This window comes from Nelumbo lutea, chromosome 2 (genome assembly GCF_056320005.1).
Source record: "Nelumbo lutea isolate HS-2025 chromosome 2, American lotus-T2T, whole genome shotgun sequence".
Taxonomy (NCBI): Eukaryota; Viridiplantae; Streptophyta; class Magnoliopsida; order Proteales; family Nelumbonaceae; genus Nelumbo; species Nelumbo lutea.
The window spans coordinates 5606575-5750753 of NC_142685.1; the positions used below are offsets into that span (position 1 = coordinate 5606575).

Below are 144179 nucleotides of genomic sequence, written 5' to 3' on the forward strand. Positions count from 1 at the left end.
ATGAATAATATAAACATTTACAAAAATGCAATATAAATAACGTATTTATGAATAAATAAATAACATATATAATATATATTATAAATAAATAAATAAATAAATTATATGTATTGGATCAGACAAGGGTGATCCGAATCTGATACAAAAAGTCCAAAATAGGGATATCTAGATCCGATAATGTAGGACTGGACTTTGGATTGGATTGGATTATAAACCGATCCATTTGCACCCTAATTGGGATTAATAAAGGACCGGATCAGATTTAAATTATATCAATTTAAAATAGATCTAATTTAAATGAGTTCGATTATGATATAGAAAATATATGATATCTGAAAAGCAATTGACCAATAAACCGAAATCGTAAACGGAAATATGGTGTTATTTATCAAAATTCATGGGTGAGTTTTAATTGGTCAAAACTCTTTCCATACCGTATATTTTCTGCATCATAAATTTTCCCGATTTAAATATACCAATTTGATAAATAATATATTTGAAATTTTATTCGGATAGTAGTGTTCCATTCCATGCGCTGAAAAAACGTGAATCACAGTCGATAGGTGTTTGGTAAAATCTTAAAATGTCCAAAATGGGATTTTCGATGAAATTATATTAGGTAACTTGTCTAAAGCGGTTCAGTCGAGTACCAACATCATCGGATACTGTACATTTTTCATAGATGATTGGATAGTGGGTCTCAATTTCATAGTGAAATAAAGTTAGTAGGGTTGTTGCAACGTATTTTGTTGGTAATAAATCGCAATTCGGTTCAGTTAATACAAATCCTCCAAACGGGCTAAATCCTGTTTATAGCGAAAATATTGTCTTATTACCTTCCTAATTTGTTAGTTGACGAAAGAGAAGTAATTGACCATTTGAACCTTGAGAACCCTGCCATGGGGCTATTGGGCTCGGATGTTCCCAATATACGGTGGTGGTGTTTGGTGAGTATAGATGTGACAATAAGTAGTGGGTACATATCCGGAGTGCCCTGACACAACCTCAGCGACGCGCTTAATTGTTGTGTGTTACTGTTACTGTCGTCAAGACTGGATCCAGCTTACCACAATAGACTTAACACAGAAAAAAGAACAAAAGGAAACCATAATCAAATCAAGTGGCTTGTAATACTTACTTTGTAATTTAATCCGTTAATAAAAGCCGTCATGATGACTAATTATGCCATCATGGCAGAGTCCACGTTCAACCATCCTTCCAATGCGATCTGAAACGGCACATTTCATACATTTAGCGGATCCCAATTTAATGGTGAGATATGCGGTCAGATTTGTTGGAAGCGAGTTAGAAGGAGATTTCAACTCATCTAGTTGGCTCAACACAAATCTAACCACACTTTTTTTTTCACTGCCGCTCCTAGTAACAGTACAAGAGAGCTTGCCTGAGTAGTTTCTACCCAGATGATGACGGTGGAGACCACATGTCCATTGTCGCTCTGTGGGATCCTATCTATGGGTGACCATGGTCCTGCGAGACATGCTAGTGTTTCTCTTGATAATATATTAATAACGCTCACAAGAATTTCACCGTTGAAGATTCATATCTCTCCGATCTCTCCCCAAAACCAAGACTCCATGCTTTGAACCTCGTGTGAAGAAATCAGCACATATAGTAGAGTAGTAGTGATGTATGTCAGTGGTAAGCTCCACTTTACATGTGAGACGTGGCCCCTATCCTAATGAAGCCAGTAACGAGTAGAAGAGAAGGGAGAGAAATGAATTAAAATTAAAAAAGAAAAAAACATTATAAGAGAAGAAGCGCGGGGGAGCGAGCGAACCAGTCGGGGGAATTCAGTTGCAGAAATCAAGGAACTTAAAAGATCTTTCTTATCTACCGACGAACTGAAAACTCGCAGAGCCAAGCAAATCAATCGATCGATCCACCGAAGATGAAGGGGAAGAGCTTGAATCCTCTCATCACTTTCGAGCACAAGAGGTAGCCGAAAATCACTTCCATCTTCCTACCTCTCCACGCGTCCTTGAATCCCGATATCGTCGCAATTCTCTTTTGAGGAAAAATGTATCAAATTCTAGGGTTTTCTTCGTTTCTTTCTTTTCGATCTTCTGAGTCCCGCTTGATGGAGGGATAGATCATGTCGATTTGTTGTTAATGCGCGTAATGTGCTCTGTGATTCTTGTTTAGCTCTCGATTACGTCGATCGCTTTGTTGTTGGTGAAGTTTCGACCTTAGAGTTTTATGATGAAACCAGTGTGTTATGCTGATCTGTTTATTGTTCTCTTGAGGATTTCTTTCCAGAAAGGAGAGAAATGTGGCGATGACAGTCAGTAAAGGACGATTTCATTTACATTTTTTTTTTGTATTGCTTTTTGAATTCTATTTGATTGCTCAAGGATTTAGGGTTTAGGGTTACTGTAATGTGCCTATTTGGTCTCAATTTCAATATGAAGTGTGAAGGAGGGTTTGAGTATTAGTTACTCCCAGTTTGCCCGGAGCCAATGCCGAGCGCTATGGGCAGTAGGATTCTAATTCTGTGTCGAATATGCTGTTATCCTTTCTGAGTAAGCGCACTTTGGACGCGGAGTCCAGGTAAATTGAGCGGAGTGCTGCTTTGTGATTTTATAGGAATATTATGTTCTATTTCCTGTGAAGTACGACGACTTTGTTAGTATTTGATATCACCAAAAGGTCATAATTCTTTCCCAACTTGTCTGCAAAATGCAATGCTTCCGGTAGTTGTCATAGAAAACAAGGGAATTATCAGTATTTGAGAACTGAACTGGCATTGGTGTACACAGGGACGCTTATGGATTTGCTGTTAGGCCCCAGCACTTGCAGAGATACAAAGAGTACGCTAATATCTACCAGGTATTTTCTTTCCTTTTTCCTCTCTATAGTCAAACGAGTGAACTGAAAAAACATATATATAAAAACTGCTTCCCTTGTTTTCTGCGTTTTCTTTGTTTATGCTTCCAGGAGGAGGAAGAAGAGAGGTCGGAAAGATGGAAGAACTTCTTGGAGAGGCAAGCAGATTCTGCTCAACTTCCTGTAAATGGCGTGTCTGAGGAGGGAGAGAGCACAATATCCCATGCTGAAGGTACTGTGCTTGAAGCAGAGACTGTTTCAGAGGCGAGTACACAGGAGGAAGGTTCAGCTGAAAGCCGTGGAGTCTTTGTTTCTGGGGATTCAACTGAAAATGTTCCAGCCAAGGAATTGTCTGCAACGAAGAAAATAAAACACCATAAGATCCAAATATGGGCTGAGATTAGAGCATCCCTTGGTGCCATTGAACATATGATGAGTTTCCGTGTTGCGAAGAGGAAGAATTTATTGAAGACTGACCAAGAAAGTGGAAGTGGAAACCATCTACCTCCAATTGAAGAGGCAAGACTCTCAAAAGGTGCTTCCGAAGAAGACTCTGATGATGAGTTCTATGATTTGGAAAAATCAGATTCAGTTCAAGACAACTCTTCAACTGACAGTGCTTACTCCTATGGGCCAGTGAATTCTGCTAGCGAGGAAGCCTCTACAGATAATTTCTTCCCTTGGAAAGAAGAGCTGGAGTGCCTTGTCCGTGGTGGCGTTCCGATGGCTCTCAGGGGAGAGGTACAATTGTCACCCTGACCCTTGAGTCCATTGCTTCTCCTTCTAATTTACCATGCAAGTAAGTAATGCTCATTTTGTTCTCTTAAAAAATAGCTTTGGCAAGCATTTGTGGGTGTGAGGGTGCGCCGTGTGGAGAAATATTACCAGAATCTGCTGGATCCAGAAGTTAATGCTGCTACTGGCAAGAATTTTGGTAGTTCACATTCTGATGACACCAATAAGGGGTCAAATAACAATCACAATTGTTCTCCGGAGAAATGGAAAGGGCAGATTGAGAAGGTTGTTAGATACCTCGGATTTGAACTTCAAAATTAAATATTATCAATTCATGGGTGCTGCCTTTGGTCAGCATGGTAATGCCATCAAAATTTCCAACAACCTGATTTGTATACTTTTTTGCAGGATTTGCCTAGAACATTCCCAGGTCATCCTGCTCTGGATGAAGATGGTAGAAATGCTTTGAGACGCTTACTTACGGCATATGCTCGGCACAACCCTTCTGTTGGATACTGCCAGGTATTTGGGCATAAAAAATGTGTTTATGTTGGTGACAACCGTCAACTACACATGGGGGAAATACTAGGATTTTTGATAGTGAACTGTTTGGCTAATAAAATGGCCAAACAAGGGGTGAATGGTCTTCTGAGGGGCTATCTGTCGTTGATTGTTGTATTTACTAAGAAAGAGGCTAGGTTTGGTATAGTTTACAAAAAGGGTTGTTTAATACTGCATTATATATAAATATATATTATTTATTATCATTAAAATTTTGATCATCACACACACACACACACACACTAGCGTAAGAGCACATGCTATGCACGTGTGCAAGTAAGTATTAATCATATATATTATATGGTATTTGGGTTTAACTTTTATGACCTGCACCTAAACCAAGGCAAGTATTTGCTTTATATAGTATAGATATATACACCAAATTCTAATCAATATTTTGCTTTATTATATATATTATTTTCTTATTATTATTTAAATTTTGATAAATACCAATAAAAAGAGATGCTTTACACTACAGACAAAATAAGAAGCCAACTCTACCTTATGGCTATATTTTCTGTAGTGAGATTTCTTGAAGCTTACTTGTGATCTATTGAGAGGGTGGTTTACAAGTAACCTTTCCCCGATATTTTAGAAGGTGCACCTAGGCTCACAAAGGGTTCTTATTTCGTGAAGTTTGCTTAGATTGTTGATTTTTGTTGATGAATTAACTTTGAATTTGATGCTTTAGTAGGTAATTTTACTATATTGTAGGTTTTAGCTATGCCTTTAGAGTTTAAATAGTTTGACTTATTTGAAACTTTAACCTACAAGGTTACAAATATGTTGTGTCAAACCTTGGGCTGACAAGCATGGGAATGTAGGTTTGAGTTTGAGAGGGCCCACCTGGCCACCTTGTGTTTAAAATTCCAAATGTTAGGTCTGTCTCCAGTCCTCACCTTTTTGAGTTGGCTGAAAACAAAAAAGACCTGGTGGCTAGGAAGTTGGTGTGGGATGTAAACTCATACATGGATCCCCAAGTTCTGGGTGAACTTGTTTGATTGGGAAGCGGGTGAAGTGACTGAGCTGTAGCCAAGCTAAATGGGTTTGGATGAAGGTAGTTAGAAGAGATCAAAGAGTATGCAAGTGTGAGGGGTTGGGTAACTTCTTGGTGAAATGTTTGTACACAAGAACATCTTCAGTTAAGTTACCTTTCCAAGTTTGACACTCTGGAATTCAACTGTTCTATCCAAGATTGCCTTTGTGGTTTGGTTGGGTGATCTTGAGAAATTGTCTAAACAAGCTCAAGTTGATATCACTTAGAATGACTATCCCCTCATCATAGTTTATACCGTGCCCTTGTCATTTTGAGACAGTAGGCCATTTTATTCTATCATTGCCTGGGTGGGTTACAGGATTTGGTTCTTTTTCCTCCAAATTTTGAATGTCATCTGCTGCTTCCCTAGGACACTTCAAAGAAGTCCTTCATTGTTAGGGTGTAATGGGGCTCACAAAGAGGGTGGCTGCCTTTACAATGTCTTGGCCATTGGGGATGAAACCTGTTAGGAGTGTTCCTTCTTCTTCTTCTTCCACTGATTGGCTGGAAAGTTTGTTTGTATAAATATATAATTTTTGGGTGTGTAGAGGCTGAAATCATTGTCTATAGTTGCTCCCTGGTTGAGAAAAAGGAGAGGACAGAGGGGGAAATGTTTCTAGGGGGGCTGAATCCTCCCAGAGGAGCTAGAGAAGATCTGGAGCCAGAGGTAAGTAGAATTGTAGTTCTGGATGAGGAGGTGGAGGATAGCAGAGGCCAGGGGCGGTTATCGGAGGAGAGGAAGAAAGAGGGAAGGGAGAGGGTTCTTTCAAGATCCGTACCTGAGATGGGGTCAACTAAGGGGGTTGGCTCGAGAAGTCAACAATCCCTCTCCCACCATGTGATGGAGCTGAGTATTAGTGGTCAACAGGAAAAGGAGGTTCAAATTTTAAACAAGGACCAAGGAGGAGCGGGCCTTTCGAAAGAAGCCTTAAAAGAAACTATTCTGGAATGTTTAAAAGAATTGGATTGGATGCTAGCTAGGCTAGAGCAACAAAGGGGGGGACCACTGAATTTGGCAAGCCCAACAGGTAGAGAGACCCTTGGGGGTTCAGGAGTAAGAGAACCAGGGGTAAGTAGTGGGGAGGACTACTCTACCCCAAACGGCCCAAGCAACCCGAAAGAAACTTGGACCCATCTAGTTTCTTCTCAAGTCCTTCTGAGAACTTGGAAGGGTGAGTGTGCTTGGCCATCGGGTCCGAACTGGTTAGCCTCAACAGACAAGATCTTCCCTGTAGAAAGGGAGAAGTGGTGCTAATTGCAGGCCGGGGTGGAGCTGAGAGGTGCAAGAAACCGGCAAAGGCCCCTTTGTAAGCAAAAGATGCCTTCTAGGGTCTCCACTACCTCAGTCTTGATGGAGGAGAAAGTTCAGTCAGCTGCTGTGATGACAGAGACAGGTCAAGAGGACTCAACTCCAGAAGAAGTTACCCCGTTGGCCATAATTGAAGCTAGAGAGGAAGCTACCCCACAGTTACATCTGCCGGCTGAAATCCCAAATTATTAGGTACACAATTCCATTTTGATTCGAGAGGGTGAACAGAGAAGGGGAAAGGAGGTGGTTGCGGAGGGGGAGAGGGGTGAGAAAAGTGAGGGAAGGAATAAGGTTGACTCTACTTTGGTCTGGGTGACTTCAAAGCTGTTGGGAGGTTGTTGGTAGAAAAAAAAATTGAACGCCAGAAAAGGGGGAAGTTCTTTCAAGAAAAATAGGGAAATGCTAAGACTTTCTTGGGGTTTGAATGAGAAGGCGGGGAAAGGGGAGGGGGAAAGAAGGGGTAGAGAAGAGCGAAAGGCTGGGACAAAAAGGTGGGGGGGTGTTCTTATTGTGTTTTCTTTATGGAGTTAAAAATCTTGTCTTGGAATGTGAGGGGTTTAGGGTCAGGGAGAAAGGATGGTGGTGTGCGACTTATTGAAGAGATGAAGGTCGGTGGTGGTTTTCTTGCAAGAATCCAAATTGGAAGTGGTGCATATGCTGAAACAATCAGGAGTTTTTGGGGAGAAGGGGAAGTTAAATGGTTCTTCAGGCCATCTAGAGCAAGTGCAGGAGGCTTAATTACCATGTGGGATAGATCGAAATGCAAGATGATTGACTCCCATGTTGGGGATTTCTCCATTTCAGTTGAATTAGAGTGGGAGGGGGAGTGAGGGGTTTATTTACCAATGTTTATGGCCCAACTTTAAATGAAGAAAAAGAAAGACTTTGGGGGGATTTATCCGAAGCAAGAGGGTCTTCCACAATTCCTTGGGTAATAGGGGGAGACTTCAATGTAACTAGATTTTTGGAAGACAGAAATGGGGGTAGAAATGGAGCTAGAGACAGAAGGCGATTTGCAAATTTTGTGAATCAATTTGAACTGATAGATCTTCTGCTAATTGGGGCCCAATTTACATGGACAAACAACCACGTTGGTGTCCCCAACGTGGGAAGACCTATTCCAAAACCTGAAGCAGCAGGCTTTGCCAAGGCCAATTTCAGACCATTCCCCTTTTCAACTTGTTTGTGGCGGGCAAGTCTGAAGGAATCATAGCTTTAAATTGGAACATGCTTGGTTTGAAGAAGAAGACTTTGTATCATTTAAAAAAAACACTTGTTCTGAAACTCAGGTGGTTGGAACAAGCTCTTACATTTTAGCAAAAAAAATTGGGTGCAATTAAGGAGTCTTTGAAATCATGGAAGGCAGAAAATTGGAATAAATCTAAAAAAGAAAAGAGGAGGTGTCTTTAGGAAATCAAAGAGATAGATTCAACAGAGGAAAGAGGCCCCATCTCAGAGGAAGATAAGAAAAGAAGACTATCATCAAAACTGCTCCTAGATAAATTAGCATATAAGGATGAACTGAAATGGAGACAGAGCAAAGGTGAAATGGCTCAAGGCTGGAGATAGAAATTCTAGCTTTTTTCACAAAATGGTAAGGGCTAGAAACAGAATAATTAGAATAGAAAAGCTGGAACTGGAAGGGGAGGTTGGGGAATCTTGGAGAGACAAGAAAAGAATGGTTATAAATTTCTCCACGAAGCTCTTTAAGGAAGATTGGAAGAAAAGATCTCTGCCAGAGGGAGTTAATTTCAAAAGAATTTCTAAGGACCAGCAAAGATTCTTGGAAGCTCCTTTTAAGGAAGAGGAAGTTTGGCAGGTGATAAAGAATCTAGATCCAGAGAAGTCCCTAGGTCCGGACGGGCTTACACAAAAGCTGTTGGGAAGTGGTGAAAATAGATGCGATGCAGGTTTTCCAGGAATTCCATAGGAATGCCTCATTGGAAAGAAGCCTAAATGCCACATTCATCTCTTTGATCCCGAAAATTGAAGGAGCTACAAACTTGAAAGATTTCAGACCGATTAGCCTCCTGAATAGCTTCTATAAGATTTTGGCCAAGGTTTTGGCAGAGAGGTTGAAAAAGGTGCTGCCGAGTGTGATCTCTCAAAATCAGTTTGCATTTGTCCCTGGGCTTTGAGGTGGTGCCAGGAGGGGAGAAGGTTCAGGTACTGCAATTTGCAGATGACACCTTATGTTTTATGGAAGCCAATGAAGAACACTTAGACCTATTAATGGGAGTTTTAAGCTGGTTCGAAGTGGTGACAGGACTAAAAGTTAATTGGAATAAAAGCTGTTTGATCCCAGTGGGAAAAGTGGAAAATGCAGAGGATTTGGCAGAGAGATTAGCTTGTCAGGTGGGGTTCCTTCCAGCAAAGTATCTGGGACTCCACTAGGAGCAAAATGTACTTCTGCATTGATCTGGGAACCAGTCTTAGAGTGGCTAGAAAAGAAATTGGCAACTTGGAAGGCCGAGTACTTGTCCTTGGGGGGCAGAATTACCCTGTTAAAAAGCTCCTTATCCAACTTGCTGGCATTTTATCTCTCCTTATTCCCAATTCCAAGCAAAGTGGCCCAAAGAATTGAGAGGCTGCAAAGGGACATTTTATGGAAAGGTTGGGAGGAAGGATAGGAAGAAAATCCACTTGGTGAGTTGGGAGAAGGTGTGCTCTCCGAAAAGTAAAGGAGGTTTGGGTATCAGGCTAACGAGGACTTAATAAGGCTCTTCTTGGGAAATGGATCTGGAGGTTTGGGTTGGAAAGAAACCACTGGTGGAGGAAGTTAATGGCATCAAAATACAATACAGATAGAGGAGATTGGATCACCACTTCTTCTCCCCCATCCTTAGGCTGTTCGGTATGGAGGAAAGTAATGGACACTCTTCCCATTTTCAGTAGAGCCCCAACCTTGGGAAGGGTGACAGGCTGTCCTTCTTGAAAGATCCCTGGTGTGGAAATATTCCTCTTTCAGAGTTATTCCCACATCTATTCCAGTTAGCAGACCATCAAGATGCAGTGATTGCTGATTGTTATGAGGTGGTGGGGAACTCAGTAGCCTGGTGCCCTTCTTTCAGAATGAATTTTCAGGATTGGGAAATTCCTGTCCTGGCCGACCTACTCGATCTGCTCTCCCTTCAACCCCTAAATCTGCTCAAAGAAGACAGCTGGTCCTGGACTTGGAATACAGATGGCCTCTTCTCAGTCAAGTCATTTGCCATTCACATGACAATGAGTACTTCAGAAGAAATGCCTGCCTCCAGAATCTGGAATCCAACCTCTCCCTCAAAAATCAATGCTTTAGTGTGGGCTGCAGTTCTAGACAGGTGTTTAACTAAAGCCACCTATGTAAGAGAGGGGTTCATATTCAGGACCAGAGGTGTGTGCTATGTGGTCAAGGAGTGGAAGATAGCAGTCATCTGTTTTTGCACTGCTCAATTTCTGCTAGTATTTGGAATCACTTTCTTGGTTCAGTGGGTCCTGCCTGGTCAATGCCAGCTTCGGTGAAGGAGTTGATGTGGAGCTGGGGATTACAGGGATTGTCAAAGCTTGCTTCAGTAGTGTGGATGTCCATTCCGGCGGCAGTTATCAGTACCATATGGGCAGAAAGGAACAAAAGATTATTTCAGAATATCTATAAGGATCCGGAAGACCTGATAGCTATTTCTTTTGGAAAGCTGATTTCTTGGGTCTTGGCTTCGAAGGGAATTCAGGCTGCTTAGTTGGGGGCTAGTCTGAATTCTAGGAGCCTTTGGCATCTGTAATTGCATTACCTTTTCTCAAAAAAAAAAGGAGAAAAGACCAATTAGAGCTATTTGGTCAGCACACTACTAACCTCCTATTTGGACTGAAAAAGGAGTAAACTGCTTTTAAGAATTAGAAGTTCAGAGCTCCTTTTCTATTTCTTATAAAGACTTCTTTTTTATAACTTTTCGTTTTCAAAAATAATCCTCATAATTTTTGTTGAATGACATACTCTGCCCTTGGGAATCAACAACAAGCCCAAAAATTCTAAACAAGAAAGAGACATTGTTAGTTGTTACTCTTCTTCACTGTTGTCAGTAGTAGTGGGTTCTTGCACAGCTGTATCGAAATGAATCCCCAGGGATCTAGTGCCACCACTGATGTGGTTAACAAGGTTTGGGGTTAGTGGGGAAAGAATGTATAGTGGGTTCTCACATGGCTAATGGCACATGTTTTTATGGCATTCATTTATGTATCTGTGTCCATTAGTCCATTACCTTACTATTAATGCAATCTTTTGAACTGATATCCCTCCTCTCCCTTAAAAAGGCAGGTCTATCAAGCATGTAAAACAAGGGAGAAAAACTGAAGGACAAGGGAAAAACATAATACCTTCTGACTCCAACAAAATGGATAGTCAATGGTGCTGATAAAACATGGGCAAGCACTGCTAGAGAGGGGAATTTATTCTCAATCACAGTAAACTGAGCTCATAACTGCTAAAATGTTATGCCAATGCTAAGCATATATTATTATTCATAAAAAAATGCCAAGCATATATTATTGAAGAGAGATTCTACATGTTTCCTTCAAATTGTTTTTCGTTATAAGCTAGGTGATTAAAAGGGAATCTTCTTTCTTAATATGTATGTAGTATGCATAGTTATGCCTTTGATGTAACTTTTTTATTTATGCAAGGAAGGACTACTTCTTTATTTAGTGATCAAGAAAAAGAAACCTAGGTGACTAAAAGGGTTTTGCTGCGAAATATTATAATTTTATGGATTCTGGCTTCTGGGTCTTCTTCTACAGGCATCTTACCTTCATCTATTTGTTTCTTTAGGCCATTAGTTTCTTGATTGTTGCGCAATCAATAATATTCCTGTTTCTATTATTGTCTTTTACAGTTTTGCAGTAATTGATTGTGCAATGTTTGTTAATCAGTTGCACTTTTTGTTGGATTCTATGTACATGCAGGCCATGAATTTCTTTGCTGGACTATTATTACTTCTGATGCCTGAGGAAAATGCTTTTTGGTAGAGTCGAAGGCTCCCCTCCTTGTTTTCTAACTTAAGTGGATTTTTTTTTTTTGAAAGTATAAGGTAAAGTATTTCATTAAGATCAAAGAGCCAAAATTACAACGAAGCCTCTGTACAATGAGGAGCTGTACAGAGGGAAACAGCTTGCCAAAAAAAGCCACCCTAAAAAAAAACTATAAATTCCTTACAAACACGAAATCTAAGTAAAAAAAGGAATAAATATGTCTATTTTTGAATAAAGGGTGGATTGCCAACCAAGAATGCACCATCCCCATGATCTTGTTTAGGACTTCTTCTTTTGAAGAATGTTTTCCTTTGAATAATCTTCTATTTCTTTCACACCAAATTGCCCAGAATACTACTGCAGGTAGGATACTCCAAGTGACCTTTCCAGCCCTGGATAAACCTCCAAGTGCCCATGCCCCTATAAATCCCTTCACATCAGCTGAGAAGCACAACTTAACCCCAAACAAATTCATCATTCTCATCCAAACCCAATAAGAAAAGTTACAATGGATCAGCAAATGACTAGAATATTCCACATTTCCCTCTCATATAATACAGGCCATATTTTCACCTCTAGACCTCTTCTAACTAAATTTTCCTTTGTTAGAATCTTTATCCAGCACTGCTGACCAGACAAAGAAAGCCAGCTTAGATGGAACAGATCTAATCCAAATTCTGGTACTTGGAAAAGAAGAAGGCTCCTCTTTGACAAGCTATGGAAACAGTAGTCTGCTTCTCAAGGAGATGATGCATTTAATTCTGTTTCTTTGAGTTATTTTGTTGAACAACATTTGTAAGATTGCAGAACAAGATATTTTCCTTTGGTAGGGTGTAACTAACATGTTTTGTGTTAATAATGGCTCGATGGACCTCTTTCTTTTGATTGATGACAGTGAATGACTTTTTGGAGCTTTTCCTTTCCAGTTCTAATTTCTAACTTTTGATTCTTCAGGACCTTGGTGGGTATTATTGATGATTACTTTGATGGCTATTATTCAGAAGAGATGATAGAATCTCAGGTACATGCTTTTACATTTGAAGAAGATGATGCACAAGCTATCTTGCTGGTAAAGTCTCTGTCTGGTAGTAGAGACCTGGGATTGGATCCCTGCCTTCACCAGGGATGGATGGGCTTTGGGGTTCGGGGGAGGGCTACCTCTTTGTGTGGCTCCTTCACCTAGAAAAGGAAAAAGAACCTTTAAATATCATTTATAAAAAAACCTTTAAATATCCTCTTGGTTATGCCCTCTAAAAGTTAAGCAATCCGTGAAAAAACTAATAAAATTTAACATAGATGGATGGTGTTTTTATGATCTCATCATTGTACTTGTGCTGTTTGTTTAGGTGGACCAACTTGTTTTTGAGGAATTAGTACGCGAGAGATTTCCAAAACTGGGTTTGTATTTCACTATAATCTTTTCATTTTCCATCATGTGTGACTGGTGGAGTGGTTTCTTATTTTATTATGCTTATGGTGCAGTCAATCATCTTGATTACCTCGGAGTGCAGGTTGCATGGGTTACTGGACCCTGGTTCCTTTCAATTTTTGTGAATATGCTTCCCTGGGAAAGTGGTCAGGTTCTATTTTGTATAGTTACTCAAATCCATTAAAAGTGACTGTTTGTGCTGATATTCAGCCACAATCACAGTGTGTGAGGTATATCTACCTTCTAATGGAATGCTTTTGCTTCAGTTCTTCGGGTATGGGATGTGCTTCTGTTCGAAGGAAATCGCGTTATGCTATTTCGGACAGCACTTGCTTTAATGGACTTATATGGTACTGGGTAAATCAAACCTTGGTTTGTGATTGGTTTGATATATTTAGGGAGCAACTTAAAAAGTATTGCTATTTTCTCTAGTGTATTCCCTAAGCATGAGATTAAATTTTTGATTGGTGTTTCTAGGTCCTGCATTGGTTACAACAAAGGATGCTGGAGATGCTGTCACCTTGTTGCAGTCCCTTGCTGGCTCAACATTTGACAGTAGCCAGCTTGTCTTGACTGCTTGCATGGGCTATCAAATTGTAAATGAAGCTAAATTACAAGAATTGAGAGAAAAACATCGACCGGAAGTAATAGCTGCCATTGAGGAAAGATCAAAAGGGCTTCGTGCTTGGAGGGATTCACAGGGTCTAGCATCCAAGCTTTATAGTTTCAAGCATGATCCTGGATTGGCAGAAGGGTTGGGTGATCTGCAGACCAACGGGGAAGTAACTCTGCTGGAGCCTGGATCTGTCAATGTAACAGAGGATGCCAATGCTGATTCTCTTCCAGATCTTCAAGATGAGGTAGTCCTGTGCTGTCTCTTCTTGAATACTAACAGGCTTCCTGTTGCAGTGCACTTATGATCTTCTAATGTTTGCAAAACTTATTTCTTTAAGCTGGACTATATATGTTCCTGTTGGATTTTATTTATCAGCTTCAGCTTTTCTAATCTGCTCTTTACTTCTTTATTGTTGTAAAATTGATAGCTAGCTTTGAAATAGAATTCTGCTTTTTTGAATTGTCACAAAGCATCCTTGGTCGGTGCTAGAACTGAATACTGTGAAGTATGTTAAAAAAGTCACTCATCTAGGTGACTGGGCACCTGCTTAGGCCATAGGACAATCACCTAGGCAGCAATAGTTATAAGACCGGTTCTTTCCATAATGTTGTTACTATACACATATTATTAGTATGTGTCTTGCTACATCCTGATATATGTAGAAGAAAGAAGGATAAAAGTCCCTTTTTTCCTGTAAATTCTCTCTCTACCACAGCCATAAGTAGGATAGAGTTTTTTAGTAGTATTATAGCCTTCTTTAGTTCCTAGAATTTTTATGACATGCAATTTCCCTAATAAATATTTGTTATTGTGAACTATTGGAACTATAGATTTAAATGCAGTTGTGTTTTAGATATGATGACTTGTCACATTGTTATATGAAGTTCGTAGTTATGTACCAAGGGAAAATCTATGATACTGGAAAGTCATGGTACCAGAAAAGACTTCACCAATCAAAGCACTCCCGTGAATTTTGATTAATACCACCTGATTGGTTACCTCTTTTATGATACTAGTTGTTTGGCTGTAAGCTTTTCTGATATCATAGTCAAACCCATTTATTAAAGAGCGTTGCTATGTTTCAACTTATATATACATGCTGGTTGGTATATCATCTCCTTCCGTTGTCATAGAGTTTTTTTGTTTTTCAAATTTTGTTACCTATTACCTAGGCAACTAGGCATTTCAATGTCACATGGAATCACTGCTGATAAAAAACAAAATGTCACATGGAATCACTTGTATGCCTTGACAATCATGCTTGGCAAGTTTTGACCTTTGAATAGACCAGAGTTATAGACATGGTTTCTTAAGTGAAACCTCAAAGGGTTCCCCACCTTGTTGGTACCTCAAAGTCTCCTAATGTGGCTATTCTTAGGTGGTGCTTGGTAAATTTGAAGTCTGATTTCTGAAAAGGAGAAAAGCTTTTTTTACAGATCCGTTATCTGAAAACGGTAAATCTGCTTTTGAGAGCCTCTATCATATTAAAAAAAGGAGGGCATGGTTTAGGCATATTATCACATTTTAGAGGCATGGTTCAGGCGTTAATACAAATGAGATCCGACCTCTGTAAAGCAAGTTATTCAGATATCAGACCCCGTTTCAGTATTATCAAACACAACTTTTTTTTTTAATCAGCTTATCAAACACAGCCTTAGTTGGCAGTTCTTATTTGTAGGCTCTCTTATCAACTCTCTTTGAAGAGAAAAGGGGGAAGAAAAACAGAAACTCTATGGCTTTTTATTGGTGAAACAGGCAAACACATATTAGGAATTTAGGATATAGTATTCAGCATAGACTATCCATTCAAAACTGAAGTAGAATGCCACAGCTGAGCTATTTTTTTTTGGCAGGAGCCCGAGTCAAATTTGTAGTATATCTTTCATTTTAGTTGGAATATAACATTTGAAGTATAGATGTCAAGGAAAGAAGGTAGAGACTAAATATGTTCCCTTTTTTTATAGGAAATTCAGAAAACAAATGGAAATCGTAAGAGAGGGATCTTTGAAGTCCTGTTGGTATATATTTCAGGATGGGTAAATTACTTAAACCTCCCTTTGGTTTCTGACAACCACATTAATTTCCAATGACCTCTACAAGTTTCTCCCCAACATCCTCAATATTGACAAAAGAAGACCCCTTCTCTTAGTTCTCATAGACAGAGAGCATAAAATTGCAAATATACCCTTGTATCTCCATTTAGGAAGGAAAGTACATTTTTCTCTCACCACCACCAAGGTTACCCTGTGATCAACTTTCCGTTCAATCAGCTTAACAATATTGCCTTTGTTGATCATTTGGCCAATTGAATAATGACTTTTACCTGAATACGTAAGATGCCCAGTTTCCAAAAAAATGTAAAACAGCCTATGGAGGGTATTTTGGGTAATAGGCATTCCATTATTGTTATCCCTGGGTAAAATTAGAATTTTGTAATGTTTAAAAGCATGATGCCATTATTTTCAGTTAATCTTAGGGGGTTTTCAACAACATTGTTGCCACCACATCAATAAGCAAAAGCGATGTAACTTTGCTGAAGTGGCCGTTGTTTTCATTTTTAAAAACAAAACCAAACATGTTCTCTAACACCCCCTTAATGTCAAAGTGATGGAAGGGGTCTTGTTGTAGTGACATTTGAGGATGTCGAGGGAACAATGGGGTCTTGTTGTAGTGACATTTGAGGATGTCGAGGGAACAATTTGGAGTATCATAGTTACGGGGAGGTTAAAGCAGTTCTCAGTAACCAGAAGGGAGGTTTAAGTAATTTACCCATTTCAGGACCTCCTAAAATGGGAAATTTCATGGTTAAGCATTGGCAAATTTTGGATAAAAGATCAAATTGCAGTCGGTGAAAATTTCATGATTGGAAAGGAAAATTCCTTTCTTTTGCTGGGAAAATTACATTGATAAAGAGTGTCCTTTCCAACTTGCCGACTTATTACCTATCTTTATTAAAGGCTCCAATGACCGTGTTGGAGGAGATAGAAAGAATCCAAAGGGAGTTTTTGTGGAGTGTGAAGGCTGAAAGAAAGAAAGTGCATTTAGTTAAGTGGGGGGTGGTGTGCAAGCCTAAAAAAGAAGGGGGTCTTGGGGTGCAAAGGATGGGGGACTTTAACAAGGCCTTGTTACGAAAGTGGGTGTGGAGGTTTAGTAGAGAGACGGAGGCTTTATGGAGGAGAGTAGTAGCCTGGGAAATATGGGATTGTGAATTTTGGGTGGGATTCAAAGGAAGTAAGATACTCTTATGGGGGTATGTGTGTGGAAAGGGATAATGGGTTTTAATTCTTTAATGGTTCCTCCCTATTTTTGGAGAGCGGGGAATGGGTCCAGCATTAGATTCTGGGAGGATGACTGGTCTGGTTTAGGGAGGTTCTGTGAAATCTATCCAAGGTTGTGCAGATTGGGTCGGAAGGTGTGTGGAAAGGGATAATGGGTTTTAATTCTTTAATGGTTCCTCCCTATTTTTGGAGAGCGGGGAATGGGTCCAGCATTAGATTCTGGGAGGATGACTGGTCTGGTTTAGGGAGGTTCTGTGAAATCTATCCAAGGTTGTGCAGATTGGGTCGGAAGGGGGTACCTATTTTGGATTGTTATGAAGTCTCAAATGGTACTGTGGTATGGACTCCAAACTTCAGAAGACCTTTACTTGACTGGGAGTTGGAGGAATGCATGGAGCTGCTGTCCAAATTGCAGTCGGTGGAGACCCATCAATTGACGATAGTAGGTGGTGGAAGGAGTGCAAGGATGGGAAATTTACAGTCAAGTCAATGTACTCAATGCTGATCAGAAATGTGGTGGAAGCTGATTCAGTTCAGGGAGTTTGGGGGAAACCTGTGCACCCATGAGTGGAGGGCTTTGCTTGGCTGCTAACCAAGGGGTGTATCCTGACTCAGGACAACATTGAGAGCCGATGCTTTCAATTCCCAAGCAGATGTATCCTTTGTCTATCTGGAGAAGGAAACATACTGCATTTGTTCTACAGGTGCAGCTTCGTTTCCTCAATATGGTTCTATTTTCTCAAGTTGTTTAAGAGAGACCGGTGGTCAAATTCAGATCCGGCTGAAATCTTTGGATGTTGGCCAAAAGTTCAGAGTGTTTCTAAGGTCAAGATTCTGTGGAGTTGTATTCCTTTCGCAGTGTGTTGGGAAGTTTGGAAGGAGAGAAATAAAAGAATCTTCGAGAACAAGGAAAAAAGTTGGGAATAGGTGGTGGCTCGAATCAGTTCTTCAGTCATAGGTTGGGTGTTAATCCTGCCAGATTTTCAAGGACTAAAGAAGATGAATTTGGGGCTGACTTTTGGAGCTCCTTCAATGCTTAATTCTGATGTATTTTGTTTGTAAGTGTGTTCTATTTTTCTGTTTCTTGGGGGTGATCTCTTGTCACCAATGAGATGTAAACTCTTTTTCTTTTTCATTTTTGGTAATAAAATTTTTTCTTTATTTTTCTTCAAAAAAAATTTTGGATAAAAGACAGCATAAAGGTAAAGCTTGCACTTGCACATTGTGTAAAAACATTGAAAGCTTTCAAATCTTCTCTGTAAATGGGATAATAGGAGCTTGGACTGAGGTAGCTCAGTCTTCTAGAGAAAAATATAGGATAAGGTTAGCTGATAAAAAAAAAGATAGGATAAGGTTAGAGTGGAAACCTCCAGAAGGGAACAAGATAAAATTGAGCTTTGATAGCAGCTCTTTGGGAAATCCAGGTATGGCAAGTATAGGAGGTGTGTTCAAGAACTCTAGAAGTAAGATAATGGCTTTATACTCAGGGGCCAATTGGGATGGGGAAACTCTTTGAAAGCAGAATTGATGGCATTATTGCAAGGGCTTCGGTTAGCAAAACAGTTAGGATATAGACAGGTGGGGGTGGAAGGAGACTCAAAGCTGATTATCTCATGGACAAACTGTAATAGACTTACTCTGTGGACTTTTCAACATACCTTAAGGGAATTAGAAGGTGTTGCTAAGGAGATGAATGCTGAATTTAAGTGGGTAAGGACTGCAAATGGGATGACTGATTTCATTGCCAAACAAGGGGTATTGAAGAAACAATTGTTTTGGGCTTCTATGTAGCTTTGTTAGTACTTTTGGGTTTGCAGCTTTTTTTTTTTTTTTTGAGGAAAGCTAACTGAGTTCATTAAGAAAAGAGAGGGGTACACAAGGAGGTGTACACAACAAAAACAAAACAGGGATGACCCCTAAAAATTACACAGGAGGAATCTTATCACAGCACAAATCTTCTAAAAGAGCACCTAATTTTGCTAACCCGTCTGCAAGAGCATTAAACTAACTTGGAATCCACAACAGGTTTGCATTAGAAGCAGTCTAAATCCCTTGCCTCTGTCAGAAAATGGCTGAGTCTCAACAGGCCGGCTTCCTGCTTTCATAACCATTTTATGGTGTTTTCTGAATCGCCTTCTATGGAGAGGTTCTGAATTCCTAGTCTGTTGATTAATCTGATCCCTGTAAGTGCAGGCATCACTTCTGCCTTCGTAGAATCAGCTATGCCTATTGGCCCACTATACACCCAGCAAATGTTCCCGTTTTCATCCCTTAATACTCCTCCAGTACCAGCAGCACCAGGGTTGCCTGAAGCACTTCCGTCAAAACTTAGAGTCCAAGTTTCTTCCCTTCTGAGGAATGGACCCCTGTAGGTGGGTGGGGAGGGAGGGGAGGAGAACAGGAAATTGCCAGCATTCCTATTAAGGCTGTTTACAGAGGTTCCTTTGAACTTATCTGAGCTGGAAGCCCACAGATTACAGAGGTAGTTGATGTGAGAAATCAGATCACTCTTTGATTTAACCTTATTCTCAAACAAACGACTATTCCTTTCTTCCCAAACTCCCCAAAGTACAGCATGCAGTACTATTTGCCAATACACCTTACCTCTCTTACTCGATCCTTTTCCTTGCCACTGATGGAGCAAGTCCTGGAGGTGATTTGGAGCAACCCAGCTGTACCCAGCTAGTTCTTAAAAGTAATTCCAAATGTACCTGGTTTCCTGGCAGTGGATGAAAAGATGATCAGTTGACTCCCCTTCTCAAAGGCAGAGGATGCAGGCATGAGGGGAGGTATAAAGTCTGCCATGATTCTTCTTTTTCAGCAACTCACAGGTGTTTATCTGATGCAGACAGGCCTCCCATACGAAGAAAGGGCTTGCAGCTTTTTTACCTGTGTATTAATTTCACCTATCATTTAATAAATTTTTTATTTATTCTGCTGATCAAAAAAAGAAAAATTTGGCAAATTTTGGAGATAGTGCAAACCATGGTACTAGTAAACCCTAAAGTGCAGGTTCTTTGAGATTCTCCAGTAAATTTGTAGTGACAAATACCTTATTAGTTGCATTATAGATGAATAGAACGGGAGATATCTAAATATGGTGTTATGGTTGTGACTTGCTTTCTAGAGGATACTTACATAATCTATGGTATATTTCAATATGTTTTTGAAATTTTATTGAACAGAGTATGAGATCACAACATGGTTTTGCAATAATAGTTCACCTGCTTAGTGGATACATTTAGAAATTGGAAGATTGTTGTATCAATATGCTGTTTTGCATAATTGTTAGCCATATTTCACATCATTTAATTTGCATGGATTCTGATAGAGTAGGTGACTAGTGGTTGTATTTTTTTTTTTACTATATCACTCTTAACTAGTTGGTGAGGTTCTGCAATATTTTCCTTTTTCATAGAGAAACAACTCATGTGCAGGTCATATGGTTGAAGGTCGAACTATGCAGGTTGCTAGAGGAGAAAAGATCTGCTATCCTCCGGTTGGTTTTTTTATGTCATTTCCATATATGATTCTTCTCTAGATGGCACTTGATATTTCTAGTATGGTTTATTTCACTGAAAACAAGAACCATTCATAGGCTTGAAAAACACATTTAAGCTTGATCTGATGCTAAAGCTCTTGAAAATCTTGCCATGAGCTGTACTTTAGTACTGAGTATCCTCTGATAATTGTGTAGCATTACTGGAAGAGAGTCTAGAACCTAGCACCTACTCTGCTGGCCCAAACTAGCAAATGGTATCAGACCTAATTGCAAGAAAACCTTTATAATCGATCCCTCCCCCGCACACTCAAAGAAAAGGGAAGTAAAATAAAGTAACTTTCAAGTTTAAAATCAGGGGGGAAACTTAATCTTCATTTGGTTTCTCATGTTTCTAGCTTCATTCTTTTCCCATCCATGTTAGATCTTCAATACAGTTAACCGCCAAAACAAGGTTTTTTCTTGAAGCTTATGGGATATGGGCTCACTTCTTGAAGTCTTTTATCTGGCAATCTGCAGCGCTGAGAATGTGGAGAGGCTAATGTCTTCTTGAGCAGTGGGTAGTTTTAATGTGAATGGCAACATACTGTGGAACTTACTGTTCCATGTGAAAAGAAAGAAATAGCAGAATCTTTAATCAGAAGTGTGTTTTAGTGGGATCAATCATTAGCAAAATTAGAATGCCATTATTCTCTGGTTAAGGGCTCTTAAAGAGTTCTCCGGGATGTAGCAGGGTCAGTTTAGAGACCAATGGTAGCACCCCATTTTTTATTAATTGCTGGTTGTGTTTGTGGGGTGTCATACTTGCATGTTATTTCCAGTTTGGTCTTTCTGATTTTCAAGTATTCTTCCTCCCCTTTTGATAACTAATGGAAATTTCTTTACCAGTTATCAAAAAGCATAATCATGGGCCTTCAGTCACACCTTTCTTCAATCTGTGCATTGTCAAAGGGAGAACTATGAAGTTTCTCCAGTAAACCTGAAATCATCTGGTAGCAACTGAGCTCTCATATTTTTATTTTCATTATTTGCAAAAACCATGGAAAGCTGAGTGTGGAGTTTTCTAGCAATGTATATTTAACTTGCCAGAGAAGCTTTATCACCTGTTTATATTAACCCGTGCTTCTTTGTCTTGGTTTTCTTATCATGCCATAATGTGATGAGTTTGAAACAGAAACTTGGAACTGCACTTCATTCTTTGTCTTAATCATTGTTGGTAATTTGTAGGTTTTCTTGCACCAAATTTAAGATATAAGAGTTAACTGGCTATTGCAAATACCATTAAGGGAGAGCCAACCCATTAGAAACAAATATCAGTTTCAACTTGGTATTACTATGTTCTCCTCTCAAATGGTATTCCAGCATCAAGCATTGAATTTCCATGTTATTTCTGTTTTTTTTTTTTGTCAGAGCTGAAGAGCTGGAAACCGCACTCATGGAGATGGTCAAGCAGGATAATCGTCGGCAATTGAGTGCAAGGGTACATCTGAATCACAATAGATTATCTGCTAGTTGTGCCAGTTGTCATGTTAAATATGAAAGAAACATATGCTTTTGTAGGACTGTTTATGGTTTGGTTCAAATCAGTTTCTCTCAATTTTTCCAAGTGAAGTAGCCAACCAAAACCAACAATAGAAAGAACCAAATTTGAAAGTGAATGTTGATTGACGGTCAGCTTAATCAGTTTGGGCTCCTTTACATTTGTTTTGAATTTGGCCCAATGTTCTGGTTTGGGCTTCACATTTTTCTGGGTTTTAAATTTAACCAATCAAGGTTTATAAATGTATCAATGAACAGCCCATCTAACAATGGTTGGGTTTATGATTTATTACCTTTATTTGCTTGGTAGTTGGTACAAAGGTTACAAATGCAATAACAAAACAGAAAATTACACCACTAATTTTTCTTTTGGATATAGATAGGTTGTAATGGGAAAATCGGATTCATGTAGTTGATTCTTTGAGCTGTTGATAAAAAACTATGTAGAGTGTTTTGTTTAATTTATTTTATGGGGGGGGGGGCGTATCTGTTAAAAAAATCATTCAGAAACATTTTAGAATGGGGAGTGAAGGAGGTGTCTGTGGGTGGAAGAAGAATGCCAAATTCACAAGGAGAGGTTAAGCTATCTTTTTCATGTGGATGTCTGATTCTTGATAGGTAGTTGAATTATTTGGTTGAAGGTTTATCTATTTGTGCACACTTTTTGAGCCAATGTTTTATAATGTGGATGTGTGATCTGAGGCACCCATTCTACTCCTAAGGCGCGAGTCATAACCAGAATACAAGAGGTGTAAGCCTCTTGATAAAAAAATACAGTAAATATCCCATAAAATATGAATATTTATGAGAAATTAGAAATTTTCATATTTACAATTTCTAATAATAAAATCATCACAATTAAATGTAGAAATTAAGTATCATCATCATAATTATACAAGTTCATCAGACATTAATATATCACTTGCAAAGAGTGCAACCATTTTGCGTGAATAGAAATGCCAAAGGTTAGGACCGTAGCGAATCAACCCCTCCCAAGACTCCAAATAGCTGGGACGAACACTTGGTAATGGCCTTCTCTAATAGTTTTCTTGTCAACTTTTCTTCTGTATATCTTCTATTAAGAATTTAAATTTCACTCTTTAGTTCGTGCTTATTTGCGTGTTTGTATGTGTGGAAGGGGACAGTTTTCTCTACTTTGCAAACCAATGTCAGTTGTCTTGCTTATAAAATCTTTGAAATTTTCTTTTCTCATACAGGTGGAGCAGCTGGAGCAAGAGGTAGCAGAGCTACGGCAGGCCTTATCAGATAAACAGGAACAAGAGCGTGCCATGCTTCAGGTTTCATTTCTTCTGAGTTTTATCCTTCATCTATTTGGTGAAGGTGGTTCTTAGTTACATGAAACACAAGCAAAGTGAACCCAAGATCCTGAGGCATTGTTTGTCCCTCTTATTTTTATCTTTTTTAATGCCCACCTCTTGTTTGTTGAGATTGAACGACAAAGCTTGCTAACTGTTCCCTTCTGTTGTTTCTTTTGAAATTTCCTCATGGTTTCCTGGCTTCTCGAAAGATGAAAACCTCTTATGATGATGGATTTGCTCTGAGATGTCTGCCTAAAATACTTCCAAGAAAAAATGCAGTTCCTAGTTTTTAATACTTGTTTCCTTGTCTGCCAACTTTTTGATATTCTTTTATGTTATTGTTCCTTGTCCTGGCTAGTTCTATCAGAGACATGGGATTAAATTCTGCCTCCACCAGGGATTGGGTGGTTTCAGTTGGGGGAGGGCTGCCCCAATTCTGTAACCCATTTGCATAGCAAAAATATGTTATGTTTCTTTGTTCTGCACTAAAACTCGCCAGAAAAATGTACTTATATCATGATAATCTACAATGTGATCCAATATTACTATAGGTCCTAATGCGGGTGGAGCAAGAGCAAAAGGTAACAGAGGATGCTCGTAGATTAGCGGAACGAGATGCAGCTGCTCAGAGATATGCTACCAACGTGCTTCAGGTTCTTTCTTGTTTCTAATATATGAGCTCATTTTAGATAAGGAGATTCATTTCTCACTTGAAATAATTCACTTGGGGAAGTATCTAAATTTAGTAGGACATGGAGAGATTCTCTCTTATTTCAAGGGTTTGGATTTTATAATAGCATTCAGTCCCCTGGGATCGATCTCAAAACAGTGTTTTTATCTCCCAAAGAAGTTTCTATTTTATCAATAATAGCTTCCAAGTGCTTTTCTCAAAACCATTGCTCCATCCAATGTCTTCAGTAGACCTTTTTAATTGTTAACTACTATGTGGAGGGAGACTCAAAGCTGGTAATCAATTGGTCACAGATGTGGCTCTTCAACAATGAAAAGAGATGAATCAAGTGGCTAACCAGAGACCTCCATTCTCTAATAAAATCCTATTATAAAAAAACCATAGTCATGGAACTAAGAATTGGACGTGCTAAGAGAGATGCAAAATCTGTAGGTGATGCATTAGCTAAAACAAGGGGTGGGGAGAGATTCTTTGTTCTGGGCAGAGAAGTAAATGCTTTTGGGGTGGGATGGGGAGGGATAAGATATTTTATCTCTCACAATCTTTGTTCTGTACCTCCTCCTTTACTCCTTGTATTTTAGCTTCTACTTCTTGCATATTCTAATGAAATCTTAAAAATTATTGATCAAAAGAAAAAAAAGGTTCATCTGGGTGACAGGACTGATGTTGAATGGGAAAGAGAAGTCCTACTAGGGTGGTCATGGCAGGCAGGAAATAATTTAGATATGACATATATATGGAAGTGATAGATCTCCTACCACTCTTAGGGTCTCTTGCATATCATTGTATTTTCCTCTTTTAAAAAGACTTTGAGTTAGTTATCAAAAAAAAAAAAAAAAGAAAGAGAAGAAAGGAGATGCTGCACCTGCAGGGGACAGACTTGGAGCAAGTTCCCGTAACCGCAATTTACTAAATTAGGTTTTATTCATTAAACCGGCACTAAAATTTCAATTGCAATGACTATTTAGAGACTCTCTTTAGGCTTGGATCTTCCATCACAGATTCCAATTTCAACTAGGACTGTCCATAAAAAAATTTCTAATTGCTTTGAAACTAAGACAAGCACATGGGTATTCATCAAAAAAAAAGAGACAAACGCATAGGTAATCCATGGGGTTTTGAAATTCCTAAAAGAATCTTAAATACCCATTACTGATCCTAAATATTTAAAACCCAGCATATGCTACCCTATCACTAAAATGATCATAACTCTCTCAAAACACGCTAGATTTACAAAATCTCGGCAGTCCAGATCTGCTGCACATTTGAGAAAAGTTACCTTTTAATATCTTTATATAAATTAACAATTGTTACTAATAACGATTTTAAAAGTTCTGAAAACTCAAAAGTTTTTCTTTTTTTTTTTTTTTTGATAATTTTCTGAAAACCCAAGTTTCTCCAAACTACTTTGACCCTTCAAGATTATTAACCCTATTCCTAAGACACCAACAGGCTAGAAAATAACTTCCAAGTGATTCAAATTATTCAGAATGGGTATCATTCAAAAATTATGAAATTGCTACCGGTGCAAAAAATTGGTAGAAATTTGGATTCCTTTTTACATGGTTTCTTTCTCTTTTTCCATATTTGTATCCGCTTTTGTGCAATATGCCTTTGCCAATAGGCTTTATGTATGCTCAAGCTATGCTATTTTTCCCATCAAATACAAATTGCCCTAACCCAGAGGGTTTATTTTCCCAAAGTCCATTGTTTATCCAAGAGAAATTCCTAGCCGGGGGGGGTGAAGGATTGGAAAAGTGTCTAATCAGATCTTGTTGAAATTGATACCGCTATGTTCTTTTTAGATTGAACCCAAGAAGAAAACGCAAATATAACTTTCTAATGAATGATAGAAGGAGCAAATTGATTTTGGTGCACCCATAGTTTCATCGTCAAGAAATTCTAGCACTGTAAAACGATGGTTTTGTATTTCCTATCAGAGCATAAATGGGAAATTAATACTAAAACATGAAATTGGGGGCATTCGCCCACGATGCGCAAGTGGTTTTCAGCCTTTTTACACTTATGGCATTGAAATCTATCCATCCATCATTTCTTCTTGGCTGAAGGTGTATGGAGGCCATGGCCATTACCCAATGTTGGTCCCAGCTATTTGGGTCTTGGGAGGGGTGAACTGGATGTGCTCCTAACCTTTTTTTTCCCCTCTCTCTCTCTCTCTCTCTTTGAACAGTGGCTTCTCTGAGACTAGAACCTATGTTCAACATGATAAACCTAAAAAGGATCAAGGAAATACAGTCAAGGGTCTTGGCATTGCAGGTACATATTAAGAGAAATAAACAGTTTAGCAAGGGAGTTAGGGATAGGAGCAAAGTTGGGTACCAAGAACAGCTAGCACTCTTTCTGACTCAGTCATAAAACAAGGAGTAACTATGAAACCAGTATTTTGGGGTGTGTAACTAATGGGGAATGATTGTAGGAAATTCGAAATGTAAAGGGATTAGGTAGTGAAGACTTGGCCTAACAAAAGGCAAATTTTTGAGAATAACCAATAAAATTACACTATTAACAATAAAAAAAGTATAGGACTAGAAACGAGCCCATTTGTGGGAATCTGGGAGTAACCTTGATTGGTGATAAAATGAGGGTAAATAAGCTAAGATGGTCATGGTGGTATGCATATTAGAAAACATACTATACCAATAAAAAGTGATCTGCTGCAAGTTGAAGGATACAGAGGAGCTTAGGGCATGGAATAACTAGGCTAGTAATTTAACAATGTACATCACCCTTCATAGTGTGAAATCACAAAATGGTATCATGTGTCCAACTCCATTTAACTGGGACAAGTCTTTATTGAAGTGAGTTAAGCTATTCATTGCATAGCCCTGTCACAGAAAGAAATACATGGATTTTTTTTATTAAGCATCAAACAGAACAGTTCTTATGCTTAATTATCTTGTATGTGTGATCGGTATCATAAAAGGGGTAACCAATCAGTTGGTGTTTATCAAAATTCATGGTGCTTTTTGATTGTTTCAAGCCTTTCTAGTATCATGTTTTTCTGGCAGCATAGATTTTCCCATATATATGTATATAAGCAAAGCATACCTCTCCATGGTTTGTGAGAGCTAGCTTCTTATAACTTCAATTAATTCTGTGCCTATCCTACCCTCTAGATGCAGTATATCAAGATATCAGGTCCTTATATTTTTCCTTTCCATTTTATGTATGTTTTATCTTTCTTATCAGAACCAGATGTATGCAGGAAAAATATGAAGAAGCTATGGCTTCACTTGCACAAATGGAAAAGAGGGCTGTTATGGCTGAAACCATGCTGGAGGCGACCTTGCAATATCAATCTGGCCAAGCTAAAGCACAACCTTCTCCACGGTACATATACTAATCAGGAGGCCATCAGTACCATTTGTTAGTTTTTTTTTCCCTTTAGTATTGTTGACTCTTCTGACGGTTGTTCGTATTGCAGTTCTGTGCATTCAGATTCTTCATCAATACGTATTAGTCAGGAAACCACACAGGACTTGCCCCCGAGAAAAATCAGTTTGCTTTCAAGGCCATTTGGACTTGGTTGGCGTGACAGGAACAAGGTAAGCTTTTTTGGATGACTGACATGGTAGCCCTTGGTCAATTGGTGGGGCTGACTGGTTCTTTTTTAGCCTATTTATCACAGATGCAGTTGCATCTAAGAATTGTTCACCCCTCCACACACAAAAAAAAACAAAACTATGCAAACACATATTTGCTCCAATAAAGTTCACATAAAACCTGCAATGATGCTTTGCATTACTTATCAACCAAAAAGGGAATCTCTTTACAATAATCAAAAGCCTTCCCGTTAACCACCCAAATTTAGACCTAACTTCTTTGGTATGAACAGAAAGATCATTGCAGTGGTTAAATCTTTTCGGGTGGAGGCAAACATTCTTTCATGGTAAGGGATAAGGGCCGTAAGGCTGCAATGGTGGGCCTTGGCACAAAGGTTGGGTTGCTCCATTGTGACCTAGGTGACCAGGGTTCAAATTTTGGAAACAGCCTCTGTATGTGCTCGCATTGGCGGGAGCCTGGTGTACTGGGCTGCCCTTATCTTAAATGCAATCATGTAACTGCTATAAGTCAATGATTTTGGGTTGGGTTCAAATCTTAGAAACAGCCTCTCTGTATGTGCTAAGGTGGTGTGCATCTGTCCCTCCCCAGACCATGCATTGGCGGGAGCCTGGTGTACTGGGCTGCCCTTATCTTGCATGCAATCATGTAACTGCTGGGTGGTGTTGGTGTTGCTTGGGGACTCAACTAGGTTAGATTTTTGAGTTGTGGCTTAAACCCATTGCAAAATATGTATGCATGGATTCATCAAAAAAAAAATGTACTGCATGGCAACCTAACCTTCAGGTTTGTCTTATTTTTGTTTAGGCCTAGACCTATCTTCCACCCATAAATAATGAGGATCTAACCACCCTGGGAATAATGAGGATGAAAAAACTTTGGGATCTAACCACTCATTTTTACTGGGCATTCTCTCTGGACAAATCATTTATCATATTTATCACATTGGAGTTTGATGTATTTGGCAAGCATCTTTCTCAACCTGGAATTAAAATGTTGGAAGAGGAAGTTAGGGAACTAGCCATGAAATTGAATGCTATTTTTGCATTGAACTACATACAGATATCATTTGTATGGCAGATGCATTAGCAAGACAAAAGGTAAATAGATAACAATTATATTGGAAACTTACATATGACAGCACTTCCTTGTAATCACCAAGGGTTCTTTGTTGTGGTGAAAGTAGTTGGTGGTACCTTAAATGGGGTGCTTGGCACAATTACTGTAAATCTGTAATTAATTTTTAAATTATAATAAAATTCTATCAGCTATGCCACATCTCGTGCATAGATTTTTGGCACATGCTTTGATCATTAGATATTTGTCTTTGCCATTTGAATTTGACAGGGGAAACCAAATACTGCTGATGAGCCCAGTGAAAACTCCAACGATCAAGTGCACAGCCCATTGCAGAAAGAGATGAATGGCCATCAAGAAGAGGAAAAAATAGCAGAGAATTAATGGAGCATTCTGAATTCTGTATGAATGCCCCCCCCCAGATGAGATGCTTATGTCAGTGATTGTACAAGAAAAATCATTTTTCCCGTGAGCCTACCTGTATAAAGGGTGCTGCTGCTGTTTTGGGCATGGAAGGTAATAATTTATTCTGTATCAATGTCAAGTTGAAAATCTGCATAGATATAGTCTTGTTTGTAATTCATTAGACAAAATCAATATAAAGAACATGGCCGTCCATTATTATTTGTTGTTAAGTAGTTAATAATACTAGGTGAGGAAATGAAGAAACATGAAATTTATCCATGGATGACTTTTTCGGTGTTCTATACTTAATTTCTTGGACCTATTTTAGAAAGACTTCCAAAATGGTGGTGATACTTCTGTACTTGTGTACTTCTAACAGTCGTTCCTAAATTGAAAATAAGCCCTCACTTCTCTTTCATCCAAGTTTTTGACTGTTGACGTGGGATTGTGTGTCTACGCGTTTGTGCATCACATTTAATTAAATGCTTGGTTGGCTGATGTTTTAATAATTAACCACTATTGGATTCACTCCCATCCAAGGTGCTGGGATTATAGGGGAATGGAGTTGGACTTTGGTAGATGCCGAGGAAAACTTCAGTCGTTTTAGGAAGTGTTGATTAGGTAACTATTTGAATAGTCCAATAGCTTTGGAAAGGATCTTAATGGTTCGGTTGTTGACAATATATGACATAATGGTTGCGAGTGCTGCTGGTGGTATATTGGGTCCTCTTTCCAGCGAATTATATTTAGGCGATGCTTAGTTGCACGTAAAACAAGGGAAATGAATTCATTTTCGTAATTTTCCTGGGTTACCATAATTTGAAAAACAAGGCCAACGGCATTTAAATCAAGAAGATTAACTCAACAGAATCTTCTGAAAGTGACTAATGGAAAACTGCAAAGAACGTCTTTTTCCTACCCCTCTGGTCATTAATCAAACGTTTCTATTGGATACACCCATTTCTCAGGACGTGAGATCTACATGTAATTAGTTACAGGTAAGGTAAGCTATCCAACTCTTTGGATCATTTCGTATTTGGGGTTAAACACATCATCCTAAGCACAATTAAGTGACATTTGGTAAAATACAATAATAGGCCAAAAGAACGTTTCTGGTTTCCACCTGTCGTGATTTGTGTCAAGTGTGTCATCGTAAAACGTTGAAAATATCAAAATATTTGAGTCCGGATGGGTGTCAGATTAGAAATTCACCGCCTGATTTGTGTCAGAGATAAGAAAAGGCCTAATAAATATTCCAACAGAACGTTTCCGTTGTTCTGGGAAGTTTTCCTTGTAACAACGCTTGATTTGAGTTCCTTCTATTTCAATTTTCAAATAAATAATCACTTCACTAGTGTCCTGTAGGTAGGAGATCCAGATTGTAAAACTAGACCCTTGGTATAAGTTCAAAATATTGAAATGTCCAATACGCTAGTCAAAACCCCGATACACCCTCGGGGAGGATCGATACTTTGAACCTTGCCTTATCAGATTTTAGAATACTACTCAGGCTTCCTAATGATTTGACAAAATCAACGTTCTATCCGATAGACTTGAAGAACAGAATGTGATATGTTACCCCTCACGCAGCACAGAAGGCAAGGAATCTGTCCTGCAGGAATAAATATCAAGCGACAATGCTGATGGGAACCATGTACGGTAACTCAAATGTAATATAAAATAATACAAGGATACAAGCACCCAAGCTCGAATGTACATCAAAAGGGTGAAAAATGGGAGGGTGGAGCGCAACTTTCATGTCGAACACAAACATGGGGACTGGAGGTATACACCTGTTATCTTGAATGATACAAAATTTGATAAGCAGGTACGTATGTGCAGCCAAGAAGAGCTTACCACTAAGGTCTGACCCTTGTGATCAATGATCACAATTAAAAAAACAAAAATCATTCTCATCATGAGATAACTCATCAGATCAAACGCTTCCAAAGCAGTAATGCATGGCTAGTTGACTGGGCAGGAGGGTTGACAGCAGTCCAATCTTGTGTTCGAAGAAATTTCTTTCACCCACTTTTATGGATTGTTTCAGTTTAATACTCCGGTTTGGTCTCTTTCAGATCCACTACCACCATTGATCCTCTTATCACTATCCTTTTTGGTTCGAGGGGGAGTGGGGGGTAGCATTCGGGAGATTTGGAGTGGCTGGCTTTCAGGATCATATTTTTGTGAAGCAAGGTAAGTCAGAGCTGTGACAACATCTGCTATCAGGGGCCGCATGGTGGGCTGTTCCTGAACACACATTGCAGCAACAGCAAGTGCTTGGTACAAGCCTCGTACAGGATATTGACCCTGAAGCATTGGATCTGCCATCTGTGCGAACTTTCTCCGGTCTTTGAACAATGGCCTTGCCTGCAATCAAACAGAGAAAATGGGTGGGTGTTCTCAAAGAACTGTATTAGCCATCATTTTAAAAAATGTTTCATCTTTGCAAGGAATATTCTTGTAAAATCAGCCAACCAAGCTTTGTTTGAGACCACGAAACAACCAAAATTTCTGAGTCTTTTCATTTCAGATGAGCATGTCAGCAATGGGATATAACCAGTTTCTTCCATGACCCAACTCTTGTCGATGTTTGCAAGTACAATGTGTGCATGTGTGTGTGGGGGAGAGAGAGATTACTCGGAGCAGGACAGTTGGTAATTGTTAAGTAGTGCTGCCTAATGTTTATTTTCTACCTTATTCTATTTATATTCATGCCTGATATAGGATGTTATTATAGTTTTATATTAACTCAAATGTGGTAGTTTTGGAACTGTTTTATTACAAAACAGGGTTGAAGTTTGTAACTTCCTTTTTTTAGTTTTGAGTTGCTAAGCTGATTCGGAGAGCAGAAGTTTTCTCCCCAATTCATGTTTTCTCTCTCTCTCTCTCTCTCTCTCTCTCTCTCTCTCTCCCCCCCCCCCTTTTCTGAGCACCAAATACAGTATTTGTAAAATAACAATAAACGGTAATTTCTTGCCCCCATGAGCTGGCTACATGTCATGCATGCAAACAAATTCGGCATGAGATGGTGCTTAAATCTAAAATTGGCATGATTAATTCTAACCATCCGAATTATGCATTACTTTTTGGACCATCTGAGAGTACTGTGAAGGTTCTACAACTTTATCCACCAGTGCCATCCGAATGTCTCAAATTGATTCTTGGTCAGCATGATGGGTGCATTCCAATCTCTAGACATGGGATGTCATACATGGGCTGGCCATAACCATCTTCATGGTGTAAATGTCGTGTTTGGTGGAAAAATTGATTATCCAAATATAGGAAAGAAGTTGGAGATGTAAGGTAATATTGTAAAAATTCTAGATGTGGTGGAAAGAAGTACATATGTACAATGATGTCTTATGAAATGATAAAAGAAGCAATAGATACACGTGTTAGATTGTTATCTTGTTCCAAACCATCAAGTGGTACATTGGGTGAACACAATAGGAATTTTTAATGATTTCTTAACTGATGATGCCACGTCAAAAAATGTAGCAATGGGTGGCCAACTCTTATACCACTAGGGCTGTGGTAATTTCCCAATAAGAACCTCCTCGGCTCCTCCAAACTTAATCAAGTTAAACTTTGATAGCTGAAGCAGGGGTAATGCGGACCCATCAAGGATAGGATGTCTTTAGGGATCACAATGGAGACATCACAGCCTTATTTTCTGGTCCAATAGGCCATGTAACTCAAATTGAGCAATTGCTAGCAATACCTAAAAGAACTAAATTAAACAAACCTGACGATTGAGTAAAATGGTGGTGGGATGGATTCAGAATATGAGGGGGGAAAAAGGCCCCTGGGCAGTAATAGGAACGTGAAAGAGGCAGAAGAGCTCAAAAGAGGCAGAATTATTTCATCAACTTGGGATTTTAAGTCTCAAATGGACTAGCAGATGCCTTGACAAAACATGGGATGGGAAAGTAAAGTCTACTTTGGGGAATTGGGGGGGGGGGGGGAGAAAATAATTATTTTGTTTATCAATAAAAACTTTTGCCAGTTACTCATAAAAAAAAAAGAAACTAAGAGGTTAATAGACAAAATAATATGCTATGAAGTTTTCCTGTGAACCTCCACCTAGTGGATTCTTGAAATTAAACTTTGATGAGTGTAGTAGGGAAAATCCGGGACAATCAGGGATTGGGGGTGTTTTAGGGATGAAAATGGGGTCATTTCTGCCATTTTCTCAGGCCCAATTGGAGTGGGTGACTCAGAGCTGAGATCTTTGCAGTTATGGAAAGAGTCCGGAAAGCTAAGGAGTTGAACATCAGGAAACTCGTAATTGAAGGGTGGTTGATTAAAGATCAAAATGGCTTATGGAAGTACAACAATGAGAGGAGGAAATTCAAGTGGCTGGTGCGGGAGATGGAAGTTAAGACATGTTAGGTTAAAAGATCGGCTAATTCCCTAGCTGACAGTTTAGCTAAACAAGGGGCAGAAAGGGATTCACTGTTTTGGGCTAAGCTGTAACTTAAGAGTTTTTTTTCCCTTTTCTTGAGGTTCTTTGTTGCTCTTGGAAGATAAGTGTGTTTGTCTTCCTCTTGTAAATCTTCTATTGATGATTTAATGAAAGTGTTATTGATAAAAAAAATAATAATAATAAAGTTCATCTCACAGAAATTGTAAATGATTCTAACAGATCAATCAAATAATTAGTTACAAAAACAAAAGCCAAGACTTACTGCTACATCAAACAAGAATTTCAACCAAGCTCAATGTGGATTTCATTTCCATTAGGTGGGCAACAATACTGTTACCCCACATATCTACAACTTTGTTTTCAACTCACCATGTTATAATACTATCTCATATATTCCAGATGGTGCCAGTTGTTTTCATTGGAGAGTAAAATGATTCCAGTAATATTTCATGTTGATACCCATGGAAATGGAAATATGTAGACAATGGACATTTTAAACTATGACCCTTTTAATAGCATTGCTGCAAGCCCAATTCTTTTCTTAGAATCCTTAGTTAACGTGTGTTGGGCTTCCAAGGATCTATTATCAATTTCCCTTTGAATACAAGACAAATTTACAGTTTTTGCAATGACTGCATTCTCCAAATGGCAAAAATCTTGGATGGCTTCACAATATGGAACTAAGCATTTCCATCTAATAATATGTAAGTAGCTTTGATGCTATATGCCTAATTGACAATGAAGTTTCTTTCACCTTTCAAGTTGGCAACTGCATTATGTTTTGTATCTATTAGAGGGCACAATTACCTTGTCTTGAGTCTCTTGACAGTTCAACATAATATCAACAGCACATTAATTCATCACATGCTTAGTTTTATGGCCTTAAAGTACCTCTTATGCACTGCTTTTGCTCTTACAAAAGAAATCAGTTTTATTTTTGGTAATGGAAAGGGAAAATGTTTATAATATAATAATTTAAATAGGAAAAATATGTACAAGAGACCTCAGATTTGACAGATATCTCCTACAAATCTGAACATATATTGCATGATGCAGAGAGAAGAATATATGTAGTATAAAGTTTCTATGCAGTAGGGTGGATACCCCACAACAACAATAGCCACATTTTAGGAATTAAAGCCCAGCCTGATGGCAAGGCAACAATAAACATTGCTGAGGCATGGACTGCCAAAAATTATTCAACACAAATCAGAATATATGGGGATTCTAAATTACGGACTGCCAAAAATTATTCAACACAAATCAGAATATATGGGGATTCTAAATTACTATTGATACTTTGATAGTATAAGAAAAATTATTGAACCCTCATGGAGCACTACAAGCATTGTTTGAAATTGTTGCAATGTAAAACAGGAAGCTAGGATGGAGATTCCATACATTGAGATTCATAGAGAAGCAAATCAAGCTGTGGACTGGTTGGTGATTTAGGGCATTGGGGAGTTTTGGAGGAGATAAACGGTATTAAAAGTATATAAAAGCTCAATTATATTTCTGTAATGGATTTCTGGGACCATGCTACACCCAACTTTGTGTAACACCTTGCTTTTATCACCAAGAAGAAGGTTCTGACCAATAAAATATGGTAATAAAAGTACAATGCATGCACAGGTATTCATTACTCCATTATAAAAAAAAAGGGCAGCCTAGTGCACAAGGATCCTGCCAATGCATGGTCTGGGGAGGGATAGATGCATGCCACCTTACCCCTGCACATACAGAGAGGCTGTTTCCAAGATTTGAACCCTGGTCACCGAGGTCACAATGGAGCAATCCAACAGTTGCGCCAAGGGCCACCCTCTATTCATTACTCAATTATATACACCACAAAACATGAAGAGAAATGAAGTTTGTTTGCAATGCAATTTCATTTGTACTGGTACAAATGCATGGGGATGTAAATAAAGATAATGCTAATTCTGGTTAACTTTTTCTTTAGGTTTTGCTTTGCCTCGCATTTTATTTTACTTCATCTTCACTACAAACAACAAAACAAAGTAGAATCTAAAACAAAAGTAAGCCAGAATTTGCACGCCCATACTTTTTTCACCAATGCTGATGAAATTGCACTCCAAGCAAAAAAGGCATTAAGAAATTAAAATCAAAGTTATTTGAAAGAGAGAACATTTTAGGGGGAAAAAGGTAAGAACAAATGGAATCTATATAAAAAGGCAATATCTTCATGGCATGAAAATACAACATGCACACGATAACCCAAACTGATGCCCATAACAAACCTGTTCCTATAGAAGCAGGGCCCTAACCTGATTAACCTAGCTGCTACATTGACATCCCTAAAAGAACCAATACAAGGTGGAGTAAAAGGGTTGATGTGGACTGGGGGTTGAATACATGAATGATCCATATTTACTTGATGATGGTTCATATCATCCTTCCATGCATTGAAGTAGGATATGTAGGGAACCCCCACTACTTGACCCAATTATGAAATAAAGTAAGAATAGTAGAAACTTCTATAAGACGAAAATCTTCATGGAATGACAATACAAACAACATGCACAATATACCACAAACTCACACCCATGACAAACCTGTTCCTATAGGGGCACAGCGGTTACCTGATTAACCCACTTACCCCATTGACATCCCCAAGAAAACAAGACAAGGTGGGACGAAAGAGTTGATGTGGACTGGGAATTGAATACATGACTAATCCTATTTAATAGATGATGAGGTTCAGATTATCCCCATCATCCTTTCATGTATCAAATTAGGACATATAGGTAACATCCCTATTTTGACCCAAATAGGAGAACTTTTTTCTTACATAAATAGATAATGAATTGAAATTTCGGTGAAGTATTTGAAATTCTGAAAAAAAAAAAAAAGAAACTAGCTTGACCTGAAAGGAATGCCAAAATTTCGCAGAATTGGAAACCTTATCCATTCCTTCACCTCTCAATAAACCTTAAACAAGTTCTGACAAAACTCACAAACAGAAAATAAACCATGCTAACATAATAAACCTAATCATCCAAAATGGGTCCTTTATGGCCATCTCCTTTTAGACCTCATCTTGCAGTTCCAATTAGAAAAAAATAATTTAATCACACTGCTAAGCATGTACCATTATGCTTATAGAAGATCTAAGCAACCATAGAAATGGTTTGTGCTCATGGTTTGGTCCCAACATGCAAGTTGGGTTGCCAGCTTTGAAGAACTTCGACCACATCAGACTCCGGTTGAGCTTGGACCCATTCAAAACTTAAGAAATTCACTACCTAGCCCTAGATACAAAGATGAATAACCTCAAAATGGATCTCAACACAAAAGAAAGTAAAAGAAGAGAGGAAGATAGGGATCTCTTACCCATGCAACAAGGTTCTGCTCCCCAGCTGCTTTTGAATTGTCAATTGCTTTCCTGCCGGTGATGATTTCTAAAAGCACTACTCCAAAACTATATACGTCTGATTTTAGTGTCAACTGACCTGTCATTGCATACTCAGGAGCACAATATCCATATGTGCCCATCACCCTAGTGGATACATGGGTCTTATCTCCCACAGGGCCCAATTTAGCCAAGCCAAAATCTGATAATTTGGGATAATACCCCTCACCAAGCAAAATGTTTGAGCATTTCAAGTCGCGGTAGATAACAGGGGGGTTTGCCTTATCATGCAAATATTCCAATCCCTTTGCAGCACCAGCGGCTATCTTCATTCTAGTGTTCCAGTCAAGTCGTTTCTTATCAGGCAGAAGATCTGAACAAACAAGCACGTGAGACCAATTGCCATGTCCTAATGTAGAAATAGCATGGAATTGAGAAAACAAGTAGAAAAAAAAAACTGAGTGAAAAATTGGTAATCTATACCATGTAGATGATCTTCTAGAGATCCCAATGGCATGTACTCATAAACCAAAAGCCTCTGATCTCCATCAGCACAGTATCCAATTAGATTAACCAGGTTAGGATGGTGAAGTAGACTCAACATCAATACTTCAACAAGAAATTCCCTGTTTCCTTGCAACCCATTTCGATCTAGTTGTTTGATGGCCACAATCTACATCAACAAATAATGAAATTTCAAGTATCAGGACAAGCCCAAAAATTAGGCTCAAAACTTCAAATTTCAGCATCTGAATTGGCATAATCCTTTATTGCTGTCACCTCAATGTGAATAAATGCTCTCAATTTAATTTTCTATACTTCATTATAACACGTAAAGTTTGATGAATTAGACCAACCTGATTGGTACTCTCCAGCCGCCCTTTATAAACTCGACCAAAGCCTCCCTCCCCCAAAAAACAATCTGCCCTGAAATTCTTTGTCGCAGCTGCCAATTCACGAAATGTAAATGTCTGTGCTGCTATGTGATCTGATCCTCCATCCTTGGGCCCCTCTTTCCTCTCATCCAATGGGGGACTAATCTGCAATTTCTCTGGAAAGAAGAAAAAAAAAAGATTCATAATTAACATCAGTATAAGACCAACAAAGAAGATGACATGATGTACATAAAGCACTTTGATTCTCGCACCATAGGCAACTAGAACACTGACATTACCAAACAACAAGAAAATATAAAAGATAACATGAACATTCAAGAAGGATTTGGATTAGAAAATCTACACACAGAGTACCGAGTATTGCTTCTATTACCGCAATCCTGTCCTACAACATTTAAAACACCTGAAATAGATTCTGCGCTTAGTAAAACACTAATAAATTCCAAGAAGGAAAACTAATTTGGAGTAAATAAGGTGGTGGTGATGGTGGTTCCTTCAGTTATTGGACTCCGTAGCTGATCAAAAGAAAAATTAATCCCAGACCCATCTCGCTCATATAAGTTCGTTTTTTTTTTTGTTTATCCTCCACTTGACAAAGAAGGAGGCACATTTAGCTTCAACAGAAGCCGTATTATCTACAAACCAATCAAGGGAAGGAGGAGGAACAGATAGTTAATCCCATCACCAGGATGAATAAACCAAATGATTGCGGGTAACACCTATGGTTTAAGAGGCCTAGGTAGATAAAAATAAAATAGTTTGAAGACAATTAAACAAAGAAGACTAAAAAAACAGAACAAGGGATGAGTGAATACCCATCACCAGAAATCAATCCAGATCAATCTAACTGAGAAAACACGCAATTTTCCAAATTTAATTGACAAACGCATAGTGGGTTTCCCCGCCAGAATCATAATAACACGACGACTAACCAGAACGATCTACGTGCGGGATAATCGTAGACAGCTAAAAACTAAATAAAATAAAATAAAAACAGAGATGGAGGCAAACATGGAAAAACGTATCCAAGTTGAAGAAGCCAATGGTTCTACTTAACGAAACCCCATATCTAAAAAGATTCAATACAGTAATTCAAAACCCTAAATGGGTTCAGATAAGATGATCCAAATAACGATTGTGATCACAACAAACACAGCGGAGAAAGAGAAAATGGCTAATACAAAAGAATGAAACAAAAAAAAGGTGGAGCGATTCTACCATTGATAAATAAAATAAGGAAATGACTGCCTGATTGAATTGCATGATTCTAGTTTGTTTCTATTCCTTTCCGAAAAATATTTTCTCAAATACCTGGATTGGATTCGATCCGATCAATGGGCTTCTTCTTTTTAGCCTTATTCGGATTTCCAGAGCAGGGAAACCAGCCCATGTTTCCCTCTCCTCTGACCTGCGCCCTGCAGAGTGTGAGTGAGCGACAGAGAACCAACAGAGGCAAACCAAACACGAATTGAGAGGGAGGGAGCCACTTTTATATTCATCTCCGAATTTTTGTATTTACTTAATTTCGTTCATTTTATATTTATATTATACAATATAAAATGTATTTTATTATACGTATTTTTTATTTTTATTCTACGATCATCGCGTATTCCAAAAATAGGAGCCATTTTTCGGTCCAAACTCGAATCAAAACGCGTCTCAGCCCTGATCAAGGGGTTTTGTCTTTGCGGAGGAAGGCTTTTCTAGACGCGTCTTCCGTTACCTAGACGATCATCGTCTTTTAGGCTTGTGGATGAGTGACGTGGCTAATTCGGGCCGTCCATACAGCGTGAGAAAAAGTCAACTCTGTTTTTATTTTTAGGTCATTCACTAAAACATTCTTATCGTTTTACCTATTTACTAAAACCTATCCTATTATATGCATTTAACGAAAAAATCCTTATAGCCTCCAACTTTAGAAGGAATACAAATGCAAATATATAGAATGTAAAACCTTATATTTTACATTATTTTGTATATATTTACACGATATATATTTGCATTTGTAGTCCTTCCAGCCTTAATAATCAACCTTCTGTTAATAATCTTTTCTATTATTATCCACTTGAAATGGTCGGTGGAAAAATGTTTAAGAGCATAATCCATGGTTTATTTTTAAAAGTATCTAACACTTTATATCAGGCTTTTATAAAGAAAACTCTCAATGCGGCTTTATGTTTCAAATAGGTGCCATTTTTTATGCTCCACGCTTTTTTTAAATAATAATAATAATAGATTTAGAGTGTAGATAATACATCATAAATAAAAAGAATAACCTTGCATGAATTACAAATGTAACTTTAGTGATTTATCTTTTGTTGATGCGGTAAATTTACCCACGGCAAGGAATAGAATTATAATTTTTATTTTTTTTAGATTAAATTTGTTCAGATGTATATTAGGATTAAAACCATCATTTTTCACTTATGTCTAAGGAGGGTCAATTAAGTAAATCGATTGTAAATTATATACAGTGTTTTAGTAAAACACAAATTATAGGGTAAGTTTTAATAAATACATGAAATTATAGTAAATGACCCGTTTAGACAATGACCTTATAAAAATTGATTGTAAAGTTTTTTTTTTTTTTTTTTTTTCTTTTGCTAGATGTGTAGTGGGCCAAACATTGCCATATAAGATTTTGCTAGAGTGCTCAACTACCACATATAAGATTTTTTTTTGGTAACAGGACTCAAGTCCTATGAGAGGGAAGCGGCATTCCCTAAGGCTCAGTTTGGAAGAAATACAAATACAAAATTGTAGAGTGCAAAACGGATGGTGCGCAATTCGGTCAGTCCTAACTGTCAACGATCTTGTCTCTGATTGGAGCAATAAGAGCCTGAAACAGAAAAGAAAGTGGGGGATCTCCGGGGAGGAACCCGGTGAGATTGCTCCGAAGCTCAAGTTAGTACTCTCTCAAAGGCAAGATAAAACCAGATGGCGCAAAGTTCACATACCTTGTTCTTGGGGGGTAGGAAGCCTTTTATAACCACTTCGCGCACTCACTCCTAAGCTTTTGTCAGGTCGGGTATGATTATCTCTACGCTCCTGCCAATTCGGGTCATCACCTCTGTTGGGGTAGAACCACCACTACTCTCTTTGTCGGAGCCGTCTCTGTAACTGGAGATGGCGGTGGTAGGTGGCTATTGTAGTGCGGTTGTCAAGCGTCAGATCCCAAGTCAGTCAGGTGCGCTGCCCCTGGATACGGACTCCTTCGGTGTCAGGCACGGTACAGTCGTTCAGTTCTGCGTCCTGGAGGCGAAGTGCTGGATGGTGAGCGAGGTGAAGTCTTGAGTTCGGATAGAGGTGTGTCTCGAACTGCCATGGGGCAGGCCAGTTCGGGTTGTTGCCCTTTGTGTTCGTAAGGCTCGGGGCCTAAGGGAGAGCCCGGGCTCTTTGTGGGGAGTTCGGGCTCCTTGTAGGGAGTTCGGACCGCTGGTTCCTCCTTTCGGAGCTCGCGCCTTGGGCATGTTGTTGTGTCGAGCTGTTGCCTTTGCCACGTGTTGAGTGATTACGAGATCGGGCCAAATCTTCCTTCATCAATTGCCCCATACTCCTCACGCTAAGGGACTTGCCCTGGTGTGGGGAGTTCGTGAGGTGGCGGGTGGATTTGTCCCGTACTTCGAACTGGTTGACTGATAGCGCGAAGTGCGCGTTAGGATTTTTTCAGGTTTCTCGAGCACCATAAAGACAGGAAACACGCCGATCTGTCTATAAATGCTGACAGACGTGACGAAACGCGTTTCTTTCAAAATTCAAAAAGCACGCCGCTGGGAGACGTGACAACGGGCGTCTTTTCAATTTTGAAAAAACACGCTGTTGCCGCCTTTAATGAGAGAAGACGTGCGGCCAGTCACGTCTCGGTCTCTGAGACGTGCGGTCAACGCGACTGCGGGCCATTGGATTGTCTTTGATCTGAGCCATTGATTCTCGGTTACTATGGGTATAAATAGTGGGGGACCCCAGTCGCTATCATTATCCTGCGTTTTGCTTCTTGAGCTCGCGTCCCAGTTTCAGCTCGTGTTTCACGTTCCCGTAGTCCATTTGCTTTTTTTTGGGTGAGTACTTTCCTGTAATCCTTATTCTCCTTCCAATGTCTAGCTTGGATAGCTCAGATTGTTCTTCAAGGGGGTCAGATGCAGCTTCTACTAACCGAGTTGCATCCCCCAACAGTCCTAGTGAAACTGAGGTAGAACTCGAGGAAGAGTCCGAACCTGTAGGCCGAGTCGCCTCGAGTAGTTTGGCGTCCTTCTCTCATCGAGGTCAGATGTTGGACAAGTTTGGGCCTTCGACCATAACGCTCGAGGGGCTTCATTCCCTTATTACCCAGTTCAACTTGCCTAGGGAGTACACCTACTTCATAACCTTGAGTAGTTTCCCTTGGGAACATGGTCCTGACGAGATCGTGATATTTTGGGAGCAGCTCATTGCTGGGTTGCGCCTTCCTTTCCACCCCCTCATTATCGAGGTAATGAACCACTTCAGTTTTACAGTCAGCCAGCTTCACCCGAACTCCATTTGTAACTTGGTGGGGACAATTTCCCTATTTTGCGAACAGGTCTTGCCTTTAGACCTGGAGATCTTCTCCTTCATTTTAATGCTTAAGAAGCAAGCGGTCCCCTTCCCGGGCGTAGGCGGGCGTATTACCTATCTCCTCGCTTGGGTTTTAAGCTTTTACACAAACTTCCCAACAAGGTCCTGGTGTGGAAACGGGACTACTTCGGGGTGCGAAGTGCATTGGGGTGGCCGTTCCAAACCGGGTGGGGGATGGCCGCCCCTGACGCTGGTGTTACGCTTGACAAGGAGACGGCGAAGGGCCTCCGAAAATGGGCACGACTTGGGCTAAAATCCCACCATTATCTGACAGAGGCCAAGCTCATTGAGGCCGATATGAGTTCGGGTAGGTTCCTTACTCAGAGGTTTGTCTTTTGTTTTGCTCTGTTCTTTCGTTTTTTCTGATGTCGAGCTCTTTTTGCAGGTGTGAAGGACTCGGAGAATACTCATGGTGGGCACCTGTTTCACGGCATGAAGAGGAGGAAGCGAGTCGCTAAACGAACTCGTGCCGAGCTGCCCCGAGATGCGAAGCCCGAGGTAGCAGACTATCCGTTAGTGGATCCGCCTAAAGAGCCCGAGATGGCCCCTCCAGTATATGAAGCGGCAGGGGCCCCTTATGCTGAGGCTACTTACACGGGGCTCTCGCTTATTCTGAGCCTGCTTATACGCGAGCTGGGCCCTCAGGCTCGGGAGCCCAAGGTGAGTTCAGGAGCGTGTTGTCGTCGAACCATGCTATTCAGAAGAGTAGGGAGGCCATCTATCCTGAGGAGGTCGCGGCATGGACCGAGCTCCCTTTGAACCAGGTAGCTTGTCGAGCTGCCACTCATGCCATGGTGGTAAGTCAGATTTCTTGTCGATCTCTTTGCTTTTATCTTTCTTGTTGTCGCTCTTTTGATCATTTGTTCTTTCCTTTTGGTAGGTGGATTCTTCTATCCATGCCTTGGTGGCCCAAGTGGAAAGGAGCTCGAGGCAGGCGCAAGCTGCCGAAGAGGCTTTCCGTGCTACTGAGGTGGCTTCTCGCGCGAGGTCTCAGAGAGATGCCGAGGCCATGGGAGTTGTAGTGAGCACATGGCAGACCTGAGGCTGGATTTGCAGCATCAGGTTGAATACCTTCAAGAGGATATTAGGGAGAGGACACAGATCTTTTCTCAAGGCATTGAGGATGCCAAGAAGAAGGTCGTCGATGAATACATCGCCTCATCGCACTTTGATGACCTGATGGTGGACTCGTACAGAAGGGGCTTTAAACTAAGCTGGTGGATGATCTAGAATACGTACCCCGAGCTTGATATTAGTGCCATATCCACTTCGCGCATTACTCAGGAGATGGCCAATGCCGCTGACGGTGAGCCAGATTCTGAGGGCGAGGCAGGACCTTCGGGTATCGTGGAAGTGCCTTCTGATGATGAAGAAGTACCTCCGGCCTGTGAAATGTATTATTATTTTATTTTGTTTTTATTTTTGAAATGTACACAAAGTATTTTTGCAATGGAATGATTTTCTTTTGATTAAGTGTTGGTCGCTCTTTCCTCCAAACTGACCGTATGGCTGAACTGACCATATGTTGATGCCCCTATTAGTTCGTTGTTGGCACTTTTCCTAAGCTCTTAGTTTTCATCTTTTGCCTTTGCTTGTCCATGCCGAGGTCCTTGTTAGTTCGGCATCCTAGCCTTTTGGCTCTGGTAGTCTTAGTCCACTTCGCTTGGTGATCTATAGGTAGTATCGTCTCAAGTTAACGACGTTCCAAGCTTGGGGTACTTGTTTTCCCTCTAAAGTTTCGAGCTTGTATGCCCCCTGAGCGCTTCTTTACTCAGTAGGGCCCTTCCTAATTTGGTCCAAGTTTGCCCACGCTGGGCTCGGGTGCCATGATCTTACGGAGAACCAGGTCACCGACGCGGAAGTTCCGCATTTTTACTCTAGCATTGTAGTACCGAGCTACCTTTTGCTGGTAAGCTGCAATCCAGATGTATGCGAGGTCTCTTAGCTCGTCTAGTAGGTTGAGGTTGGTACGCAACTCATCTCCGTTTGTTTGATCGTCGTATGCTTCTAGTCGTAGTGTAGGTATTTCGATCTCCGCCGAGATTACTGCCTCAGTGTCGTAGGTGAGGTTAAAGGGGGTTTCTCCTGTGGTGGTTTTTTTCGTGGTTTGGTGAGCCCATAGGACGCTTGGTAGCTTGTTCGCCCACAACCCTTTAGCTTGGTCTAGTCACGCTTTTAGTCCGCGGAGGATGGCTCTGTTCATCACTTCTATTTGACCGTTTGCCTGCGGGTGTGCGACCGACGTGAAGTTCTGCCGAATTCCCATATTTTGGCACCATTCCTGAAACTTGATATCCTCGAACTGTTTCCATTGTCGGAGATCAGTACCCGAGGTAACCCAAAGTGACATACTATGTTCTTCCAAAAGAAGTTCTGTACGTTTCGGGTTGTAACTATTGCAAGAGGTTCAACTTCTATCCACTTTGTGAAGTAATTTACTGCCACCACTATGAACTTCCTCCTACCTGTTGCTGGCGGGAATGGACCCAGGAGGTTGATGCCTCATTGCACAAAGGGTCATGGGCTGGTGAGGTACTTGAGGTCGACGGTAGGCTGATGGTGGATATTGGCATGCTTCTGACACTTGTCGCATTTTCTAACGAGCTCGACGGCCTCTGCCTTCATCGTTGGCCAGTAGTACCCTTGTCGAAGTGCCTTTTGGGCGAGGGCTCTACCCCCCAAGTGTCCGCCGCATAGACCTTCATGAGTGTCACGGAGTACGAGGTCGGCTTCGGCATGTCGCAAGCAACGCATGTAGGGGAGCGTGTAGGACCGTCGGTACAACCGTTCGTCTATTATGACGTATTTGGCTGTCTGGCGCTGCACCCTCTTGGCTGCATTGCGGTCCACAGGGAGGGTTCCATCTAGCAAGAAGCTCGCGAGTGGGTCGGCTTCAAGGACGGTAGCCACCTCCTCTGCCCCACCGAGAATGCTAGGCCAAGGTAAGTCCTCTATGTACACGGTTCTCATGGTGTTGTGACTCGTGCTGGTTAACCAGGATAGGGCGTCGGTCTCAGTGTTCTTTGACCTCGGGATTTGCCTGATGAAGTGTGACTGGAAGTTGAGCAGAGCCTCCTTTACTTTTGCCAAGTATGTGATCATAGTGAGTTTGCGTGATTCGTATTCGCCCGTAACCTGGTTGACCACAAGTTGGGAATCGCTACAGATAACTATGTGTTTTGCTCTTACCTTTTGTGCTAGGTTCAGCCCGGCTATTAGTGCCTCGTATTCCGCCTTATTATTGGATGCCGCAAACTCAAAGGGTAGTCCGTATTCCAATTTTGTGCCACTCGGGCCACGTAGCACTATTCCAGCCCCGTTGCCCTACTAGTTCGAGGAGCAATCTATGTGAAGGATCCAAGGCTCCTCATCCCAGTTCGCGTTTGGCCTAACCAGGAGAGATGCCACATTAGTTGCTACTTCACGGGGTTCAGACTCTATTGGCTTGGGAGCTTCGGTCTCACCCGAATTGGGTATCTCGGGCTCAACCGGCCTAGGGACTTCGAGGCTGAACGTGCACTCGGCGATAAAATCTGCTAAGGCTTGGGCCTTAATAGCAGTTCGTGGCTTATATTGGAGGTCGTACTCACTGAGCTCGATGGCCCAATTCGTCAACCAATTGGAAACCTCAGGCTTAAGTAAGACTTGCCTCAGAGGTTCGTCAGTCAAGACGATGACAGTGTGGGCCTGGAAATATGGGTAGAGTTTTCGAGCTGCAATTACCGGTGTGTATGCTAGCTTTTCTATCTGCGGATATCTCATCTCTGCTCCCTGCAGGATTTTACTAACATAATAGATAGGTCGCTGGACCCGATCTACTTCTTTTATTAGTACCAAACTGACCACATCGTCGCTTGCCATACAGTTCTAAGACCTCGCCCTCCTCGGGCCTGGCTAAGATTAGCACACTAGCGAGGTAGCTTTTTAGCTCGTTGAATGTGAGCTGGCAGTTTCGGGTCCATTCAAACTCTTTTCCTTTGATTGCCTTAAAGAAAGGCAGACAACGGTCTACCGATTTGGACATGAAGCGGCTCAGAGCGGCTATGCGGTCGTTTAGCTTCTGAACCTCTTTTACTTTTCGAGGTGGTCTCATATCTAGGATGGTCTTTATCTTGTCCGGGTTGGCCTCAATACCACGCCGGTTGACAATGTACCCTAAGAACTTACCCGAGGTGACACCGAAGACACATTTGTTTGGGTTCAGTTTCATGCTAAATTGACGTAGAATTTGGAAGACAGAATCTAAGTCTTGTATTAATTCCTATGAAAACTGCGTCGACCATGTCGTCTACATAACATTCTATTTTCGTGCCAATTAAGGGCTGAAACAACTTATTCACAAGTCTTTGGAAGGTTGCCTCGGCATTTTTCAGTCCGAAGGGCATGACCTTGTAGCAGTACAGGCCAAACTCGGTTATGAAGCTGGTTTTTTCCTCATCGGTCCAGTCCATCCTGATTTGGTTGTAGTCTGAGTAGGCGTCCAAGAAGCTTAGCAACTCATGTCCCGAGGTCGCGTCCACTAGGCAGTCAATTCTAGGGAGGGGGAAGCAGTCTTTTGGGCAAGCTCGGTTCAGGTCGGTGTAGTTGACGCACATGTGCCGCTTCGCGCACTCACTCCTAAGCTTCTGTCAGGTCGGGTATGATTATCTCTGCGCTCCTGCTAGTTCGGGTGTCATCACCTCTGTTGGGGCAGAATTGCCACTGCTCTCTTTGTCGGAGCCGTCTCTGTAATTGGAGATGGCGGTGGCAGGTGGCCGTTGAAGTGCGGCTGTTAAGCGTCAGATCCCAAGTCAGTCAGGTGCACCGCCCCTGGATACGGACTCTTTCGGTGTCAGGTACGGTTGTTCAGTTCTGCGTCCTAGAGGCGAAGTGCTGGAGTGGTGAGCGAGGTGAAGTCTTGAGTTCGGATAGAGGTGTGTCCCGAACTGCCATGGGGTAGGCCAGTTCGGGTTGTTGCCCTTTGTGTTCGTAAGGCTCGGGGCCTAAGAGAGAGCTCGGGCTCCTTGCGGGGAGTTCGGGCTCCTTGTAGGGAGTTCGGACCGCTGGTTCCTCCTTTCGGAGCTCGTGCCTTGGGCGTGCTGTTGTACCAAGCTATTGCCTTTGCCACGTGTTGAGTGATTATGAGGGCGTGCTGTTGTAGAGTGCAAAACCTTACATTTTCTATTATTTTGTATGTATTTATATTGTACATATTTGCATTTGCACTCATTCCAAACTGAGCCTAAGGACTTGATTACCACATATAAGATGTTCTGAAGTCTAAGTACACTAAGCAACTCGACTAGGAAATTCATTAAACGATTATCATGTTATTTGTGGAATTAATTTAGTTGTTTGGGAAAAACAATCTGCCATATTTGGAAGAGGTCTCTTTGTACGATATCATCTCATTAAGTTTCTTGTTTGTTTGTTTGTTTTTCCGGTTACTAAGACAATAATAAATTGTAACCAATTAAGAATTAATGGGTATCGTAAAAGTGATAATCAATAAGGTGGTATTTATCAAAATTCACAATGTAGTTTTGATCATGATTTTTAAAACCGAACCGATTATCGGTTAGAATGATTAATCGGCCGATTCAACGATTTACTGACCAAAATCAATGATTTTGAGAGAAAAAATGGTTTTGAAAAAAAACGGAATTGGTCAAGTGACTGGTTCCCAGTTTTTCCAATCCGATCCGATTTTGAAAACATTGGTTTTGATTGATCAAAGCCCTTCCTGTATCATATGCTTTGGCAGCATAGATTTTCTCTAATTGTAAAGGGAGGTTGCTTTTTCCCTTTCTTTTTTTTTCGAAATCTTTTAAACAGCCAATATGCTTTCTTCATTGGCTTTAAATATTATTTTAACAGGCCATCTTATAATTGTATAATTTTAATGGCGCATTTGGAGGAGCAAGTATCTAAATGTAAAAACCATCCTCACACTGTCCTCACAGCCCCTTTGAAGCTGTGTATTGGGAGTGTCTCCCCACAAATAAAAACATGTATGTCCGGAGACGTTCCTAATGCACGACTTCAAAAGGTTGGGAGGACAATGTGAGGATGGCTTTGTGAAACTGAATCCGAATACATCTAATTACTTGCTCCCTCCAAATGCGCATTACAAGGAATGCCAAATGCAACCTAAAAGTAAAAAACACCATACAATTATACAACCATAGAATGAGCGCAATCTTCTCATCTAAAGGATTTCTCTCTGACCAAGCGCAGAGCCGTTGCAGGTCATACTGGGCCTGGTCGGCTCGTCCAAAGCTTTAGGCCCAATTTTCGATTTAGACTGAGCTTCTCTTTGCTAGAGAGGCAAGGCTCATAAATCATATACCGATTAATAATCGGTTTTAATACGGTTAGTGAGTCAGATACACGGTAACAGTGTACAAGTATCTCACATTATCTTTGTGCTAGCTCAACGAATTAGGCTTACATCAACGAACATTTGAATGATTCAAGTATATAATCATCTATTTAGACTCATTTGATTTCTCTTGTAATATACATTAATCCAACCCTGGAAACTAGGTCTCCACTAGACTTTTACCTACAGGTTAGTTTGCACCTTCAAATACAATTCTCTTTTACCAAACTCATTTTGTTACAATGCAGAAAAATGGTAAGTTTAAATCAATATGCTTGTTATGAACCATCGAAACACCTCTTTATTTTTACTTTTTTATTTTGATAATTAGATAGTGGATGTACATCATGTACTAAATCTTAATAACACACATTAGGTGACTTTCAAAACCAATACACATTGTACTATATGCATGATACACTGTACTTTTACCTTATATATTACTTTATATTAGTTTCAACTCGGTATAAACCAAGCTTCAAGCCGAGTTTGAGCCTGATACATAGGCTCGTTTGCTAATCGAGCCAAGCTTGAGCCGCCTAGTAAAGATCGGCTCGTGAGGCTCGCGAGCCTAGTATAATAAATAAATAGTTTTTATTAATATACATACATACATGTACATATATATATATATATATATATATATATATATATATATATATATATATATATATATATATATATATATATATATATATATATATATATATATATATATGTATATGTATGTATGTATAAAATAAATAATTTTTAATATATATAATAATATTTTTATTTTTTTATGTATAATAGTAAACCATTTTTATATGTATATTTTTATTATTATTATATATATAATAAATAATTTTTATAATTCTTATTTTGTTGTATGTAAAATAAAAAAAATTATATGTATAATTTTTATTTTTTAGAAAAAATTGGCTTGTAGTCGAGCTCAAGCTGAGCTGAGCTCGAACTTGCAAGCTTTGAATCGAGTTGAGCTTGAGCTCAAGTCTCTAGCTCAAATCAAGCTTGAGCTCAAACCTAAGACTATTTCAGTGAGCCGAGCTCAAATAGCCAAATATTTGGCTCGGCTCGGCTCGAATCCACCCTTAATGAAAAGTCAAGTTTAGAGGACAAATTTTTAATAGGATATTTTACTAAAACATTCCCATAGTTTCATGGAATTATTAAAACCTACCTATGGTTTGCATTTTTACTAAAACATCTCCTATAGTTTGCAACTGATTTATTTAATTGACCCTCTGCTAATAACCATTTATATTGTCATTTGGGAATGGTCATGTGACCAGCTAAACTTATTGGAAAATATTTAAGGGCATAGGCCCATGGTTGTTTATTTTGAAAGCATCCGTAGCACTTCATATTAAGCTTTTGAAAAGAAATAGTCTTTGGTTTATCTACCAAACAATGTCTAGTTTTAGCAGAATGAAGAAAAGGAGAGAATGGTGGCATCCATGTCTGCAATAGGGTATACTCCTTCAAACAAATGACAAAACTAATTGAATGGAGTGGTTGTTTGCATTTTACCAAGGGCAAGAATGACATTTCTACTTCTATTTCCTTTTGATTAAATTTAAATTTATTCACCTGAACATCTCAATCAAAACCATCATTTTCCACTTCTCTAATGGAAGGCCAATTAAGTAAACGGATTGCAAGTATAGGAGGTGTTTTAGTAAAAGCTAACCTATAGGAAAATTGGGTTTGATGCTCACAAAATTGTTCTCACACCATTCTCACAGCCCTTTTCCACTGTACATTGGGAACATCTCCCCATGAATAAAAATATACAAGTATGGAGATTTTCCCAATGCATGGCTGAAAATGGCTGTGAGAACCGTGTAAGCATAATTTTGTGAGGATTGAATCTGCCCTTACCTATAGGGTAGGTTTTAAAAAAAAAATCATGAAATTATAAGGGTATTTTAGTAAATGACACTTTTCAATAAATATAGAATACACACAATGAGAGGATTTTTATCTAAAACTCCCCCTCACCTTTTCAGATTCTCGTTAATCTCAACCTAAACTTTCAGATAAATCTTGAGACCATTAAAAGACAAGTGAGTCTGGATCTCCTGCCCACACAAACTCTACCCATGCCTATTCACACAACATTGCAACCACACATGGAAAACATCTAATCCTCCTATACATATTATTATATAGGGGGAAATGTTCCCAGTTCATAAAAATAGTATATTTTGAGTAGACGTGAGCAGAATTCTCGTAGGTAGAAGATATAGAGTCAAGACAAAGTAGTCTCTACAGGATTACCGTAATCCCCCTTTTGTTCATCTCTGTCCTCCTTTAACTAAGATACCCATAAATATTCGCTTGATCTGGAGGTGAAAGGCCAAACATTAAAGCCTATTTTGTCTAATAAACAAATGAAAAGGTGAAGTGCTGACGTGTCATGCAATGAGTGAAGAATATAAAATCAGGGAAAGAAATGAACAGGGATGTTTTTTTTTTTATCATAGAAAAATTAGTTAATAGGTAGTCTGGTTTGTCAGAGTTGATTTTTTTCATCAAATAAATATCAATGGTGGCATGTGAACTATTTCTGTTATAATCATCAACGATGACACGTATAAATTAAAGTGTTTGACAGGGGTCTCCGATGGCATAAAAAAGTGAACGTAAGTTTAAGAAAATCCCTTTTACCAAAATAAAGAAAAAGTTTAAGAGAATTAATGCAAGAAAGGTGAAGGGGAATTTTAGAGAAAGCCCCATGAAAAAAAAAAAACTGATATACATAAAACTTTAGGTTGCATTTGGATGAGATGTACGGTTTGGAAAGAGGGTATAATTATTTTTTATGTATAACTCTCTTCCAGTTTAGTTTTTGCGTGCATTTGGATGGAGTGGAGTTTTATGTCGATAATCGATGTAAAATCTTATCAGTTCTAAAGTTTTACAACGACTTCCACCTATTTCTATTTTCAAAAAGCAACGATCACTTTCATGGTTCAGTGTAAAACATCATCGGTGTATTTTTGCATCGATGATGTTTTACACTGATTCCAAATGTAGCCTTAGGCTTAGTTTGGAAAGAATATAAATACAAATACATACAATACAAATACATACAAAATATAAACTTTTACACTCTACAAATTTGTATTTGTATTCCTTCCAAATCGAGCCTTAATCTTATATGAATCAAATATTTTATGACTTATGAGTTGTATATAAAAAAATGTTATGAATTTGCGTGTTGGTAAAGTCTCTAGTTGGTCATAATGGAGATCTGAGATTGAGTCTGGCCTTCACTTAGTTTGGGGGTCTTAGGTTTGGGGAGGGCTACCCCTGTTGTATAACTCATTATCCAAAAAAAAAAAAAAAGAAAAAAGAAAAAAAAATATTATAAGTTGAAGGGATTAGTGGGTTAAAAGCTAGGGGATGGACAAAACAGACATTGGTTATAGTGAGAAATGGCTGATGATCTAGTAGTTGAGTTAGTCACTCAGACATCCCTTGCATTAAGGTATGGGTTCAAACCTATAAAAGTATAGGTTCTATGTATTTTATTACTAACGTGGAATATTATCATTGATTTCACAACCATTAAATTATCCACCAAAACACTACCTGGTAGCTAATCCCAATTATCCACCAACCTGGCAACTAAGTTTAGTGTACAAAACACTACCCCATGGGAGCCAAAGCTGCACCATATGTACCAAACAAAAAGAACATAGAAAGAAGCACAGATTTGAAAATCGGACTGGAAAAATCAGGAATCGGTCATGACCGGTTCTGTTTTTCCCCAAAATCGTTGATTTTGGTCAGCGAACTGTTGAACCGGCAGCTAACCATTCGAACTGTTCGAACAGTTTTGACCGTCTTTTATTATTTTTTATTTTTTGTCAGAACGGGTCGAGCATTCGGTTCAAATGGTCGGACCATTCAACTCGGTAACCGGACCCTTGACGGGTTCAGTCACCGGTTCAGTTTTAAAAACCATGGAAAGAAAAGAGAAGCATAGAACATAATAGAACGGTTCCATACCATATCTTTTCCATATCATAGATTTTCCTTGATTGTGATCGTTATTTCAGTTTAACGGGGCGTTCTTTTTTCAGATTTCGAGAGGGGGGAAAGTTAGTCAATGGGATTTTGGTTTTCATTGACCAAGAATCCCATGTTCTTTTTTCAGATTTATGTGGGGACCAGGGAAAGTTTATTTTCCTGGGTATCACTTACCCGAGTAAGTGATACCCATCTCCTAGGTGGGTAAATAACTTTCCCACCTAGGGGGAAAGTTGCCTACACTTGAATGGGATAAAAATGCCCCTTTTAATAATAGATTTTTATGGCTAAAATGGTCATTACCCTATTTACATGAGAAATAAAAAAACATGGATAAATGCACTTACCTAGGTAAATGTTTCCCAGGAAAAACTTACCCAAGTAACTGATAAATATGTTGATTTCGTGAAATCTTGAATCATGAGGACCAACCCAACATGACTAATCCAATATTAGGAATGCCATTTTCCTTCAGCTACTACTCAATTTTGGAGTTTTTCCATGGCCATTATTTATATAATACCAGGAAATAGCATTTTGTCTAGAAATAATTCGCTTTCCTCCCTTTTACATGCAACGAATAGACTCTTTATTAAAATTTTAAATGACACCAGAGGGAAAAAAATCCAATATATTCAAAGGTTCAAATTTTTGATACAGCGTATTGTATCGTATATTTTGTTAACTGATATGCTTATGTTTAGGTATTTTCAGAAACTTTTTTTAATAATTAAATAACATAAAAATGACCCCTCTGTAAAAATATGAGAAAAAAATAAGGTTTTTTTGTCACCTGAAACAATAAATATGCATATTCATGTGTATTGGGTGTATCTAGGGGTGAGCATTATTTGGTTAAAACCGAAAAACCAAATAAAAAATTTGAGTTTTTTTTTTTTCAATTTTTGATTAATTCGGTTCAGTTAATTTGATTTTTAAGAATTTCAGTTTTTAATTTTGATTTTCAGAAAACCAAATTTCAGTATACAACATGTAATATATAATATATAATATGCTATATATTATAAATAATGTACTATAATGAAATTCAGTTTCATAATATATTATAATATATAATATATATTATAGGTTGTAATATATAATGTTTTATGTATATTAATTAAATTTAGTTTTAATTAAAAACCGAACCAAAAATTTCAGTTTTTTTTTATAATTCAATTTTGATTCAATTTTCATTATTTTATTTTGATTTATTCAATTCAATTTTTAACCAAATAAACCGAATGCTCTATCGATATTTAAAACCTCATAAACTAACGTAGAAAAGAATTGAACATGTGGCTAGTATAGAAGACAGTCTTCCTTCTATTAGACAATACAGATTGCACAACTCATCTTCTCATACGCTGAAATAGCTTTCACCTAGACAAAATTATTCATGCCATCAATTACCAACGTGGGAGATGTGGAATCGGGACAAGGACAAAATCCTTGTTCCTGATCCAAAAACGATTCTTGCTAAATGATGGATGTCACCCCGAATCAATTGTCAACCCATTTAACAAAATAAATGAAAAGACAACGAGAAAAAAAAAAAAAAAAACCCTACTCTGTATTCCAGTTTTCAGTTTATCTTGCAAATTCTCTTATTTAAGCTCAGCCCTCTAGGTCTAGGCGTTTTCCCCTTCTCATTGACTAGTAGAGCTTGACGATGACTCTAAATCTCAAATTAGTCATTTTTACAAACATTTGGCAAAAGGAAATGAAACAAGCTTAAAGAAAATAGAGAGAGAATGTTAGAAGATTACGTCTGAAACCCTCAAAACATATCTAGATTCAAGATTATCATAACAGTGAAATTATGTCAATCACCGATTAAAGAACTGAGAATAAAATTTTTCACTGCTGCCATCAACTAATTCACCAGATAAAAGTGCAGGATCACTGTTAATGCAGGCCACCCGACCCTTGACGTTGGAACTTGGAAGGAAACAACTTTGTTGCAGAACCTAACAATTCCAACAGTGCCATTTACCCCCTTCTAAGTAAAGCAGTTGGCTATGCAGAAGCAGAAGCAATCAAGCAACTATAGAACTCTTTCACATGGACATGAAGTGCATATATTATATGTTTTGAGGATTTGCAAGGCATTCCAGGTAGAGGGAACTGGAAACCAGTAAATATTAAATACATCCAATAAGCTTAGTAGTAAGGTGCCAAAACAAGTATAGGGGCATTCAGCAAAAATATTTCATTGATTTGATGAATTTACCATTCAAACAAATCTGACTGCATTAAAGAGAGGAAAAAAAAAAGAAAATATAAAATAACAAATATATTATGATACTGAATAAAACAGGATATATGGTGAACATATGGATGGAGACATTTATTCAACATACATAAGAAAGCCATGTTGTATGAAAACCTTAATTTTTTATGCCTTCATATACTTCATTATATGACCTTGCAAGTTAGATCACTGAGTGCTAATTTATATCATTTTTCTGAATAAATCATGGCTTTTTGTTAGTAGAAGGCAATAGATCCAGGTCAGAAACTGCTGAATTCAGATTCCTGGTGATAGGCATGGCATGGTTATGTTTTCCCTCATATGTGGTGATAAAAGCTTTTGGATCATCCGATGCCCTTTCAGCATACTTGCGTGCATTGCATTTGAGACTAGTGCATCTGTAGTAACTTCTGCAAGACCGAGATGTCAGCAAAGTATTAGTGGATTAGGTAGCACAGCACATTGTCCATGCAACTCAGACGAAGCAGTAAAAGCAGCAAAGCAAGCATAATTTTGGTGACAAGAAACTCAAAAACTGCATGCAACCATAAAATAGTATTTTTTGCACAAATTGTCATGTTTAAATCCACCCACTTGTTTAAGTACTTAGGATGGCAGGAATATCACATATCATGGGAAGGACTAAAACTTCTTTCTTAATCAGTTGGTAGGATTGAACTTTGTCAGCCTAGAATATGCAACCCCCAAATAAGAAGGCAAGCCCATAGTGAATAAACATTTTAAGCAAACAAAAGGTCAAAGTATCAACCTAGGATATGGATTTCCCTTCACAACCTTTTGCCCATATTTTCTCCAGCGAAAACCATCACCTAAGATATCAGAATCTGTGGAATTTTGGACCAGAACATGAGGATCTTGTGCACTTCCCCCTGATATACCTACTTCATTGGATTGGGATTCAGTCTTCCTGCAGGAAGAGAGAAAAATCAATATCAGTAATGAGACTCATCTTCCAAATTGAGGAAGATAGATATCCCCTGCATAATCAGTAACGGGAGAGATACAATTATGACATTAATGAATTGCCATAAAAGATAAAACCAACAAATTAACTTTTTATGTTTTTAACGCAATATCTTAACCTTTTAACAAGACTAAGACACTTGGGCTTCACAAGCAAGAATTTGATGCAAGGTAACAATATTGGACTTACAAACAACACTGTGAATCATTTCTTCGAAATTATTATATGGTATTCTTGCAGAGATCAAAAGAAACAGGAAAAACTTCACTACTGTTCCAGTGGTTTGAAATTTGGATGTTATTACCTTCGCTTACATCTTAGTTCATTGTCCACTGCACCCATTCCTTTGCTTCCTTCCTCGCAACCCCCACTAAGACCACAAGAATTATCAGAAGTCTCATGACCACTATTACCAGGATCACAGGTGGTTATAGATTTTCCAGGGCAAGTAAGATGAACTGGGAATCCCACTTGATTCTGGTTTTCAACTTTTTCTTCAGACCCTCCTGTCCTTTCATTATGGGTGTAATGACAGCTAGTGTCTTGGCCAATCCCATCAGAAACAAATTCTTTCCCTTGTGCCCCTGATGAGTGGCCTTTAGGAGGTTGAGGCTTTGGATGATTATGTTCACCCTTGTATACAACTTCTGCAATCTGTCCGTCAAATGATCTCTCAACCTTCTTCTTCACAGCGCAATTTGGGTGTGTACACTTGTAATAACTTCTTGGGTACTCGCTACCTTTCACTTGCTTTTGCCCATACTTTCTCCAATTATACCCATCATAAGAAGGCCGGTCCCCACTAGTTGTAGCAGGTACAGCCCTCTGACACTCTTCCAAGCTCTGTGTAGCCATCTTTGAGGGCTCAATTATCTGTTTTTCCAACTCAGGTGGCAATTTCCCATTAGGATTTGAGGTAAGATGGTTTTGTGAAGGCTGCTTGGTTTTGTCTCCATGTTGAACTAGGGTTTGTTGGTGACTAATACCAAAATTTCCCTGCCAAGAAAAAAAGTCATTTGTTAAAGGCAGCAGGGGAGGGGAATTTCCATTTTTTGCTTTATGATGGTAGGAGGGAGGGTTCAAAGAATGAGTGATTAATATATTACTGAATAGTATTGTTTCAGGAGTATTTTGTATAAAATTATAAATAAAATAAACTTAAAACAAATCTCAAGTAAAGGACTAATTCAAACCAACTCTATAGGAAAATCAAGTGCCTAATAAATAGCATACTGACCAAATTTGCCAACAGAGAGGCAGTTTTCCTTGAAACAAATTTTGTCAAGGGTTTGTATACTACAGTAGATTTGCAGTCTGGTTTTGAGACCTTTTCAGATGAATAAGCTGCCGTTCCAGATATCTCACCCTAACATGGGACAAAGGCAAAAGAAAAACATAATGAAGCTGTTCTTGATACAAAACAACATCCAAAAACAAAGACCATAAACTAAAATGCCCACCTGGGATGAAATCATCCCATCCGGATCATGATTTGCCACTGGCTTGAATCTCACTGTCTTGGGTCTAATGGCAGCAACTACTGTTTCAGTATATGCACCAGGGGGTGAGGCATTATTTGCACCTGCAAGAAGCTCTGAGAAGGACCTGAAACTGGAACAAGAAGGTCTTGAAGCAACAGGTTTAGCTATAACCATCCTCTCCGGATCTTTAACTTCCATTTTCAGGTCTTGAAAATGGAATACAACCTAACCGACATTTTTTTGGGGGGAAATCAGCAAGAAACTACTCTGGATTCACATGTTATGGGATCACATGGAGAATATTTTCTATGCACAGAGGAACTTAATAATAACAAATTGGTATAGCTGCTCAGGAAGTTGATTCTGGCTCTGCTTGCTCTAACAATTCTGAGATCAAAAGTGTCTCCTCAAAGCCTGCAAAAAAGTGATGTTAGACTCTGGGGAAGAAAAGAATATTGAAATGACAGAATTAAAAGGAGCATTGCTAAAAAAATATTTATATCCTCTTCTTTGGGGATAAGGTGGAGCGGGGGAACAAGAAGTTTTGCTCCTGATCCCAGTTATGTGGAACAAGCAAACATATCTGAAATTGAGTATTGGAGATCAGCTTTTATAGTTTATGCATTATCCTTCTTCCTTCCCTAAAGTTGTCTGATGTATGTTGCAATGGTTACAGTACTGAAAATGAGTTGTATAGGGTTATGGAAATGGAATAGATCCCCTTTATTTCATTATAGAAGTGGAGAAGAGTGAAATGGACCACCATAATATGTGTAACGAAAGTGGAGAGTTCATTAATAACTAATTATAATACTAGAAAGATTTGGGAGCACTTAATGCATCTATTTGGATCTTGATGGAAACCTTCCTCCAACATCTTGGTCCTATTTGTAGATGAGTTCCTTGTACACTCAAAAAGGAGGAGGATCATGTGAAGATGCATAAGCCCAACTATCATATGTGTAAAGGTTCTAGCTGTTATTTGAGCCTTTGAGGGCTTCATTTTGATGTGCACAGTTGATCTCAAGAGAGATGAAGTGGAAAGAAGACTTCTAATTCAGTGACGGATGGATAAGAGACAAAACAGATGCCTTACAAGAGACTTTGGCTTCCAAAATCAACACCTCATTTAGATGGCTTACAAGCTCTGCCAACTCTCTTGCTGGTATTCTAGCTGGATGAAACTGGAGAGGTTGACAGACCTGTGTTCTTTTCTGATGGAAAGAAGCTGGGAGATGGATTGATAGGTCTGTGTATTGTGGTGCAAGGGGGGAGACTGGGATAACGTTTCCATTCTCGTTTCTATTTAATCCAGATGCCATGCTTAAATTCTCGTTTTCTTAGATCAAGTAATGCAGAGAAACTAGGGTTACCAGAATCCTACAAACAAGACTGCAGAGACCAGCCTATTTGTTGATTAAACCCGTAAGCCCCTCCTCTGGTTTGCTTAAATAATGAAAGAAGCAATATACTGGCACTTAACCAGACAATGATGTTCGAGTATCTGATATCCTCGTTCACAACTAAAAGAATATATCAGCTGCTTGTTGGCCAAAATATAGTAAAGATTTTAAATTTATTAATCCCAGGTTTGATACACACACACACACACACAAAACCTTCAAATAAATAGGGTTAAATGGATTCCCCGATGATTCTGCACCAATCAGTAGATACAAGTATACAACAGAAAATACACTAGCCTTCGAACGACCACTTGAAAAAATCGAAACTAAATACTTTTCTTATGGTATTTAGGACCTCATATCCATCTAGCTATAAGAATAAGAGGAAGCACATAAATACAAATAATAACAGTAACACCAGAATTGGAGAAAAAAAAAGATCTTAGATACCAGATACAAAAATTGGAACTTTTACAAGCTGCATTCGACCTAAGTAAATACACTCACGACTCAACTGGTGCAGACAATAAAAATCTGTTGTCCAAACAAAAGATAACATAATAGCAATAAACTTGGTTTGCTACTCATTTCATATCTTCTGGACCTTCTGCGTTACAATGACCAAGAAGGTAAAGAAAGACATTATAAAAAAAGGCTATAGAATTTGAAAAAGAAAATCCTCCCACAAGTCTAATCGATATGAACATACGCTCACCAGCTAAGATTGCGAAAACGGCAGACTGAGATTTGATCGCTTTTGCTTGGGAAGACAGTACCTTAAATTGGAAATTGTACGTGGGTTTGCTCGGTGATGATGTCCCTCCAATTTACAAAGTAGTACGCTTTTCTAAGCGAAAAAGAAAACACAATGGCACCAGGAAAAACTAAAAAGAAAGAAAGAAGAGAGTGTATAAGAGATGAGATTTGGAGTAAAAGGTTGAAGTGATGAAGTTGAGAACATGTAGAGGATATACCTCTGGTTCTAGCTTTTTGCCTTCTGCAGAGAGAGAAGAGGAAAATGAGGGAATCGAAAAGACTCCTTTTATATCTTGCCAATGTTTTTTCTTTCTTTTCTGGAACGGCGTTGCTCGATTATCGATATAAATTAAAAATCTAACGAAAGTTTCAGAAAACCAGGAATCTGCGACGGGATCATCGGAGCATGCATTTGGCTCTTTTTGGACGACCACAGACAACTAATTATCTCGTTCTCGTATGTGTCTTCGAGACTTTTGACTGCTAGATTTTTGTTGAAGTTACAATTAAAACCTCGTATTCTGCTAGGTCAAAAGACTCGGGCGCTGGGTACAATGGTAATTTTGCTGTTAAATCAAGTAATCAAATAGAAATTAAATGAAACAATTTATTTATGTCTACAAAAATCTCAAAATAGACAACAGAGTTATCAAGTGATAAATAAGAGGCGATCCGAATCCGAATTATCAACGAATTTAAATAGATAAGAATTTATTACCGGGTCGGGTCGGGTCGGGTCGGGTCGGATAGGGCCATGCTGCCTGCAGAGTGCAAACCAATCATGGCCCAATCCAGAAACTCATTCTCAACTCACGTTTCTAGCAGCCATTCAGGGGATTTTGGATTTCATTTAGGCAATTTCCAGCCCGACCCGATATATGTGAGATATCTTGTAAGTAAAAATTCTTCTCATTTTGCATCAAGCAGGCAGCATATTGAAAAGACCTCTCATACATAAATATATTTAATTTATGGGGACGGTGGAGAGATATTTGCAATGTACAGCGGGATTCCCATACTTTCACATGTAACACAGAATTTTTGCTTAGAGAGAATCTCGTTGTGATATCAAGAAGCCTTTGGTCAATAGAAATTCTAAAAAAAACCACCTGATTGGTTGGTTAGCACTTTTACGGTTGAGTGGTTACAATTTTTAATCATACTCGAACCCCTCCCTCCTACTTGGAATATAGAAAGCGGAAATATTTTATAAAATTATTTTTGAATTGATGGAGAAATACCTCCGACTGTGGACTGTGGACTGTGGTGAGGGTTTGTCTTGTTGCTAATAATTTTAAAGAATTAGGTGGGGGGACTTGGAAAGTTGGTTGAGACTTGGGAGGTAAATGAGTTAATTGAGGTGACGTCGATCACGTGGGGGGATGCTGATTCTCTCCCTCTTTGACATCCTCTAGTGTTTTTGCGACTACTCCACCCTTAGACTGGTAGCTCAACCTACTTTGAACACATTCTTTATTTTTTTAAACCCGGATGGTCCGGATACGATCGGATTATACATGTGTGCTTAATTTATTTTATTAAAAATTTTATGATTTATTATAGTTCATAAATTATAAATTTTAGGGAGAATGATCAATCAGTCCATATTAGAATTTTATAGCCCCAAAGTATAGGGAGAATGCATCCTGACCATGAATTGATGCCAAATTCATGGGCATGATGTGGATTATAGGGGAGAGAGGGCTAGTAGTAGGGGGGCTGGAATTTTACCATTGCATAGCGAGTTAGAGGAAAAGGGCCTTTTTAAGTTTTTATGTTTTTTTTTTTTTTTTTTGCATTTTTAGTGTTTTGTTATAATCAAAGATTAAATACAATATTAGTGTGTATCGCATCATATCAATCTATGTGCAGTACACAAATATGTGCGCAACTTCTATCCTAAAAAATATTGCATCTGGCATGATTAGAACACAAGCCTTATTTGTGACTTAGGATGATTAGCGATTTAAGCCACTAAGCCACCTTTTACTTTGTAATGATAAATGAAATACAATAATTTTTCTTATCTTTACTGTAAACATACAATCTGAATAAATGCCATATCTATATATTCAACAGTAACTTAAAATTAAATAGAATAATATTAAAAGTTACTATTTATAAATATAAATAAAATAAATAATCTATCAATTTTGTATTTGTATCAAAATTGTTTTTTACTTAATAAAGTTATATAAATAAAAATATTAATAATAAAATAATTACTTTAGTACTTAAAATTCATATATTATACCATTTTAAATATATTTTTATAAATTATTAATTGATAGTTAAATTTACACTAAATAAAAACATATTTATTATTTATAAAAATAAAAATTTTGTTTACAAAATATTAAAGCATAGAATATTATATTGAATCTATTAAATACACTAATTTAAATTTTTATAAAAATAATTTATTATTTCAGAAAATTTATTGAAATAAAAGTGTTAATAGTGGAATAATCATTTTAGTAATTAAAAATTATGAATTTTCAATATTATAGGCTTTTAAAAATTTTAATATATAGATATGAAATATTTTAAGTTAACATTATATACTTTATAAATTATCAGTTGATATTTTGATTTACATTTTATAATAACATATTTATTATTTAGAAAAATAAATATATTGTCTATCAAACATTTCAAAATGTAATATTTGGTTGACATTTTTCTGTTAATGTTGAAAAGTAAAAATATTAAAATATAAAATAATTGATATAGTAATTGAAATATAATAACTTTTGCTTTTGTATTGGAATTAAATAGAATATAACATAATAATGATTTTATGCAAGCATTAATTTGTAAAGATTTATATAATATGAGTCATAGACTCCTAATTCATGGATTATCAATAAAGTTGTATAATATCCATGCATTCTATAATATTAATTGTAATATATTTGTTTATATATACTATTAAAATATACATTTCTTATATATTTATATCTTATTTGTGGCTATTTTGACCTTAAAGCTAGTGTAATTGATGTATTTATAAAATTTGCATCTATTTTCATAGCGTATCCATGTGTTTTCATATCTTTCATTTGTATCCGTGCATTTTCAAGCCTATCCGTATCCAAGGTGTCCGATATGATACCCCATACTGATACTTTGATCATTGGTTATAATTTCCAATGTTTTTTTTTTATAATTTCTTTTTTTTTTTACATTTTTCTATTTCATACAATCTATAAAATTTCCTGTATTTTTTGTTATTTATTTGCAATTTCTGTGTTTTTCTATAATTTTTGGTGGTTTTTCTATAATTTTTAATTTTATTTTTTTCTATTTCTATAGTTTTTATAATTTGAAAATAATGTTTTATTTTGTTTGCAATTTTTATAATTTTTTAAAATTTTTGTATTTTTATGTATTTTATAATTGAAAATATTTTTTTGAACTTTTTTTTCTTTTTTCATGTCTAATTATTAAAATATATGTATATATTTTATATTTTTCTATGAAGGTTAAAATGATAATATGTTAACACCCGTTAGTTTATTTAACGTCAAGTTAGTGACACAGTGAATTTTAGATATTTTGAAAAGTTGTGGTGAATTAAAGAGAAATGCTGAAAACTCAGGGTAAATTTTAGATAATTTCTCAAATTTATAAAGTGAGAAAATCAATAAAACTCCTTTTACTCCTGCCAAGCCCCGGTAAGATATATGCACATTACCCGAAGCACATACGTAGATTGTTTACGTATGGCTTAATTTAACAATGTGACTCATGCTAGCAGCCTAGTAATGTCATTTAAGTGGAGAGAGAGGTTGAAACTTGAAAGGGAATAGGAGAGGCTAGAGAACTCAGCCAACCCACCCCACTATAAAAGGACACATACCATAAATCTAGATATACACCAACCCACATTAACACTACAGCCGCACACCGAGATATGTAAGATGTTTCCGATGTATGGCTGTGGTGTCCCGTGAGTAAGATATCCGGACGGACTCTGGAAGGCAGTATAAGTATTTCAGTTTTCATCAACAAGCGGTTGGACTTGGATTAAATATTAAATTTATTTATTTGCGGGTGACTTCCAATCAACCAGACCGGGCAGCGGGCACACAACCATTTTGTCCACCGGTTCCATGGTCAACCACTCTGACCATATATTTTGAATGGACGGACCGTTTTGATTTAAAAGTAAAAAAAATAATTGAAATTCAAAATGAACAAAAACCATTGTTCAGTTCAATAGGTCGCTGACCAAATCAACAGTTTGGGTGATATGGAACCAATTGCTTGACCTGTTCTTGGGTCAACTGGTCCAAGCATCCAATCTGGTCCAGTTTTCAAAACCATGCTTCCAATCGCTCCATACCTGCCTGGGCCATTCCTACTGGTGAAACTCACAATTTATGAGCTCAGAACCAAGGGGCAACTTATTTGCAATATAGACCATGGTTTTCAAAATCAGACTGGAAAACCCAAGAACCATCAGGCAGCCAATTCCATTTCACCCTAAAAGACTAAAGCCACTTTTTAGGCAAAAACCATTGATTTGATCAGCGACCAGTTGAACTGAGCAGCCAAACTGTCAAACTGTTGACCCAAACAACAAATTTTAGCCATTTTTTATTTTATTTTTTAAGTCAGAATGGGCAACCCATTCGAACCAGACAGTCGGATCGTTCAACCCAGGAACTGGTCCTGTCTGGTCCTGTTTTGAAAACCTTAATATGGACGATGAGAGGCAACGGTGGTATACTATTCTATTATAATGAAACCGTCTGGAGAGATCATAGAACATAAATGGTGAATTGGTGATCAGGGTCGCGGTACTTTTTGGACCATCGTTATAATAGAGTCAGCAATACTAATACTTGTTCCTGAAGTTGATGTTGAATGAGTTGAGTCTGCGGAGGCTTGGGCGATCAAAGAAGCACTCCTGTTGAACCTGGAGCCTGAGGGGGCTTAAAGGACAGAATATTATTACTTTATTAGGACTGCGTTGTGTGTGGGGGATTCGGGGATAGATTGCTCCTTTGGAAATGCAGATGCAAGATGCTTTGTGAAAAGACAACCTGAGTAGCATCATCAGATACTTTAGTGAAAAAACATCATAGCATAAAGGTCGTTTGATAGCTGCTGAACTGAATTGGTTATTGATTTGTCCTTTATTTTTGGTAGAAATATTGATTTGTCCTTTAGTGCATAAAATAGCTGCTGAACTGAATTGGTTATTGATTTGTCCTTTATTTTTGGTAGAAATATTGATTTGTCCTTCAGTCCATAAAATAGCTGCTGAACTGAAATGCGTTGAATGCATGCATCAAGTTGTCTAGCCAATGCATTGTAATGTCACAACTCGGGGTGACAAGGTCGAGTCCCGCACTGCTTACAGGGATGGGGGCTCTCCTTCCTGTAAGGCACAAGTTATGTTGAAGAAAGTGAATTCTAGTTCCTTTAGTAGAATAAGCGAATGGCATTTTGACCCATAAACTGATAAACAAGGGAAACAAACAAAACAGCATGGATGACCAAGACAACAAAGTCTTCACTCTCCCTACTACAATGTCCAATATTGACCAAAATACCCTTGAACAGATTTTACTTGAGTGTCATTCTTGGTATTTTGATCAGCGTCTGTTTCAACTATCAAGTATTAACCATGGACAGGTTTTAATCGACATCAATATTCAGTAGTACAAGGAACCGTTGCGGAAGCAAAATTAACTTTTCTAAAGTGTTCCTAACTAGGATTTCAAGCATTGATTGGTAAGGTCAGTCATCATCAGTTGAAAAAGAAACTTTTGGGTGCCCATAAGTTTCCAAATGGCTTCTTGGTTGTCTAAACTACTGTATATCTTTGAGAAACTTAATGGGGTAGGCCAAATTGTCAAATAGCCTCCTAAGGCCTGCTTTTAACAATTGGATTGGTTTCAACCAGTATCACAAACAGGGTTCATAACATAGCCTAAAATGTTTCTATTACCTCATATATATATATATATATATAAGAGACTTTTTTTTTTTATAAATGATACATATATATAAGAGACTTTTACACCTATTATTTGTAGCATCCAAACTTTTACCTCCATTAACCCTTTTACATTTGTCCTACTCCCTTTCATGCCCCTCACTTTCTGTTCTAATCCCAGTTCTCAATTTAACCAGCAACATTGTGTCATACAAGAGTTACTTTTTGTCATCAGATTGAAATTACTAATACCCACCCAAACCCCATTTTGTATTGACACAAGTTCCTATATGACAAGAAGCGTTTAACCAGAATGGTTGAGAAGGAAGTGCAAGTACAGAAGAACTGGGGTTGTTCTTTTTGGGGGAGAGGACTTTTGATTGAAAGGTATTTATGGAGTTATAAGAAAGAGAGAAGCAGATATTCTAAAAGTAATTTTGAAGAAGGTGCTAGTGGTAGTTTCGGATGGTTCAAAAATCATATTTTTTTTTTATAAAAGTTAATATATCTAAATAGGGAGCTTATTCTTTAGGAAGGTTGGTTGGTCAGGATGTTTAGATGAGTGAAATTGGGATATTGTAACGTGGATACTTGTGGATTCTATCATGTTCCTGGATTATATCTGGGATTCACAAAATCATGGATTACTAGTTCCATCACTTCGTGAATTTGAGAAGTAGACCTCCTTAACATCTTCATATTTTAGAAAGATGCCTTTTGTTGCCTAGGCATTTGAAAAGGAAATGCAGATGAGCAAGTAATAAGGATCAAAACCTGCTCAACATGTTCAAAGAAAACAAGATAAATATGTAGAAAATCAGTAAATGTTCTCACCTTACTTGGCACTTGGAAACCCCCGGATACTATGACCATGTACATTTACATAGGTGTAAGCTTTCTTATCAAGAAAATATATATAGGAATGAGATCACTCATACCTCTGGTTTCAAATTGTCAAGCTTCATTAAGACTGGCTACCAGGATAAAAGTACTCAACACTATTTTCCTTGACCTTGAAATGGAAATTTCTTAACTTGTTTCTCAAAGTACCATTTTCATCAATAATTCTCTTGTTCACAACCATCAACTGCAACATATAAGGAGGAAAATAGGAATTAGTAGATTGAAGGGAAAGATTTGTGTTGATGTTAATACCCTAAAAAAACGCAAATCTGTAGTTGGATGCAACTTGAAGTGATGGGTGAAAGAATATTTCATTGATCATAGCATGACAATCAGTGAAACATATTTTCAAATTTCAAGTCATTTAGATTTTAGGTTCTCCAGTAAAGAATGTTTCATTGGTTATTGATAAAAAAGAATATTTCATTGATCAAACAATTAAAAAGTTAGATAGTTCACATCAACAAATTAAAACTTGGTTGTATTTTTTTTATAGTAAAAAGAAAATACATTAAAAAGAAAAAACGATTACAACCTGGAGAGGTGTGGAGGGAACACCTCCAAATAAAACTAAGAACCAACAATCTCCCAAACACTTTCTTTGAAAACTTTACACCCATATTCATCACATCAACCCCACAAAAATCTTACTAAACCAAACACCCCAAAAGAAACATAAAACTAAAACCCAAAATTTGAAACTGTCACATTAACATACAGACAAAATCCAGGATCCAAAAACATAACAACCACAGCTACGCAATCCCCCTCCCCTTTCACCCACAACTTGAACCTCTGAGTAAGATGCACTGCAGCTTGAAGGCAACAAAACAGAAGAAAACTCCCTCCTCCCCCCGTCAGACCCAAGCCTTCTACATCCTCAAACAGAACCTCCTTCCCGAAATTATTCAAATTTAGTTGTATGACAGATAGTTCAGATCAACAAATTCAGATTTGATTGTATGATCCAGTGTAAATATCTCTTAGACTAATTACTAGAGCAACTCAGTATCAGATGTCAAATTTCTTGATCAAGAAATGCTTTTTCTTCCAAATTGTAGAAAGCAAAAGACAAAGATGATGTGATGAAAACATATGGGGCACCAATAACCAGAGCATAGTTGTCAAGGCGTCACCTAGGCGCCCAGCGCCTTGACTTTTAGCAACTAGGCGCCCGCCTAGGTGACAAAAATGACAAGGTGGGTGCCTTTTATAATATCATTTATATTGCTGTATCTTATTAACGCATGTGCTAATATATTTTATTATATGCTATATATATCAACTATACTTTGTTTTAGTGTTTTACTATTAAAATTTAAAAGATCAAAGGGTTTTGAGAAGAGAAAAAGAAAGAAAGAAAAGAAAGAATAGAAGAATATTCTTTTTTCTATTCTCTCTCTCTAATTAAATAAAACTGAAACTCCATCCTTATTTTTTTTTTCTATTTTACTTTCCATTTTGAATATTTATCATATAAAGTTAATAACCTTCTTTAGCTACTAATTAATACGAATTTTCTCTATTAAATACTTATTATAGTAGCATTATTTTTGAAAATAATGAAATTAATATATGTAAAAGATTTGTATCTTTTAGATGTGATGATTTGCCACATTTTTAGAGGAAATTTAATGTTCTTAATAAAGAGAATTGCTATTTCCTCAATTAACATACATGCTGAATGGGTATATAAAATTAGGAAACTAGCCAAAAGTGAGCTTTTTTTTTATATTATAATTGTTCATCGCCTAGGCGACTAGGCGCCCCAGTGTGGCCCAGAATTGCCTAGACGCCTTGAAAACTATGAACCAGAGTGATACCTGTCCATGCACATCAGAAGCCAAACCAGTTGCTAGAGGCTCTGCTTTTATCACAATGTCTGCAATATATTCCATTTCCAGAATAAGTGTAGGTCCTGTCAAGCTTGAATAAATGTCCTCATGATTTAGTACAACTAGTGAGCAGCCCTAATACAAGAAGAAAGTAAAGAAAAATAGAGTTATGAAAAGGAATCAGATGCAATACAAAATTAAAGTGCTACAAAGAACTAATAGAAAGGTGTCCATGAGTCTTACAGGTCCTAAGGTGAGAGTGTGACAGTAATGCAGAAAGTCTAAGACATGATTTGAAGAACCATGAGCAGCAACCTCCATAAGAGATATATCATCTATCATAATTGTAATAGGATTCTTGCTTTGATCAGGTAATGCATCAGTTTCTATAGTTTTTTGGATCTTCCCATACAATTCAAGCAGTTGACCTTCAATGATTTTTCCTCCATCTCCATCTAATCATGAATCCAGTGGAAAAAGAATTACTGTTATGTAATGAACTAATGCAATAAATATATCCGTCAAAAAAATAATGCAATAAATATATTCACGTTATTCTAAGATGACAATTAAGGCTGGATATGAATGTAGGAAGATAAGTAGTTCCATTTTTCAGCTAATATTCACTTGATTGGTTATTTTGCAAGAAGCCAAGTTGGTTACAAGTTGTTTTCTCATGCGTAGATGGAACATCTAAAGAACAAGAAAATGTGGAACTCCACGAATCTATGGGGTTGGAAGATTGCTGACATAGACAGAAGTGCTTATTTTATTGCTTATGTTGCAAGCTCAAACACCATTGATGGTGGTACTCATTATGCTGCGACTTGAAGGACCATGTGCTATGTTCAGACCAACAACTTTGATACTTAGTTGTTTCACATTGTTTTTTTTTTTTTTTTTGATAAATTAGTTGTTTCACATTGTGTACCAAAATCTGCAGATAATTAAAAGTTGATGATTGCTAGTATTCATTGGAATTACAACAATATATAAAAAATGTGATGTAGATGCCAAGGAATGATCAATTTTACTTTGTTTCCTCACCTAGACAGCCCAGCTTAAGCATGTCAAAGAAAAAGAATCTGTTATGGTCTCTCTGTGCAACCAAGTTGCAACCCTGTTTAGAAGAAACATATGAATAATTTAACAAGAATCGTGAATTGAGAAGATCATTCAGTGTCTCTAGAGCATATGAATCCTATTACATAAGTCATAAAAAAGAAATAAGTTATGCCACTAATGAGTTAACAATTAATATGTTTGACAATATGCCCCCCAAAAAAATTATGATAGAACCAAGATCGAAGCATCTTACAAGTTTTCTTAAGATGCGGTCATAATGAGAAAATGGTTGTGCGAGGGCAACAAAGAGCACGATACCAGAGCAGTTGAGGGAGAGAGCATGTTTCATGAGGTGGTGAAGAACAAATGAGCCACTGGTCTCAACACTGTCCTCAATGAGCACAACTCGACCTGAAGGTGAAACCCTAGCTTTGCTAATAAATCCCAAAGCTTCGTCGAGCAGATTTGAATGGTTATCCATGTTTCTACTGTTCAGTGATGATGGCAAATTTGAGGTTTTCCACAAATGGCCTAATGGTTTCTAAGTTTGAACTTTGAACTCAAGCATCAATTTCCTGCTCCTGGAAATGAAAACACTGAAACTTGTCAGTGTTTAAAATGACAATAAACCATAAAAGCTGGGCAGAGTTGAATCAATTTTGATTTGGTTGGGTTTGTTCAAATACTGACCCAAATGACAATAAACCATAAAAGCTGGGTGGGGTTCCAAGAAGGTGCTTTGGTTGAGCACTTAACTATAGGCAATAGCATAAGATTTGTTTGTTTACAATTTGCTTAAGTTGCATATATGTTTGGTAAAATGTGCTAGCTATTGAAAAGCCCGATAAAATGTCCTATTTCACAAAATGCCCCTGTTGAACTCTCATATTATTTGCGATTGGTTATTCTTACCTGGTTTTCTTTCAGTGACTGATTGGAAAAGAAAAACCCTAATAGAATTTAGATCAAATAACCCAATTCCATAGTTGTCAAGGCGACGCCTAGGCGACAAGGCGCCCTTTGAGACTCGCCTCGCCTAATCGCCTAACCATTTTTTGCTTCCTACTATAAAATACTTTTTTATTCATTCTTCTTTGAGATTATAATTATAAAATAGACATTATTAGACTAAAATAATCATTTTGTGTGTTTATATACTAATTTCTTTTTATTATTTTCTTATTTATTAGGGTTTGATCAGCACAAACATTGATAAATGCTGTATTGAACCCTCAAAGACTTGAAAACCTGAACCAATAAGGAAGAACTAAAAAAATTATCTAATCAGCACATTTTCCTCTTCCATATATTCTTTTTTTTTTAGAAAAGTTAACAATTTTATTGAAGAAAGGAGAGGTACACAAGAGTGTGTACAAATACAAAAGAGGGGCGAGACCCCTGAGAATTACACAGGAGGGCAGGAATCACAGTACAGAGACTCTAGAATAACTCCTAATTTTGCTAGACCATCTGCCATTACATTTAGTTCCCTTGGGATCCAGGTTAGAGAAACATTCAAAGGAGACAGGAGGTCCCTTGCCTCTGATAGGAAGTGACTAAGTCTCCAAGGTCCAGTTTCCTGTTCTTCCAACCATCTTATAGTATTGGCTGAGTCACCTTCAATTGAGAAGCTTTGGATACCCACTTTGCTGACTAGGTGAATCCTTGTTAGAGCTGCTAACACTTCTGCCTTTGTTGAGTTAGCTATCCCAATCGGATCACTATAAACCCAACATGTGTGGCCATTCTCATCTCTTACAATTCCTCCAATGCCGGCAGCTCTAGAGTTACCATAAGCACTTCCATCAAAGTTGAGAGTCCAGATTCCTTCCCTTCTAACTAAAGGAGCTTTGGTAGAGAGTGGGGTAGGAGGGGAAGAAACCAGGAAGTAGTGGTTGATGTGGCTGATCAGTTCACCTTTAGATTTGGACCTATTTCAAACAGTCGATTGTTTCTTTCCTCCCAAATTCCCCAAAGAACAGCATGCAGTATTATCAACCAATAGGTCTTACTTCTCTTGCTCAGACCTATTCCTTGCCACTGAGAAATCAAATCCTGCAGATGCTTAGGAGCCACCCAACTGAAGCCGACTAATTGAAGAAAGAAGTTCCAGATGCTGCTAGCTACCTGGCAGTGTATGAAGAGGTGGTCTGTTGTCTCTCCTTCACATAAGCATAGTGTACAGGTGTGAGGGGAGATATAAAGTCTTCCAAGATTTTCCTTATGCAGTAACTCACAAGTGTTCACTCGCTGCAGACAAGCCTCCCAAACAAAGAAACTCACTCTTGAGGGTATAACCTTGCACCAGATCTTCTTGTGAGGGAAATCACTGTCTCGAGTATCTGCAACCAAAGCTTCGAAGAAAGACTTGGACGAGAACTCACCTCCAGGGTGGGGTTTCCAGACTTGGGAATCTTGGGAATTTGGGAAGATGTAGGCTTCACTAAGAGAAAGAAGGAGTTCAGTTAGCTCACTGATCTCCGGATCCCTTAAGGGTCTTCTGAAGTTCAGGTTTAGGTTTCTTTCATTGCTGGATATGGGAAGGCACTAGGAGATGGTTGCACCCTTATTTATAGTAAGGTTGTAGAGCCTGGGATACAGATCTGCTAATGTTGAGTTGCTCCACCACAAATCCGTCCAGAATTTTATTCTATTACCGTTACCTACCTTGTATCTAGTGAAAAAAAAAAGAGGTTGTGAATAGCAGAAATACCTTTCCAGGGATTAGAGAGAGCTGATCAGTTTGATCGGAGATTCCAGTCCCAACCATTTGCATTTAACCCATACTTGCTGGTGATGATGGTTGCCCAGAAAGAATTTGATTCCGTGGGGAATCTCCACAGCCATTTTCCAAGAAGGGCATTGTTTTTCTCTTTTAAATGCCCGATTCCTAATCCTCCAGCCTCTTTTGGTTTACAAACCTGATTTCAATTAACTAGATGCCCTTTCTTGACACCTCCACCTTCCCAAAGGAAATCTCTTTGGATTTTCTCGATCTGTGATCTGATTCTTGCAGGGATCTGAAAACTGATAGGAAATACATAGGCATGTTCGCATGGGAGGCCTTAATAAGAGTGACTCTACCCCCTTTTGATAGGTAACAGATTTTCCAAGTAGTTAACTTCTTTTCACACTTTTCCACCACAGGTTCCCAAAAGCTTGAATTTTTTGGGTTACCTCCTAGTGGCATGCCCAAATAAGAAAGGGGAAGATTTTCCACTCTACAATTCAAAGTTTCCTTGAAACTTTCCATCTCTTCTTCTTCTACTACTACTACTACCAATACTTTTTATTTTCTTCTTTTCCTATAACAAAAAAAAGGGTTCAGCCCCTATATTTTTTGAATTTTATTTTCCTTCTTCCTTTTCTTCTCATGAATATGTTGATTTTCTATACTTTAATATGAAATTTATACTTTTCTTATGAAAATCATGAATATTATTAAAGAAATATAGTTATGGTACCTAGGGAACTACCCTAGGATCTATGTTTTTAACATAAAAAATCCATCGCCTAGGCGCCCCCCAGTCGCCTAGCCTCACCTTGGCGCCTTGAAAACTATGCCCAATTCATGATGATTCATCTATAAATCATCATCGTCTAAACCTTATCCAACTATGGATTTGGCTACATGAATTCTGTTTCACCATTCCGTTCTATTTAGTGTCATATACATTGTTAAATGATTCATCTATAAATGTGGTCTTAAAGAAGAGTAGTTGTGGTGGCCTGGAAGGTAGTCAAAAAAGGAAATTAAACAGAAGGGCATGATATATCATTCAGGTTGATTACTTGATTATGGTGGAAACTTTGCTTTTATTTTCAATGTGGCTTTGTAATATAATTATAAGATAGGTTATGTAAATTGTAATACAATTAAGTGGGTGTAAGCGTGTAAAGAAGTGATCCATTTCTCCTCTCAGATCTTTTTCTTTTTGTGTTTGTGTGTGTGTATTTTGTTTTCCAATAAAAAAGTTGGCATAAACTTTAAGTAGAGGGAAAAAAGAAGCAAATTGACATCAGGGCAATTTATTGATAATATATTTGTTTTAGGAAATTCACGGAATAACTGCTGAGCACTTATTAGTACTAACAAATAATACCACATTATCCACCTGTAGTACCATGTATCATAACAAAATAAAGATCTATGTATAAAGAAGAAAAACAAAAAGAAATAGGGACAAAAATGATTCATTTGAGAAGTCCTTAAAGCACTCTAAGTACAGCATAGAACTCTCCCAGATGGACACTAATTCCAAAACCATATGAACCCCTTCAACAATAGTTTGGCTTTTAGATTTGCTACTTACCCATAAATTTGACCAGCATCCCAAAATACATTAGTATACACATGTTTATGTTGAGAGGTAGGAAGAAACTAGCATCATTGTATACTTAATCTACATTTTTAATCCTCTAGTAATTGTTGAAATGGCTGGTTTCTAAATCAAACTACATTGACTTTGTCATCATAGATTTAAAGGTAGAAGATTTTTCAAATCTGTCTGTGTAAGAGGGAATATTTAGGAGAAGATTGCTGTTATAAGTGTCATGAAATGGGTCACTGATGGGTTGGTGAGTTGATGCTCCCAAGCCCAACCTGCCCAAACCTCCCTAATTGCCACCTCTACTAGTCCTCACCATGAGATTAGGATAGTTAAGCTCGTCACTATGAGATTATTGTTAGACATACATCACATACAACAAAATTCACTCATACAAAGAATAAAGAAAAAAAAAAGATTTTTTGCTGAAAAATCCTTCATGTGGTATGTTTTGTTGTAAGCCGATTTCCCATTCTTGCACAAACATCAACTCAAATCAACTACTGGTCCCAACTATAATGGAGCATTCTTGTATGAACATAAAATAGGAAGAAAAAAAGAATTAAGTTTTTTGCTGAAAATCTAGAAATTCTTACCACCTATGAGATGAGAGATCTAAAGGATAAAGAGCTGAATTGGAGCTCTGATTAAACAAGACTGGCATGGAGGGAAAAGAAAGATAGAGCAGCATCCAGCTGGCAACCTGAACCAAACCCACAACAATAGTTGTTATCTGATTCCACAACCATTTTGGGCAGGTTCATCCTTTTTGCTAAACAAGCCCATTTTGGTTTGCTTCCGCCTAGATTGGAGAGGAAACCTGGATCAAATGAGTTGACCCAATCTGATTGTGACCATGGCAGCATGGACATGGGATGTAATTTTGTTTTTCGCTGAAATTGGTGTATTCTGAGTAAAGGGGTTGACCTGACAAATTCTGACACGTGGCAGCATAGAAGCATATTGGATATTGTTTTGTTTAATTGATGATTCATGGGTGAATGAGTTAGCCCAACCTGCTTTAGTCTTGTGGCTGCATGTAATTGCTTGCTTTAGATAATCACTAAGCAGGTCAGTGTGGGTGGGTGGGTAAGCGTGAGGGTCAGGGTGGGTTGTTACCCACAGCCCACTGACAAGAAATTAATATGGTCACTAGTGGGTTGTGGGTCATTAATGGGTGGGCTGGCGCTAGGGGTGGTGTTCGCCGTCCAGCCCGGTGCGGTTTTGAAAAGATCTCAGACCTAACCATTGCAATATGGTCTGAGAAACCATTTTGGCATGGAAACCAACCATTTTGATATGGTTTCGTGCAACTTCTTTTCTAATACGATTTCCAGTGGGAACACTTACAAAATCTTATAGCTTGGATTTTTTTTTACAAGAGATAGAATCAGAAAGTCATTTTAGTCAGCTGAATCTTATTGCTGTGTTTGGTATAATAGAAAATAACTAAAAAATTGTGAGTTAAGAACTTTACCTCAATTTTTCTGTTTCTCTTTTATCTACCAACCCAAACATAGCCTAAGGTGTCCTATACTGCTATAATCCTATATTTCTAATCCTGAAGTCTTCTATGCTGAAATTATGATTATGACCTGAGACCTGACCCATCTTACGTCTTTTAGTTTTTAAACTATGGTTTCCTAATCAGTTCAAGTACGGAATTTCCCTATACAAAATGCTGGATTTCTGCAAATCATTCACCATCACCAAGCAGAAGACCCTCTGGATTGAATATATGTTTAATCTTATGGTTCACATCAATGCTGTTTTCCCACCTTGTATTGATAAGGATCATTACCCAATTGAGTATTGATGGTTTTACTCAATTAATAGAATATTAGCAATTCAATGTTTTTTTTTCAATCTAACTGTGAGTCAGTGTTAGCAATTTTTGCATTTAAAATAGTTCACATGCAAATGGAAATTGACTTGGCCAGGAGTCAAAGGAGTATTGCTTAGACCTGGGTCATATCTAAAGCGGCATTCAAGACGGCTAGTAGGGGAGAGCGAAAGAAGAAAACTCCGTGTTTGGAGAAGTCTCTGTTAATTGAATCATGAATTGAAGTCTATGTTCAGTCAAGGAACTAAAAACTACTCCTATTTTGCAGAAAAAAAAAAGGAGTGAAGTCTCTGTGTTTGAAAACCAGATATGGCGCGACTTGGCTACAATTCATCTTATTCTACAGCAAAAAAAAAAAAAGGAAACCGAATAAAACCAGTAGCTCGGATGTCACCTGAAATCGTGCTAGAGCATGTGTCTCAATATCTGGGATTCTGGGTTCAACAACGATGGAGGACAGGAGGACTGGAGAGACAGAAGGGAGGCGGAGAGCCGATGCAGAGTTGCAGACCGTGTAGTGAATGGACGAGACAATGGTGCCGGCTTCTGAGTTCGGGCCGTTCCGCGATGACGGAGGAATAACCGGAGTCCGGAGAGGTGAGTGATGAGTGGTGACTGGTGAGCCACTTTAGACTTTAGAGTTCGAGTTCGACAGTATATTTTAGGGCTTAGACGATTGAGAGACGAATTAGGATTTGCTCCTCACAGAGCGGAATCCACATAGCGCGTCTCACAGGACCAACCTCACATCACATTAGCCGCGCACTGGGAGCATCTCCCATGAGTTAAGTGTGTAATATTACTTGTTTTTACTTTAATAAAATACTAACATATTAATTATTCAATAATACTTTAATTTTAAAAATAATAAACAAAATAATAAAAATTTCATAAAATATAATAATAAAATAGTAAAATATTCATAAATTAATAATAAATACTAAGATGTTAATTATTAAATATTAATATAATATTAATAATAATAATGTATTAATAAAATAATAATTATATATTCACAAAAATCTCCCCTTAACTTTTTGACAATCATAAAAACCTCTCCTATAGTTTCACTTTAGCAAAAACCTCCCGCTATTTTAAAAAAAATTGACAAAAACCTCTCTTCCATCAATAATCATGACGAAAAACGTTAAACCGATGATCAAATCTTTCCAAAAACCTATTTTACCCTTTTGCAAATTAATTTGCAGATGTTTTTATTAAAATACGCCTGTTGACATATTGTCATCTTTCCCTTTCCCATTTACACATGTCTGTTGACATATTATCTAACAGTTGGAGTTTCTGATCCCTGCCTTGGAAAACCGATGCTGAGGTCTCTCTCGAACTCTACCACCATTGGCGACGTGTTGTTGGTGCTCAAGAGCTCATGCGAGAACAATCTCAGCCTATGGAGTTGTGATCACTCATCAAAGCCCAAGGTCGACTTCGAAGATTGTCAATGTGTTGGGAAGATTTGCATGGTTGATGTTATTTGCTTCTTTGTAAAGAGAACCTTGCGTGTCATTCTTCTGTGCTTAAATCCCCGATCTTTGTTCTTCTTCCCAAAGCCATAGGGATTGTGAGGCATGTCGAGCCACATTTAGGTTAAGATAAAAAAAAAAAAACATTAGCCTTTGTTCAGACTTGAATATATATTTTTCCATGTCAAGAAATGATGGAGCGCAATCCGGCCGGTCCTAGCTGTCAACGATCTTGCCTCTAGCTGGAGCAAAAGGTGCCTGAAATAGAGGGGAAAGCGAGTAATCTCCGGGGAAGAACCCGGTGAGAGTGCTCCGAAGCTCATGTTAGTATTTTCTCAAAGGTAAGATAAAAAACAGATGGCGCAAAGTTATCACATACCTCATTCTTGGGGGGGAAGGGAGCATTTTATAACCACTTCGCGCACTCACTCCTAAGCTCCTGTTAGGTCGTGTATCATTACCTATGCACTTCTGCCAATTTGGGTGTTATCACCTCTGCTGGGGCAGACAACTGCCACTGCTCTCTTTGTCGGAGCCGTCTCTGTGACTGGAGGTGGTGGTGGCAGGTGGTCGTTGAAGTGCGGCTGTCAAGTGTTAGATCCTAAGTCAGTCAGGTGCGCCACCTCAGGATACGAACTCCTTTGGTGTCAGGTCAGATACGGTTGTTCAGTTCGACGTCCTGGAGACGAAGTGCTAGAATGGTGTGGAAGGTGAAATCTTGAGTTCGGATAGAGGTGTGGCCCAAACTGCCCTTGGGCGGGCCAGTTTGGGTTGTTGCCCTTTGCGCTCCACGTAAGGCTCGGGGTCAAAGGGAGAGTTCGGGCTCCTTTTGGGGAGCTCGCGCCTTGGGCGTACTATCGTGCCAAGCTGTTGCCTCTGCCACGTGTTGAGTGGTCATGAGGTCATGCCAAATCTTCCTTCATCAATTGCCCCCCACTCCTCGCGCTAAGGGGCTTGCCCTGGCGCGGGGAGTTCGCGAGGTGGCGGGTGGATTTGACCCGTACTTCGAACTGGTTTGACTGATAGCGTGAAGTGCGCATTCGTCAGGAGATTTTCGGATTTCTCAAACGCCAAAAAGTCAGGAAACGCGTCAATCTGTCTATAAATGTTGAAAGACGTGACAATGCACGTTTATTTCAAAATTTAAAAAACGTGCCGTTGGGAGACGTGACAACGGGCATTATTTCAAATTTGAAAAATGTGTCGTTGCTGCCTTTAATGCAGGGAGACGTGCGTCGGCACTTCTTCAGTTTCAAAAGATGTGTGGCCAGTCACGTCTCAATCTTAGGAAACGTGTGGTCAGCGTGATCGTGGACCATTGGATTTGCCTCGATCAGAACCGTCGGTTTTTGGGCACTGTGGGTATAAATAGTGGGGGACCCCAGTCGCTTTTCATTGCCATTCTCCTGCGTTTTGCTTCTTGAGCTCGCGTCCAAGTTTTCGTAGTCAGTTTGCTTTTTCCGGGTGAGTCTACTTTCTTCCTAGTATCCTTTTCCTCCCAATGTCTAGCTCGGACAGTTCTTCGAGGGGGTCAGATGCAGGTTCTATGAACCGAGCTGCATCCCTCGACAACCTTAGTGAACCCGAGGTAGAGCTCGAGGAGGAGCTCGAGGAAGAGTTCCAACCCATAGGCCGAGTCGCCTCGGGTAGTTTGGCGTCCTTCTCCCGTCGAGGTCAAACGTTAGACAAGTTTGGGCCTTCGACCATGATGCATGAGGGGCTTTACTCCCTTATCACCCAGTTCAACTTGCCTAGGGAGTACACTTACTTTATACCCTCAGGCGACTTTCCTTGGGAACACGGTCCCGATGAGATCGTGATATTCTGGGAGCAGCTCGTCGCTAGGTTGCGCCTACCTTTCCACCCCCTCATCGTTGAGGTTATGAACCACTTCGGCGTTACCGTCGGGCAGCTCCACCCGAATTCTATTTGTAACTTGGTGGGGACTATCTCCCTCTTTTGCGAACAGATTTTGCCTTTAGACTTGGAGATCTTTTTCTCTATTCTAATGCTTAAGAAGTAGGCGGGTCCCCTTCCCGGGCGTAGGCGAGTGTACTACCTGTCTCCTCGCCCGGGGATTCAACCTTTTACATGATCTTCCCAACAAGGTCCCGATGTGGAAACGGGACTACTTCGGGGTGCGAAGTGCAATGGGGTGGCTGTTCCAAACCGAGTGGGGGATGGCTGCCCCTGATGTCGGTGTTACGCTTGATAGGGAGACGGCGAAGGGCCTCCGAGAATGGGCACGACTTGGGCTAAAATGCCACCATTATCTGACAGAGGCCAAGCTCATCAAGGCTGGTCTGAGTTCGGGTAGGTTCTGTGCTCAAAGGCTTGCCTTTTGTTTTGCTTTTCGTTCTTTCGTTTTCTTGATGTCGAGCTCTTTTTGCAGGTGTGATGGACACAGAGAAGACTCATGGTGGGAACCTGTTTCATGTCATGAAGAGGAGGAAGCGAGTCGACGAATGAACTCGTGCCGAACTGCCCCGAGATGCGGAGACCGAGGTACCGGGCTACCCGCCAGTGGATCCGCCCAAGGAGCCTGAGATGGCCCCTCCAGTACAAGAAGTGGCAGGGGCCCCTTACACTGAGGCTGCTTATATGGGGGCTCGTCCTTACACTGAGTCTGCTTATACGCGAGCTGGGCCTTCAGGCTCGAGAGGCCAAGGCGAGTTCAGGAGCTTGTTGTCGCCGAACCACGCACTTCAAAAAAGTAGGGAGGCCGTTTACCCTGAGGAGGTCGCGGCGTGGATCGAACTTCCTTTGAATCATGTAGCCAGGCGTGCTGCCTCTTATGCCATGGTGGTAAGTCAGCGACTTCTTGTCGGGCTCCTTGTCATTACATTTCTTGCTATTGCTCTTTGAACACTCGTTATTTTTCCTTTTGGTAGGTGAACTCCTCCATCCATGCCTTAGCGGCCCAAGCGGAAAGGAGCTCGAGGCGGGCATGAGCTGTCGAAGAGGCTTCTCGGGTTGCTGAAACGGCTTCTCGCGCTGCACAGGCCAGGCTGGCGAGGTCTCAGAGAGACACCGAGGCCATGGGAGTGGTGGTGAAGCATATGGCGGACATGAGGCTGGACTTGCAGCATCAGGTCGAATACCTTCGAGAGGATATTAGGGAGAGGACAGAGATCTTTTCTCAAGGCATCGAGGATGCCAAGAAGAAGGTCGTCGATGACTATATCGCCTCGCCGCGCTTTGATGACTTGATAGTGGGCTCGTACAGAAGGGGCTTTAAACTAAGCCGGTAGATGATTTGGAATACGTACCCCGAGCTCGATATTAGCGCCATAACCACTTCGTGCATTACTCAGGAGATGGTCAACGCTGCTAACGGTGAACCTGATTCTGAGGACGAGGCAGGACCTTCGGTATCGTTGAAGTGCCTTTCTGATGGTGAAGAAGTACCTCCGGGCCTGTGAGCTCGCTTCTATTTTTTGTTTTTTTAATGTAAACAAAGTATTTGGCAATGGAATGATTTTCTTTTGGTTAGGTGTTGGTCACTCTTTCTTCCGAACTGACCATATGCCCAATCCGTTTTTTGCCCGGGTTACTGCACTCGTGCAGCCTGTTTTGGTGTTAACACCTGGCCTCTGAGATGCCGATGTCCCTATTAGTTCACTGTTAGCACTTTGCCTGAGCTTTTGGTTAGCATTTTTCGCCTTTGCTTGCCCATCTGAGGTCCTCGTTAGCTCAGCATTCTAGCCTTTAGGCTCTGGTAGCGACTCTTAGTCAACTTCGCTTGGTGATCTATAGGTAGTATCGTCTCAAGTTAACGACATTCCACGCTCGGGGTACTTGTTTGCCCTCTAAAGTTTCGAGATCATATGCTCCCCCGAGCGCTCTCTTTCCTCGGTAGGGCCCTTCCCAATTCGGTTCAAGTTTGCCCATGCCGGGCTCGGGTGCCATGATCTTACGGAGAACCAGGTCACCGACGCAGAAGTTTCGCTTTTTTACTCTGGCATTGTAGTATCGAGCTACTCTTTGCTGGTAAACTGCGGTCTGGATGTACGCGAGGTCTCTTACCTCGTCCAGTAGGTCGAGGTTGGTATGTAGCTCATCTCCGTTTGTCCGATCGTTATATGCTTCTAGTCGCAGTCTAGGTACTTCAATCTCCACCGGGATTACTGCTTTAGTGTCGTAGGTGAGGCTAAAGGGGGTCTCTCCCATGACGGTTTTTTTCATAGTTCGGTGAGCCCATAGAACACTTGGTAGATCATCCGCCCACAATCCTTTAGCTCAGTCTAGTCGTGCTTTCAGTCCGCGGAGGATAGCTCTATTCATCACTTATGTTTGACCGTTTTCCTGTGGGTGCGCGACTGATGTGAATTTCTGCCGAATCCCCATATCTTGGCACCATTCCTGAAACTTGATGTCCTCGAACTGCTTGCCATTGTCAGAGATCAGTGCCCGAGGTAAACCGAAGCGACATACTATGTTCTTCCAAAAGAAGTTATGTACGTTTCGAGCTGTAACTGTTGTGAGAGGTTCAACTTCTATCCACTTTGTGAAGTAATCTATCGCCACCACTAGGAACTTCCTCCCACCTGTTGTTGGCGGGAATGGCCCCAGGAGGTCGATGCCCCACTGTGCAAAGGGCCATGGACTGGTGAGATACTTGAGGTCGGCGACAAGCTGATGGTGGATATTGGCATGCTTCTGACACTTGTCGCATTTTTTGACGAGCTCGACGGCTACCCTTGTCGAAGTGCCTTTTGAGAGAGGGCCCTGCCCCCCAAGTGTCTACCACACAGACCTTCATGAGTGTCATGGTGTACGAGCTTGGCTTCGGCAGGTCACAAGCAACACAGGTAGGGGAGCCTGTAGGACCGTCATTACAGTCGTTCGTCTATTATGACATATTTGGCTGCCTGACGCTGCACCCTTCTGGCTGCATTGCGGTCCGCAGGGAGGGTCCCATTTAGCAAGAAGCTCGCGAGTGGGTCGATCCAGCTCGGCTCTGCTTCAAGGACGGGAGCGACCTCCTCTGCCCCACCGAGAATGCTAGGCCCAGGTAAGTCCTCTATGTACACGGTTCTCATGGCGTTGTGACTGATGCTGGCTAACCGGGACAGGGCGTCGACCTCAGTGTTCTCTGACCTCGGGATTTGCTTGATGAAGTGTGACTTCAAGTTGAGCGGAGCCTCCTTTACCTTTGCCAAGTAGGCGATCATAGCTACCTCGCATGCTTCGCATTCGCCCATAACCTGGTTGACCACAAGTTGGGAATCGCTACAGATAACAATGTGTTTCGCTCTTACCTTTTGCACTAGGGCCAGCCCCGCTATCAATGCCTCATACTCCGCCTCGTTGTTGGATGCCGCGAACTCAAAGCATAGCGCGTATTCCAATTTCGTGCCACCCGGGTCGCGTAGGACTATTCCAGCCCCACTGCCATGTTGGTTGGAGGAGCCATCTACATGAAGGATCCAGGGCTCCTCATCCCAGTTCGCGTTTGGCCTAACTAGGAGAGATGCTACCCTGGCTGCTACCTCATGGGGTTCGAACTCTATTGGCCTAGGAGCTCCGGGCTCTCCCGAACTAGGGATCTTGGGCTCAACCGGCCTAGGGACTTCGAGGCTGAGCATGCACTCGGTGATAAAATCTACTAAGGCTTGGGCCTTAATAGTAGTTCGTGGCTTATACTGGAGGTCATACTCGCTGAGCTCGATGGCCCACTTCGTCAGCCGACCGGAAACCTCAGGCTTAAGTAAGACTTGCCTCAGAGGTTTGTCAGTCAAGACGATGACAGTGTGAGCCTGGAAATATGGGCGGAGTTTCCGAGTTGCAATTATCAATGCGTATGCCAGCTTTTCTATTTGCGGGTATCTCATCTCTGCTCCCTACAGAATTTTACTAACATAATAGATGGGTCGTTGGACCCGATCTACTTCTTTTATTAGTACCGAATTGACCACCTCGTCACTTGTCGAGAGGTACCGTTCTAAGACCTCGCCCTCCTCGGGCCTGGTTAAGACCAGTACACTAGCGAGGTAGTTCTTTAGCTTGTCGAACGTGAGCTGGCAGTCTCAGAGGTCCATTCGAACCCTTTGTCTTTGATTGTTTTAAAGAAAGCCATGCAGCGATCTGCCGACTTGGACATGAAGCGGCTCAGAGCGGCTATGCGGCCATTTAGCCTCTGAACCTCTTTTACTTTTTGAGGTGGTCTCATATCTAGGATGGCCTTTATCTTGTCCGGGTTGGCCTCAACATCGCGCCGGTTGACGATGTACCCTAGGAACTTACCCGAGGTGACTCCGAAGACACACTTGTTTGGGTTCAGTTTCATGCTAAATCGACGCAGAATTTGGAAGACAGAATCTAAGTCTTGTATTAATTCATGCGAAAACTATGTCTTGACGACCATGTTGTCTACATAACATTCTATCTTCGCACCAATTAAGGGCTGAAACAACTTATTCACAAGTCTTTGGAAGGTCGCCCCAGCATTCTTCAATCCGAAGGGCATGACCTTGTAGCAGTACAGGCCGAACTTGGTTATGAAGGTGGTTTTTCCTCATCGGACTGGTCCATCCTGATTTGGTTGTAGCCCGAGTAGGCATCCAAGCAGCTTAGCAACTCATGTCCCGAGGTCACGTCCACTAGGCGGTCAATTCTGGGGAGGGGGAAGCAATCTTTCGGGCAAGCTCGGTTCAGGTCAGTGTAGTCGATGCACATGCGCCACTTGCCATTTGCCTTTTTTACCAGCACTGGGTTGGCTACCCAGCTTGAGTAATGAACTTCCCTTATGAAGTCTGCTATGAGGAGCTTTTCGACCTCCTCGTCGACCGCCCTCCAGTGCTCTGGGGCTAAGTTGCGTTTCTTCTGTCTAATGGGTCTGACTATAGAGTCAGTATTAAGTTTGTGAGTTATAAGGTTGGGGTCAATACTGGGCATATCTAAATTTTGAAGTAAGAAACTTACCAATTTGGATCATAGAGGTTCATGGACGGAAGCACCGATCTGTAGTGTCCGAGCCGGGTCCACAACTGAAGTTGGGATTGCGATCGTTTCTTCTATGGGCGAAGCTCGTTCTTCGCCTTGCTCCATAGGCTGCTCCAGTTCGAGATCGTTGGCCACCTTGGTTTTTCCCTTCAGGGCGGCAACATAGCACTTGCGGGACTCAAGCTGGTTGCCCCGCGCTACCCCCACACCGAAGTTTGTAGGAAACTTCATTGCCAAGTAGTAGGTGGAGACCCACTGCCCGTAGGACATGAGTGATTGGCCGCCCTATTGTGGCATTGTATGGGGAGGGGGTTGCAACCACCAAGAAATCGTGGTTGAGTCTGACTGCATAGGGCTATGTGCCGATTTCCATAGGTACTGTTATTTTCCCGAGGGGCCTGACTTCCTCTCCATTGAAGTCCACCAGAGGAGTGTTTGCGAGCTTCAACTCGCTTCTTTGCAACTGAAGCTGGTCAAACATCGACTTGAAGAGAATGTCCGTCGAGCTGCCTGAATCAACAAGTACGTGCCTGACTTCGAAGTCGCTGATCCTTAGTTTTATGACAAGCGCATCATCGTGGGGGTAGTGGACCCCTCGCGCATCGTTTTCAGTGAACAAAATCGGTTCCTCCGTCTTCGGCCTCTTCAGAGGGTTCTGTTCTTCTCGGGCAGCTCGCGAACTGACACCCGGGCCGCTGCCAAAGTACAACCCGCTACCACCGAACCTCTCACTATCACGTGGATGGTTCCCCGAACTGGCCTCTCTTCCGGAGGCTGTCTTTGCGATGGTTCAGCCGGCCTGCTGCTGGACTCGGGGGCATCCTTACTGTGCTCCCCTTGCCAACCTGTCTTATTATTATTCTTATTATTATGCTGTACAAAATTTCTCAAATACCCGCGACGGATGAGTCCCTCTATCTCGTCCCGGAGATTATTACAATGCTCGGTACTATGACTGTGGTCTCTATGGAAACTACAGTACAAGTTTTTGTTCCTCTCGTTTGGGTTCCCCTTTAGGTGAGGTGGCCATTTTACATACGGGGCATCTTTGATCGTCATCAAGATCTCAGCCTACTTCGTGTTTAAGGGTGTGTAGTCCATCCGAGCTGCTAAGGGAGCTCGGAATGGTTGGCTCAGATTCGTCTCCCGGGCTGGATCTTTCTTTCTTCTGTCATCCGAGTTGAAGGGCTCGCCTTCCCTCTTCCTTTTCTCGATCCCGCTTTCGGTTCTTTGGTTGATCTCTTCCTTTGTTCTCATGAATTTATCCGCGAGCTTGAGGAATTCAGCTACGGTTGTAGGCTGGTTTATTACCATGTGCCACTTGAACTCCTTGTGTGTCACTCCTCTCTTGGCTGCCACGAGCTGCACCGCGGGGTCCAGTCACGGTATCTGCAAGCACGCATCATTGAACCATTTGATGTAGCCCAAGATGGACTCTCCTTCCCTCTAGACTACTCCGAAGATGCTCTCCTCGGTTTTGGGGCACCGCTTGTTAGTAACGAAGTGTGCGATGAAGACCTACACGAATTGGGTCCAGCTTCTTATTGATCCGTGGGCCAGGTTCCTCTACTAAGTGCGGGCCACCCCTCTGAAGGTGGTAGTGATGGCCACACACATGCATGATTCACTGGCCCTTGCCAGGTGCATATGGGACTAGAAGGCATCGATGTGGTCGTTGGGGTCGAAGGACTCATCATACTTGTTTAAAGGGGGGAGTTTGAAATCTCTGGCCATGGGGACTGCAAGGAGTTATGATGAGAGGGAGGAAGGGACTGAGAGAATAGGGTCAGCTTTTACCTCATCCGAGCTTGTCTCTTCTTTACCTCGGAGCTCGGGCATGACACGGTATTGGCGCTGCTGGCCTCTGTTTTGCCGAGCTCGATGGGCCCAAACTTTTGGTAGTCCGCCGCTAGGACGCTGAATCGGTTCTCTGTGGGCGGGAGCTCAGACTTGGAGTGCCGAGGAGCTGACTTGGCGGGCGAGTTTCCCGACCCGCCGGCGAGCTGCGAGGCGGGGGTGATTTTTCTTTCCCCCCGGCCTGGGGATGAGGCCTGGCTCTTGAGGGGGGTTCTAAAGTTGGGAGGCTTCTCCTCAGTGATGGCGTCCGCCCCTGAGGGGAGGGCTTAACCGGCTTTGGAGCAGGGTGCCGAGGTGGAAGTTGTGGTTGGTTTAGAGGCAGTGGGGGGAACTGCTGTTGATAGTGATACTGAGAGATGTGGTGCAGTACTTGGTGCTACTGGAGCTGATGCTGCTGGAACTGTTGCATTGGGGCTTGCATTGTCTCGACAGGGAGAGGAAGGGGGACGTTCATGGCGGGAAGGTTCACAGGCGCCACTGTTCGTGGTGCATTCAGGCTAGGGATCCCATCCACCGGAAGGGGGATGGTGAACTGTCCGATGCACACCACGGGGACTTGAAGTTGTTCCTCGGTGGCGTTCATCTCCGTGCTACGTCCAGCATTGCTGGAAGAAGCCATGAGTGTTGGGGTTTCTTGGAAAAAAAGGATTATGAGAGTTTTAGAGGGAGGCTTTTAGAAGCGTATTCCCACAGAAGGCGCCGATTGATGGAATGCAATCCGGCGGGTCCTACCTGTCAACGATCTTGCCTCTAGCTGGAGCAAAAGGTGCCTAAAACGGAGGAGAAAGCGAGTAATCTCCGGGGAAGAACCCGGTGAGAGTGCTCCGAAGCTCAAGTTAGTATTTCCTCAAAGGCAAGATAAAAAACCAGATGGCGCAAAGTTATCACATACCTCATTCTTGGGAGGGAAGGAAGCCTTTTATAACCATTTTGCGCACTCACTCCCAAGCTCATGTCAGGTCGGGTATCATTACCTCTGCACTTCTTCCAATTCGGGTGTTATCACCTCTACTGGGGCAGACAACTGCCACTGCTCTCTTTGTCGGAGCCGTCTCTATGACTGGAGGTGGCGGTGGCAGGTGGCCGTTGAAGTGCGGTTGTCAAGTGTCAGATCCTAAGTCAGTCAGGTGCGCCGCTTCAGGATACAGACTCTTTGGGTGTTAGGTCAGGTACAGTTGTTCAGTTCGGCGTCCTGGAGACGAAGTGCTGGAGTGGTGTGCGAGGTGAAGTCTTGAGTTCGGATAGAGGCATGGCCCGAACTGCCCTGGGGTGGGCCAATTCGGGTTGTTTCCCTTTGTGCTCCTCGTAAGGGTCGGGATCAAAGGGAGAACTTGGGCTCCTTTTGGGGAGCTCGGACCGCTGGTTCCTCCTTTCGGAGATCGCGCCTTGGGCGTATTGTCGTGCCGAGCTGTTGCCTCTGCCACGTGTTGAATGGTTACGAGGTCGGGCCAAATCTTCCTTCATTAAGAAATTTGTAGGGTGTACTTCTTTGACTTATTATTTTTTTCGCTACTTAATATATATATCATGAAAATCCTCTGCCAATGGCCACTTCTTTTCAACTAAAATTTTATTTGTTTTACCTTTAGTTCCGGATTGCTTCATGAATTTTGTTCTACCATTTTATTGATCTTCTCATATCAAAAATTGTCACTTGTCATAAATGCAGATACGCCCATTTCTTGAGATTTATTTCCAATTAAATATCTCTCTTTTTTTGGTTGTTTTATTTTTGCTATCAAACTTGTACAAATTTCCAATTAATTTCTGTTTCTTCGTTTTTCTCATTTTGCAGCTTGTTAGATGTGATTCTTCTCATTCTCGAAGGAGTCCAGAACCAGATCGTTCCAATACAGAAAAGCATCAGCAATAATTCAAGGAAAAAAAGCTCCTCCAGAAATCTTCGTTCGGTACTCCACAACGGTCGGGAGTTCTGCTGGCTCACTAGGAGGACGTGATTCGGTTCTTTCTCATTGAATATGCATGGTTTTTGCACCCGGGATTTACTGAAGTAATAAATAGTGCATGATGGCAAACACCATTAGAATTACCTTTTGCTCTTTCTTTATATTTTTCAAGCCAAGCCACCAAGAAGATTCCTGTAATGGCTAGAGACTGGAATTGATAAACTTTTGAAAATATAGGTGCTCGGAAAAGAATAATTCTGAATCGACACCTAACAGTATCCAAAAGTTCCTCGTGTCAACACTCTTTTGATAAAACCAAGAGGGGCTACACTTACGGTACCAAAATATAGTGGTTAGGTAAGGGGACCTTAATACACGATTTTTTCATTTCATTACCATCCGGTAAGGGTGTGCATGAAAAATCGAAAAACCGAAAAGTTGAACTGAATTGAGAAAACCTAACTGTAAAATGTCAGTTGGTTCGGAATTTTTGAAAAACTAAAGAACTGGTTCGGTTTTTGGTTAACCTATAAAAAAACCAACTGTTAATCCAATTGACCGGTATATATATTTATGTATATTTTATAAATATTTTTAATATATGTCACATGTTTTTTATGTATTTTATATAAATATATATTTATTATATATAAATATATACTTATATTATATTTATAATGATCTATTTATAAATATATTATATATTTTTAAAATTTTTAAAATATATATTATATTATTTATTATTTATAATATAATATTATATATATATATATTTATATAATATATTATCAATATAAAAAACTGAAAAACCGAATCGGTCAAAAACCGAAACCGATGGACTGGTTAACCAGTGGTACCGATTTAGTTTCGATTTAACAAAATGAAAAAACCGATACTACCAATTCAGTTTACAAAAAGAAGCTATAATTAAGTTAACCGAATCATGACACCCCGATGAAAAGGGTTATCGTCTCTGATGAATAATGAGCTCTTTACAAAGAGTGCCTGGAGTCTAATGAGATTCTCTCGGCCCAAACTCTAATGGGGAAATATGGGAGTCTACTGACCAATCTGAAATACATCACCTGTCCAAAGGATTGAATTGATTAAAAGGATAGGGGATGGTCAAAGCTAATTACATATCTTTGGGAAAACAAATGGGTCAGTACCACTCCTCTTTCATAGTTGCGTCTGCCGGGCCCATTGAACTCTAAACAGTCCTACGGTCCTACCCGAGTCCTTGACTGTATCTTCAATTAACCCTTGGAACGTACAAGCAGAGTCCATTCTTCTTGAAAATGTGTCTCAAGCTGCTACATCTCCCTACAACATTCAACGAGATCAAGACTAGAAGCATAGCCCCGAGAGGACCATGTGAAAGTTGGGAGCAAAAATGAAAACTCACAAATGAACTGGATGGCCCACAACATGTGAAAGTTGTTCATAAAAAAAAAAAAAAGAAAATACATGTGGAAAAATAGTATCAACGAGTCAACTAGAGTACTTACGTGGACTTTTTATCTCATCCATGTGGAGAGATGATCAAACGTATACTGACCATCCATCAAATAAAGATAATCTGAATGTGCCACGTGGCCCTTTTCAGATGATTTCTGCGTACGAGCCACTTTTTAAATGAAGTCTTCCCAAGTCATACAACTGCTAGATGAGTAGAAATTATAAAACGCTTAAGCTCTGTTTGCAATAAAACATGCGTATCGGGCTTAGAGATTTAATTTTAAAACAGATATTAATCACTAGTCCGATAAGCTAATGATTGATTGGAATAAAGAAAAGGGGAAATTTTCCATGCGATTTAAGACCGTCAGTTATGTATATCAGGTGACCTCTCATATGGGATTTAAGACTTTTGAAAATATTAAAATTATCCTTATAAATAAAATATATTATTCATCTTCTTTCTCAAGAAAATGAAACAAAACCCAAACCCAAACTCTCTATAGTCTATTTTTTAAAACCCAAACTTCTATCAAAGTCCAATCTGCTATATCTATCAAAAAATAAAACTATATATGCTGCAAACTTATAAAGAAGCAAAAGGGAAAAAAAAAAATTCTTGAACCATAGAATTCAATTACACATATTTGAATCCCTTTGAATCTGGGCCCCCTTCCTCCTCTTCCTTGGACGATTTCGCATTTCTGTGGGGTCACACTACAGATGGCTGCCGGTCGCGAACAGGCAAAACCGGCCACGTTGCCTCTGTTTGACTATAGGTGAAGAAAGAAGAGTTATCTCTCTCTCTCTCTCTCTCATATCTCTAGTTGTACTCAAGAAAAATAGAGATTTTAGCTGCACATATCTTCGTCTCCAAGCTCTGAAAATCTCTACAGATTCATGCATCTAATCAATCTTCCTCTGTTATCATCATCACCATTATGGGATTATCTCAGCGATAGCTAGGTCTTGGAAGTCGAATTTGTTCATCTAAGAGGTATCGAGCCAGTTCTTGTCTATCTTCTCTTGTTTCCAATATCCGATAAGTTCTGGTTGAATTAGCTGATCCCGATGCATTATAAATTTCGATTTGTTCTAAAACCTTCAATACGGTACAAATTATTCTATATGTGTTGAATTTCCGCTTTACAGAGTTGAATTGTTGTTGAAATTCTTCTTTTGGCTAATTATTTTGCTTTTGAGCTTTAAAGGATGCATCTTCATTGGATTTCTTTCTTAGATTTTCCCCTCTTGGACTGTTGATTGGAATTGCACAAACGCCAGTTGCCGGTGACGGAGAAGACAAGCAAGAGAACCAGTCATTTCTCAACACCTGACCACCCATTTCTCCCCCAACCCCCATCAGAACGCCCAAAACACAACCGAACCAATATATGTGACAGTACATCCTGAAAAACCAAGAAGAACAGGTTGGAGAATGGGCAATTAAGTACAGACAAGAAACAAATCAAGTTCTATATATTCCTGTTGGGAGAATGACCAATCAGCCCAGATCAGAATTTTATAGCTCCAAATTACAGGGGAATGCATAAAAAATTAGATAAGACTTGAAGGGTATTTATGTTTTTTTTCATGCGAATTAAATTATCACAAAATGAAAGTTTGGATACTAGATTGTCACACTCGACCTAAAGTACAGGGTATTTATCAGAAATTTTTCCTAAAAAAAATCAGAATATTTAAAATAGCTGAAACTTTGTTTGGGAATAGTGAGTGCAATTTGATTCATGCAAATTTTGCTCACTTTGGATGAAAATCTGTAGAGGCTGTCGCTTTCGGTATATAAATGCATTCTCATTTCTCATTTCTTAGCTCTTACAGAGCTGAATCAGAATATGTATAAAGAATGAACCGACATTTGCATCTTCCCAAACGGAGCCTTATGAAAAAGGGCTAACCGTACTGTTAATTATTATCTGAAATTGCCAACTAAGCTGCCACATGGAAGATAACAGATGGCTGGCTCAAAATAGCACTTTCGATTTATACGCTCGTTCGTTGACGGATCCATCAAAAGAAACAGTAAATAAACACTGCACTTGATCCGTATAAAAGCGCACTGCCCACTCTCCACCTAATGATTTTAAGGATAATATACTTGACGACATGGCTACAATTCTTTCTTTTTCAAAAATCAAAACACAACTGCTGCCTTCTTCCTTTCACTTCTTCTCGGTTTGCTTCTTTACGGAGACACTCGATTGAAAGTTCTTAGAGATTTCTGATTCTCTCGCAACGGTCAGTTTCTCTATTTTCTATTCGTTTGGCATAAGCTCCGCCTGCGATTCGCAAGGTTTGCATCATCTTATCTTTGTTTTTGTTAATTTTTTCCTTCTCTATTTTCTTCTTCTTCTTTCTCTTCATTAATTGCTTTTTCTGTTCAGTTCATGAGTCATTTAATGCAAGTGATCTGTCCTGATGTCTTATTTTGGATGCTCACGAATGAATGATGTGATAGACCTGAATAGTTATATATATATTTCTTCGTTTTGATAACTAAATTTAATTACTTTAACCTGAAAGAGCAAATATATTAGAGTCCAAAGCACCAGATGACCAGCCATCGAGTCATTAACTCAGCCTGTGTGGCCCTATGACTGTATCAGTTAAAAAAAGCTCCGCCTCTTGGACGGTTATATGAGCTGCTTGCCAGATTGCACGCGGCTCATAGAAATAACCATTTCAGATCAAATGGCTTTGACCATCTGATATATTTTTCGACTTCCAAAGAGTAAGCTTTCACAACCAGACATATCCACTTGTATCTGTTAGCATGCAGTATGTCCAAATGAGGCGGTAAAATTCAAATCAAATCACAAGAAATTTATCATACCCATATATGACTAAGTATCGTCTGTTATAAAATAGAAACGACAAACTTCAATTATTCTACATGATAAGTTTTCCTTTTTCAAGGATGATGGAAGTCCATGCTGTGCTAGTTTATCAAATTTCACAAACCATACAATACAGTCCAATGTGTCTTTCACCTTCAGTTTTCACATCAAGGTCTTGCTTTTTGCACTCACTATAATTTAGCTACAAATTGTTCTCACACCCACGCATCCCCCAGCAGAAATCCTCCCTACATACACTGCTAGTGCTAATCTCATGTAAATAATTCCACATACACCACAAGGTTCAGGGGGATGGTTAGCAGTTCGTATCCTGATTTGTGTTTCCAAACGCTGCCTGCCGTACAAATTGCCCTCGAACTCGAGGTCTCTGTTCAGCCAATCTTTTCCTGCTTTGATATCGTACCTGATAACCAATGTACAAAAGAGTTCCACCTGATTCTTGTTTTTTAAATAGTAGATATAAACAGTCACAAAGGGAAGATAGAAAAACCATGTGAAAGCATAGAATGCAAATCACTAGTTTCTGGAATATGACTTAGCCGACCTTGGCCATACCAAATTGATGGCTGCATGAACTTTTCAAAGGTAGCAAAGTAAATGAAAATATTAGCTGTGCCAGCTCTGTGGTGGGTGATCAAGGTTGGATCAGACATACCTAAACCAAACCTGAAACCAGGTTACATTGCAAAGGGAAGTTGATCATTTTTAAACCAAGGCAGAGTTTTCATATCTATTCCTATCATACAAAATCCATGGTGATTCTTGATATATTCATGTGGGCAGACATGAAAATAGGAATATTTTGCAGTGTAACCCATTATGTAAAATCTCAGTAGGCTTGTGCACTGTTGTTCGTTGTTCTTTCTAAGTTGTGAAAATTGAGTACCAATGCTTTTTAATAACTTAACAGTTGGAGTTGATAGGGAACTAAGAAATCAAATGATATCATTTTATTTTTCCATTGTGCTTGAGTGTAGCATGTAAATGGAGTCATTATGGGAATGTTAATAAAATAGGAATGAGACAACTCAAGATTCAGGGCCATTGGTTTGTGCGATGTTAAAACTTTGGGTAACAAACATGAGAATCTCAATTGTAGTCTGAGAGTGGCCACTTTGTGCAAAAAATGCCAACAGCTAGGTCCATATCCAGTCAACCCTCAAAGATCCTGAATGGCTCGGGCTAGGGATGATCAAGGTTGGGCCTGGGCTGGGCTTGGGTCTTCATACAAGCTTGGGCTTGGCTCTAAGCCGGACTGGGCTTTGAGGCTGACCATCCCTAATTGAAAGATGGGAAATTTCATCAATGCTGAAAAGAAGACAAGGGAGAGGTTCCCTCGATACAACCTCATTGGATCTAACAAACAAAGCAAAACAGCATTACAGCATTTCAGATAACAAAGCAAAGTTTTTGATATGACCCAGAAATTTGACACCAATTCAGACTTACAGCAATGTTCACACACTCGAACATCAACAAAAGAAACTAGTATTCATTCAGCAGAAAACATTAACAGTTGGTCGGTTCTTCGAGAGAACGCCGGCTCTCCCAAACACTCACAATATTCTTTACTCAAAGAAAACATACCACCCCCATCCCCCAAAGCCCCTTCTTATACTCTACTGATAGCATAACTGACTCCCTCTATAAATGCCCAAAAACTCTTCTTATTCATAACTGACATAACTATAAATGCCTCAAGACTCTCCTTATTCCCTCCAGCTATAATTGCCCTCATGTGATTAATTGTTTAATTAATTCCCCCCCTTAGCTGATTGTTGACCTTTCCTCTTCCTGGCATTAATTGGGGCCTATCATTACCCGTCGCCCAAAGTCTAACCTTATCCTCAAGGTTAAAATGAGGAAACTGGTCTCGAAGTAAGTCAAAAGGCTCCCAAGAATCTTCAAAATCAGGCAGGCCCAGCCAATGAATAAGAACTCCCAAACCAGTAACTCCAGGCATAGTGGATGGACGCACACCGCGTACTGATATGTCCCTGCACAGGCCAAGCAGCAGCATCGCCCAATGCACAGATGGTGTGTCTGCTTTGTCACCTCTTGAAGCATGTCTATTTCCTCCAGCTTCGTGTTTCCAACCTTCAGCCTCTCCATGATCATCCACAGCCATCCTGTCCCCTCCCTGCATAGTGTGCACTGCCCACAACTTTCATGCTTATAGAAATAAGAGAGCCTAGCAATTGCATCCACAATATCAGTTGACTTGTCCATCACAATTACAACAACTGTCCCTAAACTCGTTTGGACAGCCTTGAGTGCATCATAATCCATCAACACATCATCACATATGTGCTTTGGAATCAGTGGAACAGAAGAACCCCCTGGTATCACTGTAAGCAAATTATCCCATCCACCTCAAACTCCTCCACAGTGCCTCTCTATCAGCTCCTTCAATGGAATACTCATCTCCCCTTCAACTGTACAAGGCTTATTCACGTGGCTTGAGACATAGAATAGCTTTGTCCCAGAATTGTTCTTCCTGCCAAAACTAGCAAACCATTCAGGACCACGCCTTAAAATGGTGGGGGAAACAGCCACAGTTTCAACATTTGTAACAGTTGTTGGACATCCATATAGCCCTGCATTAGCTGGAAAAGGAGGCTTCAACCTTGGTTTTCCTTGTTTTCCTTCAAGGCTTTCCAACAACATCGTCTCTTCTCCACAAATGTAAGCATCAGCTCCATAGTGGATATGGACATCAAAATTATATCCCTTAACAGTAGAAGACTAATGTAACGAGAAGAGCTGCTCCTGTAAATTACCCTCCTGAGTCGATCGAAATCTTTCAAGGAGAAGCTCTTTGAATTCTGTCCAACCACGGAAAGGTCGCCGACCAACTTCCCGGTATTACCATGCCAATGCATCGCCCTCTAAACAGACAACTACAACTCACAGACGCTTTGCCAGAAGCAATCCATTAATCTCAAAATAGCGTTCCGCATGAAAAAGCCAGCCATATGGATTTTCCCCATCAAAAATAGGTAGCTCCAACTTCGGAGGAAGTGAGTCAGGAGTATGTTCCGGCACCGGCATCGAGGAAGACGTCGGAAATGCTGCACTCTTCCCTTTGTCAGTCGCATGACTCGATGCGACTAAAGGAGGAGCAATGTCAGTCGTGGACAAAGGAGCTAAATAGGCCTGTTGCTGAAGCAACAGATCAAAACGTCTTATCAAGTCTTGAACGCCTCCTTCCAGGGATGTGATCTTCGAAAGTCCAACTGTTATCTCATCACGTAAGCCATCCACTTCAGAAAAACAGAGAAGTCAAGTGTTCTTCGAAACCCTCCACCTGCGATGCCACTTCCTTAACTGTCACCATGGCCGAGGAAAGACGAGCTCTGATACCACTGATATGACCCAGAAATTTGACACGCGGTTCACAGACATACAATAGCGTTCACACACTCAAACATCAACAAAAGAAACCAGTATTCATTCAACATAAAACATTAACAGTTGGTCGGTTCTTCAAGAGACCGCCAGCTCTCCCAAACACTCACAATATTCTTTACTCAAAGAAAACATACCACCCCCATCCCCCAAAGCCCCTTCTTATACTCTACTGATAGCATAACTGACTCCCTCTATAAATGCCCAGCTGGCCTAGTTATAAATGCCCCAAAAACTCTTCTTATTCATAATTGACATAGCTATAAATGCCCCAAGACTCTCCTTATTCCCTCCAGCTATAATTTCCCTCATGTGATTAATTATTCAATTATTCCCCCCCCCCTTAGCTGATTGTTGACCTTTCCTCTTCTTGGCATTAATTGGGGCCTATCAGTTTTCATCCCATATGATGCCGCCCCAATGAATTTAGAAATGGTTATACTTTAAAACCCCCCAAAAGACTGTTAATAGATGCCCACTTCCACCAATATTCTTTCACCTTTACCACAAAGTTTCTTGACTAGCATGGCTTGATTCTGAAAGGATCTGTCATTCCTTTCTTTCCAAACTGACCAGCATATTGCCCCAGGCACCTTGCTCCAAAGGACCTTGCCCCTCTTTGACAAACCTTCCATTTTCCAAGAAGAAAACTTAATGTCTCTACATCTGGAGGTCCTACCCATGTAACATCAAACAGGTTAAACATGAGACCAAACTGCATAAAATAGCCTGCAATGTAGTAATGTGTAGTGTACATTCTCTGTTGCCATTTCACACAAACAACAATAGTTGACAACATACATTCCTTTGGATTGCAAGACATTAGTAGTTTGAATCCTGCCTTTAATAGCTAGCCATAGGAAGAAGATTATTTTGGATGGTATCTTCAACTTCCAAATCCAGGCCCACCCAACTCTCTGGTCAGAGGGTGCAGCCAAGCACCTGAACATTGATTTCACTGTGGTAGCAAGAAGCAGTGCTGAAGCTGAATATAGGGCCATGGCTCATACTACATGTGAACTAGTGTAGCTAAAAAATCTTTTGTAGGAGATGGGGTTCTCAGTTGATAGACCCATGAGGTTGTACTGTGATAACAAGCTGTAGTCCACATATCTTCTAATCCAATATTTCACGAAAGAACAAAACATATTGAAGTTGACTGCCACTTTGTAAGAGAAAAGGTGATCAATGGAATGATAAATACAATTCATATGAGTTCAGGAAATTAGTGGGTAGATTTGTTTACAAAAGGGTAGAGTCGGGGAAGAGTGGATTACATGTGTAACAAGCAGGGACTATATGATAAAGACTCTCCAGCTTGAGGGGAGTGTTAGAATCGATAGTACAAGGGTAGTTTGGTCATTTGTCTATTTAATTAAGGTTGAGTTGTCTATTTTGTCTAGGTTTAAGTTGTGTGTTCCATATTTAATGAGGGTCAGATTTGTCTTTTGTAATCTAATACAAAGAGATAAATATAAGGTGGGTCGGCTGAGAGGGTGAGACTTTTCCTTCCTTCTTAGACCAAACCTCTTCTTCTTCTTCTTACTTATCTCAGACCAAGGACTGAACTAGTGCTAATCGAATCATTTACACATGCATACATGCATATATGCATATCTTTTTTTAATAAACTATACATATATGCATACATGCATGCATGCATATACACACATGTATATCAATTTTTAGTGGGGGCTAATTTACCAACCCAAGCCCGAATCGGGTCCAAGCCCAACTTGGGTGTATCAAATTTTAGTGTGGGTTGGGCTCGGGCTGAATAGTTCGGGGTTGATCTCGGGCTCAGGCTTTAAGCCCAATTCTTAGTGTTAGGCCAGGAGCTAAAACCCTGCCCAGCCTGACCAACTTGCACCCATACTCCGTATATCCAAATTGGGCTTCAAGCTTTATCTAAGAGCTGGGCTCAGGGTCAGGCCTGGGCATTTTCTGTTAAAAAGAGGCAAAGCACAACCCGAACTTGGCCCAATCTAGCCCATGAACAAGTTTAGTTCTCAGGTACTTGAAGAAACATCTAGGAAGAGGTATTCTCTTCTCTAAGCATGGATACATGGAAATTGAAATTTACATTGATGCAAATTGGGCCGGATCCACGATCATTATAGGTCTTCCTAAGTTATTGTACTTCTATTGAGGGTAACTTGCTGACATGGAGAAGCAAAAGACAGTCTGTTGTGGCCAGATCTAGGAAGAGGTATTCTCTTCTCTAAGCATGGATACATGGAAATTGAAATTTACATTGATGCAAATTGGGCCGGATCCACGATCATTATAGGTCTTCCTAAGTTATTGTACTTCTATTGAGGGTAACTTGCTGACATGGAGAAGCAAAAGACAGTCTGTTGTGGCCAGATCTAGTGCTGAAGCTGAATATTGTGCCATAGTACATGGTGTAGATGACTTAGAGGGTAGCTTGCTAACTAAAGATTTCAAGATACTATTTCTTATTTTTCATTTATAGTTTGGTAATGCCTCCATCTTATGACCTATACTCATCCTGTGACCATTTTAAGATATGATGTTTGCTCTCTTGGTGAGTATTAGTAGGCAATAAATGACTTGAGGATTCAATGCTTTAGAGCAGGATCCGTGTAGCTTACACAATATAGTAGGGATAAGACAACTGAATTGATTTGTTGTTGCCATGTCATAAATGTAAATTTGCATCTGCAAGGATGGTTACCTTCTTTTCAAAGCATCTTTCTTTCCTCTTCTTGCGGAATTTGGTCAAGGCAGCGACCCTTTCTGCAAAGCGGTTCTGATCCACTCCACTCCCAGTCCCACTACCAACACCATCACCAGCTCCTTTCTTTCCAGATACCCTATTATCATTTTCCACATTCATCACACAAGTGTTTACAGCAGTGCTGCTCCCATCCTGCCCATTGCTACCATTGTTGCTTCCTGAAGCACTTCCATTCAGGCTGTAGTTCCCAACATTGCCTTCAGTTGGACCACCAAACACATTGGACAACCCACACTGTGGAGCATCTGCTGCCATGTTTTTTAATGACAGATCATCATGCTCTGGTACTGGCTGCTTTTGCTTGACATTGTGGACATGGTGGTGATGGTGGTGGTAGTGGTGATGGTGGTGCTGGACTTGAACCTGCTGGACTGAGCCTTTCGATTGAGGTAGCTCAACATCCCAAGTTGCATTATCGGCCTTGTTGGATATGTCTTGCTGAGATGGACATATGCATGCATTCTGCATGGGATGAAGGACAGAGGGGTGCAGACATTTGGATGTTGATGTGGATGCTAATTTTTCAACAACAGCTGTTGGCTTGGTGAAGATGCTTTTTGTGGTTGAGCCCATATCATTGTTGTTTCTACTTCCATTGGACTGCTGATTGGGAGGGCCATTTGACTGCGATTGAATATTGTACACTGAATCTGTTTTCACTGCATCTGAACTATTGTCAGGTGGAACAGAACAACTTCCTATATTCCCAGTGGGAGCCTGATTAGCAGTAGAAGCAGTGTTATACCTACAGAGCAACATACAAATAGCAAGTTTATTTACGATTCCACTTACAACATGGAAATTAAGTAATTTCATGTCAACTGGTTCTCTCCATACCTTGAGAATGCTGAAAGATCTGAATGTCTCAAAACATTGCGATCATCATGGGCAGTTGTCCCAACATCTCCAACTCCTCTTAGCCTCTTTAGACTCAACTCTAGTGATGGTAATCCTTTAGCATCAAAGATCCTCTTATCTTTGATTTCTGTTATTTTGGAGAGGTCATTTGGAGCCTCAGATTCTCCTGTTTCCACCCGACTATCATTACAACTAGCTATCGTACCTAGATCAGGAGCTTGGAACTTCAGTTCGTTAATTGGCTTCTCAGTGTTGAATTCCAGCTTTCCTTTATCTAATTGTTTGCTGTCATTCTTGTGGTTTGGTTCAGATGATTTGTCCAGCTTTGTGCACGTTAGGTTGGTGGAAACTTTCTCGTTTGGATATTTAAGTTGTAAATCAGGATTTGTAGGTACTCCAATCTCCAAGTCCTTGCCCATTGCAATACTATCTGAAGAATGAAATTACATTTCATATAAGAATAGTACAATTCAATGACAACCACTTGCACATAAAGCCACAGATCAATAAATACAATCAAAGTATACCAAGTTGTTCATCTTCCTTTTGGGATTCAATTGTTGCAGTTACAGGCAGCCACTCATTTCCATATTCTTCAGGCTTTGGATGGATAACCTGGGCACAAGTGCTATCTGGAGGATCAGCTACTTGATCCCATGGTAACATTGGTGGTGGACTGTCAACTTCTACTGCCTGCTTTGTCCAGGAGCTCTGCAAAATGAGATAGCAATATTCTCAACTGTGCTAGTTTTATTTATTTTTTAATTGGTAAGGTATTGCATTATATTGATGTGATTATCAGGCTTATCAGCATATACTCATGTGGTTGGACACCATGACATTCCTGCCATCACTAGGAAGAATGAAGAGTAGTTACACACTTGTACTGCATTTTTTTTTCTTGTAGGTATTTCTCTTATGATTCTTGTACTTTATGTGCTTATTCTTTGGTCCCTTGGAAGGGCCTTTTTGTAATTGTACATAATTTGGCCCTAGTAATATATTGGCCTTAGGGCTGGGGTCATTCGCTAATTCAGTTTGAAACACCATGTACAATATGTGTTATTTTCCCTTGTTTTCTTCTGCCCATTGACTAGAAGGAATAACCTAGAACTGTCTAGTTTTCACATTGAAAATCTACTACAACTCTGCTTCATCTTCTGGACCATTGCTGGTTCGTTGGAGAACCTAAGATCATATTGATTTCAGGCCCGGAGATTAAAAAATTACAGCTGCAGGTTCTGTCCACACAGAATGCTGCATCATTTAGTTTGGGAAATCAAGAGTATCAAGAGTAAGGGGAGTATTTAAGGATCATGAGGAGTAAAGAAATCAATATTCTTAGGGCCATACAACAAAGAAATTCCATAGAGGCTGAATTTCTGGCAATAATACAAGGATTAGATTTAGGAAGGCCACTGGGATTCAGAATTTTTATTGTTGAAGGTAACTATGGAAAAATAATAGGTTACCTGAACCAAGACATTCTGGTTCTTTGGAGACATAGACACTTGATGAGAGAAGGAATAAACATAGAAAGGGAGCTGAGAACAACATTCACTTGGGTGCATGGGTCAGTAAATGGGATGGCTGACATATTAGCAAGATAGGGGACTAGTAGCTTGTCATTGTTTCTGGTAAATACATATACAAGGGGGAGAATGATGTAATGTAGAGGGGGATTTAATGAATTAGTGGGTAAAAGGGTACCTCCCTTTACCTATTGTAAGCATTTTTCAAAATTAATAAAATGTTGATCAGTTACCAATAAAATAAGTTATTTGGAGAAGTAAAAAACAGTTGTGATTAGGTCTTGTGTAGAAGCAGAATACCAAGTGATGGAACAGAGTATCTAAACTTCTGTGAATGAAGCATGTGTTGTTTGACTTTGGGAGTTCGTTTTTACTTATCTTTTTTGATGAATAATAATAAGTTTATTGATTCAGAAGCAACTTTAGAGTGAGTTCATACATCAGCCCAACGAGAGGCACGAGCTGCAGCCCCTCCTTGAATCTTACAAGTAAACTAGGAAAGAAAAACAATAATCACAACTGAGCCCAAAATAATTCTTCCCTATTTACCCCTTGCTTAGCTAACACATCTGACAAAGTATTTGTGGATCTCCCCACCCACTGTACAGTAACCAACATATTCCTTGCCAACCAACTAAATTTCTTCATTTCATTCTTGTATTGCCCCATAGCCTCTTCAGAATTTTATAACCAACCCACCACCACTTTGGAATCCCCCTCGATTATTAGGTGTTGTACCCCCAGCTGGTTTGCAAATTGCACCCCTTGTACAGCAGCTAAAAGTTTTGCCCTGATGGTGTTCCCAATTCCCAAGGGACCTGAGTAGAGCAACAAAATCTCTCCCTTCTCATTTCTCAAAGCACCCTCACTCCGGATAATCCTGGATTACCCATGCTGCTTCCATCAAAGTTCAACTTTATTGAGCCTTCGGGTGGAGGAGACCAGCTTGTAATTAATTTGTCCTTTAAAGATGAGCACCTTGCTACTGCTGACCAATTTCTCCAAAGGTCATAAAAGGAGAATTGATGGAAGATTTCCAAGGTCTTCAGCCAATGTATTGCCCTGTTTAACACACAGTCTTCAAATCTTGGCTGTTCCTTTCCTTGTCTTGAAAAATTATGAGATTCCTTTCTTCCCAAAGAGTCCAAGTCAAAGCAGCACGAGCGCATCTCCACATAATTCTCCCTATTTTTGTAGGCCAATAAAAGGTAGAATGGTTGAAGAGCATGTGAACTTCTGCTGGTAGACTCCAACTACCCCCAAACAACGAAAGTAGCCAAGCCCAAAGGTCTGCAGAAAAGGGACAAGATACTAGTAGATGGTAACAATCCTCACCGTGAGCTCTACAGAGGATACACCAATTAGGAGAAATACAGAGAAAAGGTCTTCTCTTTTGTAGGTTGTCTAAAGTGTTTACTTTCCCATGGAATACTTCCCAACAAAAAGCCATAATTTTCGGAGGGACTGGCTTGCACCAAATTTCTTTAGACGGAAAGGGTTGGTGAAGAGAAAGTTGAGAGATGGACTTGAAAAAAGAAGCACAAGAGAAGGTTCCATTGGGTCTAGGAGTCCAAACTCTCTTATCTGGCTTGGAGGGATCCAAACAAACTTGATTAAGACAACCAAGCAAAATAGAAAGAGACTCAATTTCAGCATCCCTAAGTCCTCTACAAAACCCAAAATCCCAAGTAGGATGTAAGGGTGTTCCCAAAGGTGAAACAAATTTTGAGACCACCTCTTTTTTATACAAAGAAATAGAAAAAAGCGAAGGGAACAAGTCCTTTAATGGTGAGTCTCCTACCCAAATATCCTCCCAAAAAAGAGCAGAGTTGCCAGAGCAAACTTCATACCTGATAAAATTGAGGAATTGAGGAAGGGTGTTGTGAATAGCCTTCCACGGTGCTGCTAGGTTAGCTTGCCTCGATACACCAGCATCCCATCCGTTCTCTGACCTCCCATGAATGCTTCCCCCCATCTCAAGCCACAATCTCTCTCTTTCCAAAGGCCATCTCCACAACCAATTCCCTAATAGAGCTTGATTCTTTCTAATTACCCTCCCAATTCCCAAGCCCCCCCTCTTCTTTACTTCTGCACACAATTTCCCAATTAACCAAGTGATCATTTTTTTCTTGTCCCGGCAACCATAAGAAGTCTCTCATCAACTTCTCCAGTTTCCTGGCTTCCCTAACCGCCCTCTTCTTTACTTCTGCACACAATTTCCCAATTAACCAAGTGATCCTTTTTTTCTTGTCCTGGCTCCCATAAGAAGTCTCTCATCAACTTCTCCAGTTTCCTGGCTTCCCTAACCGGTATCCTAAAGACAGACAAATAATAGGTAGGTAAGTTAGCCAAGGTAGCTCTTATTAGGGTAATTCTCCCTCCTAAAGAAATATAATTCCTCTTCCATGAGACTAATCTCTTCTCAAACTTTTCTATCACTGGGGTCCAAAATCTACTCTCCCTAGGATTTGCCCCTAAAGGAAGCCCTAAATATGACATAGGCCAAGCAGAGGTGGAACACTCAAGACACTCCGCAATAGCCTCGACCTCCCCTACCTCCAAATTTATACCCGCTATGCAGCTCTTTTCCAGATTTATTCTCAAATAAGAGACACTTTCAAATCCTTTTATTATCTCCTTTAGGTTTTCTACCTTCTAAGTAAGACCTCCTTCACAAAAAATCATTAGGTCATCTGCAAACTAAAGGTGGGTGACGGGGACTTGGTGTCTCCCTATTCTCCAACCCCTAATGGCATCTTCGTTGTCAGCCTTAGTAATGATCCTACTAATCACATCAGCTACTAAGGTAAAAAGGAAGGGTGAAAGTGGATCCCCTTGCCTGACACTCCTGCAAGCTGGAAAAAAGTCTCTCACCATACCATTTACCAGAATAGAGTAGTGACAAGTACTGATACACCCAAAGATCCAACTACACCACTTGTCCCCAAGTCCACAATTTTGCATAACCTCCAATAGAAACTTCCAGTCCACCAAATCATAGGCCTTTTCAAGATCCAATTTACAAATGAATCCTCTCTTACTAGACCTTTTCATTTCCTCCACACGCTCATTCGCAATTAAGATCCGATCTGTTATTTGTCGCCCTTGAATGAAAACTCCCTGGGTTTCACTAATGATGGTACTTATCTTTATTGTTTACTCTTTGAATTTTTACTATTTAGTCTTTACTCTTTATTGTTTACTCTTTGAATTGTTAAATGTTCAAACTTTTTCATTTTATATTTGGAATTTTAAGGTTAATTCCTTTAATTTTGGCATATTTCATGTATTTATTCTTTATTTTTAAATTTTAATTATTTTTTGGGATGACCCAAATTGACCCATGGGTCAACCTTAATCCGAACATTTAGGGTTATGGTCTAGCATTTGGCAACCCAACCTGAAATTCAACCCGACCCAAAATCAACCCAAAGTGTCTTGACCAAACTCGAACCCGACCCACCCAACCCAATTGCCAGGTCTAAGAAAAAGAGTCCACCGTAATCTCTCTCCAGCCCCAATCACTTTTATTAAACCTGATTAGAAACATTGAGGGAATTACATGAATACCCTTAATAGGACTACTTATAAACTTACAAAAAAAAGATTAATAGGCCCATGAGTATAACACTGAGCATAGATGTCAATCATGCCTAGCTTGCTTGCATATTGCTGCAATTTAGCTTTAGGAACTCCCTTGGTAAGTAAATCAGCTAGTTGCTTTTCAGATAAAGGGTAGGCAAACTTCGATAGTTGCCACCCTCTCTCTAATTCCAACAACCATAGTACAATGCCTAGATGTAAACAAGACAAGGTAGGAAGTTGTCATCACTGCATCACCCCAAATCATGGGAAGCAAAAGGATGCTCTTGGCTGCTTCAACAACATGTTGATTCTTTCTCCATGCTACCCCATTCTGTTATGGAGTACGAGGACAAGAACTTTGATGTATAACCCTAAACTTCTCGAAGTATGAAACAAGATCATTTTCAAAATATTCCTTAGCATTATCTAATCGGATTATCTTGATGCATGTATCAAATTGGGTAAGCACAAGTTCATGAATCTTTTTTTACAAATTTGGGTACTTTAGCACAAGAACACATAAGATAAAGCCAAGTGTAACGAGAAAAATCATCAATAAACAGAATAATATTTATAACCACCCATGCAAGGTAAACGATATGGGCCCCACACGTCAGAGTGAACAATATGAAAAGGAACTGTAGTTCTTTTATTACTTGCAGAATAAGAGTTTCTACAATGCTTTGACAACTCACATAACTTACAATGTAGACTTGACAACTTAATTTCTTTAAATAAAGTTGGAAACAAAAGACTCAACAAAGAAAAAGAAATATGACCCAAACGAGAATGACATAACATAATACGACTAACTGACTCTGACACATTTGAACCAAAAGCTGCTCTCGGAGGTGATACTGGACTTTGTCCAGGCATGCCCAACAGGTATATCCCATTAACCTCATGGCCACTCCAAGTCACTTTCTAAGAGTCTATGTCCTGAAAAACACAATAAGAAGGGAAAAATGTCACATTGCAATTCAAAGATTTTGTCAAATTACTAACTAAGCAAATTAGTGTTTAATTCAGGAACATGAAGAATTGAGGATAAGATAAGGGTGTCTGAATCTTTGATGTTTCCCTTGCCAGAGATAGGAACAAGAGAGCCATTAGCAAGGGTGATCTTATCTCAGCCAGATAAAAGCTGGTAAGTAGAAAATAAATGGGACACGACAAATGAAGAGGGAATTGTCTCTAATGAAGTAGCTACTGTAGCAGTAGACTCCAGGTGACTAATTATTCGTCCATACTTCTCATACTCAGCCCCGACGGCTGCTAGTTGCTCTCCTACAATCCTACTAACTTCTCACCACTATGCCTCTGTTCACTCTGTGAGGAGATGGCTACATTTGCATTTCCACCCTTCACATTCTCATTCCTTTTTCCATTGTTTGTATTCTTGAGTCTGGTAGGTATAAGCTCTGGATGTAGCTTCCAACATGTGTCTTTAATATGTTTAGACTTCGTATAGTATTCATAAACAACATCTTTCTTCCCAGTACTAATGTTCAACTTCATCTCTACTTTAGCATAGTGATTCATCTGTGGCTCTATAGACTAAACTTTTCTTGCTCTCCTCACTACTCACCATAGCATAAGCCTGAGATAAAGTCGCTTCATACTTCACCAGAACATTCTATCTCAATGTCATACCCCGGGTTGAGTCCGATAAGGAACTCAAAAACCTGATTTCTTTCCACTAGCTTCCTATTTGTCTTAGATTGTACACCTCCAAACCACAATCTCCATCAAATCAATCTCCTACCAAAGAGATTTTAGCATGGAGAAGTAAATAGCTAAGGGCTTCTCCCCCTATCTTAGCTTATTAACATCATTCTTTAATTTGTAAGCCTGGGCAACATTCAAATTTTAGAAATAGGTTTCCGTGACATTATCCCACACCTCCTTTGCAGTTTCCATCCAAAAGTATATTGGCTAATATGTGGCTGCATAGAATTCACTAACCAACCGACTACTATGTAATTCTCATGCATCCACCTCTCATAGGTAGGTCATCCTCCCCTAGTTTCTTCTTGCTCTGGGTGATATAACCCTATTTCCCTCTACTACACACATGTATCTCAACAGACTGAGACCAGGCTAAATAATTGGTCCCGTCCAGCTTCACAGTGGTCACTACCCCAAAAAGATTCTCCATTAAGCCCCTATGTCCAAACCCAGAATCTATGGGATATTTGGTTTCTCCTCCAGTTTGCTCCATTGAGTGAAATGAAGATCAAAATAAGTCTCAACTGAACAAAAATTGCTATCCCAAGCAAAAAACTACTCTTCAAACAGCCAAATCTAGAGTTCGACAAGACCGCCCGAAGGAGAGAAGAGGAGAAAGTTCAACCGCTCCGACCAGAGGTTCTAGAACTTGGCCCAACTCAAATCACCCTTAATGAAAACCAAAAGGCTACCCTTTGATCTCCAAGCGCTAGCTTCAAAGTGTCTCTAGGACCTGTAACTAGTTTTCTCTAGACGTCTACGGTTTTCGGGAAAAAACTCCAAGAACCTGCCTTAGGCTTCAACTAGGAATGAAAAACTTCACAAAACCTCTCCAAAAACCCTCCCAACTGGGCTACATAAGCTGCTCCCTAATCGGCTGATCAATTCTCCATATATAGTGTATAGGCAAAGAGAGAAAAAAGGAAAGAAGGTGATAACCTTGTCTGTACCAAGTTGCAAATCACACCTGCAATAATCTTAATTAAAAAAAAAAAGGAACAGGAGAAAAGAATGAAATTGAAGAAAGAAGTGATGGAAGAAAAGGAAGAAGAAGAGAGAGTTGTTCTAAACCTCTCTTCAGCCCTCAATGTTCTCTTTTATTTTTGTTGTAAAAAATAAGGACAATTACATGAGTGCCCTTAGTAGGGTGTCCATCACTAAAGACAGCAATAAAAAACAAGAAAACAGGCCCACAACTAAGGCCCACTACCTACTAACACAAGTCATAAACATAACTTAAAGAAAAACAAAGAAACTAAGGCTCATTTGGCCCATAATCCCTACAGATCTGAAGCTCCAGAATTTATAATCCAAGGGATTCTACGATTAACTGAGGTAGTTGCATGGTTGGAATATACCTAAATGTGCAAACGTAGTGTAAGTTGAATTTCCTAAAGCTGTGTTTGGTTGCAATAAAAATAAATTTGCACTGATGCAAAACCATGGCAGTGTAAATGATTCGAGTGTAAATCCTGACCTATTTTTGTTTCAAATTTTACCTTATTTTGTTTGATTGCATTAGAAATGAAGTAAATTAAGACAAAGGAGAATCCAAAACAAAATTAAATGAGAATTTGCACTTTTTTTTATCATTTACACTCCCATGCATTTGTACCAAACACAGCCTAAAGGATTAGAAACTATTGCAAATGTGCTCTCAAGGTGATTAATCATCCTCCCATGCTTCTCAAATTCTGCCTTTACTGTTGCCAACTACTCAATAGTAGTTTTCTCCTCATTAGAACCCTTGTCACTATTAAGAACCATGGCTGCATTGGCATTCCCAATCTTTCCATTTCTAGCTTTCTTACTATTATTAGGATTCCTAAGATGAGCCAGCAAAAGGTGTGGGTGTAACTTCCAACAAGTATCCTTCGTGTGCTTTGGCTTTTTGCAATGTTCACATTTAACTTCTGTTTTTATTTTTTTCCTCAGCTCCCTTGGGTTTCACATTAGCAAAGTGTTTAACTGGAACTACACCCTAAACATGAACACGACTTCTGCTTTTCTCACTACTCACCATAGAATAAGCATGAGTGAGGGATATATCATCTTTTTTCCAATATGTTTTGTCTAGTAATATCATATTCTAAATTCAGCCCTGTGCTGTAACAAATTCGAACACCCTATTTCTTTCAACATCTTTTGTACTCTCCCAACCAACTTTCTCCATTAAATCAATCTCTTACCACTATACCTGTTCATGGGTTGGGTAGCCCGACAGGCAGTCGGGCTTGGTCATAATTTTAGGCATGCGGGCTCGGGCTTAGGCCTGAAGCACTGGGCCTGACTTTTTTTCGGGCCGGGCTTGGGCTTTCTAAAAAAAGCCCGACCCGAGCCCGACTTGATACTATATATTAAATAATAAAAATATATTTTATTTAATAAAAAATATATATACAATATGTTTTCTTTGTTCTTCCCTTTTTTTTCAAGTAATAGTGAGATGTTTATTATTTTTGAGTTTTGAAGGTTTTTAATATAAACAAAACACTTTTTTATGGAATAAAAGTGAAAAAAAGAAATTGTTTTCAAATTTCTGGTCGGGCTCGGGCCTGAGTGTATTTTGTTGATACATATACAAACTCCAGCCGGGCCCGACCCATGAACAAGTCTACTTGCCACAAAGGCTTCAACATTGAATAATAAATCGCTACGGGTCTTTCCCCTGTCTTAATTATTTACATCATTTTTCAACTCATATGCCCTAGCCACATTCAATTTTTGGGAGTACGTCCTTGCAACATTATCCCAAATCTCCTTTGCAAAATTTACCCACATGTAATGTTGGTTGATATGAGGGCTACATTGAGTACACCAACCAACCAATGATAATATAGTTTTCTTGCATCCATTTCTTGTGGGAGGGAACATCTTCCTTAGGCTCCTTCTTACTGCTAGAGATATATCCTCACTTTAGTACAAACTTACACTTTCACTGACTATGACTAGGCCAAATAATTGGTCCATCAAGCTTCACTATGGTCACAACTAGTAGAGTATGGAAGTTTTCATAACCTATCCAAACTTTGATCTTTGCTTGATCTCTACTTCAGAGTGTTCCATTACTTCCAAACTTCAAGAAATAGTTTTTAGATAGCAAATAAGGGGAACTGAAATTGATAACAACAAATACTGACCTCAATAGGAACCCTAACAATGATTGCACCTTAATCGATAACCTGGGAGAAACCTATTCTACTTGTAGGACCTCTAGAAACCTGTTCTACTTGGATCACTCTCTATAAGGATTAAAAAACTCCTTTCAATCCTTGAGCACCAGGTTGGAACCCCCTCTGTGACTCTTAATTCAAAAATCTCCAGTTAGCTAGGGTTTCGGGCAGAAACTACAAGAACTGTCTTGGATAGTAATCCGATCGTCTCTTTTCTCCTGAAATCCTCTACCAGCAGGGCTGAATATCTTCTTTAATCAATCAACCATTCAGTTCTCCATATACAATGTGTATGGGATTAAAAAGAAAAGAAAAAGGAGTAGTTGTACTGTTCTAACTCTAATACCAAGATGAAAACTAACCAACTCTAGATTCTTTGTTTAATGAATGAAAACCACCAAAAGAAAGAGCATCAGTGCAAAAGAAGAAGAGAAGAGAGAAAGAGAAAGAGAAGAGTCAACTGTACTCTATCTCCAGCCCCAATTACTTTTATTAAACCTGATTAGAAACGTTGGGGGAATTACATGAATACCCTCTGTAGTGAGAATGGGCCAAATGGGCCTTAGTTATTGTTTTTTTTTTCTTTAATCATTTCTTTAGTGCTGGCTGCCCTGTTAAGGGCATCCAAGTAATTGTACTTAATTTTAGAATTAAGTTAATAAAACAGATCAAGGGGGCTAGAGAGAGATAGGTTCGAACTCTTCTTTTCTCTCTTCCCTTCTCTTCTTCTTCCACAACCTACTGCCTAAATTAAGCCCCATCCGGCCCAATATTTCTACATAACTTTTTTTTTTCACGCACACACATATGCAAAACACAATTCATTTAAATACATATACTTATTTCTTTATATGTTAGAGTGCAATTCATTTCTTTGATAGACAATTTATATATTCCTTTCTATTACATATCTTTTTAATAAGAATCCTATAATATTGAAAAGTCATATTGTATTTTGTTTTAAATTTCTAAGCTTCTCTACCTAAATTAAATAACCTTTGTACTTAATTTATTCATATATTTATATATTTTACTTCTTTATTTTTAATCTTTATACATTTTAGGTTAGAATTTATTTCTTTCATAGACAAATTATATATTTAGTTATTTACTTCTTTATCACACACACACACACACACACTGATACACATTAATATAGATCTTGTGTTTTTTAATTATTCATACATTTAATTTTACATTTATGACGTTTTTACTAAATTTACATATAATCTACTCTGTCATTCCATATAAAATAATTTATAATCTTTTCATCATATACAACTTTTATTGGAACTAAATGCCTTGTAAATGAGAGTGGATAAAAAGAGTTTGAAAATTTTGCAAACTTTATAATTTATATTTTATTTATTTTATATTTTCTAATTTAAAGAAAGGTGGGTTAACATATGAATGAAGATGATACTCTCACATGTGAGATTAAGACATAGAGTGGCACATTAGGATTATTATATTTAGTAAGAGAAAAGCAAATAGACATTTTTCGGTTAAAAAAGTTATTATGACATTTTTTTTAATTTCAATTGTCTTTTTTTAATTGTAACCAACCAAATAGAGTTTTATTGAACAATAGACAGCATCACATATCAATATTTTCTTTTTTCAGAATTTTAGTGTTGTCTAGATGAGGGCATGAGGCATATACCTCACCAAATTAGGCATGAGGCGGTGAGTGTAAGCCTCTCTCTATGTTCAAAAGGCATCAAGATGAGGTGCTTTGGCTCATCACTTTGGTGACTTTTAAAACCATGGTTAGCATATGGCATGTACGATAACCTATGCAGGAACACCTGCCCATTCGAAGAATCATAAACTTTCACAATTGTTCAATCACTCCTCCACATAAAAATCAATGTACAGATGTACCGTTTCTGTTTCTAATTAAATCACTCCAACCAAATAAGGTTTCTGGGCAATTAAACCTTAAACACTTACAGGGAGTTGATGCGGTGGTATCTAAAGTTCAAACGAAAATGCAACACCACAGTACCAAGAAGCCCTTGGTACGGAATGATTCACCTTCCCTCTGAGGATATGCTGAAATCCATGTGAGTTTCCATTCCCTAATACTCAAATCTCTATCTAATGCTGTCTACTCATTATTTATTTGTGAGGCCAGCCTAATGCTGTCTACTCATTATTTTTTGATAGCAAGATGTTTCTATCATTGCAAGCAATCAGCTATCTGTTGGCTATAAAAAAAATTAACTAAACATATGACCCAATCTCTGAAATCCAATAACTCTAGCTTTCAATAATATGAAAGCTCTGTATGCCTATATAAGCACTTTCCTCTTTCCACATACTTGTTATATATTTTTGTTGTTTTCTATTGATAAAAATTCCATGAATTACCTATAAGAATAGTACACAAACCATCTGTAAGATATGGATAAGGTCAGCTAAAACTGAGGCATGCAAACAATATCCAACATCAATGTAGAAAATGGTTAGTAGTCCAACATACTTGCGTGCCACTCCCGTTGTCACTTCCATCCCTAACATTCAAGCCAATACTCTCATTATCATCTTCATCGTTGCTGCCAGTGTTGTTATCAGATTCTTCAGCACTCCTTGACTTGAAAGATTTTTGAGTCTGTATACCACTCTCACTGCCACTACCACTAGACTGAAGAAAAGATGAGATATTAATGCAAGAAAAAAGAGCAAAAGCTAACATTAGTTCTGGACTCAAAATAGTAATTGATGAAGAAAGGATAAAAGTAAAATCTGTGAAATGTAGGTAATGTTTCACTAACTGAAATTTTGACATAAAGATGTAAGATAAAGTGTACTGCTACTCAATAAGATAAATTTATAGATAAACATGTTCACCCACACCTCCACACCAATACCAGCATTTGTCCATGATCAAATGTCCATCAATGGTTCATGATATAGAGAAATAACTGAAGAAGATAAATATAGCAACTCACACTGTGACATCTCCTCCAAACATGTTGCCAGAGATTTTTAAGCTCATTCTTTCGAATAGGCTTCACTAAAAAGTCAACTGCACCCTTTGATAAACACTTGAAGACTAAGCCCATAGAATCATGAGATGACATCACTGCATGGAAAGCTCATCAGTAGTACTAGAAGTAATGGTTGTTATTGAAAGTATCGATTTTGGAAGAGATTAAAAAGAACAGAAACCATTTTTTAAATTAGAAATAAAAAAAATGATATCTCTGATAAGTACTTACTAATCACAGGAATATTCTTGCAAGTCTTGTGACTCATAATCTTGCAGAGAAGACCAATGCCAGATAAACAAGGCATTACTACTTCAGTTAAGACAAGATCAATGTGATTTGTCAGATCTTCTAAGATTTTCCAAGCTTGTAGACCATTTGCAGCTGTTATTACTGCATACACCCAAATGAACATAAAAGGATGAAGAAGAAATTAGATAAAAGCATGATTTCTTGATTTTTCCTATCATTTCATATATTATATTTAATGAAGATAACTGACTTCTGTAAGAAAAAATTAATAGCAACTTGATATTACAATTATGTTGATATTTTCATAGTTTCAGTAAATAATTCAAGCTTAAAAGGCATTATTTTATTTCTTTTGTAGCCACTGCCTACTAAGGGCATATTTTTACTTAATATAAAACCTAATGGGGCCATAAATGGGCCTCACAGTTTCACCTCTCTCTCTCTCTCTCTCTCTACAGATCTGATTTCTTCTTATTTCTTTCATGGTTCAACACAAAATAAATAGAATAATTGCTGTTCTGATTTCCAAGTTGGTACTAGAGCAGAGTTCTTCCATTCTTCTCTATGCCTAGACCCATACACTAGTAAGATCAGCAGTGTGTACGGGGTTTAGAGTTGCTGATCTGTTTAGCATCGATCGCCTGGTTTTGAGGAAGATTTTTGGAGAAAATAATGGCCAGATTTCATGCCTAGAAGGAATTTCTAGAAATATCTGCCCAAAAATCAAGATAAAACCAAAGGTTTGGAGTTGCTGCTAGTTGGCTAATCAGATTCTTGATGTGAATTTTATGAGAATAAGTAACAGAAAAGAAGAAGAAGAAGAAGAAGAGAATAGAGAGAAGATAGAGATGAGAGAAAGAGTGTGGGTTGACCAGAGTTGCTGCCCCACTCAACTATTTATATCAACATCAAAAAATAAGGCAGCAATTACACTAATGCCCCTATTGCTTACATAAGCAAATAACTAACAAAACTAACATCACTAACAGCAACCTAACAACAAATATAAAGCAACAAACAAGTAACAGCAGCAGTTGGGACATTTATCAAAAAAAAAAAAAAAAACAGCAGCAGTTGGGACCACAATAAAATAACTGACAGCAATATAACAGCACTAATTATTGCTCTACATCTCTACACTCCCCCTTAAGTTGGGAACAGATATTTATCATTCCCAACTTGCATAAATCTGTTTCCAACTTGGTCCTTGTAACTACCTTGGTGAAGAGATCAACAAGCTGCATATTGGATGCAATATATGGAAGACACACTTCTTGAGAGGCAACTCTCTTCCTGATAAAGTGTCGATCCACCTCAATATGTTTAGTTTTGCCATGTCGTACCGGATTGCTAATAGCAGCTTGATTATCACAATACAGCATCAGGGGCTTATCATAAGCAATTCTCAATTCCTCAAACAAGGACCTCAACCATTATACTTGAGCCACACCATGTGCCATAGATCTGTATTCTGCTTCAGCACTAGAATGAGCTATAACATTTTGTTTCTTGCTCCTCCAAGAGACAAGATTTCCTCCTACAAAAGCACGATACCCAGAAGTAGACCTCTTGTCATCAACACACCCAACCCAATCAGCATTTATATAGACTTCTATCTTCATGTGACCATTATTTCTAAAGAGTATGCCTCTGCTTGGACATCTCTTCAGGTAAGCACGAATCCTCTCAACTGCAAGAAAGTGACCATTATTTCTAAGAAATGTTTGGTTGTGTGAGGCAAATATAAAGCAATTTCCCAACCAACCATTGAAACACAACCTTGTCTTCAAGGGGCTCTCCACCTTCAGTCCTTATCTTGTGGTTTTGTTCAATGGGTGTGTCAACATGTTTAACACTTAGCTTCCAAGTTTCTTCTAGAAGATCAAGAGCATACTTCTTTTGGGAGACAAAAATCCCATGTTTGGACCGGGCTACTTTAATACCCAAGAAATAACGTAGTTCTCCCAAGTCTTTGACTTCAAATTCTTGGTGAAGCAGTTGCTTAAGAGAGTTAATCTCACGGGTATCACTCCTTGTCGCCAATAATATCATCCATATAGACAGCAAGTAGAGTCAAAGAGGAGTCTATTTTCTTAATGAAAAGAGTGTGATCTGATTGGGCTTGGACATAGCAAAATTTTCCAAGAGCTAGTCTAAATCTATCAAACCATGCTCTTGGAAACTGTTTCAGTCCATATAAGTCTTTATTCAACAAACAAACCGTCTTCCATGCTTATGTACTATAGAATCTAGGAGTTACACATCCTCTTGCAAATTACCGTTGAGTAAGGCATTTTTAACATCCATTTGGAACTATGGCCACGAGAAATTTGCTGCAATAGACAATAAGACTCTAATAATGTACATCTTGGTTATTGGTGCAAAAGTCTCCAAGTAGTCTGTGCCACAAGTATATGTAAACCCCTTTGCAACTAATCTGGCCTTGTACCTTTCAACAGAGCCATCAACATTATGTTTCATTGTAAACACCCATCTACACCCAACCGGATTCTTCCCCTTTTGGTTTATCAACTAACTCCCATGTATTGTTTTTGAGAAGGACATCCATTTCTACTTACATGGCATCTTTCTACTCAGGTATTGACAAAGCCTCTTGCACTGTCCTGTGAATGGGAATAGCAGAAATAGATGCCAAAAAGGACTTATAGAAAGGAGAAAAATGATCATAAGTCAGAAATTGAGAAATACAATGTGTTATAGATGAAGTACAACGACGCTTCCCTTTGCGGACTCAAATTGGAATATCAAGATCATCCAAAGGAGGAAAAGGATCAATAAAGGGAGGCATCTCATTAAGCTTAGAGATGGGAGGTATCTCATCTGTAGTGGGATGCAAAGGAGTTGTGGTACTAGGATCTGGAGCTGCAGAGGAAACTGAAGTTGGCCTGGACTACTGAGGACCGAAATCAGCCTGTCTCCACCACCTATGAAACATCCTCAAATCCCTACACTTATGACAACCCTCCTCACTACACTCCCCTTCAGCAATTGGGACGAGTAATGGAATTTCTGATGTGGGTGAACCCATCTCACTACTCTCCCCCTGAGAAGAAACTCTATGATAGTAGGGAACATCCTCAAAGAAGGTGGCATCCATAGAAATAAACCATTTCCCAGAAATAAGTTCATAGCAACAATATCCCTTTTGATTTTGTGCATACCCAAGAAAGATGCATTTGGAAGCTTTAGGATCAAACTTCGAACAATGAGGCCCAAGAATTTGAACAAAACAAGTACGTCCAAAGGTTTTAAGGGGAATAGTGGACAAGTTCTTATCGGGATATAAAAGGTTGAATGGAATTTTCATATCTAGGACCCGTGAAGGAACCTAGTTGATGAGATACACAGTTGTATGGATAGCATCCCCCTAGAAACGTATAGGAACATTGGAGTTTAGCATGATGCTTCTAGCTACCTCCAACATATGCCTATTCTTCTTCTTAGCAACTCCACTTTCTTGAGGTGTACGGGAAGAAGAGCTCTAATGAATAACTCCATGGTCCAGAAAATATGAGGCCAAAGGTTTTGCAAAATACTCAAGCATTATCTGATATGAAAATTTTGATTTTGACTCCAAACTAGGTCAAAACCATCTGATGGAAATTCCAAGTTAGGGTAGGGACCTCATCTCGAGAGTGCACCATGAGAAGCGAGTATAGACATCAACAAACAACAAAAAGCATCGGTATCTCCCCGTAGCAATGTATGATATGATCCCCAAACATTAGTATGCACAATTTCAAAAAGAACAATACTTCTTTTATTGCTCAAAGAATAGGTTGTTCTACAATGCTTTGCAAGTTCACAACTCTCACATTTTAAACTTGACATTTGGATTGACTCAAACAAACTAGGAAACAAACTCCTTAGAGACCTAAAAGACAGATAACCTAACTGATTATGCCAAAGCATAGTCTAACTTACAGGCTAAGAAACAAGAGACCTTCTAACTTCTTTATCTTCCCAATCGGGTAGATTCCATTTGTCTCACGACTAATCCCAATCACCTTCATTGTCTCCAGATCCTAAAATACACATTGATCAGGGAAAAAAGTCAATGAACGGTTTTGACTTTTAGTGATGCTACTAACTAACAATAGATTAGTACTAAGTTTACAAACATGCAAAACTAAGGACAATGATATGACATCCGATAGTTTAATGTCTCCCTTCCCAAAGATGGGAACAAGGGATCCATCAGCAATAGATACTCTGCCTCTGCCAAAGGATAAGCAATAAGTGGTAAACAGAGAAGATAAGCCTATCATGTGGTCAAATGCACCTGAATCTATGACCCAACAAGATCCACTATTACTTGGGCCTAAAACGTGATATGTTGATGCCTTTTGTACCTGAATAAACAAATGCTTAAGTAGGAGTAGCAAATGTAACCGGTGGCTAAGATGAGAGAGCTGAAGTGCCAACTTCACTTTCTAATCGAGTCAGAGCAGCTAAAGTGTCTAGGGATGTAGCTCTTGTGTTGGATCAGGATGCCACCATCAGTAGTAATAGCCACATTGGCATTCCCCTTTTTGTTTCTGAGCTTTGCTGGAATTAAATGTGGATATAACTTCCAACAAGTGTACTTGGTATGCTTCGGCTTCTTACAGGTCACAAACAAACTCCTTATCCTCCTTTATGTCCCTTTCCTTGTCACCCCCAAATTTTTGTTTCACAGCTACTAGAGTTGATTCCATAGGCTGAAACTACAACATAACCTTTCTCCTACTTTCTTCACTATTCACTAGAGAATAGGCCTAAGATAAGGTCATTCTCCCTAGTGAGTAGTTGTTGTCTCACAATATCATACTCTGAATTCAGACCAACTAAGAATCCAAAAACTCTATTGGTCTCAACTTGTTTTCTATAGGTTTTTGCATCCTTCTAACTTTCCCACTTAATAGTTTCTAAGTGATCAATTTCATGCCATAAAGATATCAAAGTGGAGAAGTAAACTGAGACTGGCTTCTCCCCTTGCTTGAGATTATTTAGTTCACATTTCAGTTCATAGGCCCTGGGCTCCTCCTTCATCACTTCCCAAATCTCCTTAGTTGTACTTGCCCACAAGTAATTTCGGCTAATATGAGGCTGCAAAGAATTACACAACCAAGTCATGACCAAATAGTTCTCCTGAACCTATTTGGCATATGAAGGGTCTTCCTTGGCTGGTTTCTTTACATCCCCGTTCACATAACCTAACTTCCCTTTGCCCCCAATTGTCATCATGGCTAATTGAGCCCATCCCAAGTAATTAGAACCATCAAATTTAACAATGGTAATCTGAAAACTGTTTTCTGCCATGTTTCCAGCCCCCAAAACAACTTCCCCTTTAGTCTTAAACTCGTCTCCTGCCATTTCTATAAGAGGATTATCAGAAGAAACCAGTTCCCAGCAAGAAAAAAAAACCCAAAAGAGAAACTTTTGTGCTAGAACAGATCTGGTAATCACCCAGAAAAAAGTTTGGAAGCTGAAACTAGACAGAAAATAGTTCGGAATGCTGAAACTGATCTAAGAATCACACAGAAAATTCTTAACAGTCAGGTCTGATCATAGGGTTAAAAGAAAAAACCTTAGAGAAAACTCTAAGAAAACAGAAAACTCAGTCGCTCCTTCTAGATAGGTCGCAGTCAGGTCTGATCCTAGGGTTAAGAAAAACCTTAGAGAAAACTCTGAGGAAACAGAAAAAAAAACCTCAACCAATCATTCTAGATAGGTCTGATCTATCTTTGATTGGTGTTGATCTCAAGGAAAAATAAGAACTTACCCAGAAAAAACTGATCACCATTTCCAATCCCAATCTGAACCCTAATCTTGATCTTTCTTGTTCTCCTCTGATTCTTCCTGATTTCAGGCACTCTCCAAGCCTCTACAAATCCTTGGACAACTGCTAAACCCTCCCAATAACCTCCAAGAATCAGCCGATGGACAGATCTTGCTAAACTTCCAGCCCTAGGAAGTTCTCATGCAGTCAGCTGGATTAGACACACATGAGAAACCCTAGATTGGCTCTGATACCAAGTTGGTTAATCAGGACTGTAATCAGTCCAACTTTGAGCACACTTAACTTCCCTGAAAATTTGACCAAGTGAAAGAGGCTTGTAACAAGGTGGGTTCTATTAGTTCTAGGGATTCAATCAAGGAGTTGAAGTGTCCCATACTTGTTCTTATGGATTGGTTGGGGTTGTTTGTCTCATTTGTGTTATGTCCCCTTCCAAACACCATGGTCCCTCCCATAGGCCCCTAACTACAGCTAGCTCTTCCCAGAAGGCATCCCTTTCTCTATATGAGTTAGGGCCATGCACATTGGTCAGCACCCATTCCCTTCCATCATTCATCCTCTTGGCTTTTACTGATACTGTGTATTGTCCTACCAACTCCTCCTAACAATCTACTTCCTCGTTCTTCCAAATTGTAAGGATACCACCCGAGGCATTCCAAGATGGGGCAAAAGATCAACTTAGACCCCTACTACTCCAGATACTTCTTATCCATCTCCCATCCAAATCCGAAAGTTTTGCTTCCTAGAGCATGACTATTACTGGTCTCTCTATTTTTATCACATTTCTGATGATTCTCCTCTTCTTTGGCACTCCCTAACCCTCTTACATTCCAACAAAGAATCTTCGTTCCACTCTTTTGTCTAGACCCTTTCCTATTCCCAAGTCCTAGTTTCCTCCCTTTTTCTCCCTGAGATTGCCACCTATTTTGGAGATAATAGAAGTGTCTACTAAGTACAACACCCCTTTCTCTTTTGTCCCAAAACTGCTATAGGGTTAATGATTCAGGGTTGTACTGTGTAGTTGTGACTGGGGGCCTGGTATTGACAAAACTACTACTATTTAAATGCCATTGTTGTAACAATTAGAAGTATATGGGTTGGGTTGTTCTGTAACTTTCTGTTGTCACCTAATGAGGGGCAATAATGTCTTTTTAACTAAGTAAATTGTTAATAGGGCCGGACAGAATAGAGAGAATCTGCCACCCATTCTTCTATTCCTCTTTCTTTTTCCAATTTTCTTTTTTTCTTTCTCTTGCAGATTCATGTTCATGGTAGCATAGCCAATTTCGACCCTAGGACCTGTGGGTTATGGGCCCACAGCAAAACCTGTCTTGATCTCTTCTTTCTTATTCTTAAAATTCTCTTTTTCTGTTTTGGGAAAATTGCTGATAGTTACCCTATACTTTGGGGGTAGTGACACTTTAAAGGCCTGAACTTTAAGTGCAACATTTTAGTACCCTGAATTTGGGAAATATACACTCAAGTCCAACTCTGTTAAGGTGGTGTTATGGTGAGGATGAATTTACAAAAATTACCATATTTGAATCCTCCTTTTTCACTGTTCATCTTCTTTAACCTTTGGATTTCAGACGCAAACTAGTTGCCAATGGGCCTACACTTCCACGGTGGATGACAAAGACTCATAAGGAATGACAAGTGAGTTTGTGTTGATTTTATAAAATAGAAACAATGGATGCCGACAAACAATGAATCCAGGACAGTCGGGGTTGCAAATTGTATTCAGGGATAGAGACATATACTGCTAAGCCACACAGGCACTACAGATAATGGGAACTCCCTACTAGCTGAGCTCTTAGATCTGTTCAATGGATAACGGCTGGAAGCAAATAGGGAATGGAGGTCATTAAATAGATGAAGGTGACTGCCAAGTGGTGATTAGTTGGTTTAACACAAAGATAGAGGGTCCTAGGAACCTATGGCATCATTTAAGAGAAGCTATGACCTTGGCTTCCAATCTAAATTGCTCATTTCCAATGTCTGCTATCATTTTTTTTTCCTGACCAATACTGTCTGGCTAACAATTTAGTGGATAGTCTAGCAAGGATGAGAGAAAGTAGGATGGAATTGGAGCTGGATATTCTGGGTCCATGGGCAACAATTGTAACTTAAGGTGCTGGTTTCCTGTTGGTGTTATCAGATGTTAGCTATTTGTATGTCACCCAGCTCCAAACTTTAATAAATGAATACAACGTGAATATTTCTCTGTTTCTCTTGAAGCCTTTCTATCATCTATATTTTTTTGAAGGATAAAGAAGATTTTTTTCATTAAAATAAAATAAAGATACATTGCAGATCTGTTGGTTGTCAAGCTGACACACCAAAACAGAAAAAGAACTCATACGGAAAATAAATCCACATTACAAGGTTGAGGACCAAGAACACTCAAGAAATTCTCTAACAAATCAGATCTGTTGACTTGGTTAAAATCTGGAAGGGCTAAAACCCAATCTGTTACAAGTTTATCCACTGCTGCTACCAAAAGATCAATATTCTTTGACTTACCAAAATATAGATTCCATGGTCCATCTCCTAGGCATAAAACCAAACTGATTCTCAGATATATTTGTTCCATGTCGTAATCTTTGTTCAATTATTCTCCCCCAAAGTTTTGCAGTGTTGCCTATAAGTTTAACCCTATGATAATAATTGCAACTTTGTATATAGTTTTTTTCAATATAAGGTTTGTTATGTGGCTAGGAAACAAGTGTTGCATATCTTTATGTAAGAGGGCAATTATGGAGTTGTACATTTAATTATAAATTCTAATCAAAATGCTAAGCAGCCCATAATATTGAACTTGCTCTTAAACATCTTGTTCTCTTGTCTCCTCTCCCTTTAGGAACAAGGTAAGGTTCGGCACAAGAGAGAATTCACTGAACTGGCTTCTCTCAACTTCTGCCCTCTTATTTTATTTATATAATGAGTAAATTACAAAACTACCCTTAAGTAAACAAAGAGAAATAAATCTGCTGCATAATACTTCTAACACTCTCCTCAAGCCGGAGCATTAATGTCATAAAGCTCCAGCTTGTTAGTTGTTACAAATGTAGTCCATTCTAAGCAACTCAACCCTTTGGTGGAGAGACCAGCTAACTGATCTTCTGACCTCACATTAGGTGTGACAATGTTGCCACTTACTACTTTCTCCCTCACAAAATGGCAATCCACATCAATGTGCTTGGTTCTCTCATGAAATGCTAGGTTGGAAGAAATATGGACAGTACTTGGGTTATCACAAAACAACTTGTTTGGACTCATGATAAACACTTCTATATCCCAATTCACAAGTAATATGCGCCATGGTCATGTACACAACTTCAGCGCTACTTTTTTTTATCAATAACAAAACTTTCATTAATCAAACAGGACAATTAATTACACAGAGGGGGAGATAAACTCTCTTAACTCCCCAGCAGAGGCAAAACTCTCTTAACTCCCCAGCAGAGGCAAGAGCCCCCAAAGTGAGAAAAACCAGAATTACTGAGACCAAAATATAGATTCCCTGACCACCCCTTGCTTGGCTAACCCATCAGCAAACGAGTTAGCAGATCTTTCACCCAACTGAATTTTATTTCCATGTCCTTAACCAGCCATCTGAATTTTCTCCTTTCACTATTGTAGTTCCATAAACCAACATTGTCTTCTTGCAGCCACCCTACCACCACCTCTGAATCCCCTTCAATTGCAAGCCTTCTAATGTTCATATCCTTTGCTCTTTGGGCACCTTCCATGACTACAAAAATCTCAGCCCTGAGAGAGTCACCAACCTCAATTGGGCCTGAGAACAGAACTGAAATAGTCCCATTCTCATCCCTAAATACACCCCCAATGCCTGACAGCCAAGGATCCCCTCTACTACTACCATCAAAGTTCAGCTTTATAAATCCAGTGGGGGGGAGGGGTCCAAGACAGACTTAGACCCGTTTTGACATGGGCACAGCTAGCAATCTCTCTCCATTTTCTCAGCAGATCATCCACAATAAAACCTGTGAATAGGTCCAAGGATTTCAGCCAGTGAACGAACCTAATGTGAATCACCTCTATCAAATTTTCAACACACCTCTCTCTTTCAGAGAAAAGTCTTGAGTTCCTTTCTTCCCAAACTGACCAGCACAACGCAGCCCTTAGGCATCTCTACATTATCCTACCCCTCTTCAAATGTGAAGAAACTTCCTGATGTTCCATGTTACTGTAGTTCTTATTGTATTGTATCTCATATTTTATTATTTTCTCTTCAGCCCTGCAAGGGCCTCTCTGTAAATTCTCTAATATCTGTTGCCCTACAAGGGCTTCTCTGTAAATTCTCTAATTTCATTATCTACATAAAGGACCCTAGGGGTAGGGTCGAAGTATCCATTTCTTCAGCCCAGAATTCTGTATTCTTCTCTGGGTTTGTTGACATGGTATCAGAGCAGGTTGCTCTGTAATTTCTGTTCTTTCTTTGCTTACTCGTTGGCCATATCAGGGGTACTGTTTCCTCGGTGTTTCGACTGGTGTTAGGACTGTGCTCTTCAACTCTAATCCTAGTTTTGTGGAGGTTTCTATCCGGTGTTAGGGTTGTGCCCAGATCTTGTTTTTCTCACTCAAAAAATCTGTGGGATCTGAACAGTCTTGGGGGAGTTCTGACCTCTCCTGGACAGCAGCAACCTTCTTTCTCCTACTGTGAACTGGCTCCTCCAGGGCAGCAGCAACCTGGCTTCTTATGGTTCAGTTTTGAACAGCGGCAGACTAATAAATCTCAACAGTCTGGCTTCTTTCTCCTTCAACAGCAACAGTTGAACTTCTTTTTTTCTGGTTTCTTATGCTTCAGAGTTCAGACTGAGGAACTTCAACATACATAAGGTCCATAGTTGTCAAGGCGATGTCTAGGCCTAGACGACTAGGCGCTTTTCAAAGAACGCCTCGCCCAAACGCCAACTATGTTAGGTGCATGCTTAAGGGGCTGAAGCAAATATATACTGTATAAATATTTATTAAATAAAAAATAAAATATATAATATTTTATTGGTTGTTTTAGTTTTTATAATAGAACCTATTGCATGTTATCATGCTTTTGTTTTGAGGAAAGTAAAATCAAAATTAGCCTTCAAGGGTTTCACTTTGACAATAGAATCGAACTGAGGAAGAGGAGAGAACAACAGCCCTCCATCGTTCCCACACAGTCCTCTAAAGTCAAGGTTTGTTAATCAGTTTTCTTCTTCTTCTTCTTCTTCTTCTTCTTCTTCTTCTTCTTCTTCTTCTTAGTTTTGTTCTCTGTTTCCTGGTTTAAAAACAGTAGTTACACCCCATTTTCTCCTCTTCCTTTTTTATCTTTTCTCCAAGTTTTTGAATCATTTTATTGGACTAAAACAGGGGCTCCACCCCCTTCTTTTGTTCTTCAATTTCCTGCATGTTTTCAGCTTTTTTTTCTCATTATTGGTGTCTGAAACTGGGGCAGAACAGGGGCTCCGCCCCTTCTTTTGTTCTTAATTTCTTGGATTTTTTCAGCTTTTTTTTTGTTCTCATCATCGGTTTCTGAAACAGGGGCTCCACCCCTTCTTTTCTTCTTTATATTTCTACTTTTATTTTATTATTTTTTCACCAACTTTTCTGGTCTAGAACAGGGACTCCACCCCCTACTTGTCTTTTTCATTTTCTTCTTTTATTTTAGTACTTGTTCCCTATGTTTTATTGATCTAAAATAAGGGTTCCACCCCCTTCAGTTCTTTCTAACTTCTAACTTGTAAGTGACAACTCTAATATATTGTTTTGCCTACTTGAAGCAACACAACAAGAAATGCAAGTACAAAACTACGTGCAGAATACATAAAACCAAAAAAAAACTAGTTCAAAAGGTGTAGAAAGCCTTATTTTTAAATTCCATCACCTAGGCGAGGGCTAGGCACCTAGGCACTTGGGCGCTCCATGGTTGCCTCCCCTTGGCGCCTTGAAAACTATGATAAGGTCCTCTCTTCAAGCTGATCTGGAAAACTTCTCATATCAGGTTGGTGTATCTCACTATTGTCTTAATCGACTATTATCAGTCCTTGGAACCCTAGTTTGTGTTGCCCTAGTTTTGTGTTGTTTTGGGTTGTTTATTGGAGGATCTTGGTTCCTCTATAAAGTTTTCTTGCTGAAGTTACTCTGATTGGTGTTGTCTGCATTTCATGCTTCAGCCCTGATATATATATATTTTTTTTGAGAAATACTCTGTTCGACTGAAGTAATTCACTGCCTTGTTCATTGCTAATTTAAGTGCACTGATTAATATTGCAAACATTAGTGCTTCTATCCTTTTCCCTGGGTTGATTTTGCTCATTTATGATGGCTGAAAAGATTGATTTTCTCCCTGTAAAATTTGATGGAACTAACTACAATATGTGGAAGTTCCATTTCAATTCCTATGTTGAGGGAAAGAGACTTGAAGGTTACTTGAATGGAACTGTATGTGAACCTGATGAGGCTGATAGTAAAGCCTATACACAATGGAAGATAGATAATAGAAAGTTAGTCTCCTAGAGTTTGAGCTCCATTGTGCCTAACATTAGTGTTTCCATGAGAAGATTGAGGACTGCCTATGAGATGTATTCCTATTTGAAAAAGGTTTATCACTAGTCTAATATGTCACGGCAATACTAGATTGAATATGAAATCTTTGCCTATTGCCAGGGGGACAAAAAGATACAAGAATACTATGCAAGCTTTATTGATATATGGGCTGAATATGAACTAGTTCATACTGAACCTTCTGATCCTGTTGACTGTGTCAAATATTTGCAGAAGCATTTTGAAAATAGGAAAGTTAATCAGTTTCTCATGAGGCTGAGACCTAAGTATGAAATAATCAAATCAAATATTTTGAGTACAGGAACTCTTCTCATGAAAAGAGTTGTTGAAGGAAGAACTAGACTCCTAACTGCTGCAAACATGGAAGGGAAACATCTTGATTCAGGGACTATTATTGTTTTTCTTGTACGAGGGAATAAGAAATCTGGTGGAAAAGACCCTTCTAAAACTCAATACAATGAATGTAAGGGATATAGACATTTAGCTTCTCATTGCAAAAAGAAGATTGTCTACACCTATAGCAAACAACACGGACATATCATTCCAGACTGCCCAATTCGTCCACCCAAGGGTCCCATGAAGAAGAATCAACCACGTGCTTATCAAGCGTCTGAGGGACAAGTGTCTGATACCTCTATTGCCAAGGGATAATCCTTTGCTTCCATGAATAAGGAAGAGATACAACAACTGGTATCCTCTACTATCTCATTTGCCTTTTCTGCTATCGGCCTATCTAGTGATTTCTCCGGTTATTGCTCTTCTCCCTCTCACGTTTGGATACTTGATTCTGGTTCTACAAATCATATGATAGGGGTCTATCCTGAACCCTCAAATAGATTATCTGAGACCAACCATAGACATATTGTCATTGCTAATGGTGAGAAACTGGACATCATTAGGAGTGATGATTTGTGTATCAAATTTTCCCCCTCGAATTCCTTGTCCCTTGCTAAAACTTTCCTTGTTCCTAAACTTACTACTAACCTTATTTTAGTTGGTCAACTAGTTAATGAAGGTCACATTCTAACATTTTCCTCTGATAGTTGTTTGATTCAAGATCAGTGCACTAGGAAGGTGAAAGGGAAGGGGCATAGGATGGGCCGCTTGTTTGCGTTGGAGTTTGAAAAATCGCAATCATCATCATTCTCTGCTTATTTTAGCTTTTCTACATTGACTCCTGCTTTGTGTTAGAGAAACTATGCCTAGGATTTGTGGCACAAACATTTGGGTCACCCAAATTCTGAAAAACTTAAATATTTATTTGAGCCTGGTTTTATTAAAACTAAAATTCCATCTATGAAATCCTTTGATACATCTTCTGTTTCTTGTTGTTTAGTAAAAGTCGTATTTTACCATTCACTCACTGAGTTGAACATGCTACTTCACCTTTTGAAATTACTCATAGTGATGTTTGGACTTCATTTGTTGTTTCCTCAAATGGGACACAAGTATTTTGTGTTATTCGTTGATGATTGTACCAGGTACACTTGGATCTACTTTCTCGAACACAAATCAAAAGTTTTTCCAAATTCCAACCTTTCGGTTGTTTCATAACATGGTTCGAGTTTAGTTTCAAGCGAATGTGCAGACCTTACGCTCAGACTCGGGGGGAGAATACAGTGACGGAGAATTTCTACTTTATCTGAAACATCATGGCATACAAGTCCAACGATGTTGTCCAGACACTCCTCAACAAAATGGTGTGGTAGAAAGAAAGAATGGCCACATTCTTAGTGTTGTAAGGACTCTTCTAGAGTTGCATGTGCCTCCCACATTCTAGGTAGAGGTTGCTAGCACAGCAGTGTACCTGATCAATTGTATCCCATCTTCTATTCTTGCTAGCATATCTCCTCACCAGAAGATGTTTGGATTCCCCCCCCTAGATCTTTCCCATCTTCATGTCTTCGGGTGTCTATGCTTTGTTCATCTTCCTCCCCGTGAACGTTCAAAGCTTTCAACTCAGTTTGCATGTGTGCTTTTATGGGATATAACCCTAACCACAAGAGATTCTTTTGTCATGATCCCTTGGCGCGTCGTATTTGTATTTCTCGAAATGTGATTTTTCTTGAGCATATCTCTTTTTTTTTCAAGAATTGCCAAGTTATTTGCACCATTTGTTTCAGTTTTGCATGATTTTGAATCACAGGATACCCCGTCGTCCACTGCTAAGAAGGATATTCTCGTCTTCTCTCGCAAGCGGGTTCGTGGTCTAGCTCCTACGCCTACAAAAACCACTGATGTTCCATATTACTGTAGTTCTTATTGTATTGTATCTCTTATTTTATTATTTTCTCTTCAGCCCTACAAGGCCTCTCTGTAAATTCCCTAATATCTATTGCCCTATAAGGGCCTCTATAAATCCTCTAATTTCATTATCTATATAAAGGACCCTTGGGGTAAGGTCAAAGTATCCATTTCTTCACCCCAGAATTTTGTATTCTTCTCTGGGTTTGTTGGCATCAAATGTCACCTGAAAAATGAAGAATAAAAGAGGCTCTGCACATCCACAAGGGGGTTCCACCCAAGCCCAAAGAGGGAAAAGGCCCATTTCCAAATAGTTTTCACAAACCAGCAAGAAATCAAAAGGTGAAAACTAGTCTCCCCATCAGCTTTATAGAGAATACACCTATGAGGGGATAAACATGTCTTGGGTCTCTTTCTTTGAAGCAGATCACTAGTTTTGATTCTATTAAAAAATGATTCCCAACAAAAACTCCCAACCCTAGGAGGAATTGACTTGCACCAGATCTCTTTAACAGGGAAAGATAAGCCTACGGAGTTGTTTGGCTGAGTCAAGCCTTCAACAGTACTTCTTGCAACAACACTCTACTTTTTCTTTTCCAAATAATGAGATTCCCACCTAGGAGAGTGCAATGACCAGTAGTGGATCTCCTATCTATTGAGGATCCCGCCCAATCTGCTTTTGAAAACCTTTCTAGTGATAACTCTCCCCCTTTCTTATATAGCAAGTCACAATCTAGAGCACCTTTTGAGTAGCACAACACTTCAACAATTCCTTCCCAATGATTGGTCATGAGATTCTACATGAATTGACTTAGAACTCCCACATTGAAGAATATATCTGGTTTGCTAATAGTTTAAATGAGCTTTCCTACTAATGTCCTATACCTACCAAGATCATCTAGTAACTCCCCTTGATTGTCAGTCATATGTTTTAAGATAAATAAAAAAGAAAATATATTCCAGAAGAGGGAGAATACAAAAAAGGTGATCAGAAATCACCAACCACCAAAAAAGAAAAAAAAAAAAAAAAGAACCCAAGAAACAACCAAAATCTTTATTTTTTTGAAAAGTAAAATAAAAACTTCATTAAAATAAAAAAGAAGATTACATAAGGTGATAAGATATCACCCGAGAGAAAACATGACTACTAACTCAAAAACTCCACCAACTACAAGATTTAAAATAAAAAGAAGACTTCAACAGATCATTAGCAATCCTATCAGAACGAAGGCTCTAATCTTCCCCTTCAAAAAGCTCCTCCTGACCATTGCCATTTTCATTCCACCTCCCACCTCTGTTTATCTTCTCCTTCTGGGTTTCTTCTCTCTTCTTCCTCTCAAACTCTTCAAAGGCTTTCCTAGCAAATTCCTCTCCATCCCAAAAAAAATAGCCTATGCTTTTTGCCAACCTCTACATCTGTTTTAGCCGCTTCCTCAATGGAGAAACTTCCTGAATTCAACACCTTCCTCCCAAAGATTTTTTCGCAATCTCTTACAGTGGAAGCAGAACTGTTCCCCATTGACTCCCCCTGCTGTTGAGTCCCCAATTGCTGGTCCTGGTTAGAACCAACCCGAAGAGCCTTACCAACGGCATCTCCGGTTGTCATCTTTGAAAGACTTTTGCTCCTTCTCTTGTAGACCTTCTTGTATTTCTTGGTAGGTCCAGTCCCAATCAAGCCGCCTTTCAGCCGAGGGAAAATTTTTGTTACGTGAATGGTGTGAGAGTATCTTACTCCCGGTGTGATAATTTTTTTCCAGCTAGTAGGGGAACCAGACAAGGGGACTCACTTTCACCCTTCCTTTTTACCTTGGCAGCTGATGTGTTTAGTCGAATTATCACTAGGGCTGATAGGGAAGATGTGATAAGGGGTTGGAGAGTAGGCACAAACCGAATTCCAGTCACTCACCTTCAGTTTGCAGATGACTTGATGATCTTCTGTGAGGGAGGCTTCGGTGAGAAGGCGGAAATTTTGAAAGAATTGATTACAATTTTTGAAGGAATCTCTAATTTGAAAATCAATCTAGGGAAAAGCTACATAGCAAATTTAGTTTTTGCGGAGGTTGAGGCGATTGCAGGCTGTCTTGAGTGCTCCATTTCCTCCTGGCCTTTGTCTTACTTAGGGCTTCCGTTGGGAACAAACCCTAGGGAGAGTAAGTTCTGGATCCCAATCTTGGAGAAGTTAGAAAAGAGATTAGCTGTGTGGAAGAAAAATTATATCTCTTTGGGTGGGAGGATCACTTAGATAAAAGCTACCCTCATGAATCTATCTACCTATTATCTCTTTGTCTTTAGGGTACCGTCTAGGGAAGCGAAGAAGTTGGAAAATTTGATGAGAGATTTTCTGTGGGAACCGGGAGAAGGTAAAAAAGACCATTTAAGTTGTGGGTAGAAGCAAAGAGGAGGGAGGATTAGGGCTCGAGAATGTGCTTAAAAAGAACTCAACTCTGTTAGGGAAGTGGTTGTGGAGATGGCCTTTAGAGCGGGATAGACTCTGGCACAAAGTAGTGATGAGTATTCATGGATGTTCAAAGAGTGGTTGGGATGCTGGTGCATCAAGGAGAGCTAACCTAGCCACACCTTGGAAAGCAATTCACAAAATTCTTTCGTAGTTCCTCAACTATGTCAAATATGATGCTTGTTCAGGTAATTCTATTCGGTTTTGGGAGGACATTTGGGTTGGAGATCTCCCTTTGAAAGACCTTTTTCCTTCGTTATACCTATTTCCTTGTATAAAAATGAGGTGATCTCAAAATTCCTTCCGTCAAATTTATTCTTACCAGCTTTGTCTTGAGATTTTGGTTTTCGTAGAGGGTTAAGGGATGAGGAAATTGAGTGTTTGTCTACTCTTCTATGTCTCCTTGATAAGGTTTGGTTGGATCCCTCGAAACCTGATAAAAGGATTGGGCCATTCACCCCAATGGGTCTTTTTCTTGTGGCTCCTTTTTCAAGTTCCTCTGCCAATCTCCCTCTCAACAGAGTTTCCCTTCCAAAGAAGTCTGGTGTAGGCCGGTCCCCCCCCCCCCAAGGTTATGGCTTTGTGCTAAGAAGTGTGACATGGTAAAGTAAACACAATGGATAACTTACAAAAGAGAAGACTCATCCTTTGTATTTCACCAAACTGGTGCATTCTTTGCAGATCCCATGGTGAGGATTGTAATCATCTATTTTTATATTGTAGTGTAACTGCAGAGCTCTGGGCTTGGCTTCTATCTTTGTTTGGGTATAGTTGGGATATGCCAGCAGAAGTAAGCACAATCTTTAACCCTTCTTTCTTCTCTTGGCCCCATAAAAGAGGAAGGAAAATGTGGAGATGCTCGCGAGCAACATTGTTATGGACAGTATGGGAAGAAAGAAATGCCAGAATCTTCCAAGAAAAAGGAAGAATCAGTCAAGCCTTAAAGAACCGCATTATGTCTAAGTCATTACATTGGTTAAAGACTCTAGAATTATTTAACCATTTCACTTTTACTGATTGTTGGAAGGATTGGAAGTTGATAGCAAGTTGTTCCTCCTACAAAGGAAGGGTAGTGACTAGCTGGGTCCCCCCTCCTCTTGGTTCTTTGAAGCTGAATTTTGATGGGAGTAGCCAGGGTAACCCGGGTCCCTCTGGGATGGGAGGTGTACTAAGGAATGAGGCTGGAGAGGTTGTCTTAATCTACTCTAGCCCTTTAGGAGTTGGGAACTCTACCCAGGGAGAATTGTTAGCTGCAATACAAGGAATACTTCTTGCAAAAGAAGTGGGCGTGGAGCAGCTTCTGATTGAAGGAGACTCTAAGACAGTGGTGGACTGGTTAAATAATCCGGAGGATGTCACTTGGCGCTACAAAAATGAGTTAAAGAAATTCAAATGGCTGACAAGAAATATGTCTATAACAGTACAATGGGTTGGGAGATCAACTAATGCTTTTGTTGATGTCTTGGCAAAACAAGGGATAAACAGGGAAACATTGTTCTGGGCACAATTGTAACTATTGTTTTAATTTAAAGATTCATGTTTTCTCTGTTGTAGTTTGTGCATTTGCTGTTTGGAGAGGCTGCTCCTCGCGCCTCTAAGGGGATTTTCTTGTATCTATTCATTATTTTAATGGAATTGATGTTATTTATCAAAAAATATATATAAAAAAACATAATGTATTATAACTTTAATATTTAAAAAATCCGAATAAACATAATGTATTATAACTTTGTTGATGTCCAACCGTATGTTGCCTTCTCTCTTGAATCAGTAAGACTGAAGGATGATTTGGGGTTCGCCCTTCTCCTCTATTTATAGCCTTAAAGAGAGGTTCTCATAATCCCATTAGGAGTTTCCTAATCCAAATCTTGTATTTGGATCTGGACTCTCTTTAAGAGATAAGGATAATCCCTTATCTTATCTGCAGATAAAGATCAGCCCTCCTAATCCAATTAGGAGTTTCCTTATCCAAATCCTATTTGGATCTGGACTCTCTGAGTGGATAGGGATAATCCCTTATCCTATCTGCTGATCTAAATCCCAGAACCGCCCCTCTTTAATTAATCTCATTAAGCCAATTCGAATTGGGCTTTAGGCCCATTAAGTTCATGTGCTCACTTATCCTCCAAACTGCTACCCAGTTGGATATCCTTGTATGGCATGGGACCCAAACATTGATCTACACATTAGTCACATGGGTTCAGCCCAGCCTCTGTTACAAGTCCTGGCCGAATTCATTGTAGGAGACAGTGAACCCCTGAGCCCATCACCATGGGCTCTTAATGGTCCCAACATTTACACTAAATGGTTCTTGGGTCAAGCCACCTTATAAAAACCCAAAGACTGTGGGTAGATGCAAAATTAGCCCATCAAGTATTACCCTCAATGGTCTTATACTTAACATCTCAGCCCATAATGATCAAACACTACCCGACAAGAGAGGACCTCTCCCTCGGCTGCAAGGTACGGTGTTGCACTCTCTACTCACATGGATCCCGGGAATTAAAACCTTTTGCAAACATTTTGAAACCATAATATATATATATATATGTATACCTCTATATAAATATATTTTGCAAAACAAATTTCAACGGTTGAAATCGACTGTCGGTAGTTTTGGTTTCCATCAGAGAGAGTGCATCCCCGATCATTCACTTTGTCCGACAAAGGGATTGATCATGTCACTATGATCACCCACTCAGATGAATTCTCAGACTGTCCCAACATACCCAGGCTTTGACCCCCTCTAAGGATCTCACTGATTGGCACATCAAAGACAGTCCAATCCGACACCTAGTGTAGTATCATAATCGAGTCTAGGGGCCAGGTGTAACATTCCAATTTTGCCCATCTATCTCCAAGGTCCAGGGCAATACTAGAATTTTGGTCCGGTTCAAGGTTTCAAAAAAACTCACAGTGCACGTACCTCAGGTCTCACCTTGGCAGCTGAGACAATCCACCCCAACCAACTTGGCAGCACACCAGTGTCAGCCTTGGCAGGATAAATCTCCCCAGATCTATCCAACGGCTATGAAGATTCTAAACTAACACGAGTTTCATATGTGTCCAGTTTAAGGGTATTACACAGAAACACACCATAATAACATGAATCAAATATATACTTTATTCATTTACATTAAATGTCATAATGTACATCATTCTGATTGGAGCTAAGGGTATACACTGTCTAACACTACCATCAAGCTTCAGTTACTCACAGGGTCTGGCACAAACTTGCTTTGTGGTTCTATGGTTCATTTAAAATCTTGGAGAGGATTAGGCCCATGGCCTTTCAGTTGGAGCTACCTCCTACATCCAAGCTCCATCCCGTTTTTCACATATCACTCCTCAAGAAGGCTTTGGGCCCACACACTACCATTATCCCCTCCCTTAGTTCATAGATGAAGGAGACTTAGATACAGAGTCCACTCGCATTGTGGACTTCCACTAGGTGCATCGGGACCATTGAGTCATTCCAAAAGCAAAGGTTGAGTAGGTAGGACTCCTCACTGATGATGCCACATGGTAGCCTCATATGGATCTACAAAAAAAGGTTCCCCAACCTGGACCTTGAGGGCAAGGTCAATCTCATGGGGGGAAGAACTGTTAGGACTTCACCCACACCCATTATGGACAGTCCAAGATTAGCAACACATCCAAATCTGGAGCAAGAAGCTGATCTGGTCCCTAGGTGACTCAGTAGTTTGTTAGGAGGCAAAGAGGTTCGGGTGCCACCACAGTAGATCTTGTGTTAGAGGTGGTTGCAACAACCACTGAGAGATCAGCATTACCATGATTGTGGAGTTTTGTAATAAGTGGCTAGTGAATTATTTCCCCATCTCTCTCTCTCTCTTCTCTCTTCTTCTTCTTCTTCTTCTTCTTCTTCTTCTTCTTCTTCTTCTCCCTTCCTTGTTCCTCCCTTCCCTATGCCCTTCCATTTCAGGAGGTAGAGTCACCCTCGAAGGGACTCCTGAGGTAGGCAGCTCCTACCAACATCTCGATGAAGGCCCTCACAAGGGTGGCTCCTTTGTAGGGGAATAAAGCCTTTTGTTTAAGGCAAAGAATGTTGATCCTCAATCCTTATATTCAAATTTCATGAAAGGGGAAAAGGGATGTAGAAAGGGAAGACCAAGACTTCCTATCAAGTAGAAATGGCCCCAGGGAACTGATCAATCTAGGAATCCTCGGTGTCAGTTCTTGGAGACAACAACAACAAATCCAGTAGAGGCCATCCCTTTCCTGAAAATGTGTAACAGGTAACTCACCTAAACAAGGATGTCTCAAGAATCATCCATGGATAGCTTCAATAAGGACTGGTGAATGATTGTACAGGATTGGTGGTGGACAATTTAAGAACTTATATTGTGAGTTGTGATAAAAATTATAGACGAGGAAAAGAAGAATAGTGAGAAATGAAGGTAATCCTTTTCCCAAAAAAAAATGGCAGACAGATTTGAAGGGAGGAACAGAAACGGAAGAATAGTGAGAAAGAAAGAGGTAGAGTTGGGGATTCAACAGAAAGAACATGAAGAATAGGCTAATGAATCAGGCAATGAACACCAAAAGAGGAACGAAGGATAGCTGATGAATTTTTTAAAAAGTGTGCAAAGCTTAGCTGATTATCAATGTTTCAGGAAATATGAGGCAATAAACTCCTAAAGAGAAACAGAGACTGATGATCAATTTTTCAAGAAGTGTGTGAAGGTTTTAGCTGATTAGCAATATTTCAAAAAGCGTGAAGCTTAAAGAAAATGTCATGATGTTCAAGTTTAAAGTATAATGTACATCTTTTACATCTTGAGGAGCCTTGTGTTTAAAAAAAAATGTTTTCATACATTAGTTGAAGGAGGGTCCTCACTGTAAGAAGTTAAGATCTAATTAGAGATCAATTCTGAGATTTAAAGGTGTGTGCATTTTTTACTTTTATGAATATTTAAGGTTTTCAACACCCATTTCAGGTTTTAAGTTGCACTCATAGTCTAGAAGGATTTGTAAGAAAGCTCTTGCTCTTTGTAGTCCTTGTTTATACAATGAGTAATTCATTTATATGGTCTCCTTGTATAAAGTGCAGTCCTTTTTCCATAGTTCCAAACTTTCTCATTTTGATTCATATTTTTCTTGAACTGTTGAGATTTCATAAGGCTTACCACCTTAGAAAATATTAGCACCTCAAATCATGCCTTCATGTTTTAAAGCATGGGTAATGATAATCAAGAATTCATAGTACATTTTAGAAAAATCAGTTCACAAGAAAAGGGAAAAGAAGGTGGTTGATGCAAGTGCAAGTAAGGTCCATGAAAATCTTTGACAGACTAGACAAGAAGGGCCCATGAGTAGGCAAAAGAAAGAGGAAAAGAAGGTGGTTGATGTAAGTGCAAGAAAGGAGACAGGTTGCAAAAAAAAAAATGCTACAAAGCTATGGTTCTTTTCCATGGTATAAAGTAAGGCCCATGAATATCTTTGATGGACTAAAACAAGGGGACTATGTGAATAGGGAGGAGGAGATGAAGGGACCAATCTAGTAGTAGAGAGGATGAGGTCATCAAAGAGGTGATTTGGTCATTAGAATGGAAAAGTGTGGGTTATTCAAGCAAAAGGGAGAAATAAAGAGTTCTTCTACTAGGAGGAGTGGCCAGAGTGTTAACCACTTGTGCTCTTGACTGAGCTGAGGCTAATAGCTTTCCAAAGAGGATTAATTAAAATATTTGGGCTGTGCTATGGCTTCCGTTTTTGCATTGAATTTGATGTAAGGTGCATCAACTTAGAGTATCAAGTGTTAGAGATGGTGGTGTTTACATGGCTTTGTTGGGATAAATGTTGGCTGGGCTAAGAGTTCTCTAGTTTGTGTACATGGGAAAGGGACTTATTAAGGGTTTCCAATGTTGTCATGTCCCTCTTTTATTTTATTTATGTTTTCTTCTCTTTCTGACCCTGTTTGGCTTTGTAAACATCCTGTAAGGTATACATACTTTGCTCCTTGATAAGTAATCAATACTGTATAAAATTCACATCTGAAGATCAAATATGAATATTGTAGAGAAAGGGGCACTATATGTAAAAGAAAAATCTACCTCATTGTCAACTAAATAATAAATAACAGAAACAACTAACAGGTCCTGAAGAAGCCAATTAGCACTAAATTATAGGCCACACCAAAATAACTGCACAAATCATTCTACTCACATGGCTAGAGATATCCAAAATATTCAAATTCAAACAAGTAGTTTAAGTTTCAAATAAGGAAACCATAAGCTTCAACCAGACAGGGAAAGAGAAAGACAAATTATTTATGAAATAGCTATAAGGCTATGCACCATGTTAACACCCATTTGTTGATGAAGAACATGATACATGTCATCATCTCCAGTCAAATAAAAATGTAAATTGAAGTTGCAGACCAATTACAAATAGCACTCCCATTTTTATCTGAACAGTGAGCCACAAACCTTCATAACTGCAATTCCTAAGCAGAGCACTGACTACATGGCGTGTTGAATCATCATTTTCCACAAGCAGAACCTTCAGTGACCTAAGAGGAAGAAATCTCTCCCAACGAACCACTGGCCCTTGAGACTGCTGCTGCAGTCTCTGTGGAGCAGCCTGGGCCTGGTTTGCCCCTTCACGTCCATCATTTACATTTTCAGCAACCCCATTAATCCGAGACTCATCGTCCTCCGATAGACCATGCCCTTCACCCACTACTCCATCTCTAACTTCCTTGTGCTCATCTCGTATATGGTGATTTAGTTCCACCAACCCTCTGTTTCCAGCACCAACATTGTTCACAGGAACACTCCCCATCAACCAGATTCAAAAAGACCAATTATGAGGAACGAACATAATAGAATCGTTGAGAAATCCTCCTTCAATCCAGAAAAGAACTTGCACATTCCGTTTTCTTCAAGAAACCACTATTTGCAAAGACAAACTTTCAACCCATCCTAGACTTCAAAAACCGTTGAAAGACAAAGCAGATCCAGGACGAAATCTGAAAATCCAGCTCCAACTGTATTCATTTCCTCCAAAAAAGACTGAAGTCTCTAGAACCTTCTCTCACCCTGTGACACCAGATAAGTGTATCAGACAAATTACTATGTTCAAACCCTCGTATATATGCTCAAAAGTCAAATTAGAAAGAGAAGTTGTGCACGTAGAATGTACAGTATTCCAAGAACATCGATGTATAAGGAAACCAATAACCTTTAAAGAACCCATTAAAGGAGCAATATTTTTATAACATTTAACAACAAAACAATAAAAATCCAAAAGAATAATCAGTAAATATATCGCCGAAACAAAGATACGATTCAAATCTCTGGTAAAATCCAGAGAAATAAGATTAAATTGAAGGAGATACCTTAGAGCCTCCATTAATAGAAAGCAGGGCACTCATCGGCGAGTTTGATCGTGCAGGCGAAAAAAAAAAACAGATATTCAGAACGGCAAGATCAGTAAAGGAAATACATCAAAGTGCTCCAATCCACACGATTCTCAGATCGAAAGCTGGTCTAAAGACCTTTATTAGGGTTTTGCTTTCCATTTTCTTTTTTTTCCCCTTCTTCTTCTTCCTTTTTAATTTTAATGTTACAGAGCTTGACTGGTCGGAGAACAGTGAAGAAGCTAAGGTGAGAGAAACATATCCACGACATTCAGAAAGATATTAAGATTTATTGCAAGGTGGCTGACGTGGAGAAAATGGAGGTTTGCAGTGTCCGCGAGGAACCGCGCTGGACGCCACCTCACTCTATATGGAAGACATCGATGCCATGAGATCTTTGAGTTGGACAAAATCTAAAGCCGGAAGCTCAAAACCTTCTACCGCATCTTAATTGATCTTCGGGATCTGGCACGGGACACGTGGCTCTATGCACGATCAGCTAAAGGTTTGATCGAGGATGTGAGAAGATGCCTCGAGGCCCTAAAGCTGAAAACGTCGTTTTCGCAAGCGTCGACTGGTCGGTAAAAACAAACGATTGGCTAACGGGGTTTGCTTGTGGAATGACATACGTACCCCCAATTTAACTTTTTTCTCCCGAACAAATCCCAGCTTGCGAAAAATATCTGCCTCACACGGTAAGGCACCATGCGGCGACATAGTACGGATGATAGACCTTCGCTCACTTGTGCATACCCCTAGTATAACAACCAATCAATCCAGACTGTCCAACCTATGGATTATGTCTTTACACCGTTGAAAATCAAATGGAGACTTGATGATCTAATGTGCTGCAAAGCATAATAGAGAATCTGGTGCAACTTATTCATTCAAATTCAAAGTCGAAATTAGAGAGGGGAAAGAAGAGAATGTGGAGGCGGGCGACCTTATCCATTTAACCAAACGTAAGGTCTAAAGAACATGCTTTTGCGCTATATTACCACCGCAACATAACTGCAATCCGTACTAGCCCGTTACAGTACCAAAGTAAAATTACGGAGTGTTCGGCAATATAAATGATACTTTGTTGAGGAGTTTAAATACAATATGTTTAGTGCAAATACTAAAACAAAATCAAAATTCAATTTTATCCGAACTCTATCATTTATATATATATATATTTTTTTTTTCTGATTTTTCTATTTTTTTGTGTGAATTTCTTTTTTTTTCACTTTTTAAAGACCCTTTTGGAGGTTTTTGATTTGCCTACACATGTCTAAAGAGTCATGCAAATTAATTTTCCTATACATGTCAAAGGGCGATTACTTTATTTTAGTATATATTTGGTTCTGTGTGATTTTTTCATTTTAATAAGTTCCATTTTGGGACTTTCCCCAATGGGTATGCATTTATTGTCATTTTTGTTGATGTGGTGCCTAATAGTATTTATGTGTTATAAATGCCTTCATGAATTGTTTTTCTCAGTTTTGTAGCTACATCAAACACCAATGAAACCAAACACATACTTAATGAGCTGTCTTTCAACAACATCTCCCACTAGCATGCCTTTCCATTCCACTAAAGGGGCATAAAAAATCCCATGTTTTTTTTTTTTCAGATTTATGTGGGGACCAGGGAAACTTTATTTTCTTGGACATCATTTACCCAAGTAAGTGATACCCATATCCTAGGTGGGAAAATGACTTTTCCACCATTGGAGAAAGTTGTCAACACTTGAAAGGGACAAAAATGCCCCTTGTAAATAATGAATTTTTATGGATAAAATGGACATTGCCTTATTTATATAGGAAATAAAAGAACATGGGTAAATGCACTTACCTGATAAATCTTTCCTAAGAAACAATTACCTGGATAAGTGCATTTACCCGGATAATAATTTACCGAAATGTAAACGAGACCTAAGTGTCTCAACATCTCATCCATCCCATTGTGATATACAGGTTTATTTTCTAATGCTTATCTCCCACTCTTGGAGGGGCATTTATCTTCTAAAGTGATTTATCATTGCAGCAGACTATTCTGTAATAAAGAAGAAACAATGAGACCTCTAACAAAGAAAAAGAGAAGAGCTTAATTTGGAAATAATAGAAATACAAATATATACAGTATAAATACTCACAAAATAGTTCAAAATACAAGAACCAAGGTAAAAATGGTGTGTTTTTCTTTTACCTTATATGCATCTATGTTATTCATTAAAACAGTTGATTCTTTTGTTAGTTTGTTACACGCTTCAGTTGCATAGATCAGTGCCAAGTGTCCACTGATGTCAACACGACATGATCGATTGAATGGTAGAGCTATAGCAGTAAAGAAGACAAAAGCACAACGGTTTGGATGGTCTTTGCTTCTCTAGCTAGTCTACTTATCGGTGTTAGGAGAGAGAGAGAGATGCTTTTATAAGACCAGCTCGCATCCATAGGGCAGTTTTAGATGCCAAAGCATGGAGTTTTAGTGTCATGAAATCGTTGTTATGTTGAGACAGATCAAAATTATTTTTAATAGTTTCTGTTCATTTTGCCAGTTTCATGTCAAATTTTGGATTTTGTGAGACATTATGGCTTTCATAGTGTGTTCGCATGCCAAAGGGTGTGAGGTATTGGTTGCCCAAACCCAATGGTATCAAGTACTCTAATTAACCGGGTCGTTGTATGACCTATTTTACCGCTGTTCATAGATCCGAACCGTGTGATACACTAGTTGAACAACCTGTGTTAGAGTAATGACACAGATTGAATAATAATAATAATAATAATAATAATAATAATAATAATGATGATGATGATGATGATGATGATGTTGATGATGACAACAATAATAATAATAATAATAATAATTATTATTATTATTATTATTATTATTATAATTTGGAAATAGTGACACTTAACTCTTGAACTTTGTTTTGAGATAGATACCCCTTAAACTTTTGGATTCCAATAAGTTGCCATCACTCATTGCATAATGTTAGATAACTTTATTGAATACTCTCCAAACTACCCTTATTTTATGGGGTTAACTTTGGCTGTTGAGACAGTTTCTAGGCTGGGCACATTTTGGACAAGTCACCTATTCATACCCATGTTCTGGATTTTAGTAAAAATATGTTAATATGCAATTACTAATTTACTCATTCTCATGGTAACATGGCATTCCCAGAAATTCTCTCAACATCATAGGCTGTTGGCCCCCCAAAACTGAAATTTTTTCTCTTTTATGAAACCATTTTGCCATTTTAAGTTGGTTTTTTATAAAATCCTAACCCTCGCATTTTTCTCTCGACTTTTCCAATGGAGTTCATCTTGAAAAGACCTTTATAATGACAGAATGATTGGTTTGTCAATGTTTTGAGAACTATTTATGCTTTAGAATGGTTATCGTCTTTTTTTTTTTTTATATTTGTTGTTGTTAGCCTAGAATCTCAAATGGGCAATTTAATAATTTTACTTTCACCATCAACCCTACCAAGTTAGAATCTAGAAGTTCATGGGTGTCTTTGTTGCAAAATAAAGTTTGGGGAGCTAAGTGTTACCACCTCCCAAGTACAGGGCAATCTGGATCCCTTTTTGTTCTTTTCATAGAAAGATCCTATATAGGAATATGTTACTAAGGATAAAAAATGTTTTCCAGTATCAAATGGAATAAAAGAGAACTATTTAGATTCCAAAGTTGAATAACCAGATTATTGTATATATAAGAGATCATGCCTTATTGCTTTTCTCATTCATCGTCTTTTCTCCTCACAAATTTCATGTTTGTCATGTTTCATTGACTTTCATGTATAGTGTCTAGTACTAAATTGGCTTCTACATTTTGATGATGTGTTGTATTTACTTACTAGCAAGCAAACTGGTGTAAATGCATGGGGTTGAATAGAAATTTGTTTAAGTTTAAATTGGCAAATTTGGGTTGTTATATGATTTAGTTCTAGACCAGGGTCCATGTTCAAGGTTGGTATGGGGTGGCACTTAACCCCATCAAACCCATCTAATTTATACCCATGTTTTATTAGAGAGGGTTACATGAAGGTGTTCAGGGATATCTAAGAGGAAATGAGGGATTTAATGGGGGAAGGGAGATATTAAAAACACTGAATAGAGATCAAATTAATCCCCCACAATATCCCACAGCACATCTCCGCCATGTATTGGGAACAGTTCCCGATGATAATACAAAAAATGATGATATTATCACCGGGAGATGTTTCCAATACACGACAGGGATATGCTGTGGGGGGCTGATTTGAACTCCACCAATCTCCAAGTGTCATTCATTTCAAGTGTTATGATGTATATATTGACGTGTCTTCACTCTTTATTGAAACCACCCATACTACACACAGCGAAAAGGATTAGTTTTTTTTCTTCCCAATCAGGCTAAATCTTGCCTCCATCCAAGATTAATTAGGGTGGTGTTTGATTTTAGTTTAAAAAAATAAAAAAGAAGCACCTCTTCCTTTTCCTATACCATACAAATGCCTATGAAACTTTGTGCGGGGGACCAACTTGGGCTGGCAGAGTGTATATTAAGGCTGCATTTGGCATTTCTTATTTTAAAGAATTTATATTTTTTTTAATTAAAAAATCAGCGTTTATAAAAATATTTTAACAGGAGACAAGTCCTTAAATTAAATTTTAAAACTTAATTGTTTTAATAAAACAACGGCTTTATCTTTTCAGAATTTATTACATATTGGCGTTTCTTGCCAACACTTCTTTACTTTATAAAATAAAGAATCTACAATTGCTGGAATCCTATATACGTTGGGATGATCTAAAAAATGGCATAATAGAGTTAAAGCAGCAGAGTTCGGAATTTCGGAATTGTTTTTTATTTGCTATTGTGACAGTTGTTTTTGTTTTCAAAAACAGGTTATGATTTCCTCCTCACATCACGTTGTACGTTTCCAATGCACACCTACAAATACTGTGAGTTGGATGTGAAGAGGCCTTTGTTAATCCAGATTCAAAACGAAACCAGTCATGTTGTGAACACGCCTCAATTGTTGCTGCAGGTTAAAGTCAATATTTTTTTCTTTAATAAAAGGAAATTTATTACTTTCAGACTGAAAGCCAAATGGGGAAATAACACAATCCTTACGGAGGGCGATTGGCAACAAACATTACAATGATTTATACTAGGAAAATGGGGTTTAGCATGCCTTGATAAAATTTATGATGCCTTGATAAAATGGGGTTTAGCATGCCTTGATATGGTATTGAAGGAGTTTTGATCGATGAATTTTGATAAATAACACTTGATTGTTATCAAATTTATTACGGTTGATTGGTCAAATTCGAATAGATGTCATAATTGGGGTTTTGAATAAGACGATTTTTTCATTTTTTATTTTTTTCTTTTTCATAATGAATAAGTAATAAGAATGAGAGGTGTCAAGCTTTTTAGCATCCTGGCATCGAGCTATTTTTCCACAAGACCTCCCCTACAATATTGTCACCGCAGTAGAGTTTAACCACCAAGTTCGGGATGGATTGGTGTGGTTCCTCTATGCCTAGGGCACCAGAATATCAAACCATGAATGAAGAAGCGAATGAGAGAAAATCATATTGGCTAGTAATTGTGAGGCCCCAATTCTTGACTGGAGGGGACACCAAAGGCCTCTGCCCTTTCATCCTTGGATAGATAGAGAAGAAGGGCAAAGCTTTTGGTTTTTTCATGTTGTCAAAGAGTTGAACAATGCAATTATTTTTTTCATGTTGTCAAAGAGTTGAACAATGAAAATAGATGGTGAATGCCTGATCGAATTGATCGGGTCATGCAGGAACAAGATTCAAGTCTATATCGGTCTGTTAGGAAGCCTCAGCTGCATACATCACTGCGCTTCCACTTGACACCTAATATAAATATATAAATTTGATTTATATTTATTCAAATTGGAATTGAATCATATCTATTGGATATCTAAAGGATTTGATTGAAAGTTGGATTATACTCAAACATTAAATAGTATAAATAAATTATATTAAAAATGGTCAAAATATTATATATTATTAATAAAATTATTTAGAAATGACTAATATAATATCTTTATGAACAAAATTAATTGAAAAATACTTGTATAAAACTTGAACCTATGACAAAATAGTGAAAAATACAATATTCAAACTAACTTCAATGAAAAATATAATATAAATTTTAAGTATATATATAATTTGATCCAATTATAAATGGATCGAATTCAGATCATCTTTAATAGGAGCGAATTACCGTTTACAGCACTATCTTTGATCAACAAGTTTTGGCATGCAGTGATCAAGTGAATTTATTTCAGGATGTATAGATTGTGATACACTTGGTATTTGTATGGATATGATGCAACCACGATATATGCTAATACACACATATATGATATTAAATTCATGGATCCAATTATTATAAATAAAGTATAAATGCATAAAAACAATATATTTTAATAGTTTAATGAAGAATGAATTATGGAGACATACTTTAGAGATGATTGAAAAGAATAAAATATTGGTCACCCGATACTCAAAATATGGCATCAATAATGACCAATACTCCATATTTTTTACTCTTTTTATATTTTTCAAGTATTAGAAGATGGGATCTATCATTCCAAAGTTTCACTTAGAATTTAGAACTTTTAAAACATTACCGTATCAATTTATCTATACGCACCGATATGGATTCATAATAAAAGAAATGATAGAAAAAATTGAAATATATATGTATGGTTTAAGAGATCAAAAAAAATCTCATCGTCAACACTTTACATAGGAGTGGACTGGAGCAGTGGAGACAGGGCCAATCCAGTCTCCCATGTGATGAATGGTATGGCTTGGTAGCATCATCACTTCACATGCAATACGAGAAACAGGTGTGAACCATATGCAAAAGATTAGGTTTAGACAGGGCCAATCCACAGTCTCCCATGTGATGAATGGTATGGCTTGGTAGCATCATCACTTCACATGAAATACGAGAAACAGGTGTGAACCATATGCAAAAGATTAGGTTTTGTTCTTCGAGACTAGTATAAAATAAACATGTTCATATCCTTAGTCCGAGACCGGCTTCTATCAGTGCAACGCCCATTTGTCGTTTGAATAGATTTTACAGCCTGCCTTATATTGGAAATATCTCCATACTTTATGTCATTAGAATTGGGAAGATATTCCAGGCCTTGCATTGACTGAAGTCGAGCTCATTGCTTTGATGTTAAAATTCAAAAGGTTAGCAGGCGGAGTGCCTGAGGGCGAGAGTAAAGCCTAGATTTTTAATTTTTCTGGTAAAATTAATTTTTTATATCTCAGTGGACAGTGCGCCACAGTGGGAACGGCACAACATGAGCCCTGATAACTGATAACATGCGAACTCAGAGTTCTAAATTCTTTTAAGCAACAAATAAATAAATTTGAAATTGCAAAGTTCCAGTAATATTTATGTCTCATTTATAATGAAAAACTTTATTTTTCACTAGTTTTTGTATGAGAGAAACACTGCTAAA

General features: G+C 39.2%; 5 protein-coding genes and 2 long non-coding RNA genes across 14 annotated transcripts; 3 read left to right on the top strand and 4 right to left on the bottom strand.

Moving 5' to 3' along the window:
• Positions 1 to 1549: 1549 nt before the first annotated feature.
• Positions 1550 to 29344, top strand: LOC148868262 (uncharacterized). 4 transcript variants are annotated; one of them, XM_088969038.1, is made up of 19 exons: positions 1550 to 1956; positions 2778 to 2847; positions 2956 to 3379; positions 3482 to 3585; positions 3679 to 3864; positions 3988 to 4101; positions 11421 to 11479; positions 12441 to 12507; positions 12833 to 12884; positions 12969 to 13061; positions 13182 to 13265; positions 13393 to 13775; positions 20247 to 20308; positions 21719 to 21788; positions 23065 to 23145; positions 23718 to 23819; positions 27084 to 27208; positions 27303 to 27423; positions 28787 to 29344. In XM_088969038.1, the coding sequence occupies exons 1-19, from the start codon at positions 1910 to 1912 to the stop codon at positions 28898 to 28900; spliced, it is 2358 nt and encodes a 785-aa protein (XP_088825164.1). In that variant the 5' UTR covers positions 1550 to 1909; the 3' UTR covers positions 28901 to 29344. The 4 variants fall into 4 exon arrangements, with proteins under 4 accessions (XP_088825164.1, XP_088825162.1, XP_088825163.1 ...); XM_088969036.1 differs by having other exon boundaries at positions 2956 to 3585; XM_088969037.1 differs by having other exon boundaries at positions 12833 to 13061.
• Positions 29345 to 30576: 1232 nt separating this feature from the next.
• LOC148868263 (putative serine/threonine-protein kinase PBL7) lies at positions 30577 to 39331 on the bottom strand. Its single transcript, XM_088969039.1, has 5 exons — positions 38928 to 39331; positions 37578 to 37771; positions 37204 to 37393; positions 36702 to 37093; positions 30577 to 31291 (listed from the first exon to the last, which is right to left on the bottom strand). Exons 1-5 carry the CDS (start codon positions 39004 to 39006, stop codon positions 30968 to 30970), a joined length of 1179 nt encoding a protein of 392 aa, XP_088825165.1. The 5' UTR covers positions 39007 to 39331; the 3' UTR covers positions 30577 to 30967.
• A 15466-nt stretch (positions 39332 to 54797) lies between these two features.
• Positions 54798 to 59941, bottom strand: LOC148868264 (WRKY transcription factor 44-like). Of its 4 annotated transcripts, none has more exons than XM_088967423.1 (7): positions 59709 to 59941; positions 59511 to 59618; positions 57308 to 57742; positions 57085 to 57213; positions 56152 to 56843; positions 55658 to 55790; positions 54798 to 55272 (listed from the first exon to the last, which is right to left on the bottom strand). In XM_088967423.1, exons 3-7 carry the CDS (start codon positions 57524 to 57526, stop codon positions 55252 to 55254), a joined length of 1194 nt encoding a protein of 397 aa, XP_088823549.1. In that variant the 5' UTR covers positions 57527 to 57742; positions 59511 to 59618; positions 59709 to 59941; the 3' UTR covers positions 54798 to 55251. The 4 variants fall into 4 exon arrangements, with proteins under 4 accessions (XP_088823549.1, XP_088823547.1, XP_088823550.1 ...); XM_088967421.1 differs by having other exon boundaries at positions 55632 to 55790; XM_088967424.1 differs by having other exon boundaries at positions 59450 to 59618.
• A 4650-nt stretch (positions 59942 to 64591) lies between these two features.
• Positions 64592 to 76092, bottom strand: ELP6 (elongator protein 6). 2 transcript variants are annotated; one of them, XM_088973801.1, is made up of 7 exons: positions 75809 to 76092; positions 69497 to 69824; positions 69226 to 69298; positions 68422 to 68633; positions 68167 to 68313; positions 66379 to 66527; positions 64592 to 64879 (listed from the first exon to the last, which is right to left on the bottom strand). In XM_088973801.1, exons 2-6 carry the CDS (start codon positions 69722 to 69724, stop codon positions 66405 to 66407), a joined length of 783 nt encoding a protein of 260 aa, XP_088829927.1. In that variant the 5' UTR covers positions 69725 to 69824; positions 75809 to 76092; the 3' UTR covers positions 64592 to 64879; positions 66379 to 66404. The 2 variants fall into 2 exon arrangements, with proteins under 2 accessions (XP_088829927.1, XP_088829926.1); XM_088973800.1 differs by lacking the exon at positions 64592 to 64879 and having other exon boundaries at positions 66249 to 66527.
• Positions 76093 to 89868: 13776 nt separating this feature from the next.
• On the top strand, positions 89869 to 90835 carry LOC148868266 (uncharacterized). The gene is made up of 2 exons (XR_016107090.1): positions 89869 to 90059; positions 90303 to 90835. It is a non-coding gene; the product is annotated as an uncharacterized LOC148868266 (long non-coding RNA).
• Positions 90836 to 91124: 289 nt separating this feature from the next.
• LOC148868267 (uncharacterized) lies at positions 91125 to 111056 on the top strand. The gene is made up of 2 exons (XR_016107091.1): positions 91125 to 91376; positions 110942 to 111056. It is a non-coding gene; the product is annotated as an uncharacterized LOC148868267 (long non-coding RNA).
• Positions 91886 to 137191, bottom strand: LOC148868268 (two-component response regulator-like PRR37). Its single transcript, XM_088969041.1, has 9 exons — positions 136655 to 137191; positions 135744 to 136355; positions 112211 to 112372; positions 111941 to 112074; positions 111472 to 111633; positions 99496 to 99679; positions 98948 to 99398; positions 98048 to 98855; positions 91886 to 92344 (listed from the first exon to the last, which is right to left on the bottom strand). Exons 2-9 carry the CDS (start codon positions 136096 to 136098, stop codon positions 92237 to 92239), a joined length of 2364 nt encoding a protein of 787 aa, XP_088825167.1. The 5' UTR covers positions 136099 to 136355; positions 136655 to 137191; the 3' UTR covers positions 91886 to 92236.
• Between the last annotated feature and the right edge of the window lie 6988 nt (positions 137192 to 144179).

What these genes read in the sequence shown, in the direction of transcription:
- LOC148868262 (XM_088969035.1), top strand. Translation starts at nt 1,910, where the DNA reads ATGAAGGGGAAGAGCTTGAATCCTCTCATCACTTTCGAGCACAAGAG. An exon ending in TTCCAGATCTTCAAGATGAG is followed by an intron (nt 13,776 to 20,246) that starts GTAGTCCTGTGC and finishes ACTCATGTGCAG; the next exon opens with GTCATATGGTTGAAGGTCGA. An exon ending in AAAGCACAACCTTCTCCACG is followed by an intron (nt 27,209 to 27,302) that starts GTACATATACTA and finishes TTCGTATTGCAG; the next exon opens with TTCTGTGCATTCAGATTCTT.
- LOC148868263 (XM_088969039.1), bottom strand. Translation starts at nt 39,006, where the DNA reads ATGGGCTGGTTTCCCTGCTCTGGAAATCCGAATAAGGCTAAAAAGAAG. An exon ending in TCGGATCGAATCCAATCCAG is followed by an intron (nt 37,772 to 38,927) that starts GTATTTGAGAAA and finishes TCTTCTTTCCAG; the next exon opens with AGAAATTGCAGATTAGTCCC. An exon ending in AGCAGAACCTTGTTGCATGG is followed by an intron (nt 31,292 to 36,701) that starts GTAAGAGATCCC and finishes GTTTGATTGCAG; the next exon opens with GCAAGGCCATTGTTCAAAGA.
- LOC148868264 (XM_088967421.1), bottom strand. Translation starts at nt 57,526, where the DNA reads ATGGAAGTTAAAGATCCGGAGAGGATGGTTATAGCTAAACCTGTTGCT. An exon ending in CCTCTCTGTTGGCAAATTTG is followed by an intron (nt 56,844 to 57,084) that starts GTCAGTATGCTA and finishes TTTTCTTGGCAG; the next exon opens with GGAAATTTTGGTATTAGTCA. An exon ending in AAGGGAAATCCATATCCTAG is followed by an intron (nt 55,273 to 55,631) that starts GTTGATACTTTG and finishes TCGGTCTTGCAG; the next exon opens with AAGTTACTACAGATGCACTA.
- ELP6 (XM_088973801.1), bottom strand. Translation starts at nt 69,724, where the DNA reads ATGGATAACCATTCAAATCTGCTCGACGAAGCTTTGGGATTTATTAGC. An exon ending in ACACTCTCACCTTAGGACCT is followed by an intron (nt 68,314 to 68,421) that starts GTAAGACTCATG and finishes TTCTTGTATTAG; the next exon opens with GGCTGCTCACTAGTTGTACT. An exon ending in CTTCTGATGTGCATGGACAG is followed by an intron (nt 66,528 to 68,166) that starts GTATCACTCTGG and finishes TATATGTTGCAG; the next exon opens with TTGATGGTTGTGAACAAGAG.
- LOC148868268 (XM_088969041.1), bottom strand. Translation starts at nt 136,098, where the DNA reads ATGGGGAGTGTTCCTGTGAACAATGTTGGTGCTGGAAACAGAGGGTTG. An exon ending in GATCTTTCAGCATTCTCAAG is followed by an intron (nt 98,856 to 98,947) that starts GTATGGAGAGAA and finishes GTTGCTCTGTAG; the next exon opens with GTATAACACTGCTTCTACTG. An exon ending in AAAGATGCTTTGAAAAGAAG is followed by an intron (nt 92,345 to 98,047) that starts GTAACCATCCTT and finishes ATTGGTTATCAG; the next exon opens with GTACGATATCAAAGCAGGAA.